At 36.1% G+C, this 144,179-nt stretch overlaps 2 protein-coding genes across 3 annotated transcripts; both read left to right on the top strand.

Annotated features, from left to right (window-relative positions):
- Positions 1-42,472: 42,472 nt before the first annotated feature.
- runx3 (RUNX family transcription factor 3) lies at positions 42,473-102,905 on the top strand. 2 transcript variants are annotated; one of them, XM_058796045.1, is made up of 8 exons: positions 42,473-43,390; positions 43,593-43,706; positions 69,892-70,136; positions 71,159-71,315; positions 72,817-72,921; positions 85,346-85,504; positions 91,897-91,968; positions 99,295-102,905. In XM_058796045.1, the coding sequence occupies exons 2-8, from the start codon at positions 43,649-43,651 to the stop codon at positions 99,816-99,818; spliced, it is 1,320 nt and encodes a 439-aa protein (XP_058652028.1). In that variant the 5' UTR covers positions 42,473-43,390; positions 43,593-43,648; the 3' UTR covers positions 99,819-102,905. The 2 variants fall into 2 exon arrangements, with proteins under 2 accessions (XP_058652028.1, XP_058652029.1); XM_058796046.1 differs by having other exon boundaries at positions 42,473-43,706.
- A 28,221-nt stretch (positions 102,906-131,126) lies between these two features.
- On the top strand, positions 131,127-143,479 carry chp1 (calcineurin-like EF-hand protein 1). Its single transcript, XM_058796551.1, has 7 exons — positions 131,127-131,464; positions 135,101-135,173; positions 137,381-137,461; positions 138,789-138,916; positions 139,472-139,533; positions 140,616-140,738; positions 141,507-143,479. Exons 1-7 carry the CDS (start codon positions 131,398-131,400, stop codon positions 141,558-141,560), a joined length of 588 nt encoding a protein of 195 aa, XP_058652534.1. The 5' UTR covers positions 131,127-131,397; the 3' UTR covers positions 141,561-143,479.
- Positions 143,480-144,179: the final 700 nt, after the last annotated feature.

Raw genomic sequence — 144,179 nt, 5'->3', positions numbered from 1 at the left:
TTATGATGCAGGAAGTGTTCATAATGGTGGTCGTAAGACTCTGTGCTAAGACACAAATGGGATTGACAGGTATTTTTATGTGTGACTGATGTCTACCGTGCATTTCCTGGAAATGTTAATAATGTGGTAACATTTGTATGTGATAAATGGATACGTACAAGATGAATGGTATAGAGTTTAACTATTAATGTGAGTGAATCTGCACAAGCACACACACCGCTATCTATATACACCATGCTTATAGATGCTTTTCTTATGGTGTGTGTGTGTTCTTGAAGAGTCTATGGAGTGTGTGGTCAGCGCTGGACTCAGTGGTTTGGGTTTGACCACGGTGGCTCTCAGCTGTGGGCCGTGTCTATTTTACCTGATAGAAATGGGCATTATCATTTGTTAAGTGCCCTCTTTGCCTCTGGCCAATAACTCTTAACGCAGCCTGTGGTCACTCTGAGCGATCGGGAGGGTAAAATATTCATCGCTCAGAAGTGGTGGTTTTCCTTTGGCCAGGTCTAAAAGCTTGGACTGGTTTTGTGTCTTTTAACCAGGCCTCTAAAACTCGGTCGCTGAGGGATTGTGCAGTCAGGAGTAATGATCACTGCTCTCAGATGGAATGATCACTGCAGTCAGCGGTAATAATCACTGCAATTAAGAATAATGATTACTGAAAACATTCAGTGCAGTCAGACGTGACTGTCATTGCAGTCAGATTAAAAAATCACTGAATCAAAAGTAACGGTCACTGCAGTCAGAAGCTACTGTCAATGCAGCCAGACGTAATAATCACAGCAGTCAAAAGTAACGGAGAACAAATGGTATATTCTACACAAAGTTTCTTCTAAAGAAAATTTTATCTTGTTTTAAAGATGTTTAGATAGTTTTACAGTATAACAAGGCAAAATACTGAGTTAAAAAAAAGTTGTGTCTGCAACTCTCTTCTAGTGTATGCATGGAGGCATCAATGCACAACATTATAAGCCTTGCGCAACATAGCATTCAAATCCACACCCCAAGTCTGCATTTTTTTATTCATTGCAGTGAGATGTTCTTATCTCTGTGTTCAGAAGTAACGGTCACTGCAATGATCAGTTCGAGGTATCGGTCCCAGCACACAGAAGTAATGAGGGTAGCAGTCAGACGTAATGGTCACTTCAGTCAGAAGTAATGATTGTTGTAGCCAGATGTTCTAATCACAACTGTCATTAGTACTGATCACTGCAGTCCAGTGTTATAATTACTGTAGTCAGAATTACCAGTCACTGCAGTCAGATGTTATAATCACGGCAGTCGGATGTTATAATCCCTGCAGTTAGAAGTAACGGTCACTGCAGTCAGGGCTGGACTGGGACAAAACATTGGCCCTGGCATTTTTTGGTCCTGGTGGCCCACCACCATATATATATATATATATATATATACAGGGCTGCTGCTGGTCAAATGGGTGCCCTAAGCAGGATTGTATTGTTGTGCCTCCTCCCTCAAATATTATGGAAGTAAAAAAAAAATAAAACTTTAATAAAATATAAAAGTAAATAAATAAATAAACTGTAGCTCTAGACAGTTACCTATTGCAGTAATACAGTTGTCTGATTAATTGTATGGTCTCAAGCATTCAGAAATCATGCAAAAGAAAATTAAGCAGTTTTACTATGAAAGCCATGGTTAACTTTTGTAAGGGTTGTGATGTCCACATGTTTTTTGTTGAAGAAATTATAAAGGCTATGGCATCTATAGCAAAAAGGTGGCCAAAAATGAAAGATTAAGTGGATGTTTGAATTAAATGTTTGGTCAATAGCCTATTAAACAAGGATATGATCGTCCTGTAAGTGTAACAGTAGCAATGACCAGGCCTTTGGCTCCCTTTGCAGGCATTTGTAATATCATGTAATGTTGAAAAAAACAATAGACGCCATCACAAAATTTGTAATGGTTTTGCAGGTTATAATGGGACTTATATTGGTTTAATGGAAACTGTAATGGACCCTGTGGGTCTCTATTGGTAATTGGTCACCTTCTAAATCCTAATGGAATATGTCCCAAAACACACTACAGAAAACCATTATTTAATGGTTAAAACTTGATGGTTTGTAATGTTTGTAATGGTATTTGTGATTCATTTGTGAATTTACGTTTTATTAAAAAGTGTTTGCTTATTCTGCACTAATTGCGCGCGCACACAGGATAGATGCCTGCCTCTGTTGCGAGTCTGAATCAAGCACTTTACCGATTCAACTGCTCTCCTCTCCTCCTCCTCCTGGCTCTTTACGCCGCAGAGCAAGCCTGTTCTTGATAAAGCTGCTGTGAAAACGTGGGAAGAGCCTACGAGGAAGTAGGGGGGTGAAGCGTTCTTTATAGGCGGAGCAAAACACTTCATGGCTCTGTCTATAGCGCATTGCGATTGGGTGGTTTACGCTGTCAATACAGGAGACAAACCAATGGGCCACTGGCTGCTCGTAGTCCCTGCGTGATGGTCCTTGGTAAAAAAATTATAAAATTGTGTCGGCCCCTTCAGTGTGTCGGCCCACCGGGAAAATGCCCAGTATGCCCGATTACCAGTCCAGCCCTGACTGCAGTCAGATGTTATAATCCCTGCAGTCAGAAATAACAGTCAATGCAGTCAGATGTTATAATCATGGCAGTCAAATGTTTAAATCACAGCAGTCAGATGTTATAATCACTGCGGTCAAATGTTATAATGCCTGCAGTCTGAAGTAACGTTCACTGCAGTCACATGTAATAATCACGGCAATCAAATGTTATAATCCCTGCAGTCAGAAGTAACGGTCACTTCAGTCAGATGTAATAATCACTTCAGTCAGATGTTATAATAACTTCAGTCAGATGTAATAATCACTTCAGTCAGATGTTATAATAACTGCAGTCAGATGTTATAATCACTGCAGTCAGAAGTAACGTTCACTGCAGTCAGATGTAATAATCACTTCAGTCAGATGTTATAATAACTTCAGTCAGATGTAATAATCACTTCAGTCAGATGTTATAATCAGAGGTGGGTAGTAACGAGTTACATTTACTTCGTTACATTTACTTGAGTACATTTTTTGAGTAACTAATACTTTTAGAGTATATTTAAAGATGGGTACTTTTACTCTTACTCAAGTACATTTTTAGTGACACTTATACTTCATTACTGTGGGCGACGCTCCTCTCGTTACTTGACTTAATGCAATACAAGTTAAAAATGCTTCAATTTATTCCAAACGCGCTGTCTACTTTTCTCTGGGCAATGAGTGATGCCCATTTGCGAATGATTCATTCTTTTGAGTCAATTCGCACGTGCTGATAGGTCTGAAGCGGTTCTCACTCAGTTCTCACAGAAAGTTTACAACATCAAGAACGTCGAAGACGTGGCTTTGGATCTACAGTCAATTGAAAGCAAATGTGCAAAGGCTATTGTTTGCTAGCTATGAAGATCTTAGATGAACACCGCGTGTGCTGTCTACGGTTCCACAGGTATAGATAGGCTACATTCGATTACAGTAGGCCTACACGATACCACTATGACATTACCAGTTTGTTGTACATGTACCTTATACATTAAATACAGTGTATCATTTATAAATTAAATAACCTGTCACAGAGTATGAAATGAACACCTGCCAAACCTGCGTTAGCTCTGCGCAGCGGCGCGCAACCTGTTCCAGGGATGATATAATAACTGCAGTCATATGTAATAATCACTGTAGTCAGATGTTATAATCACTGCAGTCAGTAGTAATGCTTCTTGATTTGACTTATGCCAATGCTTGTTCTGATTATTCCCTGGTCTATTTCTGTATTGTCAAGTTGAGTCAGTGGTACATTGCCAAACTCACTGGTGTTTATTAATAATCAGAGAGCTTGTGGTATTTGCAGACATCTGAATATTTTATTTGTTTCATATGTACAAAGATATAGGCTACACCAGTCAAATGTTTGAAAGCACTTTTACTGATTGTGTGTGTCTTTTGATTTTAAAACATTTTGATTTAAAAGCTTATGCTTAAGTGTTTGAAATGAAGTTTGAAGGCAAATATTCAATTGTAGTTTACTATTATTCTAAAATGTGGGGAATGATAATCAGTGTATAGGTGTGTCAGCATTTGGTGTCAATCTGCATTGTTCAGACTGCTACATTCTTAAATGACAAGCAAGTCAGGAGCAAATACAGAATCCTGCTGAAGTGAGATATTCCTGCAAGGCACGTACCACATGAGTTTCTTTTACCTGTCATTCTTTTTATATGTCATGCTGCTGCACTCTGATTCATATCTAGATCTGCTTGCAGAGTGCAGCACGCTTCAGAAGGTCCCCCGACCCCTTTGCGAGCGTGCTGCTCTCTCTGGGTTTTTCCAGCATAGAGTGCTGCTAAACCACAGGTCACATGAGAGCAGGCTGACCTTTAGAGAGGCCCGCTCAGTGTGTCACTCGACTTGCTGCTGATGGGAACGCAATGATGAGTGAAAATGGAAATCAATCTGTGTGGTTTGTAGAACGTCAGAAGAATTGGGGCCGTTACTGATAAGTGCAGGTCGGAGTTTGACAAAAGGAAGAATATCAAAAGTGCAAATATGTGTGTTTGTCCCTAAAATGCCTCATTATGTATCATCATGTTTCAAACTTGTATGCTTCTTTCTTCTGTAGAACACAAAAGTGGGAGATTTTTAAAAAGTTGTCATGCTGCTATATGCAGCTCTAAAATTTACATTTACATTTTTTTTTTAAAATGTCTTTGAAGAAGTCTCTTACGCTCTTATGTAGTAAAAACACTAATAGTGTGAAATATTATAACTTAAAAGAACAACTTTCTATTTGAAAATATTTTAAAATGTAATTTATTCCTGTAATACAAAGCTGCATTTTCAATTTTCAGCATCATTACTGCAGTCTTCAGTGTCACTGTCACGGTGCACACAGCAGGGAGGAACGAGGAGACGAGGATAACTCAAATAACAGTCTTTAATGAATCCAAACAAGGCAGGGCAAGACAAGGCAAGGCTGACACAGACAGGAACACCGGGGAGTAACGAGTAGACCAGACCAACACTAACTGAACAGACAGGACTATAAATACACAGGATAATCAAATAATTACACACACCTGAACTGAATAAACTAATAATCACACAGAACAAGGACAGGAACATGACCAAATAAGGACACAAGAGGCGGGAACACATGACACACACGACAGAGGCCTGACATAACTCCCCCCTCCCAGAAGGCGCGACCCGTGCCGTAACAGTACCACCGAGGGGTGGGGGGGCACTCTGGAGGCCCCTCAGGACAGACATGGACAGGAAGACAGGAAGGGGACCTCCAGAGCGGAACAGACTAGAGGTCTGCATTCCCGCAGCTGTTCCGGTTAAACGAACTGTATCCTGACAAGACGAATAAAAATAAGGAATACAATTTTTGTACATTTTTATTTTCTCTGTGACACTTTTTTTCCCTACTGTTGGCAGCAAAATGTTAAACGAATTTTGTGTCTTAAGACACAAAATTTGTTTTACATTAATAAAAGACTCTTGACAAGACGAATAAAATAACAAATACAATTTTGTGCAGACTACACTCTTATTTGTTAGCCTATCTGTCTTTCTTTCAGTAGAGGAAATTTAAATGTGTGATTCTGGAAACGAGATCTAAATTTAACGGGAACGGTCGGGTCGGGAAGAAAATTATTCAATGCGGACAGCGGGTGAACAAAGAGTTAATATCACGGGAGCGGGTGGGTGCGGGATATAACCTCGCGGGAGTGGGACTAAAAAAACAGTCCCGCGCAGACCTCTAGAACAGACTGAAAGGGCCAAGGCAGAGCTGGGAGCTCTGGAGGCCCTGGCAGGTGGTCTTTGTGGCCGTGGCCTCCTCCCTCGGCCCGGCCACTACAGCCGGAACTCTACTACCAAATAAGGACACAAGAGGCGGGAACACATGACACACATGACAGAGGCCTGACAGTCACAAGATCCTTCAGAAATCATTCTAATATGCTGATCTGGTTCTCATGAAACATTTATTGTAATTATCAATATTAACAACAGTGCTACAGCTATGCAATCACAGGAATACATTACATGTTAAAATATATTAAATAATATTTCACAAAATTGCTGTTTGTAAGGTTGCACTGCAAAATTTAAAACAAATCAGCAATTGATATATAATTGATTTATAATTATTTTCAAAGCTTTCAATGTACTGTCATTATAAAAGAACTTCATTATTGTTTATTTAAATCTAACAAAAATAATTTGTTTATAATTTCTGCACAGGAGTGTCAGGATCATGGACCTGTCTGTGTGTTTTTGCTCCCTGTGACCCAGTTTCTCCCTCATGTTGATTGTTAATTTGATTCCAGGTTTGTCCCCTTAGTGCCCTCGTTATCCTGAGTTTATAAGCCCCAGTCCATTCAGTTAGTGTTTGTCACCCAATTCTTAGGAAATATATCAGTATTGGCATCAGCTATCGGCCAAAATGAGTTAAAAAATATTGGCATGTCGGCAAAATCCAATATCCTGCATCCCTTTTGCCTTCGTGAGACTTTCAAAAACATTATAAAATATTTCTGACCCCAAACTTTTAACTCGTATAATTTTATCTTGTTTTAAAGATGTTTAGGTATTTTTACTGGATAACTAGGCAAAATACTGATTAAAAAAAAAATTGTGTATGCACCTGGCTTCCATTGTATGCACGGTGCATCCCTGCCTTTTCAGAATAATGACTTGAATCCTATTCTTTCTTTCTCTTGTTTATTCATTCTGTTTTCCTCTGGTCCACCCATTCTATCTCTCTCCGTCTCTTCCTCTCATCTGTCTGTTTGCCATGGCTCTCAATGGGATGTAGGCAGTGGTTTCTGTCCTTTCACTTCAGGCCTCAAATCATATCTGTATGGCTCGCAGGCGTCACACTGCCGGATCTGCCCGTGCGCAGCCAGACCCTGGTGGCATATTCGGTCAGCCATGCTGGCTCTGCCTGCGCCAGTTGTGGCAGGTGTGGCCTCAGCAGCGTGGTGGAGAGGGAAACTGCAGGCTGCACACCACACTGCCATTATCACATACTGCACCTCACCACATGCAACACGCCAGACGGAGATCTATAGAAAATGGTGTTTAAACATCTCAGGGTGATATTTTTCACTCTAAACTCACCACTGATTTCTATAGTGCAGGCGTTGTTTTTCGCCTCTCAGGATGCAGATGTGTTAAATGATTAATGTCTGTCACTGTGGTTTTTATAGTTAAATGAGAGTTTAAAACATCCATGCTGGAAAAAAACAAACCAAAAAAAAAAAACAACTTAAACCAGCCTAAAGTGGTTTGATGGTCTAAGCTAGTTTAGCTGGTCTCCTGCAGCCCTTTAAAAACAGCAAAACAGACCAGCCTGACCAGACTGGGCAACCTGGGTGACCACTGAACAACCTTCTGTGGGTATATATGGTCTTAAAAATCTTAAAGATCTTTAAGGATTTTTAAATGGAAGATTTTATAGTGACCATGAAATGAAAATGGACATATTTTTTTTTTATGGAATACTGCAGTGTTTCTTATAAATTATTTATCCATGCATAGCATTATTATTATTATTTATTTTTTATTTATTTATTTTTTTAATCAAGTACCACCCTATATTTTTCCTTGTTCAAGTAGCTGTTTGACTTTGATGAGCGTCAAAGATTACAATTTCCTGTAACATTTTACAATGAGGTTCCATTACTTAATACAAAGCAACCTAGGTGTATATGACTTTCTTCTTTCAGACGAATCCAATCTGAGTTATATTAAAAATTGTCCTGACCCCTCCAAGCCTTACAATGGCGTAAGCGGGTGTTTTTTTGTCAACAGTTCAGAAGACCAGTGGTGGCTCGTGGGTTTTAAAATAGAGGCGGCAAACTAATTGTATTGGTCTGGGGATGCCTGCCAATTATTATTATTATTATTATTATTATTATTTGCTTAACCACTTTAAAATGGCTTTTTGGTTGCTTTTAGTCTGAAAATGTAAAGAAAACGCCACACATACAGCAAGATAATATAATTTCACTTACCTGGGCTATTACTTGAAGCAAACATCCATCCCTTCTTAAAAGTCTGTGTTAAAAGAGAGCTGCCTGTTGTGCTATTTAATTAAGCTGACTGCTGTAGCCTATATCCAGTTTAGGCGTGTTCTCCCTTTATTTTTAATTTGTATACATACTGTTTGAATGACAGCTTGGTAAATCTGTTGGCAATCAAATATTCAATATCGCTACTCATCGTAAGTAATTGGTACATTATCAGCGCAACGGGAGACGTTCAAACTAATATCACATACGTCTCTATAGCCCCTTTCACACTGCACGTTGGTCCCGGAAAATTTGCCGGAAAATTGCCGGAGTGCCTTCTGTGTGAACGCAAACATGTCCCGGGATCGATCCCGGGTTGGGGACCTAGTAACATTGCCGGGTTCAGTCCTGGAACAAGCACTGCGTGAACAAAAGCCGGATCAATGCCGTAAAGGGTGTGTTGTAATGATGACACACGTTACCGTGTGACTGTTTTACCGGGTGTTTTGCAGGCAGATCAACATTCGCGATTAAAAAAATATGTGCAAACTGTAATGAAGCAGAGATCAGGGAGCTCCCCACAATCCGTGCTGAAGCGGAGATCGTTCGGCAGATTTAGTGAAACGGTATGCGTCACATTACCCGTCACATAATGTCACGTTTGATTTTGGTTCATTCACACTGCCAGTGATTTTCCGGAATCTGTGTGTGCGTTCACATACATCCCGGAAAATCACTGGCAGTGTGAATGAACCAAAATCAAACAATCCCGAGACAAATCATGGAACAGATTATCCGTGTATTTTCCGGAATCTCTGTGTGAAAGGGGCCTATGATGATTGGTTGATATACCAGAAGGGAGGCTAGTACATTTGAAAAATGGATATTTATCTTACAAAAACGCATGGATTCACTACAGGAGGCCTTTATTCACTCCCCGGAGCAGTGTTAGGCATGTTTTATTATGGATGCGTGCACTTTATTTCACGTCTTCTGAACTGCTGACAAAAACACCCGCTTACGCCATTGTAAGGCTTGGAGGGGCCAATGACAATTATTAATATAACTCAAATTGGATTCAGCTGAAAGAAGAAAGTCATATACACCTAGGATGCTTTGAGGGTGAGTAAAACACAGGCTAATTTTCATTTTTGGGTGAACTAACCCTTTAATATATTAACTAACATAAATAAACAATGAACATACAATGACAATGCTGTGTTGTTCATTGTTAGTTCATGTTAATTCACATTAACTAGCACAACTAGCACATTAACTAGCACAACTAGTTTGCATTAGTAAATGGTGAAATTAACATTAACAAAGATAAATAAATGCTGTAGAAGTATTGTTCATTTTTAGTTCATATTAACAAGTTAACTAATGTTAACAAATGAACCTTATTGTAATATGTTACCCAACTTCCACTTCATACTGACTTCATTAGTTTCACATTAGTCTGTTTCTAAGCTAATAATGTGAAAAACTAATAAAAAGAAAAACAGTTCTTCATTGTATGGAAAATTTTTATGGATGCTTAAAAAATGTTTAATACAGTTTTTTTACAATCATTTTTGCACTAATAACAGAACCTTCATGTAATTTTTCAAAACTCTAGACACATAATTCACAACCGATGATCAAAATGCATATTTTTCAAAACACAACACGTTTTCCAAATGCTTGGATACAATACACATGAGCCAAAGATCTTTTGTTCATTGAACTAAAATCACCAGTTCAAAATGACACAACTTCAACATCAAAGTATTACTATTTCAAAATGTAACCCACACATTACATCTGAATTGAGTGTCTATTCATTTCATTACAATGATCTAACTATCAATTGACACAACTGCTCAAAATGCTAAGTAACTATTGCATTACTCTTAATGCATAGTTTTTATGGAAAATGATGAACAATCGTACACATTTAAATTATGAAAGTGAAGCAATCGAGGACTGAGTATGTTCAGGTATGATCAGTTTCAAGATGCCTGTTGTTGGGAGAAAAAGAAAAATCCACAAAAGTCTATCATTGTTATCAGTATTTGTTTTTTCTACAGTAAATGTCGTTTTAGAGGGTGATAGAGATGGAAGCTGATGAAAACCATTTGTATTTTTGGATGAGGCAGGCTTTACCCTGGCCATGACATGGAGGAGAGGTTGAGAGCCCAGCGGTTGAGAGTGGCCCAGAACTGTTACGGATTGTGGTTGTAGACAAAGAGCGCTCGACAAAGGAGTAAAGAAACAGAAATCTTTTAATAAGCTTCAACGCACAAATTCCATTAAACAAAATTAAGCTGAGACCAGGACTAAAGAAAACTGAGGACTTATAAAGAAAAAGGAACAAAGGAGCAAACAAGATAATAAATACAGATCAGGTGAGGATAATAAACGATGATTAACAAATGACAAAGACCGGAACAAAACCAAATAAGGGTAAACACGTAACAAGAACGATGTTCGCTGGCAGCCCGACCACCCCCCACTGAATGTGATTTTGAGGGGACCCAGAGCAAAATCAGTGCAAAGGGCCCAGAATTCCTAGCGACGGCACTGACAGCAATCATAGTTTCAGGGCCTTCCACAGTTTATCACCTTGTATTTACCCCCATACTCCCCTTTCCTTACTGTAACCCGACTGAAGAATTTTTCTCCACATGGAGGAGAGTTTACAGTAGGCTCCTTACAAACAAGTCTCTCTTCTCCAGACCATAGATGATGCGTGCAATGACTGATGTCAGGCCTGTATTTGCCATGCCAGAAGATTTTTTCCCCCAAGATGTTTAACTAATGTAAACATCCATTATGATGTGGATGAGAACCTGTGGCCAAATCCACAAGACAGGGTTGATAAAAACATAGAAGAGCAGTGAGAAACACTCCAGTTGACATTTTACTGTAGGCCTAATGTAGTTTTTTCTTATCTTGTTTTCTTATCAATTTTTTTCTTATTTAAAGTTTTTTGAAAAACCTGTTGTGTTGATTATTTCATCAATAATTTTCAAATTTTGATTAATGATTCCAGTGTCTGTACTTTTCTCTCTAGTCTATTACAATGATGCATGAATGTATAGAACCATAACTATATTTAATGATTGTACTAACAACTAAACACTGAAACTATGGGTATCTTGTGTGTGGGTGATCTAAAGTAATGTTCCTATGATATTTCATAATAAATTAGTTTTTTGAACCAATGCTTCTGTAAATGCAAGGCTTCGCTAAAGATATGAACATAAGCAAAGTTTTGAACATTGGATAGTCTGTGTTACAAATAATGACTGTTTTGAGTTTTGTGTCTAGAGTTTTGAAAAATGACACGAAGGTTCTGTTATTAGTGCAAAAATGATGGTAAAAAACTGTAAAATGCAAAAATATTTTATAAATAATATAAAAGACGTAAATATATATATATATATGAATATATTTTATATATATATATATATATATATATATATGAGCAGTTTTATTTAAGGTCACAGCTTCAAGTACTGATATCTTACTATACAGCCATATTTAATGCATATAATGTATGTCTTGAAACATAAACCATAGAGTGATCGCTTGCTGATTTCAGAGTAGGATATTTTTACTACCAAACCGGAGACATGACAGAAGACATGAGACGGACGGAAAAGGACAGACGGATGGTGTGAGAGAGAAAAAGAGAGTGAGCGAGATATCAAAAGGGAAAGAGACATAATGTGAAAGTAGAGACACTTCTTTTGGCTTCGCTGGAAGGACAGAAGACAGGCATCATCTGTGTATGAAATTCCATCTCAGGTTTAATATGCATTGAGTCTATGAAACTCAGTCCGAGGCAGACTACCTCCAGCCAGGCCGCAGTGGTCAGTCCGTGGGCAGGATAACCCTCTCTCTCCCTCTGTTTTAAAATTTGATAAAGATCAATTGTCATTAGTTTCTCATAACTCGGGAAACTGAGCTCAGACTCTGGAAACCTCAGCTTGAGCTCACTATCAGCAGGTCAAAGCCATTAAAACCTCGATAGTGGTTCATATTTATAAACCGAAACCTCTGTGTTAGCGGGACGTTAATTCTGATGTTAGTTATTTGATATAATATATTTTCATGCAGTCGGAATCTCACTCCAATAAACCATTTTTTAGTCGCTTTTAGTTCATGTTTTCTATATATATATATATATATATATATATATATATATATATATATATATATATATAATAATTTAGCATTTATTTTGGTAACACTTTAGAATAGGGAACACTTATTAACTATTAACTACGACTTTTCCCTCAATAAATTGCTGCTTATTAATAGTTAGTGCGGTAGTTGTTAAGTTTAGGTATTGGGTTGGATTAGGGATGTAGAATAAGGTCATGTAGAATAAGGCATTAATATGTGCTTAATTACTACTAATAAATGGCTAATATTCTATTAATATGCATGCTAATTAGCAAGTTAAGAGACCTTAAAATAAAGTGTTACCTTTATTTTTTATTTTCAGCTTTATTTTCAATTCTACTTTACTTTTTTATTATTTTATTCTAGTTAAGTTCTATCTTATATTTATATTTTATAGTATTAATATTTTAATATATGTTAGCAACAGCAACATTGGTCTGTTAGCTTTGAGGTCATTTATTTGTGAGTTTATGTCTAAAAAAAATAATTTTAGCTATAATTTTTAAAATCCCATAAACCAGAAGAAAAATATTGATGGCTCATCTTATTCTTGTTATTTCCCCCAATAAATGTACATTTTATGAATGAATTTACTTAATTCTGCCGTTTTTCACCCTTTAACAGGCAATCTGCAGACACAGAATTGTGGGATATCAAAAGAATGAAGGAAGTCTTTAAAAACAACCAGATGACCACATCTTTGCAGATGGGATGTTACACAAACACCGAATTCGGATGTGTCTTAATGCCTACTGTAGGTTTGGACAAACACATTCTCATAACAACAACATAGTTTGAACAAAAGCGAAAAATTACACAACTTTATGCCATTTATTTTCCTATTACAGCAGTGGTTCCCAACCATTTTGACTCTAAGACCACACATTGTCCACAACAATATTCAAAGGCCCCATTACTTCTCTAGTTGTTCGTGATTTGACTGAATAAGGATTTTTAAAAAGATTTTTTACTTACAATTTCAACCCGACAAAATATTTCATAATTTAAAAAAGTATGTTCATAAAATGCCCTTGAAGTTGAACTCAACCGTTCAAAATTAGGGTACCTCATATGCACAGGTTTTTCTTGAAAGTGAACCCTGGTTCTTTAAAGAAAAATAAAACGGTTGAATATCTAGATGTTTAGTCACTTTAGCTTGTTTTAATGTTGTTTTGTTTACTTTTAAATTATTTAAGCGGTCTCTACATTTTTAAACTAATAATAATATCATCAATAATAATGGCTAAAAATCTATTGATTATTGATTATATCCAAATATTATATTAAAATTAAAAAATCACTTATATTGTTTTTAACATTTCAATTCAAAAATAAAACAAAAAATGCTAAACAAAATATGAAACATAAAAATATAAATAAGAAACGAAGACATGCTTCAATGGCATGTTTTTTCCTCCTATTTTTTCCCCTTCCTCTTCTGATATGGCATGGCAGGCCAAATCAAAGGTCATCAAAAGCAAAATTTGGTCCGAAGGCCCTGGTTTATGCATTTTTGATTTAAAGTCATCTTGAAGCCCCCTGTTTAAGAACCACAGTATTAAGGTCAGTTTAGCTGAGGAGTTGGACTTTATGATTAGGTCTATGTTTAAATTGTTTATTTTGTGTTCATTTTGTACGAATTATTGTAGCTTCTCGAGGTTGGGTTGCTTTGGATGCAGCTTTTGTTTCCTAACGGGACGATTAAAATCCTGTGGATCTTGACTCCTGAAAGTCAGCTTCTCAGATCAGGCTTTACCATATTAGTGAGCGATTGGCATCAGACAATCTGTGAAGCAGTGGTGGGATGATCTGTGGCTGAATCTAATGTCCACCACAGCGGTGAGGAGAGGTGCTCTTGCTGTGTCTCTTGTTGGTTAACGGAGGAAGGGTGCGGCCCGAACCACCTCTACACTTACTTCTCATCGTGTTTAGTGGTTGTTTTTATGTCGTATCGTAAGTCTTTTATGGTTAGCAAATGCAATCCCTGTTACTCTTATCTCTGAGTATTCGAAAACCTGCCTCACCTTGGTTTGTGGCACTTACCCTCAGTAACAGCAGGCTTTCCACATCTCTGTAAACACACCGAAACCTCATCACAAAGATGAACTAAAGGGCCTCTCTTTCTTCCTCATATGGCGAACGATATCGCAGAGAGGAGAGTGGCTTCTGACAACCCGAGGGCAGCCACTACACGGTCTTGAATCTGTCATAGGATCACCACAGGCCTCATCTGCTGGAGCGTGTGGCAAACAGCTGTAGATTCATAAAGCTGGGATCGGGTTATTGTGGGTGATATCACTGATACCATCTTGCCACTTGTGAAATTACAGTACCTGTTTCTCAATACTGTCTGTCTGAAAACAGCACACCTAGACATGACCTCAGCTCTTGTGTTAAAACTCTTGTTTCTTCACCTAGGATGTAGCACTCGATTGGCATTCAGTTCGTGCTGCATCAAAAACCGTTGAGCTAGGTTTGACATTGTTGACTTTGAACTGGCTCTGACAGAGAGCGATATTTGTAGCGCATATTGACTTGTCTTCTTTTTTTATTGAGCAAGGATGCATTAAATTGATAAAGTTACAGTAAAGACAATTAACATTTAAAAATAAATAAATAAATGAAAATGCTTTCAACATTGATAATAAGAAATGTTTCTTGAGCAGCGAATCACAGAAATAAATTACATTTTAAAATATATTCAGTTATTTTAAATAGTAATAATGTTTATTTGTTTTCATTGTATCTTTAATCAAATAAATGCAGCCTTGATGAGTATAATGGACTTTTTTACTATAAAGGTGAATGTATATCCTAAAAAGGTGCTCTAAAAACACCTGAAAAAGAAAATCTTTTGAACACTAATCTCAGCATTATCGGTTCCTTGAGAATGGTACAAGGAAGTGGATATGGAAATTCTCAGGATTTTCCAGCACAAGTCAGCAGATCAGTGTTTGGCCACAATAGAAACTCATAGTCATAGTGGCCTTCCATGTCTTTTTTTTTTTTTTATTCATTTTGCAATTTAGATTAGTCCTGTCTTAGTTTCGCATAGACTAGTATAACTAATACTCCATGATTAGCCCTGCACGACCTGTCCTGTCTATGGTGAGGTGTGGTATCACAGGGCAGGAAGGTGACAGGTCTGTGGTGGGAGCTCTGGTTTCTTCAGATTACATTCACTTAGTACTACTGCGATAATAATAGTATCATGTGGCAATAAGTTGTTTTAACCATTTTTGGTTTATGTTCTGATTTATGATCTGTTCTGACCAATTTAGAAGAGCAAATCTCTTGATAATTAATATTCTGTTATTATTTATTCCAGGGTTCCCACACTTTTTGGCCTCAATAGCCTTTCCATTTGTGTGTGTTCAACAGACCTTAATCAGTTTAGATGCCATATTGAAATTAATGTGCAAGGATAGACTTACAATCTTTATAATGGCACACACTGGTCTTACATCATGTAATTTCCACAAGTCACAACTTCAAAACCTTTTCAGAAAGATGTTTTATCAGCTGAACAATCGATATTTTTAAACAATAGTACAAACCGTTGAACACATTGCACATGCTATCCTGACTACCCATGAACTTGACTTTGCTGATGCCACATTTCACATTTTGAGCAACAGGAATTGCAAATCTTTTTGATGCGAAGTGATTCGCTAAAGAATCATTCAGAACAATTTGGGAACCAATTCAACCAATGGCTAGCAAAATCTATATGATTAACTTAGGCGATTAACTATTTTACAGCTGAGCATAACTTGAAAAATGTATTCACTATAGAATTTTCATGACTTTTCAGACTGTATTTACATATTTTATTATTAATTCTGTAGAAATGTCCACAACTTCGAGGCCTTAAAAACATTATTTCTGAAATATTTCTTGGTCAGCGATTATGACAAACCTGCTCTTCACCATCATTGTTGCTTCAAATCCTGCTGTTTTCCAAAAGAAAAGCATGGGATAACATGAGGGTGAGTAAATCACTTCATTTGGGTTTATTTTGGATGAGCCATTTCCAGCCTTTCTGGACTATTCTTCTTATTTCAGTATTAAATGTAATTAATTATTTTTTTTTTTTTACTATATCAACATGCAAAACATCATATATAGGCTCTAAGTTTTAAAATATTATCTAATTGTCTGTCAAGCCAATTTAAGTTAAAATAAACTTTCATTGCAGAATGCAATATCAGAATTTAAATGATCTTGTTCCTGTACAGTGAATCATATGTTTTGCTGGAGAGGGCAGTAAATGACAGGATGAATTCTGCTTGGTGACATCTGCAAGGATCAACAGGACCGTCTCGTCCTTTCCCACGCTGAACATCTGACTGCCGACCCCTTCTGTGAGAGAAGTCTGAAAACCACGGCAATGGCCATCAAAAAACCAACAACTTCCTCTGTCGCCTGCTCACTTCCTGTTTCTGCGACTGAGGGCCCAACGGTGCAGTGATGATTAGCTGGGCCTTTGCGTGACAATCAAGCAGCCAGACACTCTTAGTTTCCCCCATTCAGACCGGAAGCAGCACTATTGCAACGGTAAACTGTTTCTCACTTCTGCTGCGACAGTCACACACGCTGTCTGAGCGTCTCATAAAATGTGTATTGTTTTGCTTCTTATTTTTGCAGAATCATCTGTGAAATCTGTCTGCACCCTTTCAAAAACAGGAAGTGTGACTGAGATCTGATAAAGACCCTCTCAATTTCATCTAGATCACATGGGCATCAGTCATCAGGTGTCTCACTGGGTATTACTGCCTTCTGATTTCTCATCGTTCCATTATTCACTCACAGCGAAGATAAATGCAATTTGTTGTGTCTAGCAAAGTATTGGCTACTGAGAGCACAAAACCACTTTTTTTTTTGTAAACTATATATAAATAACTTACATTTGCATATGCATGGTTACATTTGAATATGCATTTACATTTGCAAACTGCATGACTTTAACTCGGGGCTAGATGGGGTTTATGGTTTACTTTTAGTAATCTGTTTTTTGAAGTAAAACTAGTTAAACCAATGTACTGAAAAATAAGTGGTGAAACAATTTTCACTCAGATATTGCTAGTAAATTTCACAAAAAATTATAAAGAGACGGCAAGAAACTATGGAAGACCGTTTCTGCAAATTGCTGCTTTTTATCCCACAATTTAGACTTTTTTTCCTTACAATTCTAGGTTTATATTTCACAATTTATATTTCTTGCAGTTTTGAGAAAAAATGTGAGATAAGCACAGAATTTTATGATGTGCGATAATGTTAACTGAAATATAAATTTGCATTCGGCAATATGATTGGTCAGATCACCTGTCAATCAAGCTCCCTGCAATGGGTCAATTGAGAGTTTATATTTAAAAAGTCTGATTTGTGAGATAAAATGTTGCAAATGACGTTTTATTCTGTGGTAAAAGCAGGGTTCCATGAGTAACATATTGAATAAAAAGAACTAGAAAAAAAAAAGAACTAGAAAAACTGAAATAAAATTTATAATAACGATAAATATTCAGGTTTGTGACACCACTCGTATTGACTTGGTACACAAGTACAGATACTATTGACATTTCTACTGTTATGTGTGTGGATTTTTCTTTTTTTTCTTTTTTATAAAAATAATATTTTTATAGCATATTGCAAAGCCATACTCAAAGAGATTAAAGTCATGACTCACTGCCTCTTTTGACTGTTTCTAAGGAACAAATGTGAGTGAATTGGTTCGAACACTACTGAATTTAGGTCTGAAGTTTCCATGAGTCACTGGACTTGTCATAACATCTGTCCACTGAACCTACAATTGCATTTATCACATTAGCATCAGATAGTGCTGAGATCATTTTCCATGACCAGTAGACTCCAGTTTATCAATGGAAATTTTTACTGTGCAAACAAAAACCAACAGGAATAGAGAAAACTGGCTGAGGATGATTTAGATGGTGTAACTGCCCAAATACCTGGTGAAACTGGTTGACCGTCATTTCTAGTGAGACTGGTTAGTCAAGAAAGTCTTAAGAGTTAAAGGAATATTTTGCCTAAAAATGAACAGATTTGGAGAAATTTAGCATTACATAACTACACCAATGGATACTCTGCCTTGAATGGGTGCCTTCAAAATGAGACCAAACAGCTGATAAAAACATCACAATAATCCACAAGTAATGCCTTAATGATGGATTTGTTTATTACAAACACACAGCTTTTCACTTCTCTAAAAATTAATTGATGGACTGGAGTGGTGTGGTGTGGATTACTTGTGGATTATTGTGATGTTTTTATCAGCTGTTTGGACTCTCATTCTGACGGCACCCATTCACTTCAGAGGATCCGTTGGTGAGTGAGTGATGTAATACCATATAGTTTATAAAGTACCTTGTCTCGGTTAGTTGGCTCTCATACAGTGCTCAAGTAAGGTAGCAGTGAACATGTTAAAGTTAAAATGCATAATCACCTGCCATAGGTATGATACTACTTTGAGCCACTTTCAGTGAGCTTCAAATGTTGATGCTATAAAATCCATAATAATCAAATAAGTTAACCTGAAGAGTTTAACAGGAAAAATGCATTGAGAAGATCATCTTGTGTGAGTCAGAGTGTTACAGTGGTTTGTTTGGATGTCATCATGGCCTTTATATTCTCATGACGCCCACGTTTCACTGAAATACAGGTGAATTGTTTTTTAAACTTTAGGTTGTACCCTGTGTGTGTGTGTGTGAGAAATATGCATGCATGCATGCAAGGATGAAAGCTCTGAGAGGCCATGCATTATTTTTTCCTGTCCCCTTTTCTTACGATCGCGCCTAAAAAAATTTAAATTTACAATTATGCACTTGGCAGACTCTTTTATCAAAAGTGACCTACATTGCATTGAAGGTATACATTTGATCAGTTCATGCATTCTCTGAAAATCAAACCCATGAGATTGTTGTTTGATGCATGCTTCATGCTCTACTGTTTGACCTACAGGAAATTTCTCGTGATCTTATCATATTTAAAGTTGTTTTCTCCACTTAATTTTCTCACGAGAAGAAAAAAAAGATGTCACACGCCATTTTTCTGGTCAACCACAAACTATTTAATCGACATCTGTCAAACATCATGCAGATGTCCCTCGAGTGAGCTGCGAATGAAACTGACCACATGTTCAAAGTCTCTACAGTGACGGAGATGATAAAGTTTTAATCTACAACAATAAAGTTCTCAAGTGTCAGACACTGTTTTGGAAGTTGATTCGGCCACTGACATAAAGATATTTCATCTTGAGTGAGTCTCTGAACAAAGTAAAAAATCAGTTTGCTTATGTATGTTGTACCAGTACATATATATCGAAATGTCTTTTATTACAAGACCAAGAAAGACAAGCAACTTTTGAGTCAAAATCACATTCAAATTAAACTGTTTGCTAGCTGCAGTGTAAAAAAGTTGTAAATGTATGTTTTACAAGAAAATACTTTATAGTCTTTCTACTTCAAAAACAGATGTTTAATTCAACGTGTTATATGTTTATCAGTAATTATTAGAGAAATTGTTTGCACTTTATTTTGATAGTCCGCTTTTAGACATTCTACTATACTTTAAAGGAACACTCCACTATTTTTGAAAATAGGCTCATTTTCCAACTCCCCAAGAGTTTTACCGTTTTCAAATCCATTCAGCCAATCTCCAGGTCTGGCGGTAGCACTTTTAGCTGCAGCTTAGCATAGATCATTGAATCTGATTAGACCATTAGCATCTCGCTCAAAAATGACCAAAGAGTTTCGATATTTTTCCTATTTTAAACTTGACTCTTCTGTAGTTACATTGTGTGCTAAGACTGACGGAAAATGAAAAGTTGCGATTTTCTAGGCCGATATGGCTAGGAACTATACTCTCATTCCGGCGTAATAATCAAGGAACTTTGCTGTCGTACCATGGGTGTAGCAGGCGCAATAAGTTGACATGTAAGGTCACTGCAAACTGAGTATGAAATTTTCGCATGCGTTTTTTAGTTTTTCCGTATTCGTCATCCTTTTCTATCAAAACGCATGCAACCGATGCGAAAATGTAGAAAATCGAACCTGATTCTTTATTTTTTAATGTGCGAAAATTCCGGACTCCGTGTGCAATGGCCTGTACTTACAAAGTTTCTTGTAGTTAGTAGAAGTGGACTATCAAAATAATGTGTTACTGAGAAATTTACTAGCAAAGTGAAAATTGTTTCGGACACCATTTTTTTGACTGATAATGTGGATGTATTTATCCAATTTAATTTAGTTTCACACTAGACTGTTGATTTAATGCATACTAAAATGTTAGTATGAGAAAATATTCAGAACTGACAGAAATATCAAGATTTGTGACCCCCTGACAGAAGCTGATGTCTGAGTCTTAGAAATCAGCTTTTATTAAATGTTTATGCATTCAATGTTGTTTTATTCTGTAATTTCCTTTTCATTTGTTTGACTTCTCTCCTGCCTGTTTCAACAGGCCATGTGGCTTCCTGTGTCCCATGAAGGCAAATACTGCTCATCTGCAAAAAAAGGTCCAGGATATTTCACAAAATGATGTCTTTGCAATCAAGGATGTCATGCACCTGCCTCAGGTAACATTTGGATCTAATAAACAATCATAATATGGTTGTTGTGCAGTTTTATTGTGGGTAACACGCAGAAAGACATCTTTGGCCTTTGCACTGCACATTGCATATTTTCAGCATCTTTAATTGTTTTAGTCACAATACAGTCATTGCATACAAACTGCTATGTCAAGGTACAAACAGGTACAAACAAACAAAAAGTGTCTCAGTCTGCTAGTGGAGAGAAAAAGTAGTGCAATCATGCACATAATTTTATGTTAATGTACTATGCAACATATAATTTAGTTGTTTGTAATTTTTAAAGTAACTTTCACCAACCATTACTGATTATTGCATTTTAAACCATTGTGTTTTCATGCATTTAAAGTCACTTTCTCTCACTTTAGTGTCACCAAGTGTTGCATTTTAACAAAAGGTTCTGCTAAATGAATGTCGCAGGCTACACGTTTGAGCGACGAACCATGAATCCGCATAAAAACCAGTCAGCTGCATCGTTCTCTTTTGGCAGAGTGTGTGTTCATGCACTTGATTTGGTCTGATTTCCTGAGCTTTATAATGCAGCGTCTTTGCCCACAAACCTCTGCTGTGGCCCCAATCACAGAGCCCACAGGAGTATTTGGGCCTTTTAACCTCCTACAGCAAACCTCTCGTGCTGATAAACAAACCTCTCTATTCTGCTACCCCATAAACACACATCTCCCTACTTACTACACTGTAAAGACGACACACCGCACCATGATCAAACGAAATGACGCTTCCCTATTAACCCCCACATACCAAGTGAGAAAATTCAAGCGTGCCAAGTAACGTTTTTCTCACCCGGTGTTTTTTTTTTTTTTTGCACTGACTAATAATGGGATGTTCACACTGACCGAGATCTTCCACAATATTTGTTTTACCCGAGTAGATTAATCATTATATGTTTGTTTTTTTGTCAACAACATGGAAAATTGCTCATGTTAAGCCAACAAAATATTTTGTGAAGTGTCACTGTGATATAGACCAGCTCATCTCGTATATGATGCTGCATTGTTTGTTGAAAACAAAACGGTGGGAATTAAAAAATATGTAGAGTGGGGCAAAAAAGTATTTAGTCAGCCACCAATTGTGCAAGTTCTCCCACTTAAAAAGATGAGAGATGCCTGTAATTTTCATCATAGGTATACCTCAACTATGAGAGACAAAATGAGAAGAAAAAATCCAGAAAATCACATTGTAGGATTTTTAAAGAATTAATTGGTAAATTCCTCTGTAAAATAAGTATTTGGTCACCTACAAACAAGCAAGATTTCTGGCTCTCACAGACCTGTAACTTCTTCTTTAAGAGGCTCCTCTGTCCTCCACTCGTTACCTGTATTAATGACATCTGTTTGAACTTGTTATCAGTATAAAAGACACCTGTCCACAACCTCAAACAGTCCAACTCCAAACTCCACCATGGCCAAGACCAAAGAGCTGTCAAAGGACGCCAGAAACAAAATTGTAGACCTGCACCAGGCTGGGAAGACTGAATCTGCAATAGGTAAGCAGCTTGGTGTGAAGAAATCAACTGTGGGAGCAATTATTAGAAAATGGAAGACATACAAGACCACTGATAATCTCCCTCGATCTGGGGCTCCATGCAAGATCTCACCCCGTGGGGTCAAAATGATCACAAGAACTGTGAGCAAAAATCCCAGAACCACACGGGGGGACCTAGTGAATGACCTGCAGAGAGCTGAGACCAAAGTAACAAAGGCCTCAAATCCTGCAGTGCCAGACGTGTTCCCCTGTTTAAGCCAGTACATGTCCGGGCCCGTCTGAAGTTTGCTAGAGAGCATTTGGATGATCCAGAAGAGGATTGGGAGAATGTCATATGGTCAGATGAAACCAAAATAGAACTTTTTGGTAAAAACTCAACTTGTCGTGTTTGGAGGAGAAAGAATGCTGAGTTGCATCCAAAGAACACCATACCTACTGTGAAGCATGGGGGTGGAAACATCATGCTTTGGGGCTGTTTTTCTGCAAAGGGACCAGGACGACTGATCCGTGTAAACGAAAGAATGAATGGGGCCATGTATCGTGAGATTTTGAGTGAAAACCTCATTCCATCAGCAAGGGCATTGAAGATGAAACGTGGCTGGGTCTTTCAGCATGACAATGATCCCAAACACATCCCAAGGAGTGGCTTCGTAAGAAGTATTTCAAGGTCCTGGAGTGGCCTAGCCAGTCTCCAGATCTCAACCCCATCGAAAATCTTTGGAGGGAGTTGAAAGTCCGTGTTGCCCAGCGACAGCCCCAAAACATTACTGCTCTAGAGGAGATCTGCATGGAGGAATGGGCCAAAATACCAGCAACAGTGTGTGAAGACTTACAGAAAATGTTTGACCTCTGTCATTGCCAACAAAGGGTAAATAACAAAGTATTGAGATGAAATTTTGTTATTGACCAAATACTTATTTTCCACCATAATTTGCAAATAAATTCTTTAAAAATCCTACAATGTGATTTTCTTGATTTTTTTTTCTCATTTTGTCTCTCATAGTTGAGGTATACCTATGATGAAAATTACAGGCCTCTCTCATCTTTTTAAGTGAGAGAACTTGCACAATTGGTGGCTGACTAAATACTTTTTTGCCCCACTGTACACAAATAATGGAAAATATTTTTCAGTTGGTGAAAAATGTGATAAATATGATAAAGTTATGTTTGCATCCTAGTTCCACACCACTAAATGTGTATCTCTTGATTAGTATAGCATGATAAACAGTATTATCATAACGTAAACAAGCAATGAGAGGCTTCATATATATGGAAAGTTGCATTACTGTGCAAGGACAGACACAGATAGAGAGAGAGAGAGAGAGAGAGAGAGAGAGATGTTTCCACACACCCACGCTCAGTCACATATCGCAGTGGCGGAAACCAGACCTGAGACTATTGTCACGAAAGCTTCATGTTTGACACAAATGATGCAGAATTCAGCTTGGTGTGTTCTGCATGTGTCCTCACAGTCAATTCCTTCGTTTGCGCGCAGTAGAGCTTTGACTACAACCGCAAACCCTGCAAACACCTGCCACCGTGAGATACACCAAGAACACTGACTATCTGCTCTTTGGATCAAACATTTGTTAGAGATGGTTCTGTGTGATTATTTCACTCATGTTCTAAACAAAACAAAAGAGAACGGCTGGAGCGATTATGACACTTAGGCTGGTGATTAACTGTTAAACAATAAAGTGTGATCAATGATTTTGTCCAGTATTCACTATGCCATGCTGGTTTCGTCTGGCCAGAGGAGAACTGCCCCCGACTGAATCTAGTTTCTCCCAAGGTTTTCTACTCAATCTCTGTCACCGATGGAGTTTTGGGTCCTTGCAGCTGCTTATTTGGGGACACTTGGTTGATTGCACAGACATTATTGGAAGAGAACTAAACTGGATGATGTCAACACTGAATCACCAATTAACTGACTTTAACTGGAAAAATGACTTGTTAATGTCCTCTTGCATTATTGACAAACTATTTTCCTGTTTGACTCTGTAAAGCTGCTTTGACACAATCGGTATTGTATAAAGCGCTACATAAATAAAGGTGACTTGACTTGAGTTTATATACTGTAACACCTGGTTCATTTCTTTTTTTTTTTTTTTGTGGAACTTCTGCCTCATTTTAAAGATGTAATTGTGAACAATAGTAATATTTGTAAATGTTTGTTTGCTAACATTTTGTTTAGCTTGTTTAGTTTTTCTTATTTTAGTCTTTCTATTCTTAGTTCATTAAACAAAGTTTAAACTGAATTTTGCAGTTGTATTACAGATGTAATGTTTGTCAACTGGAGCTTTAAAGGGATAGTGCACCCAAAAATGAAAATTTGCTGTTAATTTACTGACTGTCAGGCCATCCAAGATGTAGGTGATTTTTTTTTCTGCATTCCTGTATGCTTAGTCTGTATGAAAAATGTTATAAATGGAGATTGTTATTAAATAACGGCTATTATGTGTTGTAATGTGTGTGTTTTTAGTGATTGATAAACCCCAGTTAATCATTTTTAATAATTTTGTTAAACTATAAAAATGTTTATTTATTTCTTATGATAATTGCCAAATAATAAATCTTAGTTGAGGTAACATATAAAACACATGGAGTAAACGTCTGAAACGTTCTGAATGTTTGATCAATTAAAATATTTTAGTTGAATGGACTATAAAACTAGTTCAGTAAAGGTTGAGCCAACTAATAAATAACAATTCAGATAACATTTTGAAGTCAGAAATTGACTGAACGTAAAATTTCTGTGTAACTAGTTACTAAATAATTAGTTGAAACTGCTTGAATTGTTTTATATATATATATATATATATATATATATATATATATATATATAATAGTTATATTTTCATTAATATGAATAATTTATATAAATGCAATTTCATATTAAAGTAATACTTTATTCATTTTTCTAATTCAGATACAGTATAATATATTAATAATAATAATGTCTCTCTCTCTCTCTCTCTCTCTCTCTCTCTCTATATATATATATATATACATACACACACACAGGGCCTAAAATTAACACTCGCCAAGTGCCAAATGCGAGTGAAAATCAGCGTTGGCGTGTATGTAACAGTGCCAGTCACCAGTAGGCGGGTAAAACTTTTACGAAATATAACAATGCAATGTAGTGGGAACAACAGCCAGTTTTTAAAGAGATTCGATGTACCTGACGTAAGCGAACAAAATAATATTTCCGAAGACAAGATCATCATGATTAGCTATTATGTCATAAGCGACAAGAGTGAATAATAGGACACAAATGGGCTGATAAGGTCAGAGCAGTGTGATGGCCAGCTTGTTCATGGACACGGTTCTAATAACTTTTACCTGAGAAGATTTTGCTGCTTCATTTCAGAAGATCAACTTTTCCCTTCTTTATTCTTCATAACCTGAGAATGTGGTGACATATACCTGGGTTTACACTGCAGAAATGGTGCAGTGAAGTTTGAAAGGTTGTCCGTTCGGCCGAAACACATACTGTACGCTGAGCCGCTTCAGACAGTGCACCGGTACACACACAATTATGTCAAAATACGTGGTTTTGGCGAGTTACCTTGTAAACGTAGTCTTAAATGAGTTATAAAATCTTAAATGACCGTAAAGAGTTTGGAGAAAATAGGGTATGTGTCAGATCCGTGTCATGTGCATCAGGTTTTAAAGTCTGCATGAAATCAAAATTGTCTTTATTTACTTTACTAGTGCACATTGCTAGTCTCGATGTTAACAATTAATCCGTGCAAGTTAATCCGCTGAAAAAAAATTTTTGTCTTGGTAATCTTTAATCAAAATCTGAACATTTACTTCCGCTCTGGAATGGCATTCCTTCTCTAATGACGTCAGTTTGACGGCTTGGGCAGAATATACTTAAACACGCCCCTCCGACCGTTAGGTTGCTATGAGTGAGAGACAGAGAGGAGGAGCGCAAAAATAAAACCCTGCCCTCTATTCAGTATTCTGTTTCTGCTGGAAATACGTCATTACACTGAAATAAAGTCGGCAGCAATTTCCAGTTCACGTAGACTTTAAAGAAACAACGCTGCTTTTAAAGTAAAACCTGCTGAAGTCTGTCAGTGATGGAAATTAAAGAACAAAAGCAAAAGAGAAATCCCTCGACTGCTTTAGTCGCTGATTAACTTTTGTAGCTTGAATAAAGATTAATCTGTATGGTTTATGCATACACAATTTATAGTTTATGTGAAGATTGTTTTAAAATCACCTAATATTTCAGAGCCTATGAAATGTTAAAAATAATGGATTTCAACTATACTGTCAATTTTGAATGGCTATAATTAATAGGGAAAATTGAGGAAAAATGCATTTAATAGAGACACCAGTAGCAGTATTGGTATCAATACTTCATTAATAATAGGCTACTTAGTAAATAGATGCCATTAAAAGCATATTTTAAAATATACTATCTTTGCTGTTTCTACATTAATTTGGAGGTTCAATGTGAAATTATGACAATATAAATATGCGATTAATCATGATTCATTACAGAAAAATGTGTGATTAATTATTTTTTTAATCGACTGACAGACAGCACTAATGTTAACCTTTTATAGATTTTAGATTTCAATTTAATGTCTAATTTTATAGGTCCCCCCAGAAAGAGATCTGATAATCTGACCCATGTTAAACCGTTAACATGGGTGCGGGGGGAAAATATGCACCACATACGCACTGAAAACAGAGTTTGTAAAAAAAAAAAAAGATAAATCAATAAATCTGTTTGTTGTTTTTTAGTAAAATAAAGGACAAATTAAAACCATTGTAAATATGTTTAGTCATTGTAGTAGTAATAAATGCCTGTTTTTGCAAAAAGAGTTTCATGGCCGGTAAAAAAATTTTGAATTTAGTTTGAAGTTATTTATATATATATATATATATATTTATATAAATGTAATTTCATATTTAAGTAATAATTTCATATTAATTAATTGTTCTAATGTATATAATTCATTTTTTTGCACTAAAATTTTATATCTTTAAATTTTACATTCCTCTAGTACATTTCTTCTCTCTCCAAATAATGTATTATATATTAATGCATTATATATTAAAATAAATATTATACAATAATAATAAGAAGAATAATTTTTTATTATTGTTGTGGCCTTTATTAGCATATTTAAATAATTGTTTAGTATATTCATTTTATTTATGCTTCATTCTGATGCGTTTGGAGAGAATATCTAACATTACAGAGTCAAAGCTCACCATTTTGCAAAAAAAAAAAGTAAATAAATAAATACAATTATATACGAGGGTATTCTAATCGAAGGTTAAGGAATTATAGCTCTTTAATATGTACTTCCCCCCTTTTTCAAGGGACTATAAGCAATTGGACAATTGACTCAAAAGCCATTTCATGGACAGATGTGCGCTTCCTTTGTTATTTCTACCTAAATTGACCATTCGCAAAGAGCTTGATTGACAGGCGATCTGACCAATCAGAACGTGGATATTATGTGCCGCCGCTGCTATCCGCCATCTTGCCCGACATCCACGGCCGGCCAAATTATTACCCCCTCGTTGAAATCGCTACCTGATTGCCTAATCCTAACCCCTCCCCCACACCTAACCCTAAACCTACACTGTAAAAAGTGATAAGTGGACTTAACTTAAAAAAATTGAGGAAACCTGTTGCCTTAGAATTATTAAGTAAATAATAATTTTTAAAAATAAGTTAAGTGAATTGTCAAGTTTTTTAACAAATCATTTTAAGGCAACAGGTTTCTTCAATTTTTTTAAGTTAAGTCAACTTATCACTTTTTACAGTGTACCAACACTAGGCAATCAGGTAGCGATTTCAACGAGAGGGGGTAATAATTTGGCAGTAAAATGGGCACAACACTGGTGCTATATGCATGGCTTGCAGCGTTAGGATATTGAGTGTGAAAATACTGAGTGTTAAATAATAAAATGATATGTTAAAACGTGTGCTCTTATCATTCTGCGGACAAAATCCCGTGAACTTCGCCCTGATCGGGAGCTGTTTATGCACATGTGCGCTCATCTGTTTTCAGTGCATCTAACCTCGCGTCGCTTCATGTCATCTTTCCACTCATTAAACTATGACAGGTCCTTTACTGCATAAAGAGCATCACTGCGACACTCTAAAGTGATGAAACTATGGCGTCATGTGCTTTCTAAAACCATTTTCATAGGTTTCACATGATATTTTTGGCTCTGAAAATATGTAAATGCACATGCCCAGTAGCCGCAGCTGTATCCCTTCTAGCCTTATCCACAAATCAGACAGAGGAGTAGATTAACTTTGGTGGACTTTCACTTGAAAAGTTCAGCGGTTAACAGAAAATACGTTCTGATGTTTATTTATGTTCATTTCGTGCGTTACATAAATATGAAAAGACGATCGGTTCATGTGTTTGAACCGTTTGAACTGAGGCAATTTCATTGATCTGTCACGACACATTGAAGAGCCACAGAGCGGTATTTATTGTTTGAATTTATTTAAAAATGACTGTTTAAAAGCTGAGAGTCCTGAGACCTTGTTTCATATCAGAAGTAACCTGCTCTTTCTTCTCTGTCAGTGTGGTGTCAGTTTCCTCTTTGCTCTGCGATGTATTTTTCACTGCGTGAGAACATGTATGTAGTGTGAGAGCGACACTGTTTGTCGGCCATGGCAACTAAGGGTGGGCAGGTTTTGCGGACAGTCAATTAAGCAGGTAAAAGGTCTGGAGTTGATTCTAAGTGTGCCATTTGCATTTGGAAGCTGTTGCTGTGAACCCACATCATGTGGTCAGAGGAGCTCTCCATGCAAGTGAAACAGACAATTGTTAGGCTTCAAAAACAAAACAAATCCATCAGAGAGATAGCAGGAACAGTGGCCAAATCAACAGTTTGGTACATTCTGAGAAAAAAAGAACAAACTGTTGATCTCAGCAACATAAAAAGGCCTGGACGTCCATGGAGGACCACAGTTGTGGAGAGTTGTGGACCTCTCCATGGTAAAGCAGCCATATCACCCTGTAGCCAAAGACTGGTTGCCTACGAAGCTAAGCAGGGCTAGGCTTGGTCAATACCTGGATGGAAGACCTCCTGGGAAAACTAGGTTTCTGCTGGAAGAGGTGTTAGTGAGGCCAGCAGGGGGTGCTCACCCTGTGGTTAGTGTGGGTCCTAACGCCCCAGTATTGTGACGGGGACTCTATACTGTAAAAAGCACCGTCTTTCGGATGAGACGTTAAACTGAGGTCCTGACTCTCTGTGGTCATTAAAAATCCCAGGATGTCCTTGGAAAAAGAGTAGGGGTGTAAGCCCGGCATCTTGGCCAAATTTGCCCATTGGCCTCTGACCATCATGGCCTCCTAATCTTCCCCATACACTGATTGGCTTCATCACTCTGTTTCCTCTCCACCAATAAGCTGGTGTGTGGTGGGCGTTCTGGCGCACTATGGCTGCCGTCGCATCATCCAGGTGGATGCTGCACACTGGTGGTGGATGAGGAGATTCCCCCCCTTTCATGTAAAGAGCTTTGAGTACCCAGAAAAGCGCTATATAAACGTAACAGATTATTATTTATTATAAAGAAAAACCATTTCACAACATCCAGCCAAGAGAAGATCACTCTCCAGGAGGTAAACGTGTCACTGTCAAAGTCTACCATGAAGAGAAGACTTCACAAGAGCAAATACAGAGGGTTTACCACAAAATGCAAACAAGGCCAGATTAGACTTTGCCAAAAAACATCTAAAAAGCTAGACCACTTCTGTAAAAGCATTCTTGGGATGACTGAAATTAAGATCAACCTGTACCAGAATGACAGGAAGAAAAAACATATGGAGAAGACTTTGAACAGCTCATGATTCAAAGCATACAACATCATCTGTGAAACATGGTGGAGCAGTGTGATGGCATGAGCATTGCTTCCAGTGGCACTGGGTTACTGGTGTTTATTGATGACATGTCAGAAGACAGAAGCAGTCTGAATTAGCAGAAGATTAATTCTGAAGAATATAAGGGATATACTGTCTACCCAAATTCAGTCAAAATGTCGCTGTACTAGATCAGGTTCTTGTATTCGGTTAAATGTGCTTTCTCTGCTTATGCTCCTTGGGCCTGGAATGAATTGCAAAATGTAATTAATCTTGATACACTTCCAACATTGAGTACTTTTAAATGTCTTTTGTATAATGTTTTAAAGGATATCTGTAATTGTTTTTCATGATCAGATTTTATTTATGAATTGTGATTGTGTAATTTGTGGTACTGTCTCTGTGACTCTTTTGTATGAAACTTTATGTGCTGCCGTCTTGACCAGGTCTCACTGGAAGAAGAGATAGCAATATCTCAATGTGATTTCCTGGTTAAATAAAGGAAATAACCCACAGCAAACGGTCTTGGCCCAAATGTGGCCTCAAGCTGGCACTGCTGGGCTCCTGTCAGCAATGGCATGTACCCATTCAGCCAGAGCTGGGCCATGTGTGGCAATGATGGCACAGCGTGGATCACGGCAAACAATATGAGGGCTGATTGTTGGTGGGTGGAGTGTGGCCCACATCAGTCCAGTGATCATGTGGCTCAATTCAGGCAGTGACCTGACAGCATATTATGTAGACCCATGAAAAACAAGATAAATAAAATATGATAAAATGATCACAGAAAGTTAAATGTGGTATTGTTTAAATTTAATCTTTGAAATGGCAAGTCAAAACAGAATAAAACATTATCATTTCAAAATTAAGCAAATCAGTAAATCAGTCAACTGCATTAAACTGCACTTAATTATCTTAATTTGATTATATTTTATATTATTATTCTCAGTACAAATAATCTTAGAATCCTTATATGGAGAGAGAGAGAGAGAGAGAGAGAGAGAGATCATTTAACCATTATCATGTAATATTTATTTGGTTTACCATGGGGCACATCATTTTATTAATATGCTGTCATGCACAAGCATTAAATAAAATGATCATAAAAGTATTTCATTTTTATTCAAATCCTCGGCATCCATGTGATGCTTTGTGTGAGGGACAGATCCAAATTCAAACCATTCATCAGCGATGAATGGAGCTATAGTAACAATTAAAAAATTTGCCTTTAGGAAGTTTTACAACAAGTTTTACGGCAGCGATATCAAACGGTCATTGGCTCTCGCCGGTTTTGTCATAGATTGCGGCATGCTGTGTTTCCAGGGATGCGTGTTTTGAATAAAAAATGCGCGCCCTCACAGAGTGATCGATAGTGTTTTCAGTGTTTAACAACTTTAATTAACCGTTTAACCATTTTCAGCATTTAACAACCAAGTACCGCACTGCAAAATCATTGAACTGCATGTCTCCTTGAACTGAAAGCATGTCTAACAAATAACTTTCTACATCTAAATAATGATAAAACACAAGTTGTTTTGTTCGGATCAAATTTAAATGTTTGTTAAAAACTCATCTTTTCTCCCGTGCTTTTAATTGAGAGGTGATTGGGTTGTTTTAAGGTTATATGTTTTTTTCTGTTGTATTTAAGCCTATGCAATACTAATGCAGCGATTAGGTTTGTCCACTTTTTAAATGCTGTAATTAGGTTTAAGTTTTATGTACAGCACTTTGGTCAACTAAAGTTGTTTTAAATGTGCTTTATCAATAAATTGAACATTGCTTGCAAAGTATTCTCAACAAAATATTAAAAATTAACATTTTATTTATGATTACATTTATTTGTCCAATTACATTTGAGCCCCTGAAAATGGGGGTACTGTGTATAAACATGGTTGTAATTCCTAAGCATTTTATGTTATATTTTTGTTAAACCCCAAAAATTAAAAGCTTAAAGCCTGCACTTCAATTTCATATTGATTGTTTCATTTTATTTCTATTCTGGTGGCATAAAGAGCCAAAATTATGAAAATTGTGTCAGTGTCCAAATATATATGGACCTGGCTGTATATATATATATATATATATATATATATATATATAGATTCACTCACAACTGCACATTGTCATAGAGTACAAACAACACACTGTCTGTTGTGGGCCTCTTTATTTAAAAAATAAATAAATAAATAAATAAATAAAATATATATAAATATATAAATATATATATACTGTATATACAGGTGCATCTCAATAAATTTGAATGTCGTGGAAAAGTTCATTTATTTCAGTAATTCAACTCAAATTGCGAAACTTGTGTATTAAATAAATTCAATGCACACAGACTGAAGTAGTTTAAGTCTTTGGTTCTTTTAATTGTGATGATTTTGGCTCACATTTAACAAAAACCCACCAATTCACGATCTCAACAAATTAGAATATGGTGACATGCCAATCAGCTAATCAACTCAAAACACCTGCAAAGGTTTCCTGAGTCTTCAAAATGGTCTCTCAGTTTGGTTCACTAGGCTACACAATCATGGGGAAGACTGCTGATCTGACAGTTGTCCAGAATACAATCATTGACACCCTTCACAAGGAGGGTAAGCCACAAACATTCATTGCCAAAGAAGCTGGCTGTTCACAGAGTGCTGTATCCAAGCATGTTAACAGAAAGTTGAGTGGAAGGAAAAGTGTGGAAGAAAAGATGCACAACCAACCGAGAGAACTGCAGCCTTATGAGGATTGTCAAGCAAAATCGATTCAAGAATTTGGGTGAACTTCACAAGGAATGGACTGAGGCTGGGGTCAAGGCATCAAGAGCCACCACACACAGGCGTGTCAAGGAATTTGGCTACAGTTGTCGTATTCCTCTTGTTAAGCCACTCCTGAACCACAGACAACGTCAGGCGTCTTACCTGGGCTAAGAGAAGAAGAACTGGACTGTTGCCCAGTGGTCCAAAGTCCTCTTTTCAGATGAGAGCAAGTTTTGCATTTCATTTGGAAACCAAGGTCCTAGAGTCTGGAGGAAGGGTGGAGAAGCTCATAGCCCAAGTTGCTTGAAGTCCAGTGTTAAGTTTCCACAGTCTGTGATGATTTGGGGTGCAATGTCATCTGCTGGTGTTGGTCCATTGTGTTTTTTGAAAACCAAAGTCACTGCACCCGTTTACCAAGAAATTTTGGAGCACTTCATGCTTCCTTCTGCTGACCAGCTTTTTAAAGATGCTGCCCACACTGCCAAAAGCACCAAAAGTTGCTTAAATGACCATGGTGTTGGTGTGCTTGACTGGCCAGCGAACTCACCAGACCTGAACCACACCAGACCTTGTCAAGAGGAAAATGAGAAACAAGAGACCAAAAAATGTAGATGAGCTGAAGGCCACTGTCAAAGAAACCTGGGCTTCCATACCACCTCAGCAGTGCCACAAACTGATCACCTCCATGCCACGCCGCATTGAGGCAGTAATTAAAGCAAAAGGAGCCCTTACCAAGTATTGAGTACATATACAGTAAATGAACATACTTTCCAGAAGGCCAACAATTCACTAAAACTGTTTTTTTTTTTTATTGGTCTTATGAAGTATTCTAATTTGTTGAGATAGTGAATTGGTGGGTTTTTGTTAAATGTGAGCCAAAATCCTCACAATTAAAAGAACCAAAGACTTAAACTACTTCAGTCTGTGTGCATTGAATTTATTTAATACACGAGTTTCACAATTTGAGTTAAATTGCTGAAATAAATTAACTTTTCCATGACATTCTAATTTATTGAGATGCACCTGTGTATATATACTATTACTGCATGCACACATCTATTTTAATAGTAAGAAAGGAAAGCGTGGGAAACTGCTGTGTGGTCTCGAGAAGAACAACAGACAGAAGAGAGAAACAGAGAGAAACAGAAAACATTTATCAATAGTGCCACGTAATGACAATATCTCCAGAATATAAAACGTTTGCAGCCAGCACACTGACACACAGAGAAACACGTCAGATGATGATCACGAAAAATATATTCTCAGGCACATGAGAACACATATATGCACATGCAGTCATACGAACAGACACGTTTAGGAACAGGCATACACACACATTTATAAAGATGCTTTTTAAAGATGCTTTTTCATATAATGGTGAGTTTTGGATGTCAAGCGAGGACAAACTGGCAACAGATTGAAATAAATCTCTTTTTGTCTCACATGAAATGCACTCTCTGATTCACAGGATTTCTCTGAACCAAATGAGCGATGGGCCCAACTGAAAGCAGGTCATACCAACCACACAACTAACCATGGAACACACACACACTTACACACTCACACACAAGAGCCAGTTTAACATGGAACACAAACACTCAAACTTCACACACACACACAGCCTTTTTACCATGGAACACTCATTTCTCAACCTGTGGTCACATCCCTACCCAGAATGCACTCTGGCTGCGGTGACTCATGGCATTCTGATAATCACCCAAAAACTGAAGTTCCACCGAACTCGAACGTGGGGGTGTAAGGAAAGAGACACGTGGATTTACAAATGTACAGATAGATAGATGTATGGATGTACGGATGGATGATGAACACAATTTTCATTTTTTTCTTAAATTCACATTTTTAAGAAGAAACATCTATTACCATTACCATATGCATATACATATTACCATACCTTATGCACACTGATACCAGTATGGATGTATGTATGTATTTAAATTTTATATTGTTTATATATTATTGGATTTAAATAATTGAATTACGAACAATTATGAAAGTTCTTCCAATAACGTTAATGGAATGTTCATTCAGCGTTATGTGGTCTTTAATAATGTTCTCAAAACATTAGCACTATAACTATATTATTTATAGATGAAACTTTTATCTAAAGCGTTTTAGTTAGACGTTCATCTGACATTTTTATTTCTTGCTCCAGAACATTCAGAGAACATTCAAAAGTAACATTCCCATAATGTTTGTCAAATTATAAAATGGAATGTTCTTTTAACATTCATATAACATATAACCCCCCCCCCCCCATTTTTTTTTTTTTTTAAGAAATTAAAATTTTGAATGTTCAGAGAACCATATTTTCTATTTTCATAAACTAATGGAAACATTAGCAAAACATATTTTTGAGCCCTATAGAATTTTGTTGTAATTTTGTTACAATTCTGTGACAGTAAGAAATGTATGATAGACTTCTTTTTTTTTAAATCATTTTCATTTAAATCATTAATGGTAATCATGAGACTGCTTTTATCTGTTTATATCACTTGTGTACATCTAAATACTGCTGAACTGTTATCTGTTGGATACCATTTATCATCTAATTTCTCTATGTGAAGGTATGATTTTATCAGGACTGCAGACAGCATCATATTCCATCCATCTGACTGAGATAAAAAAAAAAAAACGCATGCATGCAACATTAACTCTTAAAGATAACGATTCATTCATTGCATAACCAAAAAATGTGTGCACAGCGACACTTTGCACAATAATTTGTGTAGCATGCTATCTTTCTTCACAATACTTGCTAACCTGTTGAGTATTTAATGCATTGACATTCAAACATTTAAGCGTGCAAATATACGTTTTGCGGTCGTTATATATTTGCTGTATTATATGCACGCACACACAGTGTACTGCATGTAAATGTGTCTGTCTGCATTTAGTGCGAACAACATCTCTACATCCTGTCCCGAGCTCTGAGCTCTCCTTTTTGTCTGGCACATGCAAACCTCTGTCTGCACCACAGGAAATCAACAGGTCTAATATACACACACACATACAGACACAAACACTAACCCATACATAGACACACACGACCGTGCATAAACACGCACATGCATTTAGAGCCGTGTGTCTCTGGCGCTGTAGCACGCAACATGCACAAAACACACAAGCAAAACTGTACATTAACGTGAGCAGAAATACAAATGCACCGTACACACCGACATAAGATACAATAGATGCATTTGATGCATGCAAAATTGATAAGTCAGAATATCTGCACAGGTACTTTAGAAACCTCATGCAGGTCTGGCATGAGAAGCGATGTGTTTGTTTCATCAAAGCCAAACGCAACCGAAACTGAGAAAATTTCATGCTGTGGGAGAGAGAAAACAAGAAATACGAACGCGGGATCGATTGGCACGGCTTGATTTGACACACATCTGCATGTTTGAAGTGCTCTGAATGGTAAGGAGCCGAGGTTGGTGGTTGGGTTTTGGTCGACCATGCTCTGGCCCAGATCTGGTGTGATCTGGTCTGGTCTGGTTTGAGGAATGTGAGATGGTGAATCTTGAGGTGGAGACCGTGGCTTTCAGGGCTCCCACGCAGTGGAGTCTGCCAGTGGAACTCTGTAACCCCACATTAATGTAGTTTTATCCCGTCAGCAGCGGTGATGGGTCACAGAGCAACCCCAGTGTGGAGGTCATTTCTGTGAAGATGACTAAGGCGAAGCAGTATTATTAGCTTAGGAAGCTTATTATTAACCCAGTTTACACTGATTACACTTAAAAAAAAAAAATCATATTTTTAGTAAGTATGTTTGTTTTGTTTTCCAGTAAAAATATCTAAACTCTATAAAATTAAATTTTAAAAAATCACAGTTTTCTTTTCATGTGATGCATTTTCTATTTAAACAGGAAGTTTGGGGCGGGACATAGAGGGGTTTGTGCCATACTTTAAATAGCCAATAGATTTTAATTTACATTGTAAACCCTGAACCATGCTAGAAGTAGGTGATTTTCATTCTAGAGTGCATTTGATTGGACACATTTTGTTTGTAAATTCCCCTGAGAGCAAGACGAGTCATCATTTTAGAATATTTTTTCGGTCTGTTTTCCCAGATAAGAAAGACTGTACACGTTTTATGTGTATCTGCTAAATCCGAACTTTTGGTCAACTTTTTTGAGTACACTAGCATGTAGATGACCTCAAAGATAACAAACATGGATTAAAAGCCACACAACTCCAAATGTGACCTTAGTAGCACATATTAGAAATAAGTATCAAAGTCTTGTATATGGTTGTATATTGTATGTATATATGTATAGTGGAGTTGTGAAGATGTCATCAGCTTCATTATTGGGTTGGTTGATATTTTTAAGTTGATGAGTTTTAGACTTTTTTTTTTTGCCAAAACTGACAAAATGTTGCCTATCTTAGCTTAAAGAGATAGTTCACCCAAAAATAATATCGTCGTCATTTACTCATCAATACTGATTTATTATCTTATACATATTGTTCTGCGTATTAGAAAAAGTCATAGAAGTTTGAAATGACATAAGGTGAGCAAATAATGTCAGAGTTTTACTTTTTGAGTGAACTAAGTATGTTTAAGGATGCATGGACGCAGTGACATAATTATGCTGCCTTCTATGATACTTTCTTTGGTCAGCATTGCACATATTGTTTCACAATACAGAATGCAATCATTTTATTTTGGGGTGAGCTATCCCTTTAAACAAATTACTTAAATAATTCCACTAGTGTTTCAAGCGTTGTAGTATTGAAGTTCTCAACATAGCGGCATGATCTAAACAAGTTCATAGGTCTCTGAGTATTTGCACTTACACCATAACTGTAGTGAGTACTGACGACGCTTTCTCATGAGAAAAATAATTTTGTAAAAGCCACATAAACCCGACAGACATGATCTTTAAGGAACTTAACGAAGGGGTAGTGGGTGTTAGGAGACTGTGTGAAATATTGGAGTGAGGGTGCAGATTGTGCATTTCAGTAACTGAGAACTTCTATGCAGAGAATTTGGTTGTACCAGATTAGAAGGTATCATTGACGCAAGAATGTGGGCCATCATAGATGATACTCTGTATTACTAAATGCTCATTAATATGCATATAACATTTAGCCAGTGCTTTTTTCTTTAATATTTAGATTCAGAAGAAAATGCATTCGGCTGGTATGTTTTTCTGCCAGTAAAGGCTCTGTGGTTGAGAGAGAGTGTGAGAAAGCGGAAGGCGGGAGGTTTGGGTACAGCTCTGTGGAAAGGGGCGGAGCTTAGCAGGCTGGCAAGGCGATAAACAGTGCAAACTATTTTTTTATCTCTCACTTTCTCTCTTTTAAGATTGAAACTTGATAATTGCTTGTATTGTACAACGGAAAGATGTTCTGACCTAATATACTATGGCCTGGTTTCACAGACAGGGCTTAGACTAAACCAGGATTAGGCTATAGTTCAATTAGGACATTTAAGCAATTTTCCTTCACATGCCTTAGAAAAAACATAACTGGTGTGCATCTTGAGACAAAACAAAGGCACTGATATTTTAAAGATCAGTCAGTGCAAGTTTCTTTCAGTTGAAACAGTTCAGAATTACATTTTAGTCTGGGACTAGACTTGACTAGACTAAACCAAACCGGGGGTACGTCTTTCTAACTAATTGGACAGTTTTTATGTATCAGACAAAAATAGGATGTTGAGAGTGAATGTTTAGAGATTCCCATTATTTTCAAAAAACCTGACCTATTCAATTGGTATCAACAGTGGCAAGAAAAAAACAAGAACGATGAATCGAAACTCTACCATCAGCAACGGTACCTGTGAGAAAAAACGGATCCAACACTTTTTTGAGCTTTGTTATTTTAGATGTGTGAGAAGCCAGGGATTGACACAAATGTTATCTTTCATTAACACATACAGGCAGCCACTTCCCCTTGGAGAGGATCTCAAACAGCACAAGACAAAAACAGGCAAATGAGATTAATTTAGACAGAGTGCTATAATATTATATAATAATAAGTTCCTTATATATATAAGCTCGATACCATAGAGCCCCCCCACATAACAAATCCCAATTTAACCCCTGGCGGTAGGTAAGGTTACTTTGTGGTCTCTATACACTGTATAATTTTAATATAAGAATAATTCACTGAATATGAACATTTCAGTTTCCACACAGAGAGAAGAGGTGCCAGTAAGAGAGAAAGTGATCAAATGTGGGGCAGGCTGAGTGTGTGTGCAGGAACACGTTGAACGTTGCTGTGAAAGGTTGGTTTTTTGTGGTGCATTTTCTGCTGAAGTGGCCTCACGAATATCTTTTTCCCTGCTGATGAATTAACTACACATTCACATCTTTTTTCTAGATGTCAACACATCTTAACAAAGTCATCATGTCAGCAGACAACTAATTGTTGATCTTGCATTTCCTGTCGGTTAATATCATGCATGTGTGCTACTAGTTGTACAGCATAGCAGACTCAAGCATGTTATAAATCTTTATATATAACCCGTGTAAAATATTTCGAAGTGAAACACAACATATATGCTTAAAATAAAATAATTTTAGCACCACTAGTGTCAACACAATTGCTCAGTTAATTATTGTTTCCAAGGTTCAGGTTTACATTGGTTGGACTAAGAGACAATCCTGTCCCAAAGTCACACGATTGATTAATGGAATAGTTCACCTAAAAATGAGCATTTGCTGAAGATTTACTCACCCTCAGGCCATTCACGATGTAGATGAATTTGGTTCTTCATCGTAACAGATTTGGAGAAATTTAGCATTTCATCACCTGCTCACCAATGGATCCTCTGCAGTGAATGGGTGCCATCAGAATGAGAGTCCAAACAGCTGATAAAAACATAACAATAATCCACAAGTAATCCATACCACTCCAGTCCATCAATTAATGTCTCGTGAAGTGAAAAGCTGTGTGTTTGAAAGAAACAAATTCATCATTAATGCGTTACGGCTTAAAAAGTTCCTTCTAGTCAAAATACCCCATAATAATGCTTGCTTCAGTAAAAAAAGTTAATCTGCTGTGGTCTTCTCGCATCGTAATCTACCAACAAATTGGTTTAGAATTGTTTTGGACTGTTTACGCTTGTAACCTGCATATTTCTCTCTAGATTCAGAAAAACAATGTTTTTTTCACTGGAGAAACTAATATTATAGAGGACTCATTTCAGTAAAGGTTTGAAGGAAGCAAAGAATTGAGGTTAAAAACATCTTGAATTTATTACAAACAGCTTCACAAGATATTAATTGATGAAGTTGAATTTTTGTGGTGTTTTTATCAGCTATATGGACTCTCATTCTGACGGCACCCATTCACTGCAGAGGATCCATTGGTAAGGAAGTGATGTAATGCTACATTTCTCCAAATCTGATCTGATGAAGAAAAAAACTCATCTGCATCTTGGATCACCTGAGGGTGACTGAATTTTCAGGAAATTTTCATTTTTGCGTGAGCTATTCCTAAGTCAATGTTGTTTTAATAGGGTCAGTGTTGATAAGCAGTATGATTCTGGGATTCATGAAATCGAAATGGCTGACTGTAGTTTCTCATATTCTTTTCTCATCCTTCCATCCAAAAGCCTCGATCCCCCTTAAGCGGCATAGCCAGATTTAGACTCTGGGCGTTCGCTTTTGGTCCGAAAATGTGTTTGAAGTGAAGATGGCCACCTCATCACTGTATTTTTCCTTCTGTCCTTTGCTGTGTTCCCCCTTTATGAGTTGCACATGGGGCAGCCTGCAATTTATACACCACAAAATAAGCCCCTGCACATCTGCGCTCGCAACCGCACGCTCTAGCCACCACCCCGCTCTGCCCCACCCGTGGGGTGGAGGGACATTGGCAGCATTCGGCCCACCGCAGGTCTCTCAGCAAAACACTGCAGTTATATTAAACTTAAATACAGGGGCTTGATAAACAAGAGAGAGAGAAAGAAAAAAAAAACATCTCTGTCCGATCGCTGCAGTGCTGCTTCCACCATTTTTGCTTGTGGTTAGTGAACGACGCTGCTAAGAAACCCTTTTCCCAAAACACAGAGCAGATGGTGTTTGTGTCTGTGGAAAGAAGCTGGACGGCCCCATCCTCAATGTCCAATACACTCTTCGGGAAGACACGCACTTGTGGTGTACTTGCTAAATTTATACATGTGCATAAAAATCAGAATATGGCTGTTAAACTTGACATTAAAATTATTTGTCTTATACTGTGTTTCATCTATGCACACAATTCCATAAAAAATTTAAAAAATGTTGCAAAAGCTAATGCTGTATGTAATGCAGTCTTAATACAATTTTACCAATAGTCAGTGACTTAATGTGTAACATACAGCAACAGTAGCAAATAACAATAGATTGAATGCATCAAGATGCTCTCTAGGGTGAATTTGACCTGCAGCCTACACTTCCTCAAACAAAAGAAAGCCTTCCATACTGTTCTGGTATCGAATGCCCACATGGATTCAATCAATTCTCAATGAATAAAATTCAAGTTCCTCTCTACAGTGTTTTCTCTTTATCCAGTTTCACTCATGTGACAATGACGTTGAAGAGGTAGATCCCACACAGGTGCACATACAAACACACTGACCGAGCTGGGTGATTCTCTCGGGAAACTTTGTGAGGTTGGAATAAGGTTGATAAAAGCCCTGAAGTCATTCTGTGGCCTCACCATAGGCCACACTCCCTGGAAGTGTGTTATTTGCCTCACGCACACACACATCCACTGTGTCATTTTCCCTTTGCTGCTGACTGACCAGCGCACAAGTGCTCATTTTCAAGGCTCTGTGGCTGCAAAGTGGCATGTTACAACATAAACTCAATCACACATCTATCTATCTATCTATCTATCTATCTATCTATCTATCTATCTATCTATCTATCTATCTATCTATCTATCTATCTATCTATCTATCTATCTATCTATCTATCTATCTATCTATATGTCTGTCTGTCCGTCTGTCCGACCATACATCCATTGGTCAATCCATTGGTCTATCTATCTATCTATCTATCTATCTATCTATCTATCTATCTATCTGTCTGTCTGTCTGTCTGTCTGTCTGTCTGTCTGTCTGTCTGTCTGTCTGTCTGTCTGTGTCTGTCTGTCTGTCTGTCTGTCCGTCCGTCCGTCCGTCCGTCCGTCCGTCCGTCCTTCTTTCTTTCTTTCTTTCTTTCTTTCTTTCTTTCTTTCTTTCTTTCTTTCTGTCTGTCTTTCTGTTGTTCTATCTCATCAACTGTTCTCTCTGTCCATCTGTCTAACTTTCTGTCTATCTGTTGTTCTATCTCATCAGTTGTTCTATCTATCTATCTATCTATCTATCTATCTATCTATCTATCTATCTATCTATCTATCTATCTATCTATCTATCTATCTATCTATCTATCTATCTATCTATCTATCTATCTATCCATCCATCCATCCACCCATCCCAGAACACCTGCCTAACAATATACAGCAAGCATGTAGTAAAGCCTTAGTAACCAGCCAAAACAGCCTGACAACCACCTACTGTAGAAAAGCCTTAGCAACAAGCTAACAATGCCATGGAAACCATCCAGAACACCTTAGTATTTCTTAGTTGTCTTATATATCAGTTGGAATGGTGCATCAAAACTGCATCAAACATCAGATTTAATCTGGGGACAAATTTCACACACACACACACACACACACATGCATACCAACATGCACAGTTAGATGGTGTAGATAAAAAGATACACATGTTTGCTTTTAACAAGGCCACTGAAATCAGGCCATATATGAAAGGTGTGTCAAATACCGCAAATATTTTGGAAATAAAAAGTAGGCCGCCCACAGCCATGTCAACATCATAAAGCACAGAGTATTGGGTACAAATGAGGGTAAAAATCGAGCGGGGGGCCTAATTAAATGACTGGCATGGCTGTTTTTAATGAGGCTAACATTGAGATACTATCAAGTGGTGAGTGAGGGTGGAATGGTGGTTTAACATACTCAAAACCACCAAAACACACTCGCACACACACACCAGCACTCTCTTTTCTCCAATAATCATCTTACATCCCACATTTCTGCAGTGTCTTTCACTTGAGAGTTTGTGTCACATTTCAGCTTCGTGGTCCCTCTTCTAGAAGGTCCCATCATCATCCGAGAAACCATTAAAAAAACACCCATCAGCCAATCAGATGGGTGTGAAACACACTGGGAAAGAAACGAGAACTTCACTGCATGCAAGTGAGAGAGAGAGTCATGTGACTTGAGGTCCACCAATCAGATCATGGGATTGCCGTGCAGCAGCCCTACCGCGGGAGCTGTGACCTCGGATACCTCAGACATGCGACTGACAGGCCGTTACCACGGAAATCACAAATGTGAGAGCGTCAGACACCTGAACTTTCAACTACCTGACTAAAACCACGTTGAGAGTACAAACACCAATACTAGAGAGACAGACAGACAAAAGTGTCCATCGTCAAAGGTGAGTCCATCGCTCAGAGTGGCTTGGTCTTTCTCTCTCTTTCTCTCTCACTCTCGCTCGCTCTCACCACACGGCACATATGCTGTTCTGTTAGTCGGCTTGTGGCGAAAGATTCCTGTGGCACTCTCAAGCCCCAAATTCTTGGTTGCAGGCAGTCTATGTAGTTTCTCTATTTCTCTTTCTCCGACTGTCATTCTCTCAGGCTGAAGTCGGTGAGGCGGCGGAGAGGCCAGTTCTTTTCCCTCCCGAGCGGGACACATGGCTTCAAACAGCATCTTCGACACATTCTCCAGCTACTCGCCCAGTTTACTGCGAGGTAAGTCACCCATCGTGGCGTTCCCTTCCCTCCTCCTCCACCGCTGTGGTGACCAGAAAGCTGTCAGGCGTAGTCGTAACGTTCATAAGAGTGTATCTGCTGTAGTTTGCTGTGAGTCTGTGGCAGTTTAGCAGTTCTGAAAGTGTGACAGTGCATGCTTGGGTTTGACGTGTTGCATGTGGACTACAAACTCACTTGAGAACTATTATCTAACACTTTTTAAAGTGCAATCTGTCCGTTTAAAGCATAGACCAGTTAACACTTGTTTTGCTTTGAAAACAGACTGCTTAAAATGTCTGTTGATGTAAAAGAGCATCATGTAATTCTATGTATATATGTTTGAGCCTTTACGGCCTTCCATAGATGCGGTGAAACCTAGATCAGGGTATTCAATGCACAAATCTGTGCATATGAGTTACCTGCGCATTTGTCTCCCGTAAGATGTTTGTTTTATAATGCCGCAGTCTGTTTGGAGCAGTTCTGATGGGTTTGGATCATAATGGCCTGCTCACCGCAAGCATTAGCACCATAAACGCTCTCTCAGCGCAGGGCGCAAGGGAGGAACCAGCTAGACCAACCTTTACTGGAACTCACAAACCAGTCAACTTCTGGAGCCAGGGCACTCTCGGCCTTTCTGTGGTCGCCGTGTATATGTGTGGGTACGAGCCCAAGTCAACATTAGTGATTTACTGGCATCTGCATCTCCTGAGCTCCTCAGAAGAAGCCATTTGTCACTATGGTAACGTCAACATGTGATGAGGTGCTTCCAGCCCTTGGATCAAATCCGGTTTTGTTTTAAAAACAATGTGGAATAATTCTCTTCATGAAGTGCTCATTTAGGGCGAGATGAAGATTTAAATCAATGTGAGGTCAAAGCTGATATTTAATGCATGTATCTGGTCTAATTGTACGTGATGCATCACTGCAATAACTAGAAATAAAAAAATGTTTGACTTCATAACGAAATGCTGACGTCACAAATTCCTCCACCTGTCATTCACATATGCAATTCTGTTTTCACAATCAAATCAACTTCTAATGGATAAACTGAAGACCTGTCATACATTTTTCAACATTTTTCTTAGAAATATGTAATATTAAAGGTGGGGTAAGTGATTTCTGGTAGCCAGTGCTGACATTTGAAATCACCAAAACAAACACGCCCCTACCCCAAAAGGGTCTCGCCCCTATTTTGATAGCTCCGCCCCACACATACGTACGGCAACGATTAGTTCTGCACTCTCAGAAATAAAGGTACAAAAGCTGTCACTGGGGCGGTACCTTTTCAAAAGGTACATGTTTGTACCTAAAGAGTCCATTTTGGTACCTTAAAGGTACATATTTGAACCTAATAGGTACAAAAGTGTACCTTTTGAAAAGGTACCACTCCAGTGACAGCTTTTGTACCTTTATTTCTGAGTGTGTGAAACAAAGCAGAACTCATTATAATCAGCGATGCTGTCTACATTGGGCGCGCCGCGACAAATCCCCGACAGTAAACTGCTGCCGCATTCTATTAATGACATATTGACACAAATTTCAAATGATTTTCAACGGTCGCTTTGTTGCGTCTGGTGTAGACACGGTGTGAGCCTTCTTTTGTTCCTCAGACGTTTTCCTCTTTTGTTTTTTATGCGCCATTTCTATTTTTCTGTCGTGAGCACTCTGATGAGCACTCTGTCCTCGCATCATGAGTAGACAAGTCCCTTACTGCTGATTGGCTACAAGTTTGTTTTGGTACTGGCCCGACTCAGTTTTCTAAAGCATAAAAGAAAAAATGCATACCCCACCTTTAAGGAAGAGAAATTGGTTGAAAACTGCATTTGTTAAATATGATTTTATTTTTCATAATTTTGTATGAAATGAAATATATATATATATATATATATTCACATGTTTGTGAGTGGCTTATTGCTTTTATGAAAGGGCTGCAATTGCAATATAGTATAAGATGCCAATGTGCAGTTAAATGTGAAGTTTATTAATATTTATGTTTATGCATTTGGCAGGCGCTTTTATCCAAAGCAAGTTACATTGCATTCAAGATACTGTATGTATTTCATCAGTAAGCATATTACCTGAGAATGCTGTATATTAATCTTAATTATTCTTCTAGCAAGTATTATTTATTTGTGTAGGCTGTTTACAACATAGCAACTTGGTGCATTAATGCAACTGCTTTCAAAAGCAGCTCATCCAATCGAAAATATCTGTTTCAGAAAACAAGTTGTGTAAGATCAAAGTAAAGAAGAGCAAATCACCCCTCGCCAAGATTGCAAGTGATGCTTTCGGTCTTGTTAAGTGACGCCACCCTGCCCGGCAGAGACAAAATATATACAGCCTGCCTGTGTTGTTTTTCTACTTCTTTGCAGTCCATTTCACATAGATGACTTCAGATCCATTCATATCCCACTCATCCGCTCACATGAAAGTCTAGAATTTGAGTAATTGCTGCTGAATTGATCCTCACATAGTACGGTTGAGTCTGTGTTTACATGCATCAGCAGAACTCTGAGCTGGTTAACATTACCATAGAGTCTGGGATGGATCTGTGTGAGTTAAATAAAGTAGCTCAGAATTGGACTGAGTGAGCACTGATGTCATTGGCTTTATGTAGTAAGCGGTAGCTAAATGCTAGCGGGGGTTTAGGTTTGCTATGTTACTGTAAACTCCCAGCATGCCGTTCCACTCTCATTCCACATGTTCAGTACTGGAGGGACCATCAGTCAGTGAAAGATCTTGATTGATTACTAATCAGAATAATCTGGGGAAAGTCTGTGGTGGTTACGTCCGTGTGGGATGAGCTGAGGGTTTTAGTTTGTCTTAACAAAGTGCTCACATCCAAAAATAAGGAAGAAAAAGAAACAGGGACAGAAAACAGAAGTGTCAAAATGTGTGTTTGCTTTAGTAACAGTGTTGCCATAATAAGAGTCTGGGGCAAGAGATTTTGCAGGATATTTTTTACCAGTTTAGAGTCAAAATGAAATACCTTTCGTAACTCATTTTAATTTTTTTAATTAATTTATTTCCAAATAAAACTGAAAAAATGAAGGGTGGGACTGGAGTGTTTTTAACCTGAGCTGATTCATAAAAGCAAGTGCTACATATCAGAATAGACTCAAGTGATTGGAGAGAAGAGGTTGAGAAGTAATAGAAATTTGTGATAGTAGATGGAAAATAATGTCGTTTCATAGTTTAATTGCATTTTGAGGACAGAATATGATGGTTTTTTTAAATTAGCAAAATTTTTTAATTGGCAAATATGTGCACTGATGAATCAATCACTATTATGATAACATGTATTAAGAATGTAAATAGGCTCAATTTTGATTTTGTCAGTTATAGTCTTTCTTTGTTCCTTTCTTTCTTTCTTGAATCAATGAACTATGAATTCAGTTTCTACTGTTTAGAGTCAGAACTTCTCAGATACCAAAACGCGGCTCTAATTACTATTGGAAATCATTTGTGAATATGCAATATCCTTTTTCAATTTGTTCGGCCATGAAACCAAAAGTGAATCATTTAAAAGCAGAAAGCCATTAAGTTCTCTAATCTGAGATATTCAGATATCCTTTATGTTGTGTACAAAAAAAACTAAAACATTTTGGACCCATTCACACTTTTGTGTGTGAAATCATGCTCCATTTTAGAGCATTTGCTCAAAATGTTTTCATAAGGATTAACAGTATATCTAATAATGATAATGTCTAACAAATATAGCGATCTGAATGAATTTAAACTATGATATATGTATATTTATATAGAATATTTACTCTATTATACTTGTCAAGAAGAATAGATATATAAATTCTAAGGTCTAAATAAAAACATTTATTCAAAAATATATTAAATTCAAAAAAGTTATTCCAAATTCCAAACTCAAATTTAAAGGCAACTTAATTGGATGAAGACAGTCATGACATATCCAGCAAACAACAAAATAAATAAATAATTAATTAAATAAATACAATTATAATTTTAATAATCAGTATTTTTGTCTTGTGTTGTTATCCACTAATAATATTCAACCATCATTAAAACATCATTTAAAGGATATATTTACTTGAAAGGCAAAATTTCATAAAATATTTAGACAGTTATCCAGATAATTAACCTTATTTTTCTTACTCCATTGGAAAGTTTGTTCTTGATTTAAGTATAAATATAATACAATTTACAGAGGTTCATGAATAAAACGAGAACATTTGCCTGTAGGGAAAGAATAAAAAACTTCATTTAAATACATTCATTTATCTCATTAAGTACATGTTATTAAATAAAATTATTTAATATTTGACTGGAAAACACAAATAATTATAAAAAAAATCTCCGTGCAATGATGTACGATACAGAAAGAGTCTCGTAAAACGGTTCACATATAAGAGAAAGTGAGTGAGTGTGAGAAAAAAATTGAAGAAACAAGGCGAGAGGGTGGGTGTGTGTGTGCGCGCGTGTGTATGTGTGTGTGTGTTGCGTGTTAATCTGATGCAGACTCTGTTTGCTTCTGCTGCTCACCAGCAACCACAATGAGGTCACACCTGTTGCACTGAAACAGCAGTCTAAAATACACACACACACACACACACACACGCACACACGCTCAATATATAAATATATATAAACGTCTATACAAGCCATCTACTTGCATAAATGGAAACATTCACGAACACGCAGCCACATTCACGCACATAAGAGTATGGGTCTGCTCGCATTGCTGGCCTAAATCTTAAACATTTCAATGTAAAAATGATTCACAGATCAAATAAATAATGTTCTTTTACTTATTATTTACTTATTATTGACATTTGCATATTTGTTCTAGCAACTTGTCATTTTCAGGAACACCAGTAATGCATCTCAATGCAGTTTATTTCTATATAGTTTCTATATATATGTTTTTTTTTCTTTGTTTCTATTGTTCAAACCAACAAGCACAACTGGACTCATGCAGTATTTGAGTTCAAATGGCCTGACAAATGAAAAATCTTTGGCTCAGTCCTATTCAATCTCTTACAAGCATGCACTAGGGCATCAATAATTAATATGGCTGGATATGTTTAACCAGTTGTTTACACTGTTGTTGTTTATTTTGTTGTCACATTTAGCAGCTTGTTGTCTTGTGATGTCAGGATGAGCTTGTTGCTCTTAGTTTAAAAAAAAGAAAAACTGTTTTTGATCAATTGAGTTTTAACCTTGTTGCATTTCATGTACCAAGTGTTGTGGTCTATGTGGTGTCTAAAGGGACTTCATGACTGATTTTTTTCTCACGAGTCTTCATATGAGTGTTCATATGATTTTGTCAATCGTTAACTCTACACAATATGCTTAAGTTCAAACACTCTTGAAGAATTTTTAACAAAGACAACCCTGAATACTTTTTAGAATTGTTATCTAAAGCAATTTAAAGATTTTTAAATTGTATACCTTTTTATTCATTTTGAACTCGTTACTCATCATGAAAACAGACAAATGCGCCTGTTATGGCTTTAAAGTGGAAATGAAGCAGTCAGTCAAGTTTACATTATTTAGGAAAATAACTTCCATTTTAATAAAAAAATATATAACAAACATGATTAATGTTACCATTTTAAAGAAAAAAGGTTGTTTTGTTATAGCTTTTGGAGCTAGGGCGCCGCAGTCTTGCAGAACCACAGCGTTTGATGTCACGGGGTTGGTTCGCTCCGATGGCCAGTGTAGTAATATAAGCATTTCTTTACATTTTGAACACACGCTTGTTTTGAAATGGAGCAAGATGACCTTGAAAGCACTGTTGAGTCCATAATAAGTGCAATTGCCTATGCATTTGAGCCGATACGGCGATGGGGCCGAGCAGTATTAGGGGTTGGAGAAGTCGTGAACCTGCTGGTTTGTGTGCATTTGCTGATGAAGGCGCAAAAGAAAGCTCAATTTGGTACTCACGTGCTGTCCGAGCTGAGCTGTGGCTTTTTGTGTGTGTGCGGTGCCACCGGCGCGAACAGAAATGATCTATCACAACGCGTGAGTACCGCATTTAAATCTCTATCAGAAAAGGTCTATCACAGCGTATCACAGCGTGTAAGAACCGCATTGAAATCTATTTCGTGCTGTCTCATGCTTGAATGGCTTAAAACACTTTAATGTTTAAACTAACAAGGCTTAAAACACGTGAGAATGATAAACTTTGAGGAAGCAGCACTGGCCCGAACGTTCAGATAGGTGATTAGTTAAACACTACGTCCTGTTAACAGCAGGAAAGCTAATTGTATTCGCAGGTGAACATAAAATATGATACATACAACTGGTGAACCAGGCAATGTAATGCGTATGTCTGAATGGTCTGAATAACAATAAAATGCGACATGAATGATACTGTATGAAGCGTTGTTTGTTTACATCAAGTTGCACCTCGCAATTATGAAAACAATGTTTGGGATACCACTTAGCATATAGACAGTTTGATGTTGAATATTCATCCAAATGATGGTGATAACCAAATTATTTGTGTGTTAAAATAATATTTGTGTGTTCAAAATGTAAAGAAATGCTTATATTACTACACTGGCCATCGGAGCGAACCAACCCCGTGACGTCACACGCAGTGGTACTGCAAGACGGCGGCACCCTTGTTCCAAAAGCTATAACAAAACAACCTTTTTTCTTTAAAATGGTTACATTAATCATGTTTGTTATATATTTTTTAATCAAAGTGGAAATCACTTTACTAAATAATGTAAACTTAACTGACTGCTTCACTTACACTTTAAAACATCAACCAACATCCACATGCATATTTATCACACACACACACACACACACACATATATATATATATATATATATATATATATATATATACATACAATTTAAAGTCATACCAATTTAACATTTTGGTCGACACTTTTAGTTAAAATAATTAAAGGGATAGTGCACCCAAAGATAAAAAATCTGTCATCATTTACTCACTCTCATGTCATTCCCAACCTGCATGACTTTCTTTTTTATCTGTGGAAAAGAAAGTACAAAGAATGCCATGTGTGGACCTCAAAGGTCTTCAAAATATATCAAAAGTCATTTAGGTTTGGAACAACATGCGGATGAGAAAATGATTAGAAAATTTCCATTTTTATTTGGGTTAACCTAAAGAAACTGAATTCAACTCAGAAAAACCCATGCAAGCGGTTGCCTTCAGGTTTCCACGAACGCCTCATTTTGTACAGCATGCAAACATGCGTACACAAGTATACATCTGCATGCATGCACATATGTAGACATGCATAGTGGAACCACTGTGGAATCCTGCCTGAGTCTTCCGGTTGGATTCTACCGACATGACCTCACATAACACCAAGAGCAAATCTAAACTCCATCAGCTTGAGCTACAGAAAACATCTATAATATTCTGCTCCAAAGCATTCGTGGTAAAACTTAAGGACACTGAGTGCTTCACCCACAGATTTACCAATGCAGCATGCAGGTCGTGCAAAACTTCAGATGACTGCACAGAGTTTATTAATTTCATAAACACATGGTTCGTGCTCCTATAAATTGATACTTCACTGCGCTGGAGCACATTCAAAGGCTTTCGGCTCCTGCCCATTACCCTCGGCCCCCGAAAATATCAGCATCCAAGGCAAGAACTGAAATCTGTAACCAGATATTGAGGGTCTGGATATTGGACAGGGAAGAGCGTAATGAAAACTGCATGAGGGTCTCAGCGGAGGGTCTGGCTTCTGTGTCTAATTTAGCTCAGAACAATTCCTATTTATAAAGCACAGGCTCTGTTGTGGGACTGGAGTTGATTAGGGAAATGTCCCGAGTATAAGGGGAGTGTTTTGCAGGGATTTCTTGTCACTGGTCCTGAAGCTAGCGATCAGAGATCTAATGGCTGTGATGAGTGAGAGAACTTCTCGTGTAGTCGCTCTCTTTCTTGAGAGACCGTTGTTTAGGTTGCAAACAGAGTTTTTAACCCTGTAAAGCCTGACATATGAAATAAGAGTCCAAAAATCTATTTGTTTTTGTTTATTGGATAATTATATATTATATTCATAACAATATAAAATGTATTCTTGTTTACTAAAGATTTCAGAGCAAAAAGACATGTGAACCACAACCTGAAGGTGGGCATTTTTAGAATTATACTAAAAGCCAAAGTTTTGATCATGCTAATAATGGAGGCTTTAGAAGTTTGTGTATCAAATATGATATAGTGGTCTTTATAGGGTCAAAGTTTAATTCTAGTGTTTGAGAGTCTAAATATATACAAAATGTTTATTTTTAGGTGAACTATCCTGTGCTTTTCGGTTACTGTCGAGGTAAATGCCATTAAACCTAACATGCTGATATACAGGTACCAAGCTATAGTCCTGTGTCAATTTCCTTTTTTGTTTTTATCATATTTAGTCAACCTATCCTGTTATTTGTTTAGTCAAGTTTTAGTTGCTAAAAGTCTGGAAATTTTAGTGTAGTATTAGCCAATGAAAATGTAAAAAACCTAAAAGTCCGTGTAAAGTCAATATTAAATGTGTGTTCTGAGTTTGTCACACCACAGAAAAATGTGTTATTAACCACCCAGCCAAATTTGAATGCTAAAAAAACCCGCCAAGTTGGCCTAAATAAAATAAGGTATCAAAATCTTGAAAAAATCTGCTCCCAAACGCTGGGGGCGTGTCTGCTGGTGGCGCTGAAACCACACCCACTCGCGGGAAAGCTGCCGTCTCTCTCAACTGTCTTCCTTTAGCAGCTTATTTAATAAGGAGACCGAGCTGTTTTGTAAATGATCGCAACTAGGTATTATGCATTTACGTGACGAAGGCATAGCTAGCTAGCAAACTGTAGGCTGGAGTATTGACAGTAACTCGCGATTGAGCCACAAACCACTGGTGCTAATGCGCTCTAGTTATTAGGTATAAGCAGAAATAAGAAGAATATAAACTGATACACATGGATTATTTTACCTCATCTATTTTACTGATTTATTAAATTATCATATCAATGTAAATTTACATGTAAACTCTATGAAAAACTGGTAAAAAAAAAGCTTTTCTCAAAAGCTGAAACAGTGAAATTCCTTATATTTGTTTTTATTCATTCCAATTTATATTCATGTTTTTCTATTAAAACAACAACAAAACAGACTTGTGGCACAAAAGTTGCATAAGTGCACTTATTCAGCAACCACATTCATGTTTGGATTTATTGCAGTTCCTCACTGAGAATGTCTGGCAGATTTAGTCTCATCAAACAGCCGTCTGAAGGAACACAGACTGACTCTATTACACATTAATTTGAGCAGAATATCTCAGTGTATCGTTGAACTCCAACTTAAACATTTGTCAATGTTTTCAGCTCATCTGCGCTTTTTCCACAGTGTAGAGAGAACATGTGCGAATGGTTGCCAGGTTGCAAAGATAAAGTAAAACACTGAGCAGAAAGTGTGTCCTTTTAAGAGTAAATGTCTGATAGAGGGATTTGAACCCTTGACATCTGGCAACCCCTAGCATGACAATACGTGGAGGTCTATACTTTTTCTCCCTTTTTGTTTTAAAGAAAATATATAGAGATTTTGGATATAGAGTTGTTCTGTTTTATTCTCACCTTTTTTGTCGACGATATTGCATGTTGATAGAGTCATAGTTATAGTGTTTAATGAAGTCGGTGTCGTCTCATCTTTGCCTCGCCTCTTAGTCAAGGAAAAAAGGTCATCAACATATACATTTCATTAACGAAATTAACACTGATTGCATAAGTTGTTTTATTAATTAAACTCTGACATATTTCGGAATATAACGTGTAGCTAGAAGATTTTCCATTCAAAATACTAGTACGTTTTCGAGGCTTAAAATGCTGCCTACACTAGGTTTTGGAACAGAGCCAGTGTTCTTCTTTTGTAAACCAGAATACTAGGCCTTGAAAAGGTCAATGTGTGCGCATCAAAAGTGTTTTTCATGTACGTGTACAGCGGCAGCCGTGTACTGGGTTCACCCAGAGTTAGTGTGTGCTTTCAGAGCTTGGGCGTGTGATTGTGTGTGACAGCAGCGAGTGAAGCCGAGTCCTGGGTGTATGCAAAACACATTACCACAACACACAGCGAGTCTGAGGAACAAGAGGTGTTCGGTGGTCCTTCCATAATGATCTGTCATGATATGAGGAGGTAGAGGGATGTCAATGTCATTTATAATGTCTAGACGAGCTATTTTTGAGAGACCCTCGCTGCAGTGGAACAGACGCCATGAAGGCAGGATGAACACTTCCAGAATATCCACAGCACTGGAAAGCTCAGTGGAAATGCTCATAAAATAGTTTCTGTTTGATTCTCTGAGCATGTTAAAATAAATGCATCTAACATCTCTATAGCTCACATGTTCCAGTGAGTAATGGACCATTAGGAGAGATTGCAGTCCCACAGTACAGTTTGTTTCATGCTTATGAAACTTTTCTCTCCACCACTGGTGACCTTTTTTATTTCAGTACTGTTCATTGTCTCTCCTTATGATTAATTGGATATGTTTGTGATTTTCATTCATTTGTAAGTTTCAGGCAGAAGTGTATGAAAACTAAATAAATGTAATATGCAGTAAATTTACTTGCAGAAACACCTACAATATCATTCAAAAGTTTGGTTTCAGTAAAATTTAAGAAAAAAAAAATATTATGCTCACCAAGGCTGCATTTTTTTTTTTTGATTAAAAATACATTAAAACAGTAATTTTGTGAAATATTATAAACAATTTAAAAGAACCGTTTTCTATTTGAATACATTTTATCTGCTTAAGAAACATTCCTACTGAATTTGAATGTTTTTTTTTTCAGGATTCTTTGATGAATAGGAGTCCTTTATTTAAAACTGAAATCTTTTGTAGCACTATAAATCTCTTTACTGTCACTTTTGATCAATCTAAAAGTATTAATTTCTTTAAACAAAAAATCTTACTGACCCAACACTTTTAAAACGGTAATATATGACATGCACTTGTGCTGAATTATAAGTGTTCCATCCCAGAATAGCAGATGACCTGTAGCAGATCTACATGTAAAAATACACAGTGATAAGAACTGTGGCGAGTGAACTTGTTTAGGAGTGGTGTGACATACTGTACTGTTATTTTATGTTATGTTGAAGCCAAAATATTGTGAAGTGAGAAGAAACTGAAAGGTTTACACCCTACTTTCAGTGAGACCATCAACAATTGACAGTTATTATGACAACTGGTGGAGGTGGACAAAATACACAACTTCATTGAGTTGTGTATTGTGCATTGAGTGAAAGTATAGATGCACTTGCTTTTAAAAGTACTTAAGTACCAAAAGTAAATTTGCTTTATTAGGTCAACATACTGTTTTATTATTATATAACAAAAGCTTTTGTTTTGTTAGGAGACGCACAACAGTTCCTTTGTGGCAATTTTGCAAAATCAGACAATATTTTGTCTAATATATACCGCAATATTAACTTCTTATTATTGAATTGTTGTAAATAAATATCACATTTGGAATTGGTCAGTGTTCACAAAAATGCTGGGAAATCACTTCACGTAAACCTACAATAGCGATTACTGATAGACTGTCTGAGAAAAAAAGTCAGGTTTTAGAGAAGAAGAAAAAAATCAGCCACTGACTTTCAAAGCTGTTACATAGTAACGACTTTCTACTTCAAGGACATCGATAGAAATGTAGTGGAGTGAGAAGTACGATATTTGTCTTTCACATGTAGTGAAGTTAAAGTCAGAGTAAGTGAAAGTAAGTTTAAAGTAAGTTTCCAGAAATAATAATACTCAAGTAAAGTACAAAAAGTGTACTTAAGTCCAGTACTTAAGTAAATCTACTTGGTTACTGTCCACCTCTGAGCATCTGCTCATTCAGTCCAAAGTCTGGACACATTTGCCCAATCTGTATTGTTTTCCACTTTTGTGAATAATAGTAGTTATCAGCACTATGAAATAATGAAATTGGAAATATGGGAATAATTTAGTGATCAAAATCAACTCTTCTTTGTCTTTAGATTCCAGCTGTGCTTTCTTTGGATCTTCTCCCAAACAAAAGATGCATCCTGGGATTATTTTAAAATGGTATTGAAGGAGTAGAAGTAGAAATAATTTTGTCTATAAATCAGATTTCATACATTTAAGCAGTACTAGTAACCAGTGGTGTGTTTTTGTGCAAGACTGTTTAATAGAAGATGGTATGAGAGTTCGGGAAAGTTTTTTAAATGTTATTTATTATAATCTTTTGCAATTCCATTTGGTGCCACTAGTGGTGCAAGCCACATTTTGGCTTTAAATATATGCAAGAAAATATAATAATTCAAGATAGAAGACCAATAAACCAATTGGAAGATTCAAAACTTTCAAAATAGATTCAGGTTGTAAGAAAGAAAACCAATTAGGAGACTTGAGAGATTTTGAAACTTATAAGACTGCAAAATTGTCTTCAAAATCAGAGTCTGAATGGAGCCCAGAATAGTCGAGGAATATTAATACAGTCCTGCTTTAATGTGTTTACAGATTGGACAATTATAATAATTTTGACTGTAATAAGAACATGCAATATAAAATTTGAAGCAGACAGAGTTGTTCAGAGCCACAGACCACTGGTATTTTATCAGACGGACAGAGGAGGACCTGGCTTTTAGAACATCATTCTGAACTTAAGTAGATTAATTTGGGTCTCACTGTAGTGTTTAGTCACGACTAGCTTTGTTGTTGTTACTTTGAAAACTAACAGAAGTAATCATGTATTTTCACTGCACAGCTCGACACCTGCTCTTGAACACTGATAAGCTTGTTTTGCATTAGTATCACTTTCAGACCTCACCCAGCACCTGAATGAAAGCGCAGAGAAGCTAACAAACATTCGGCTTTTCAAGCAAACACATACAGATCCTCCCAAACACACCCTATAACTGTTATTGCTATGGCCCCACCAAGATGCAAAACCACTAAGAACATTAGTGCCGCATTTTTAGCTCCAGTTCACACTGTGTTTTCACAGAGTAACTTGAACATTTCCACATTAGGACTTTAACCCTCAGAGACCCGCTGTCACAACACTGCAAGGCATCTTAAAAGCAATTCAGCACTAATTATGGGTTAAAATATACAACAGTTTATCATTTTATGAAATATAGCATTGCTATGAGAAATATTTGCAGTTGAAATCTCCGGGTTTAAGAGTCTGAGGGTTTAAGCAACTTATTTCTAAGTTTGGTCAAGAATAAATGGGATACATGGAAAATTAGAATTTGCAATGATTGCTTTGCCTCTTTAAAACTGTGCCCTGAAGCGTCTGCTCACAATCGTTTTATTTGTCGTTCAAACCTCAGACCGATGCGTCAACAGTGCCTCAATTATCCGTCTGAAAGCATGCGAGACTGATACGCGACGGAGACTCTTCTACCATGAGAACTCTCACACACAGACAAAAATCCTTAATCGTCTTCAAAACCTCTCCCTTCCTCTCTCCCTTATTTGCCAGAGTGCAATAAAACAAGTTAATTATGGCGTTGAAAATATGAGGATAATGATAGGATATAAGATGATGGTCGCCCTGAGGTTATGAGTTTTTGATTCTCTCTGTTGCCTTTTTGTTTTTTTCGCTCGCTAAATCCAAGGCGCCCTTCCCAGAAAAAGCTGAAGTTGTTTACAAGCGGTTTATTGACTTGCGTTGGGTGATGGGAGATTTTCAGGTTGGTCTTTGTGAAAAGAAACAACTCAGAGTTCTTTAAGTGAATAACTATTTCAGATGCATATTTCAATGCATCTGTGGTTTCTCCAGTTAAAATCAATGCGATATAGAAGATTAGGTTTTAAAAAAGGAATAGTCACATCTGAATAGCCAAATCTGTTTTCTTCCTCTATTAATCGCATAAGGAGATGTTAGGCAGAATGTCCAAGCTGCTCTTTTTCTTGCAGTGAAAGTGGATATTAAACAAGAGAATGTAGGTGTATAAATCATTCTACAAATAAATTTCAAGTAAATTCCATTCAGAAATCGCTAGTAAATTTGGCGAGCAATTACAAGGAAATGGCAAGTAACACATCGAATTAAACAAGAAATTTTGAAATAGAAAAACTGAAATAGTATTTTCATGTAAAATGTACATATATGCAAAATGTACACCAGTAATGTTTTTTTTTTTTTTTCATCATTTTTACATTGTATGACAATTGAGAAAAAGGTTGAAAATTGATATGGCTTGGTGACTTGGTGAAAGGAAATTGGTGGAGCAAATTATTACATAAAAAGACAAATATATATATATATATATATATATATATATATATATATATGTATATATATATATATTTTTTTTTTTTTTTTTTTTGGAATAGCATGCATGGATGTATAATCCACACAAAAAAACAAAAAACAGGAATATACATTATTGACATACAAAAAAAAAAACAGTTGAAACAAAAGTTGAGAACATTTTATAAGAAAATACTATTTCCGTTTTCTACTTCAAAATTGACTTGCTGTTTCTTTGTAATTGTGAGATTTACTAGCAATTTCTGAGTGAAAATTGTTCCTACACCATTTTTTTCCCACTGTAGGCTTCGTTTTGATTTCATGTTGACTGTGAATTTATAATGTAAATAGACACATGCACAAACATCCAATTTTATGAAGCTACTGTGCACAAAGTGTGTATTTTAGATGGGTAGTCTTTAAACTACAGTAATCTAGTTTCTTTGAACAGTTCATAAACTATAGGGAACTCGGGAAGTGGCCTTTTCATTCATCTGATGAGATAGTAATTTTAGTTTCACTAGTGAATCAGTTTTAGTTTTAATTTGAGAATACCTGGCATCTAATCTTCAACTGCACGTGTGTGCTCGAACAGAGCTAAAACAACGAGTGTGTTTGTGTGTTCATGGAGTTGCAGCAGTTCCTTTTCTGAGGAAAAGCCCCAAACGAACAGACAGGGATTCCCCCTCTCACAGACACACACACACACACACACACACACTCACGCTTTCTCTCTTCCCATTCCTCTGCTCTTCTGTGTCTGGACTCTGGTCAGGCTGTCTGGATCACTCTCACGACATTCCCATGCAGACACACATACATACTGTACAAGTTGCAAAATCTCTCACACTTTCTTTCATTTTTGCAGACAGATGACAGATGGTCATGCTGCTGACTCGTTATGTCACAGTGATGACTTGGCGATTTCCCTCCATCTAGAAAACTTCATGAAAAATATTCACACTGTCACTTCCTGTTGGACATTCCATGCTTCATTTAACTGATGTCTCTCTGAAAGCGTGAAACCCAAATTTAGGAAGTAACTTTAAAGTCAAAATTTTACAGGAACAATCTGCCTTATGCAGGGTTTAACTGCTTTATTCCACATGAACTGAGAAAATTGATCTGAAATAAATATTTATTGGCTGTGAAATGGCTATTAAAATGTTTAATTATTTTAAATTTAGCATTTTATATATAGGGGGAAAATCTATTATTAAATCAGTATTATTATAAAATTATAATTATTATTAAATATTTATTATAATATATGATTTTTATACATTTTATATTATTATAAATACCATATTATATTTATTGTATAAATATAATTTAATGTTATTATTTTTACTAGCTGTTTTTGGTGGCTTAATGCAAGGAATGTTTATTTACAACAGATGTTTTCATTTGTACACATTTAGTATGTATCTTTAATTTGAATGACTTTTTATTTTTACCTCATTTATTATGTTGCATTTCCTGATGAGGTCACAGACCAGCTGGCAAGTAATTTTTAATTCAGTATATGATTTATGAGTTGGTACTTTAATTGATTAGTAATGTTGTAATATTTTAAAGGTTCATTATTTTTGCATTTATTTCTTGGGAAAAACATGTTTGCCAGCAAAAATGAGCTCAGCGGTGTGAAAACACTCATATCTCTCATTTACGGGCCACTGATAGGAAGTCAAACTTGGCGAGCCTGTTATGAGTGATTAAACATGCAGCAAGTCTGTTAACGAGCTCGTTTTAAAGCTTTGTCTTTAATCAATGCAATGGCAGAGACTTTACATGCTCTTGGATTGATTCGCTCAAATAACAACGACACCTTCCAGCACTGTGACTGACTTATCAAACGCACCAGAAGAGAGCTTTAATCAAAAACTATAGGCAGAAATTTTGTTCAAGGCCTGATATGCAATTCAGAGATTTTCAAAGTTTGCAGCATATTATGTAATCGTATACATTTTTATGTTTTTTTAATGCGCTTAGTAGACTCTTGTATCCAAAGTGACTTACGTTGCTTTTGAAGGAATGCATTTCCTCAGTTCATGCAATCCCTGGGAATCGAATCCATGACCTTGGTGTATTATGCACCACAGTGTTATGCATCTGCGCTTTGTGTGTTTCAGTCAGAAAATCTGCATCAAGATAATCATGCGTGTTGACTGCATACACTCATGTGCACATGCTCTGACAAGCGTGCTGTTTTGACAAATTCCTCTGTTCTGTGTCGACCTACTTTTTTAATTCCCTCATTCCTTTCATATACAGCATATCTCCTCCTCAGACACTCGCGAGATGGAGCGCTTCGTCTGAACAGAAAAAAAGATAAACATGTGGCTTTTGTTGCAGGCGGGAATGAATGACAGCATTCCGCATGAGACCACATAAAGGCCCCTATATCTCACACCATTTCTCCTCTTTCTCTTCTACCACTTTATCACGCTTTCATTTTTCTTTTTTACACAGCTTTTGTTTTTCTCTTGGTTTTAAATGTCTTTTCGAATCTAACAACATCTACCTATTGTTTGTTCTATAATTCATTCAATCAAACATCATCATACATCACTCTGTCTAACATTCTATCGTTCTATCTATCATTCTGATGTTCTATCTTTTACTGTATTTATCGTTCTTTCTATCTATCTTTCTTTCTTTCTTTCTTTCTTTCTTTCTTTCTTTCTTTCTATCGTTCTATATCTATCTATCGAAATATCTATCGTTCTATCATTCTTTCTATTGTTCTATCTATCTATCTATCTATCTATCTATCTATCTATCTATCTATCTATCTATCTATCTATCTATCTATCTATCTATCTATCTATCTATCTATCTATCTATCTATCTATTTTTGTTGTTGTATCATTCTATCATTCTATCTTTCTTACTATCATCAGTCTATCTATCTATCTATCTATCTATCTGTCTGTCTGTCTGTCTGTCTATCTATCTGTCTATCTATGTATCTATCTATCTATTTATCTATCTATCGATCTACCTATTTTTTGTTGTTGTATCATTCGATCATTCTATCTTTCTTTCTATCATCAGTCTGTCTGTCTGTCTGTCTGTCTATCTCTCTATCTATCTATCTATCTATCTATCTATCTATCTATCTATCTATCTATCTATCTATCTATCTATCTATCTATCTATCTATCTATCTATCTATCTATCTATCTATCTATCTATCATTCTGCCTGTCTATCATTCTATTGTTCTATCTATTCTATCATTTTGTCTATCTAGCTATCTATTGATCATCTATCTACATATCGTTCTATCTATTGTTGTAATGTTCTGTCTTTCATTCGATCTAATGATCTATCTATCTAGTCTTTCTTTCTTCCTTTTCCCTCCTTTTCCTCTATCTCTCCCTGTCTGTGTGTTCCGGCTGAGAAATGGCCCACCGCACGCAAACACAAAGGAGCATTGTATTCTGGGTAAAATGTGGTAAGCAGACGCTGGTGGACGGCCCTAGCGGTTGCTGGCAGGCAGACACACTTCCTAACACTGCAGGCACATGAGCTCTTGTTTTGGGAAAGCCCTGAGTTATGGCGGCTGTGGCGAGGGGCATTTATGAAATCGGGACGTGGCTTATTTTGGGAGCCAGTGGGGTGGAGTGTAAATTTAGCCCCCACCACAAGGTCACCCCTGGATCTCTTTCTCTCTGTCTCCCTCATTAAGACATCTGTACATCCATCTATTGTCAGGGCAGAACCACCGTGTGCCCACTGAAACTCATCTCTCACTTACTCCATCAAATTGGTTCCAACAAGTCTGAAAATACATCTCTATGCTGAGTTCGGGGGTCTTTTCCAGGGGCTTTGAAGTTTTCCTAGAGGGTCAGACTTCCCAGCGGTGGTGGTGGATTACTGCGGTTCGGCTGTAAAAATAGAGCCGCATAATAGAACTGTGCGCCAGCAGAATTATGTCCACGAGATTGTATTATTTAGAAATATGGGAGATTTTTTCCGCTACATTTTTTTCTGTCTCCTAAGATGATTTTATAGATCTTTTTAGTTTTAAAGGTGGTGTATGTAATATCTTAAATATTCTATTTTTTTAATCCAAGCTTAATGTGGAGAGACTATAATTACTTCACAAAAAATAAGCCATTTGTAAACACTTTGGCACTATGTTCAAAACAATGACGTTTGATTGGTGACTGAAGTAAATATTCATTAAGAAACCTGTTTGAAAACAGTTATTATTTTGCATTTCCATTTAGTGGCCATAGGTGGAAATTACACACTTCACCTTTAAAGGATAGATAGATTATAATGTCTTAGTTAAGTCTTGGTTATAGTTCAAGTCCAAGGCTTATCCCATTTGTCTTTAAAAAAAGTATCATTGATTCCAGGATATTTTGTAAATGTTTTATCATAAAACTAAATTTGAAAAAGTTACATTTTTAAGTATTGCAAATGCTTCTAATTGAAGAATCCCACATTACTGGTTAATACCAGAGTTTAAAAAAACCCTCAAAACACACAGATGACTCTGTGTGAATGACATCACAAACGTACGACAGTCATGGTGATTCTCATGTGTTGTGAACTCATAAATGAATGCTGCTGGTCAACCACAGTCAGAGGCAAAAAGTGCTTGGTCAACAGCATGATTTTAATGAAACGCTGTACATTGTCTGACCACATATGAAAGAACTTCTTGAAAGAGCAGACTGGAAGAGTCTGAGAAAGCGACTTCTTGGCTTGGGAATGGCAAATGTTTTAAATACGAGTTAAAAGAGGCACATTTTGGTGGGAAAAATCAGCCTGCTGTTTGTTATGGCAGTGAAATGTGTTGTAGTTGTTTTTTGCAGTAATAACAAGACTGTTTAGCAACTAGACTGGTGCATTCTTAAAGGGATATTTTCTTCTTTTTTTATTCATTTTATTTTTACCCCTAACACTCAATAATGTTAGTAAATGTACACATTTTCCACCCTCTCTTTTGCACTTGTAATTAAAAGGGTTGTTTTGAAGCTGTGTAAACCATGCAAACTTCCTCTGCACATCTAAAATGTGATAAAGCACTCTGGGGTTTTCTTTTTATTTTCCTGTTTTTTTATAGAATGGAACTGCTAAAACATGCAATTACTCTAGATTAGAGATGCAATATCACAGTATCGGACACGCAGTGAGAGTGATGCAGTGAGTCACTCTGTGTGAATGTGAGTGTGAGTTTTCTCGCAGGTGTTTGTGAATTTACAGATCATGTGCAAACATAAGAGATTCGACTTGATTAACTAACATGCTAACTCAAAATCGAATGTTTATGATGTTTATGAGGATTTAGATGTGTAATGTAGAAAGTAGAAAGAGCCAGGGAGACCTTGTAGCATATGCAATGTGTGCAAATCCGACCTTACTTTGCGCTGATGTTTCCTGTGTCTCCCACCAGTGATGTTTCAGAAGCTTCAGCTGATGCACATGCCTCCTCTAGGGGCCAGGAGGACGACTGTACCACCATGAAGTTAGTCCAAATCCGACTGAAAGAGGAAATGACATTGAAATTGCACATATCTCCATAAAACAGCATTTGATTTATTTCTCAAGGGAGGCATTTTACTCAGACAGTTCTTGCTGCAGAGTCTCAATACTCCTAACAGCGTAATAAATCTTTGTACTTTTCTACCGCAAACATTAACTCCGATCTCTCTCTGTAAAACACTTCCTGCATGCTCCATGAAAAACAGACTGTTTTGATGACACGATTCATTATGCATTTTCAGAGTTGTCACATAAAACTTCTCCACTGCATCGGAACATTTTTAGTTCATAAATACTTATTGTAAAACAGATATACTGAAATAATTTGCATCCAATTTTCACTTAGAAGTTTATAGTAAATTTCACAACTCATTACAAAGAAACAGCAAGCATCACAATTAACCCGTGACATGTTGAAGTATAAAAGCCTGAAATGGTATTTTCTTGTAAAATTTTCCCCAATCTATATATATATTTTTTTACAGAGTAGTTCTGGTTTTTGGTGCTGCTAAAAGTATCAAGCCATGCAAAAATGCACTAAATCGTATTTGTACCTTCACTTAAATAATGCATGAGAAATTGAGAAGATTGGTGTAATAGACAGACGTTGTCATCTGAACCCATCGGATATTTCATTGAGTAATGTGTTTTTTGGAGACTTTTAAAGTTTATTCATCCTAGACAGTTCTTGTGAGCAAATATGGCTTTAATTTTGTGCTCTGTGAGAGAGGGAGCACTTCTGGACAGAAATACAAAATAATTGTTTGTTTTACATTCTCTGAAAAGATCCATATACGTTGCGAATGGCGTCATCTGTAATATTTCAGTACAATAACAATTCAGATTCATCCATCAGCAAAATATGCTTTGATCTGACACGCTTTACTTAAAATATAAAACAAATTACAGCTTAGAGTGAATCATTCACCGCAAGCTTCACTGTATTTGACAAAAGGCGGTAAACTGAGCGTCATTACAGTCAACAGTGCCGAGAGCGTGTTTATATGTTCTATTAATATTGTGCATTGTGCATTGATGTTATTTTTCCTCACATGAAGTGGAGTATTAGCTGCATGCGATGAAAACGAAAGGTGACATCACAAAGACTTCAGAAAGATGCATTGCGCTTTAGATAGGACACTGTGATGATGTCATTAGGGACACCTGATATGAGGTGGGGCTGAAATTCAAGCATGTAAACGGGAGATTTAGAGTTGACTGCAGGTCATCCATGCTGCTTTCTCAGGCAGACAAACCCGCAGCTGAAACACAAGGAGACACTGTACGGAAGGAATGCTCTCTGCGGCTTCCAGACTTGCTCCCTCTGTAATTTGTAAACGTAAAGAAATGTGCTGCCGCCCACAGAGGGGGGAAGATAGCAAATCCACAGACTTATGTCAGCATTTTATTCCCCGATTTGATTTTTATCTGCGGGTATGGAGGCCTGTGTGTGTGTGTTTGGGGGGTGATGACTAATGAAGTAATGTATTACCAGTTCAGAGCGTTTGGGCACAAATCTGTGGTTTCTTCAGATTCAGTACTCTTCAGATTGTCGTGTTGCTTTTGTATGAAATCTAAGTGGGTTTGTTTATGTGTGTGTGCGCATGCTCTCAACATTAACCTTAGAGACGTATGAAGTTACTTTTTAAATTTAGTTTGGCATGTGGACTGTTTAACATCTTTGTCACTACTTAGTGGGTGCAATGAAGTGAAAAGCCTAAAATGTGGAGTTAGGTCCCAGAGTATATGATCATTTATATATATTTCTTGATTGAACAACATAATTTGCATCAAAATAATTTGCTAAATATGTTGTGATTTAAGTTTTTATGATGAAACTTGCGGCAAAAAGCCTCTAGTTATTGATTTTGAGTAGATATGAGGTGAAACTCATTCGCAAAACAAATGCATGATATTTTTGGAATAACTTTTAAATAACCACTTCAGCAAATGGTTAACCAGTTTTGTCTGTTTATTCAACCACTTTTGGCATTTCATAACCTCTCAAGTATTTCATGCAAATAGTGTTTTTCTTTTAGTACAGTAAGTGCAGTGTTAGTGTACGTGTATATTACAAAATTAATCTCCATTGTGATTGGAGCCGTCGGTGTGAGCCACATCCTTTGCAATAAATATTTTCCCTCCCAATTATGGAAACCAATTTGTTGCTGTTCAGGCGTACTGTATCGATCCTGTGCCAACCAAAGACTTTTTGGTGAGGCTTTTGGCCACAGTGTTTTTTTTTTTCTCCCTCCCAAGTGCAGCCTTCTGCAAGGACAATTAACTTAATATATGTTTAAAATGTTCTATTTAGAAGAATTTAATTGTTAATTACATCATACTTATCTAAAATAGAGTATATAGGGTTTTACTTGAATCGTAAGATTTATTTTTTACTATTTAATTTTTAATAGTTTTTAATAGCATTTGTAGTTTTTTGTAATACATTGCACTTTTTGCAATTTCATGGCAAGTCATTAAGAGAGAACATTCACAACTGAACAACTTATGGTATGCAAGCTTTTTTTCTTTCTGTTAAATGCATAAGGGGATTCCCTTTTGTTGCAGTGTTCAGATAAAACATTTCCTTTTTGCCTCAAAATGCATGATATTTTCAGGGATTCTCATTAGCTAGCTACATGAATCTGCCACATGTTTTAGTACTAGACAGATCAAGTTACCTCAAAATCAACATTTAGGAGTCTCATGCATGACTTCATGTTGCTTGTGCAAGGCATAGTGACAAACAGGTTTAGCAAAGAGCTGTTGTGGTTTGTGTTGCTATTTAGCGTTGTGGGAGAAAATAAAATCGAATCAAAAGGGTCTTTTTCTCCTGGAGGCATTTAAAGAATGATGGCATGTTGGTGCTCTCTGAACTGTCTCTGGAATATCTTTCATTGTTTGAACTTCAGGCTGTTTTGGAGGGCTCGTGCCTCTTTGTATCCGCTCACATCATTTCTCAGTGCTTGATTACTGGATGTGTATTTGACGCGGGCTGTAAGCTGCGCCTCTCTCAGATCACATATCAGAGGGACGCGAGTCATTAAGGAGTGCACGTCGCCGCGCGACTGTAACCGTAGAAACTGCGCGCGGAGTCTGAATATGACAAGCTGAGCGCGTGCGGTCACGTATTAATAATGAACAGATGCTGAAATATCACCGATATATGCATGCACAACGACCCCTGACCAGCTTGTGTTTGGGGAGGTTTCTTGGCACGTTCATGTTCAGGATAACAATTTATGCTATAGTGTTTATTCTTCTTATTATTATTATTTATTTATCACAGAGGTAGGCTATATTGTTTTTTTGTTTGTTTGTTTTTTTGTTTTTTTAGATGACTGACGTTTAAAAAGCTGTTCTAATGGCGCCAGAGGATAATTTGCTCTGGGCGAGACGAACTTTGACAGATTGCGCCTCAAAATACCTTTATATGTATGATCTGACATTTAGCAGACTGTTAAAATTTGTCTACACATATCAGGCCTATACCTATATAGCACACATGCAACATAAAACACATTTTATATGTTATCAATAAGAACAAACGCGCTACAAAATGAAGCAGTCCTTTTAAATGCATTCTTAATGTTTATTATAAATGAGCTAATATTATTTCCTGATAGTAACAGGCACACTGTAATGTACAGCGTTATTCAGTTATTGCATACGTGTGAATAATGAAACTATCCCGCTTTATTTTAAGCGTTTAGGCTGTGTGCAACACATGTCAACATGTGCGTCTATTTCGACAAGAGTTACTCAATGCAACGGGCGGATGGAAGGCGTGAAAAGAGGAAGACACCTTCGCAATAGGTCTTTCGAGCAGATGTTGATGAAACATGCTAATGATCTTGAGATGTAGGATAATGTGCATATTTTCGCTCTCTTGGACCATTGGTGTGGGTGAGACTTTGACTTCCCTTCTAGGCTATGTTCACAATATTTCCTCACATGGAGATGAAAATAAACATCAGTGGTGTAACAGCAAAAATGCTGCGACAACAGGAAAAAAAATAATAAGTCGGATTCTTGGCCTTTTGAGGTTTTCGTGGAATAATAATAGCTATTATTATTATTAATAATAATAATAATTAAAGTATTATTATCATTATTATTATTATTATGTGTACATGGATGTTGTTTTTATTGTTTATTAATTCTAATTATTAAACACTTGTGTGTCTGTTTTGTTTTTGTTTGTTTTAATGTGTTGTTGCCTTTATGTAACCAAACGCTGGTTTCAAACTGAGCTCATCTTTAGCATGTGAGCCCGCAGAATTCTGGCACGAATCCTGCCAACACGAGTTAAACCTCCAGCCCACTGCACATATATAACACTGAAACATACACTCCCTCTTTCCGTCACAGAATGAGCCAATTAAAGAACGAATACAGGCAGAATACAATGTATTTAATGGCTGTTACGAAGTAATCGACTGTTAAAAATGTAAATTACTACATTTCTGTTGGCTTTAAAGAAATATGAGACATGGCAAATTGTAATAAATTATTTTATAAAGAAAACATTTAATATAATAATAATAATAATAATAATTACTCGATTTGTCTTGCGAATGGAATGTTCTTTCTGACTACATTTAGATTAAATGCTTTGGTCGAGCAGAGTGAAACTATTAAATTTAACTCAGAATTCAAAACTGCACGTTTTTATATAATGTATAAATGTATGTAAATATTGTAAATAAATAGTTATTTTAGCAGTTGGGGCATTTGTAGAGAGAGAAGGCTTTTCTCCGTTTACACACCTTAAACAATTTGTTTAGGATTTGTTAATCAGTCAGTTAATTAATTTGTTTCTTTGTGTTCTTAGCGTCAGTTTTAGTGCGCGTAAGAACATTTATGTAGATCATCAATAACCATCAAAAGAAGCAAACAAACAAAACTGTTGAAATGCACATAAATAGATGAATTCGTTCAGATGACCAGCTGTAACTGCGAAAATCGCTTTATTTCTGCCTCTGTATTTTCTTCTTCTTTTCTTTCAGTCTGTCTCCCTCTCTCTGTCTTTTTCCTTCCCATTCAGTGTTAGTTTAATGCGCTTTAATTCGCTTTCCGAGGCGCCACTAAAGGTTTTTAAACGACAAATGCGCCTACTAGTGGTGACAGTGTGAGCTCAGGGTGTGTCAACCACACAAGAACTCATTAGATTCTAATTAAATACCATGTATGAGACTTATAAAATCCATTATCATAATTATTGTTGTTCTGTTATGATGGAGCAAAACCATTAGTTATTAGAAAATTAATTTAGCACAATATGCATGGGAGATAGACTTTAATTTACCACTTTAATTTTTTCCTGTGCAAAAATACTTGTTTAAATATTATTACCGTTTCAACGTTGCTTAATTATTGTTATTGCTACAGTTTTTAACCTAGTTTGTTTTTGAGGGATAATTGTTGCTTTAACAATTAATGTTAACTAACTGGATTGCTCAATACATTATTATTTTAATTTTTTTACAAAAGATAAACTGGCACACAGACATGAATAACTTCGACAAAAGATATTTAATTTTTTGTCTGTGGTTTTTAAAGGTTACACCTGGCAAACTCTAAACCTTAATCCATTATGTGCCATAACATGTGAGGAGAGGATTGAAATATTTATTGATTGTTCATTAAGTATATGGCTGATAATAGAGGAGCTTTCAGTTTTGCTTCGGCGCGTTTGATAGACGCATCAAACCCAGCCCTGTTCGCGGATTGGTCGATTAAACCCGGCCCTGATCGCTGATTGGCGGAGCGCTCAGCGCTCTCCAGGCTATAATGAGATGAGTAAATAACTCTTGTCTTCAGAGCGCAGAGCGCAGCTTTTGCAGGCACGTACGTCTGACTACCACAAACGTTTTTTTTTTCTTGTTTAAACTCACTTTCAGGCTTAAACATTCGACTGGAAGCAGAGCATTTGACAACTAAACCGGACTTTATTGCAGAAGTTCATCTGAAACTGTGGGATTAATTTGTGTGGACTTTATTTTCAGAGACTCTGGACTGAGATAGAACGGAAAGTGTCGCTCTGACTGAAAGTAAAACTGACATCCAGGAGCAGCACACACCTGCTGTAGCTACACACTCTGGAATACATGCGGTTTAATAAGCAGCTTTAGAATAATAGTTTCATATGCTTTGAGAAGCATACTTGTATTAGTTTTTGTGCTTTGACTCCAAATTCCTTTCATCGTGCAGAACTAGAGAGTTCGAGCGCGCGCGCGTGTGTGTGTGCTTGCGGTTTCTTGGTTTTTGCTGAAGTCAGTGGGAAACTCAAGCGCACTTTAACACTTCTGCGTCCTGCACTGAAACGCAAAGTAAACGGTCACGGAGGAGTTTTCCGAGGCCACTATCACGGACTTTCTGTAGGCTACTTACCCCATTTGGGTGCCTGAGCTCTTCACGGGAGTCTCATTTGTAATCTGTTGTGATGCATATTCCCGTAGACCCGAGCACGAGCAGACGGTTCACGCCGCCCTCCGCCTCGTTCCCGTGCGCTAAAGTGACCGACAGCCCGAACATGAGCGCACCGGGTCCGCTTCGGGCCGGCCGGTCGGTGGAGAGCCGCTCCGTGGTGGACGTGCTGGCGGATCACGCCGGAGAGCTGGTGCGCACCGACAGCCCCAACTTTCTCTGCTCGGTGCTGCCGTCACACTGGAGGTGCAACAAAACCCTGCCTGTGGCTTTTAAGGTAAATAAAACATTAATTTCTTCAATATAACTCATTTCATAGCATTGTCCGTTGAATCACGTTGAATCAAGTCGGTCAGAACGCGGCAAGTAAACAGAAGTCGCGCTCTTCTGAAGAGATAACCATAGCAACGGTAGGCTGCTCGAGCCTTTTTCGTTAGAATACAAAACAAAATGGTAATTGCCATCATTATTAATCGCTTCTCGCATATTTATATATCATAGCTTCATAACAAAATACGGTAGAGTGAAATAGTTGACGTTTGGTTCGTCTAAAGTCAAATCGGTGGCGGGAGCCATGCTCACCAGTTCGTGTTTTGGAAATTACTGACAAAAATTCCTTTAAAAAAGCCCACTCACCTGAAAGTCACTGAATATTTCAAACACTTGCATGTTTTTTTTTTTTTGTTTGTTTGTTTGTTTTTTTCTCTGATATCATCGTAACATACTTCTGCTACACTGGTAATATAGAAGATAAAAACAAAATATTGATCACGTCAGTGAAAATTCGACAAGACATTGTACGGTCCTTGAATTGTATTATTATTATTATATTAGGCCTATATAATAATATTATTATAATTATTATAGGCCTATTATTTGATTGGAAAAGAGGAGTTATAATGATCACCGCGACAACTGGCCTATATTCCGGTTATAATGTTTTGTTTGCGAAAAAAATACCGTTTGGCTACATGCAATTATTATTCATATCTAAATTGTGTTTATTTTGTATTTAAAATATAGGCGACACAAATCACAACCGTGAACTTGCAGCAAATTGCTAAAATTGAAAAATATATATATTTAGGCTATTATAATTTATATTATTCTATTTATGTGTACACATAAGTAGAGTAGTATTAACAGTAATCGTCAATATATTGTAATTATGTACGAGCAAACTTATATTGTAATAATTATTGCGGGGGTTGTTGCAACCCGGGTTTGCTGGGTTTGGGGTTTGTTGGGTTTGTGTGTGTTGGTGATTGGGTTTGTTGGGTTGATCTGTGTGTTTATCAGGTGGTGGCTCTGGGTGACGTTCCTGACGGGACTCTGGTCACTGTGATGGCGGGAAATGATGAGAATTATTCCGCGGAGCTGAGAAACGCGTCTGCCGTCATGAAGAACCAGGTGGCGCGGTTCAACGACCTGCGCTTCGTGGGCAGGAGCGGCAGAGGTGCCACATCTAGCAATCTGTTTTTCTGTCTGTCTGTCTGTGGTCAGATGCATGTATGTGTTGGAAATGCACCAACATATTTATAGCCTACTATATTATGATAAAAAAAGAAATTATATTTTTTCTTCATGCAAGCACAATTTGAAATTTCTAAATTGTCATGCATTTAAACTCAAACACATAAGCTGCAGTATTGCACAGTGGAGACTGGAAAAAAAGGGCTCATATAACAGCATGCTTCAATTACTTGTCCCAGAGAAATAATTTCCCCACATCAGAATTTTTCTTAAAAGATTTGAGGTTTAAAAAACCATCTTGTTTACACACCTAAAAACACCCTACCTCTTACATAGCTCGCATTCTTTCACAAGCTTTTCCTTCTCGTCTTTTTCCTTTTGGCCTCGCTCCTCGCACTCACATTTTTCCTGTAAATGTTACACTTTAAATAGTTGCAGACGGATGAGTGGAAAGCGCTGCAGTGTGCGAATTAAAAGTACCTTTCATTTCTGCAGTCAATTACCCCACCCTCATAGCCCTCATACAAGCCACGGCTTTCTCCCCCTCAAAGCGCAGCTTCATTGCATTTAGAGATCACACACACACACACACACACACACACACGCACGCACACACATGCACACAGACACAGCGGAGTCCCGGGAACAATCTGGAACACATTGTCTGACTAATCCACATCATAAACGCATTTGAAAGCGCATCAAAGCAGTAGTGCTGTCTCTTTTCAGAGGAAACTCATTCATTTCTCCCAGCTGTATGTGACCCACCTCGCTGGGATTGTGCATCGAATCTTTACTTCATGCAGCCTGAAGGAGTTTCTGTTTTACCTGAGGGCTTTTCTGGTATATAATCAACTTTATGTAATGTAGTAATATTTCACAACTGAAAAAAAACTGAAAAGAAAAACGGTACAAAGCTGTCAGTTGAGCTGTGGCCTAAGGGACAAAAGCTAAAAGGTACATTTTTGCACCTTATTTATCCCTAAATGGTATATATTATTACCTTAAAGGTACATATTGGTGCTTTAAAATGTACTTCAAAAGTACACACATTTTAATACCTAAGGTGTACATATTAGTACCTTTCACAGTATTGTACTTTTTTTCGGAGAGTTTACATGATAGTCCCGTACGCCGCTTTACAGACTGAATTTAGAAAATATCAAGTATGCAAATGTTGCTAAAATACTGGCTGCAAATGCTTCTGTTTTGCAAAGGTTTTCAATACAAATGTGATTATCAGCAGAATCGTTTCAGAGACTAGTTGAATTGAAAACATTTCTTTTTAAAATGCCCTCATTTTCTTTTAGTGTCAACAGCACTCGAGCTACATGAACGAAACTTGATGATCACGTTATCCAGCATGATTTGAGAATGCTTATGTTTATTTCTAGGATTAAATTATTATTTTTTCTGTGAATCATGCAATCATTTTTCAAACCAGCTAAGTGACATTTTATCCCGTGTCTTCTGGTCGTCCTCAGGAAAGAGCTTCACTTTGACCATCACTGTGTTCACTGGACCACCCCAGGTTGCCACATACCACCGCGCAATTAAAGTCACCGTGGACGGACCTCGAGAACCAAGACGTGAGTACCCATAATTCCCCTGAATGACTATCAAAAAGAGTATTGACCAAGGTTTCCAACAGCACCGACAATGAAAACATTATTTTGCACAGGTATCCACCTCTTTGCATGATAATGCTCTGCATGAGCTCAATGGTTTGTTTTATATAAAGTACTTTATCAGGAGCTGCGTGTTTCTTTGTGCATGAAACCAGCGTAGAAAACAACATAAAGAGGCACTGTCTGTTTTATTGATTTATCATTCATCATCATATCAACGCTGGTAGAAAAGCATTTGAGGCAAAGTATTTGAGGAGGTGATACGAGATGAGATATTCTCTCCTTTTTTTGTCTGCTTTATACCGTGTTATTTACTGCAGTAAAAACCTGGCTGAGCAGTCTTTAGAACTTGTGCCAAGTAAAACAGATTAGTTAATCTGTTGGTTCCTGGCGTTTTTCTTACTGTATTAGAGCTGGGAGGTTGATCATTGCACGCTACTGTTGCTAAATCGGTGAATGTGCGTAATGGTTTTGATATTATGCTATGTTGGGACGGAGTATTCGGACAGTACGATGAGTATTTGAACTATTTTCAGAGCACCGACTGCTTTAATAGTCCTATGAGTCATTCACAGATGATACCAGGGGGGTAGAGCCACTGTGTGTGTGTGTGTGTGTGTGTTCCCAAATAGTACAGTGTATTTTTGTGAGTAAGTGTTGGTTTCGATGTCTCCTTGTATTCTTGTGTTTGAGTGTATACATACCTGCACAGCAGCATGTGTTAATATTAAACAGCGAACAGTCCTTCGTGGTCTAGATGGCTGCCAACCTCAGATGTCAGTTGTGGTGTGTTATTAAGCCGTTTCGGGCGCAGAGAGTGAGGGTGCGTCTCTGAGCCACAAACACAGAGGGCTCAATGAAAGTGGCCACTCTTTCTGACCAGCGGGGTCAGCAGTGCCTGACCGCATTAGAGCCGCTGAATTAACACAGCACTGAACGCCTGCTAGGGGTGCAGATCCATAACACTAATGCAGCCCGCGACCACAACAAGAGGAGACTAGAGAGAGAGAGAGAGAGAGATGAGAGTAAGTCAGTGCCTCTGTTTACAGAGCTGTTGTTGTATTTGTTCAAACACTAGCCCCAAAAAATACTTTGGAAACTGTAATGAATTTATGATTGTCATTGCACTAGATATCAAACCAAGCATGGGTACACTTTTCAAGCGGAATGTCAGTTTTGTTTGATTTGAAATGATAAGTAAATAGATCTAGCGTACCTGAAAAGACAGTTTAGGTGATGTTGAGTGAACCTCATAAAGTCTGTCAAGAATATGTCCAGCTCATATTTCCAATTCAAAAAAAGTAACAAGAAATTATATTTAGCTTAAAGAAAATGCCTACTTTCAGGAAAAATATTTATTTATGTATTTTTTTTTAATATTATTTTTTGACAGTTTAGCACACCCCACTCCCAGTTCTCATGATTTGATGCAATATATATTGGTTTTATTATATGTAAATTAAGTTAGAATTAATATAATATAGTAAATTTTATTTATGAATACATCATTTGTTGTATTGCCTAATTTATGCTAAATCTTAAAGAGTTGTATCATTATTTATTTTGAGAGAAGATGTGTTTGCATTAAATAATAAATCCTAATGATTTTTGATTTTAATGATAAAACCCTAAAAATGGGCTTTATATTATTTTTACATTTTTTTTTCTTTCTTTCTTTTGAATGTTTGAAATGTGACCTGGACATGTTTTTGTTCTATAAAAAAAAATCTAGCATTATATGAGCAAATGCCATTTGTTTTGATATTTTATAAATTGCAGTGACATGTAGTAATGCAAAGTATATGCAAAAATCCTTTTTGGTTACGTCTGTAATTCTAGATTTCCTCATGCATGTCATATTTATCATTTTGGCTGACTGACGCTTGGCCTGTAATGAGTCTTTAGAGCCGTTTCCTGTAGAGCGAATCACACAGCCGTACCTGTAGCCTATGCTTACTCAACTAGCACTAATGAGCAGGTGCTTCAGACGCAATGCAGTTTGAAATGATGTGTGAGAGAGCGTGGTTTCAACGTGGTTATGGTGGTGCGGTTGCATTAGACTTTGAGTATGTCAAATTACTTCAGACCCGCAACGAATATGAGATACAGGATATGAGATGTTTTTAATAAACAATACGATACAAATATTAAATGATAATGTGACGTGTAGAAAAAAAGTGTATACTGATCATCCCATCATGCTGAATACTAATGTGTGTGATAGATTGAAGTCTTTGAATTCACTGCGTTGTTTATTTGCAGTTTGTGTGTGAATATGCACTGGAGTGTTTCTGTGTGTGTGTGTATTCTGCTTTTGTCAGACATGTTGTGTTGATGGCATCTTTCATAAGAAAAACCACACCCTCTTCTCCCCCAGGCACGGGCTGACTGAGGCAGTATGTGTACTTTGATAGTCCTGCCAATAGAATAATACCTCATTAATGTTTACCTACGGAGTTGATAAACCTGATGGACGGGACCCCACACACACTCACATGTTGGGTTTTTATGTCTTATGGAGACTTTCCATTTTTGAAATATACAAACTGTATATTCTATCCCCTAACCCTCACAGAAAACTTTGCATTTCTACATTTTAAAAAAAATCATCATTTAGTATGATTTGTTAGCCATTTTCTTCATTGAGACCAAAAAATGTCCTCAACATTTGGTCCTCACAACATAGGGTTTACCTGGACCATATATGCATAAACAATACAACAGACCTAGAACGTTTTCGGAATATATAGTCACATTTAAAAGATTATTGGAGTGCGTTTTACAGGAAAATATCATTTCAGCCTCTCTACTTCACAATTTCACGTGTAATTTAACATGTCACTTACAGTTTCTTTGTAATTATTTACTAGAACTTTACTAGGAATTTCTGAGCGAACATTGTTTCAGAGTAAATCCAACATCAATTGTGTGTATGAATGTCATTACCTAACAATCTGTCAAAACAAGCGTCATTCATTTTTAAAGATGCATGCACACTTATCAAGCAAAACATCACCAGCAGGTTTAGAAGTCATTGCAAAAAAGGCTCCAAAAAGAGAAGATACTGTTGTTCTGAGAAAAGCTTAGATGCCAGTTGAATTGAAATTTCATTGAGAAGAGAAGAGTCGAGATTATGGGCAGGGGTTTCGGGTTCGACTGTATTTGCATTTTGGCACACAGCTCGTAGAGGGCATGTAAATCTGTTAACAATATCATTTGCTGTGTTATTTTTCCACAGATATCACTCTGTGTTTCTGTAAATAAAGGAGTGTACATGCATACATTAGTATGTGTGTGTGCGTGTAAAACACCTGCCAGGTGTGTCATCCATTAAATAATGCGTGCCGCACCCATAGATATGAATACATAGTTCTGCATATTGCAGATGATATCAAAAAGACTCATTTAAGATTTTGCTTTCCTTTGGGAGGATAAAAATCTTGCATGTGTGTGTGAGTGTTCTGCACATTTTTAATGGTGGAATCATCACACTAATGCTATTAACAGTCATTCTGTTATGTGTGCATCATAAGAACGCTTCTTCAAAGTAGCGCTAACGGCGAGTGGCAGCTTTCGTCACCGCTGACGCTAAATATGAATGGAGCCAATATCGGACGGCAAATGAATGGAATGCGTTTGAAAAATGAACAGACGATTCATTACAGAGCAAACGCATGCAGTGCAGATTTAGCCATTGGATGTGCGCAGTGCTGCTTTAGCATGCATGCAATGAATCCTTGCTGATACTAGAGATCCACAGCTACAAAAAAAGTGTCTTTGAGGATGGAACGGATGGTTCTGTCCTCTCATTATCTTCACCTCCCGGTCATATTTTCTTTTCTTTGAGGGATAAACTCAACAAAGGCTGACAAGAGAGGCATGGACTATCTACACCCCTGCACAAGTCACACACATCTTACAGGCTCAACTTGTGTTTGTGAACTTCCTTGTTTATTCTTTCACCCAAGCAGACACCATTAGCAGCTTTAAAGAGTAATTTAATAAAGTAGCATAATAAAGCACCTCACAGTCCATGATAAACGTCTGAGAGGCATTGAGTAGGAGAGGGAGACAGAAAAGGGAGGGAGGAGTGTTACGGGAATATTATAGTGAATCATCTGTTTATTTTTCTGCCATTTTTAACAGTGAGGAAAATTCTGCAAATAGCCTAATTGAAGAAGCGAGATGTGCCCAGACTTCCAGTAACACACACACACATGCCGAGCTTGTTGGGAAAAGGAGATTTTCTCTTTGTCAGAGCGTAGTGTTTCAGCATTTTAAATGGGTCATATCATGAGGAATCAATTTATCCTTGATCTTTTGAGATGAAAGACTTCATTGTGTCATGAAAAATGTAACTTTTCAAGCTCTAACATATCTTTTTCTTGATTCCGCACTTCCACAGCTTTCTGACGTCAGACAGACACGTTTGACCATGACCACCGTATGTTAATGAAGTCTGTTTGATTTTCAGAAACTTCGAGTGATGACAAGATAATAAAGAGGAAGTAGAATAGATACTATTATTTTTAAATATGGGAAGATCTAAAGATAAGATTAAATGCAGAAAAATCTGTCAAACTCTGCAGATCATTCTGAAGAATCCCAATATTAGAAATGAGCATCTGAATATATTTTCAATGAAATCGCTTATCTGAAAAGTTTAAGCAACACATTTCAGTACAGATTATCTTAAAATATTTCTTATTTCACATGTGCAGAGGACATTTACATAGATGTTTTAAAGACACAAAGACACAGCAGGTGCATAATAGTCAAGACTAAACTAAATTGTATGTATATGTAAAATTATAATATTATTTTTTAAATTATTATAACATTATATATTAAATAGATTAAAAATAATAAAAATTTATTTAATTTAATATATTTTAATGCATTTTATTTTTTATTCTTAATATTATAGAAATCATTATATACAATATATATTCAAAATAATATATATATATATATATATATATATATAATATTTCAATGTATTTTAAATTTCTATTATAATATAAAATGTTGTATAAAATATATGTGTGTATATATATATATATATATATATATTTACATTTACATTTAGTCATTTAGCATATGCTTTTATCCAAAGCGACTTACAAATGAGGACAATAGAAGCAATCAAAACCAACAAAAGAGCAGCAACATGCAAGTGCTATGACAAGTCTCGGTTAGCCTAACGCAGTACACGTAGCAAGGTTTTTTTTTTTGTTTTTGTTTTTTAAAGGTGTCAGGTGTTTCTTTTAAGGTTATGGTTTTAGGGTTAGCTAATTCCAGAAACAGAATTAGAATATGAAACTATAATTAATATAATAAACTTTATATATATATATATATATATATATATATATATAGTCTACACTATGTCCTCATTTAGATGGCAAAGTAAACATTTGCGTGTGTGAACTATAAGACTGAAACCTATTCTACATGACAGATATATCTCAGTTCTCACACTCCTGCAAACTGCAGTTGCGTCAAATCCTGTCACACGCACACATACGCGTAGGCGCTTGCATTTTGAAGTCAAGGGTCTCTTCCTGCCCTTTAACACCTCTAGCAGTTCTCATCAGAACACCTCTGCCCCTTTCTCTGTCATCTCCTCCCTAATTTCCACTCCATTTTCCAGAATAATCTCAAATAAAGCCTTCAGACAGTCAGTCTCTGCTGAGAGCTGCATGTTTAAAGAGCTGGGTGAAATTCCTTCAGTTGCGTTTGAATTTCATTAGTTTGGCACGGGAATGCGCTCCTAAATCACGCTCTTAACACAAAGTGCGCTCTTTCTTTTGTCCTATAAACTCCAGGCGTTCGATTTCAGCACATTCCAGCTGCATACAGCCAGCAGGACACCTCCATCAGATGCATGCTTGTTCGGAGACACAATGTGCGTACAAGTCGAGCTCGTGTCGCATCATCTGGGTCAGAAGGGTTTCTTGGTTTGAATTATAACTAGGTCAACCAAAACCAACCAAACACCAAACCACACATATGCAGGTGCAAGCACATATACATACAATAGCACTACCACTCAAAGGTTTGGGCGCACCTACTCTTTTTACACATCTTAGAAAAAGAGTAAAATCAGAAAAATGAGGAAATAACACAGTATGAGAATTATGTAGTAAATTATATGTGATTAAATGTGAAACAAATGAAAACTCTTATTTTTGAGCTATTTCTTTAGTCACATTCATCAAACAGCTTCAGATATGTAGATACGGATATTGATATAAATAGATATAGAAATATAGACAGATAGATAGATAGATAGATTGATAGATAGATAGATAGATAGATAGATATATTTTACACATATATAAACACATATGTAATTTCTCACTGAAGTCACAAAAAACCACAAACGCACATGTGTGCTGTTACGCCCTTTCTGTTTATCATGCTCTTTTTTGCATTAGACATGAACAGGAAAAGCAGAGGGCGTAACAACACTGACATAAAAAACACAAAGAGGTGGGTGACCGCCTCTGGCTGGTGTTTTGTCTGATGGATATGGGCACTATTGAAGGGTCTTTCTTTATCTCACCTGTTCCAACTTGCCCTGGAGAATGAATCAAGGGTTAGAGATAATAATATAAGAGACTCTTTATTCCCTTGCGACCGGGACCTTTGGATTTGTTTATATGATTTTCACATGGCTCAACCACTAAATATAGTTGAATGTTTTAATTTAAAATATTAATATTAATATGGTTTAGTGTGAATATTACCAAATTTAATTCAAACAACTGAATATAGCTTTCTCAACTAGGTAAACACAAGTAATTCATTATTTATTTATTTTTTTTACCTTTTTTGGCCTATCTTTGTGTTCATGTTCAGTTGAAGGGGGGTTATTAAAGTTACTAAAGATAACCAACCAAAACCATTGAGCGGTTTTCTTCTGGTTTATTTATTTTTTTTAAATATTAATATCAACAACATAATATAATATGCACTTGCACTGCAAGATCTAATGCACAGATCAGATATTTTTGACACATATCCAGATTATCTGTCCTGTCTGTTTACATTCTCTTACGACATAACCGACTGTGTTTACATTAATGCCTTGCCAAGACAGGCATTTTGACCACATTTCCACACATGCACGTATCCGAAAGCAGCCTATCAGTATGACGGGAACCTACCAAATTCTGGATTCTGGATTACTAGTACTGTAGAAAGACTTATCTTTAGATATTGGTCTGCTACCAATGGTCTGAGTGCTTTTGATATCCTTAATATTTGAGGTGCAAAAAAGTCAGAAAATCTCAGAAACAGTGTGCAGTTTGAGGTTGAATAGAGGCTCTGTTCAGGATTTCAGTTTACCGCCCAACACACTTTACTGGCACAAACCCACTTCCTGTCATGGGCTGATGGGATTGGTCAAGCATTGGCCTGACATCACGACAACTTTCAGATTGAGAGAGACCGAGTTTAGGATGTTTCGAAAAGGAAGACAGGTGCTGCGATCTTAGCAGATGTAGAAACATCTCCAGCGTTCGTTACTACGGAAGCACACTTTCATCTGAGGCCTCGGTTTCCACACCTGATGTACGCAAAAACTCACTCTCATCAACTGTCAGCTACAACGGTGGAGAGAAAGACAGGTGGAGCTCTGCATTATTCACCATACTGAGATGCTTTAAGTCATATAAAAGTGCTTTATAATGCGTTTTCAGAGTTGGAATCCCTAATGAACAAATTCAGACTGCTATCATCCTCAGATGGGCCACCCAAAATCTGTATGTTTACAAGATTTGATATACTTCAAACCAATGTTTAAAAAAAAATAACTCACTGAATTACCTACATTTATTAGAATTTTTTTTATTATTATTATTGTGGTATTGTCTGTAAATGGCAAGTAAAAACAAAATGTGCTTTGGCTGGGAATTTTATGCCAAAAGTCAAGTTTGCCTGCAGTTTCTTCAGAATTGAGGTGAAAACATGAACCAAAGCATGAAAAATTGTTAGTTCTAAAACATGAAAGCAACTGTGTGTAAACATACTTCATTTTTTGCTTCTTGCATGTTTATTCAATATTTTTGCTAATTACATTTTTTATGTTTTTAGCACTGAAAAAAAAATGGTGTAGAATTCATTTTCACTCAGGAATTATTAGTAAATCTCAGTTAATTACAAAGAAACAGCAAGTAACACATTGAATTAAACATGACATTTTGAAAAAGAAAGACTCAAATAGTATTGTCTTGTAAAACATACTTTGAAAAAAAAAAAATATATATATATATATATATATATATATGTGTGTGTGTGTGTGTGTGTATGTATGTATATATATATACACACACACAAACACACACACATATGTATATATATATATGCTGATTTTCCTTCAAAAAAGCCTGCTTATTTTTCACATCACTAACCCTTCTGCACTCGGTCGAGCTAAAGTATGCTTTACTCTCAGTCTGTACAGATCGATTTCACAATGTTATCAAGTGCCTATCAGCCCCATTTATAGACACCCGTACAAATATTTACAGTGTGCCCGCCGTGACACGTCTGGCCCTCCACAGCGAATGTCGAGTTTCAGCCCTGCCCAAATGCACACACACTCCCACAGCGCAAAAAGAGCCTGTGTTCTGTCAGTCCAAAAGGGAACATATGTTTCTTTCTTTTCATCGTTAGAGAGAGAGAATGAAGAGAGGCAGGAAAGGAAGGAAGCTGGGCGTATCAGTTGATCAGTGTAAGTATGAGAGCTGAAAGTGTGCTGAGAGGGCCTCTGTGTACACACTCCACTCGCAGAAAGTACGGACTCGAATGAACGATGACGATAGCTGCACTGTTTAGATCACAGTATTTATTGAGCAGGATAGTTTTACACTATTTGAGAGTGCCAGTGAAACTGTAAGTAATGCTAAAACAGAGCAGGACGTGTTCCAAATGGGTCAAGTTGAGGAAGACGTTAATATTAAAGGGTGCACAACGAGTTTTATTGTTTGTAGTCGTTCGTTTTACTGGCAAAAAATAGTAATTGTCTGTTTGCATGTCAGTCTGCGCATTTAGTCATTATGTTTAACTAGTCATTTATGTTTCTTATAATTTATCATTAGCTGCATTTTTATGATTTCCTAATTTGGAATATGATGAAACTTATTTTTGAACTTGTATGGGGAATTTGGCTTTTGAAAATATAACATTTCACTCCGTTCAAACTAAATGACTTGAATTAAGATTTGTTCATTTTGCTGCACAAGGCTGAGTGAAAGTTGGTCAAATTATCTTGAATTAATCTGAAAATCTCAAATTAACCTGATCTTTCCATCATTAATGTAGATTCTATCATTTTTTTTTCTACAAGTTTCATTGTTAGGACAGTAGGTGGCGACAAGTTACTATCCATTTCAATTCATGAGTGAGTCATTGAATCATTCCTTGAGATGATTCATCTAGAAATGGATCAAGTAACTTTCTTTATGAGTGTTCATTGAATCAGTTTCTCAAACAATTCATATCAAAACATCGATTAAATCTGGTACCAATTCAAGTGACTATCTTTATGAATCATTGACTCTGACAGATAAATGATCTGTTTTCATGATATGAATGATCTGATTATATACACACCCACTGCTTTTGCCAAATTACCATTTCTGTAGTAATTATTAATCTAATTTCACCTATCACATGAAAAATAACACATACCCTAACCCAATGCTAAAAAAATAAATGTGTTTTTCATAGCATTTATGGCTGTATTATAAGATATTATAAGAGTGGTGTTCATGCATATTGTGTATATCATAAGGTATCTGTTGCAGTTGCGCTGAGTTCATCCCAGACCATTTCCCCATGACATGTGTGTATGTGTGTGTGTGTGTGTGTGTGTGTGTGTGTATGAGAGGGATCCACTTATTATTAATTTGTGTGTCTGTGTGTTCTGTGGTTATGATATCATTCTCACAAAAAGTCAACATTCCTGTCTAAGTGCCCCTTACCTATGAAATATTCATTCATCCATAATAATTCAGACAGGGTGAATGTAGGCAGGGCAGATGTAGGGTTTGACCCCACAGGCAACCAGGAGAGAAACTGCCCACGCTAGCGCTTGAACAGAAAGAGTTTAAGCATAAAACTTTTCAAACCGCATTAAAAAAAAAATACAGTATACCCTACTATATAGTGACTTACAGTACGATTACAGCTTTAACATGAAACACAGTAAAAGTTAGTGCCTGAGGCTGAAAATGTAATATTTAAGACTACGCATTACATTTGACATCTTTCATACCTCAGAAGCTGCAATAGAGAGATTTGAAACACTTTTTGAGATTTCTGCAGTCCTTTTTACAAGAAAAACATCTAACATTTGGAGAATAAAAATCTATATTTGCTTTTCACTCTGAAAAAATAAAAAGGATTTAGTTTTCACTCAATAGTAAATTTCACTAGAAATGGCCTATAAAATTAAATGTTATGTTATTTTGAAATAGAAAAATCATTTTTACAGTTAATTTAATCTCATTTCAGTCTAGGAGAAACAACAAAAAAGTTATTTTTTCTTTTCCTCTTGGATTTTTGTTTTGTGTATCCCACAATTCATAAACAAACCAAAAAGTACAGAAAAAAAGATTTTATTTACCATTTAAATCAAATCAGAGAGGGAGAAAGCAGCAACAAATGGAGGAAGCGATAAACTGACAGAAATATTACCCTGGGGGTACAAAAATGTGGAGTGATGTATTGCCCTTGGGTGAAAGAGAGGGCAAGAACACACAAAATCCATATCACAGCGTCTGTTATCCCTCAATATCTGAATAAAATATTCAAATACAGCCATTACTCTACATTAAAAACCACAAAATGTTCACATGTTCCTCACACGCCACTGATAGTCACATTAAACTCATCCATTAGAGCTGACCAGACTACACGTATGATGATGATGATGATGATGGCGGGCGGGGTGTGGGGGTGGGGTGTCTGTAATGGTTATGGCAACTTACTGTCTGTAATAAACCCCCACACACACGCACACACACACACACACATACACTCACAGCAAGGTTTTTCTTGGTGATTTCCTCTGTGGATGAGTCACGACTGAGTACACAGTTCTGTCTGAAAGCCATAAGCTCTTTTTACTCAATATTTGTGTATTTTTATGCTTATTAGAACAGGATGTTGTTAGCTTTGTGAAACACTGATGTCAAACTTTATTAGAATCATTTGTGAGTGTATTTGCTCCTGTGTGACATGTTGTCTTTGCAAAGTGTTTCAACACAGGTTCCATAAGTTAGGAGGCTGTCTTAGAAAGCTGCTGCCTGTGTATTTTAGTGAGTTTATTTTTAATTGTTATATGGAAATGATTTATTTATTTATTTCACTTTTTTCCCTTTTTTATAAAGAGAAGGGGTGTGTTCTTTAAAATTAATATTATGGAAATTAATCTATTTTGTTTTTGAATGCTACATATGAAATTGTTTGCACTCTATTTACTGCATTTGTAGCATAATGTCAGTTACTACAGAAAATAATTTTTAAAAAAATCATTGTGCCCCACTGTTCAAAAGGTTGGGATCAGTATGATTGTTTAATTAATACTTTTATTCAGCAAGGACGGATTAAATTGATCAAAAGTGACAGTAAAGACATTTATAATATTACCTAAAATTTTGATTTCAAATAAATACGGTTCTCTATTCATCAAAAAAACAGTATCACAGTTTCCACAAAAAATATTAAGCAGCGCAACTGTTTTCAACATTGATAATAACAATAAATGTTTGAGCAGCAAATCAGCATATTAGAGTGATTTCTGAAGGATCATGTGATACTGAAGACTGAAGTAATGATGCTTAAAATTGTAATAATATTTCACAATTTTGCTGTTTTTACTGTATCTTTAATCAAATAAGAATCTTACCAACTCCAAATTTTTGAGTGGTAGTGTACGTGTTGTTATGAATTTCCTTAACGCCTTTGCCTGATATACAATCTTTCAGCTTCAGTAATGCCTGTGAACCTTCCACACAATATGTGCATGATAACAGAAAGGGGATGTTACATGGAGAAACTCACTCACAGGAATCACCTCAGTAATAAATAACCAGAAAGTTCATGACATGCATAAACAAAATGGCTGGACAATGTTATGTTACATTGTTACATGTTATGTTACCCCCCCCCCGAATTAGTCATTAAAGTTTCACATTTCAGCTTTCAACTGACACAGGCTTGATTTACTCCAAAATGGTAAACGTTCATGACAAAAACTGAGGGACGAGTGAAAAATGAGATGTTCTGGACTGGTTCATTCTGATTTATTATGCTTAACTTTACTGGGATATTGCAATCCTAATAACCCACTGCATTTCTCTCCATCTCTCTACAGGTCACCGCATGAAGCCGGACGACCCTCATAAGCAGTTCTCCGATCGCCTGAGTGACATCGAGCGTTACCAGAGGGCCGGTCTGAGGATGAACCCTGGCAACGGGACCACCCGCTCCCACCAGACCCATTACAACCCCTCCAGCACCACACAGATACCAGGTGCGTGTTTTGTCCCTGGATGCCCTACAGATCCAGTGTGTGTGTTTGCTTGATTCAGACGTTCAGGCTCGTCACAACAACTCGCACCTCGACGTCTGGAATCTAGCAACCCCTCTCGATCTCGGCTCCCACGTCATTGTGTGTGATAGTGGGTGAGGATACGTTTTCAGATGCAAGTAAAGACGTTTGAGCATGATGTCTGCTAGCAAACCAGCAAAACTCTCACACTCTCAAAGGCACGTATGCACTTCGCTCGCAGTATTTTCAAACAGACATACACACCCAGGCAGATTTCACACCCCACCCGTTCTCCTTCACCGTAATGCTGAAATGTGCTTTTTTTATTCATTTCTGTTTGCTCACTGTTTCGGCAGAGTAGACTGAATCACTCACATTTCAAAAGAACTCAGACCGGTGTGTGTTTACAGTCATCTGACTCACATTTTAATCAAACGTTCATCTAAGATCAAGAGCCTCAAATGAGTTTTATATAGTTCCTTCGATCATTCGGGTCATAAACCTACAAATTTATTCCGTACTTCTCTCAGTTTCTAAGTTGGATGCTGTTTGTGAGCTGGATACACAGTGAAATCTTGTATATCAAACGTCTGATATGTTTTCATTGGCTTTGATTCTGTCATTTCGTTAAACAATTTCGCCGTTTTTGTTTGTTTTTGTTTGCTCACTGCATCTGTAGTGTAGGCAGAATCGCTCATATTTCGTAAAAACTCAAACAGAGTTGGCGTGTGTTTACGATTATCTAAGCAGTCGTGACTCACATCTCTCTGCGATCAATCAAAAAGTGAGAAAGACCAAATGCTCCCGAGGGTTAAATCACGTCCCGCTGCACTTCTTTCATCTTTTTTTCCTTCTTTTGACCATTTGCAAATCCACAGTCGAACCTAAAGCTCTGAATTGATTCCTTACTACTGTAAGTTCGTAAGTTCTGATAGCAAGTTAAAAGTAGATGCTGTGTACAACATTCATTTTGTCTGTCACTTAGTTTCTATTTCTGTTAGGTCATGTTAGGTAGCTCCGCCCACATTCAAATCTCTTTGCTTCTATTCTTATGATTGGTTTTAAATGACACATTCAATAAACAACTTCATGAGGTGCCTTTCAATCAATATCAAGCTCACCTTTATATTTATATATATATATATATATATATATATAAACAAAACAAAAAAATATGTTTTTTAATGTTTTTGAAAGAAGTCTCTGCTCACCAAGGCTGCATTTATTTGATCAAAAATAAAGTAAAAACAGTAAAATTGCAAAACATTATTCCAAGTTGTAATATACTTTAAAATGTAATTTATTTCTGTGATGACAAAGCTGATTTTTCAGCAGCCATTACAGTCTTCAGTGTCACATGATCCTTCAGAAATCATTCTAATATGCTGGTTTAGTGCTCAATGATTATGATTTGGTGCTGTTAATATTTTTGTGTAGAAAGTGATCTTTTTTTTTTCAAAGTTCAAAAGAGTAGCATTTATTTAATAAAATCTTTTTACATTTTTTTAACATGCCTTTATTTATACTTTTGATCAATTTAATGCATCCTTTCAGAATAAAAGTAAACATTTTTATACATATAAACAACAGATAAATAATTGTGTTGTTTTGCAAGGCCTTAAAAAAATATAACTTGTGTCTGGTTAGGACATGATGTAATGGTCAACCGGAACCCATAAAAATGTGGTTACTTTCGTAACGTTCATTATTGATGAGCAGTTTATCCACAATGAGCCGGTGAATTAGAGACACTGAATGTTTCGCTGGTGTTTTTGTTTGGGGTTTTTGGTAAATTCCTCCATCAGATTGACCTGATTTCTGAAGGGTGGACGCTTACACAAGCATTCCTGCAAAACCAAAGCCGTGACTCATGCAGAGCTCAGCGCGAGAAGAATGGGAGATTTACTCTCACCGCGTCAGGAGTGCGCTTGAGCTGGTAAATCACATCTAGTATCCGTATCTGCAGGTGGATTAGCAGAGGAATTATGTCTTCATGGTGCTGTCAGAGACCAGGACTGCCGACACACACACATCTGAAGCAGACATAACACATTAACAGAGCTTTAGACTGCGTGTCTGTCACTGCTGTAGGCCTGTGTGAGTGTGTGATACATCAAAACCTCACTGTTATGTCTGATATTAGCATAGTTATCTCTCACCTCAGGGCACTGTCTCTCTGGCTGGCTGTCTCTTGCATCGGCCCAACTTCACCTTTATGCCTAAATCTTAACACACACACACATTCAGTCAGACAGTTCTGTGTGGTATGAGGTTTGCAGACAGACATGTGTAAGATAGACATGTTTAATCAGATTTATCACACTCATCACAGGGTAATTAGATGGTCTCTCATTCCACCTGAATGATGCAAACCCTCTCTGTGTGTGTGGTGTTGATTGCATCATCCTGGAGTCTTGAGGTTTGCAGATTGTTGATGACTGTAAACAGATATTAAGTTACAAAATTCACAGCACAAACACAGACATGGTTCATACTTAAACAGATTTGTCAAAGCACACAGTACGTACACACACCTATTGTCATGCCGGTGGAGCAGGGAGGTGAATTAAAGTTGGCTTTAGTTGACTTGCAGCGACACGCTTCAGACAGGAATAAAACGAATGAGGAATAAACGAAACGAAAAAGCAGAGGGAGTTTAATGAAGAAAATAAAAGCACAAGCGCATAGAGATGTGGGCAGAGCTGTGTGGTGTTTATTCATGCGCTCATGCATATCCCACATACTGCGGAACAGACATGCACATAAAATATGTCTGTGCAAAAGATTAATTATTTTGCATAAAGATAAGGAAGTCTTGACTTTATGGATCATTAAAATTGTTTGCATTGTTGCAGTTTTGCAGGCATTCTCTGCCTAAAACTACATGTAGTCATTGACTAAAACAAAAATGTTTTATGTATAATTATTTAAATAAATATGTTTTATTTAATATATTTCTAAATTGCTCTTATTGTAAAATATATTCATTAATTTCTAGATTAATTCATATTATTTAAATAATAATGTTATTATATTAATATAAAAATATTATGTTTTATATTAATTATATTAATTAAAAGTTTTATTAAATATTAAAAAAAAATAGTTCCCATAATAAAATATGTAAAATAAATTAATTATTTTAATTTCTAGATTAATTTATATTAATTAATTAATCTATAAAATAATTAGTTTTATGTATACTTAAATATGTTCAAATAATCATGTAATAATATTAATATAAAAATATTATGTTTTATTTTAATTATATTAAATAAATTTAAATTTAAAATAGTTCTCATTATAAAATATGTAAAATATATTAATTAATTATTAATTTACATTAATTCATCCGTAAATCAATTGATGGATTTATGTATAATTATTTGAATGTTTAAATAATCATTTTATATAAATGTATTATAATATACTGTACATATACAATTAAATAATTTTAAAATGGATTAATATAAAATTATATATTTATATAAAAATCATATTTTATATTAATTAAAATGTATTATTTTATTACAAATATATTAATGTTTAATTTTTAGTATTCAATTTTTGTTTTTACTTTTTTATATTATTTACATCTTTATGTATAAATATAACACATTTGTGAATTGTAAAGTATATGACATTACAATAATGAGAACGGAGGTAAATGTGCTTTATTGTCATGAAAGTAGTGTCACAAAAATGGTCTTTTTCAGACAGTGAACAGGTTTAAATCTGAGACTACATGTGTGTGAGGACTTCAGAGAGTGTTTGAGTGTTTTAAGGAGGTGTGGCGAAAGATCTGACAGGAAAACCAGACTTCATGGTGGCTGTGTTTGTTTTTGCTGGTTCTGAGGAAAGCCTGCATTTCCACTCAACGTTACACAGCTTCTCTCTCTCTCTCTCTCTCTCTCTCTCTTACTCTTTATTCTCTTCTGTCCACAATCATACTATTTAAATAAGCAGTATCTTTTTGATTATATTTTATTCATTTTTTATTTTTTATTTTTTATTGCTATATATTTATATTTCATTATATATATATATATATATATATATATATATATATATATATATACTTAAAATAATATATATAGAAACATATTTTAGAGGAGATTTTATCTGAACAGTTAAATGAAGTCAATTGGCATGACATAATTAACTAATAACATCAGAAAGAATTATAATTTAGGTAACTGAATGCTAAACACCATTATGAACAACACCATCTATGTAAACAGGGTATTCCAGTCAACCAGAAAATAGTTTTTGATCAGTGAATCAATCCTTTGACAGAAATGAACTGATTCGCTAGAACAAACTGATTTAATTGTTCAGTCACGCTATGCTACTGTTTGTTGGAAACATAGAGTTGCTGTCATATTACTAATATATGTGTTTAAGTTAGTCACATTGCTACTTTTAGTTAGCTTCACCCCAACATTAGTCCACTCAGAGATGCACAAATCTCACATATTGTCCTGCTCACAGACTGTTTCTGTGACATGCTGCTTTAATAGTGCTAGAAATCTTTCTGTTATTGACGTTGTGTATCAGCCAATCAAAATATTTGAGTGAGATGTTTATTTTCAGCAGAAGCACCAGCTGTGGCCTGAATAAGAGCATTTATACTGAAGAATTTATCATTGTGCGGCGAAAACCAGAGAGAGAGACTGAGAACAGCGTGTTATTAGTAGTGTTTGCTAAGACAAGCATCACTGTTACTACTGCTCATGCTTACGGTTATAGGGATTTATTCAAACCCCTTACCCCAAGTATTAAACTTTGGCATTACAGACGTGAATGATATTTCAAATAAAAAAACAAAAAAACATAGACTTGCTTTTGTCTTGGACTAGTAATAAACCACCCTAGAAAAAACACACTACACTTTGCATGAACAAGCACCGCTCACATTTTTCTCAGAAAATGTAAAAATCTACTCGCATACGTCTCATATCTCATACGTGTATGTGTGTTTGTCGCAACGATTAGCTTGTAACAACTATCTCATCTCAGTCTGAGAGCAAACAGGATTTATTTGCATGTCAAATTGGCAGTTCAGTGTACACACACACACACACACACACACACACACACAAACATACTCTATAATTTCCAAAGTATCTTATTTTTAGACTCGTGCAGTGACTGTTGTGTGTGTGTGTGTGTGTGTGTGTGTGAGAGAGAGAGAGCGTGAGAGACAGCTGCATTTTAATGCTGACAGAGTGTTTTAAAGTGTTCGGATCATACACACATACAGGCGTCACATGCTCAAGATAAGATATGTGATAATCACACACCTTTAACAGACACCCAAAATATCATTCCTCATGACACACTGATACTTTTCTTGGCTCATCAGCAAAACAGAAAAATTAGTTATCTACTCACACACACACTTTTGACAGATGGAGTTCTAACGCGCGTGTGTGTGTGTGTGTGTGTGTGTGTGTGTAATGTGACACCAGCATAAGATTTCATGTTTGTTTTTCTCGGCACCTTTGATGAAAACACTAGCAGCTCTCTCACATTGAACGTGTGTGGACAAATTCATTGTGTCGCAATCCTACAAACACACACACAGGGCTGGGTGGCATATCTAATAATCACTGTATATGCATGATGATTTTGCTGCCAAAATAAAATTAAAATTAAGCAACAGCATCTTTGGTTTACACTTCATTAACAAAAATGGTGTTGTTCAGACTACTTCCATAAATCAGTTTAATCATCTGAATCAACTGTTCGTTTCATTCAGTGAACTGATTCAACAGTTTGTTTATCATTCAAAAAGGTGTACAATGTTTACAATTAAAAAAGTGTTGTATTGCTGCATATAACAGCTTCTCTGAGATATATAATACTGAGACATTTATTTTAACTTTATTGCACAGTGTTTTATTATTTATTGCATTAATGCATATTTTAGTTTGGTACATTTCTGTTTATCTCTTGCTGCATATGAAAAAAAAAAGTTTATTTTATTAATAATATTTGTGTTAATTTACAGCAACTTTAAAGAGCTAATACATAAATATTAATATATAAATATCTTAAATATTATCAAAAGGATATAAAATATGAAGTTTTCTTTTAACTATATCGTACAGCATTTTATAATTTATTACATTAATTTATATTTTGTTTTGATAAATTTCAATTTATTATTATGGATTATTACATTGTAGAATATAAATGTAAAATATCTTTATTATGTTATTATGTTGTTTAATAATTTACAGCAATTTTTAAGAGTAAATACATAAATATCAGTATAGAGATACTGAATAATATCTGAACAAGTGCCTATAAATGAATAAATGTAATTCAGTATGTATATATATATTTATTTTATTTTTATTTTGTTGTAGCATTATGGCCAGATCAGATTGACCCTCCTGCACTGAAGACTTGCAAAGTGGAAGACGACTTACGCTGGTCAAGTAAGAGACCTTACAAAGTCACCTTTGACTTTGATTTTATTTATTTATTTTGGGTTAATCTATTCCTTAGCCATACATCTGTTTCAGAAAAAAAAACTTTTATTGTTCGGTGCTCTTTTGTGTTATTGGTAGTTGAATGAGAGTATGAATCACTGTTGCATCTAAATCATCAAAAACCACATGCACACACACCGTTGTCCTCAAATGACTTTTTTAATATGCAGATGTGTGTGTGGGTGTGTTGCCATCATAATGGGTGAATCATAAAATTAATGATCCAATCAGAATCCAGCGTTTTTGTGGAGGGGCTGAAACAAACAGAATATAAAAAATGATCTACTTTCGCTTACACACGCACACACATGCATGGAAACAGAAACATCAATAAACATTCTAAGTGTGTGAAATACACACACACACACACACTTGCTTTGGAACACACACATATAAACACACTCACTCGAAAACATTCACACAAACTCTGGCTGCCATGGACACACAGCCACATACCTGGTTCTGGCACGGTTTTCCTTCCCCACGGCGACACAGAATTCCTGCCCTTCCTGTTCCCGCAAACCCCAAACATCCAAACCAGCTGAGTCATTTTTACCTCCAACACACACAAACACACACACACAAGATTCCTTTTGTCACACCAGCCCCTGTGACATTTAAGTTATAGCTTTCTTTAATTGCACTTTGATTGATTGATTTATTATTCCTTATAGACTTGCTGCGTGTCAGGTGACATGTTTCAAAACACCAGATGGCAGTTTCAACATAATTCATGCTCTGTGATGTGAGGAAATATTTGACGTTTATTAAAAGCCACACTGCAGCTAAAAATATTGTCACTCCTCTACTGGGTGTTTCATTTCATTCAGTACGCTCTGTAGTTATTTATGATATATATATATTTAAGTCTGCATGTTTTCCATCAAAAATAGCAGTATAAAATGGGCTGATCTGGCATGCATGTTTCTTTTTCACAGCCATGTCACAGTCAGCCATCACAAGATAATTAAGGGTATTCACTCCCACATTTAACTGCGGTTGTCCTTCCCGAAACTTTGCAGTGTTTAAAACTCACACAAAGACAAAGTTCAGTTCTAGAATTCACTATGCACTTCAATATGCATTCAAACTTCTAAATTAATTTCAAACGTACTTCAGGTCAGTCAGTATCAGATTTGATCAATTCATGTTATTGCAAAGGAAATCATTTTAGAATCAGAAGTTTGACTACACATTTCATGCACAATATGACTACACATTTAAAGGCGTAGTCCACCCAAACATTTAAAGATTCTGTCATCACTCTAATGTCATTCCAAACCTGTATGACTTACTGTCTTCTGTGGAACACAAAAGAAGATACAAAAATTAATCGGAAGTCTATGGGACCAAAACCGTTCGGTTACCAACACTCTTCAACGTGCATGTCTCTTTATCACTGTCAACCGTCACAAGGTAATTAAGGGTATTTACTCCAACATTTAACTGTGGTTGTCACTCTTGAAACGCTGCAGTGTATACGTGGCCAAAGAGAGTTTGAAAAGCTTACAGAAACATGATTGGAAGGCAGAATTCTGTTTTAGAATTCTCAGGTTTGTTCTAGAACTGCCAAATATGGATTTGAACATTTTGGAGAATACTTCAGGTCAGTCAATAGTAAATTAGATTAGTTTACACTATTGCAAAGTTTTCCAAAAAATTATTTCAGAATCATGAGTTTTAATGAAGTTTTTAATGAAGAGATCATTCACTCACCCTCATGTCTTTCTTCTGTGGAACACAAAAGAAGATTTTTTGAATAACCACAGTATGAACAGTCAATGAGACCCAAAACTGTTTGGTTTTTCTCTTCTTTTTTGTTCCACATAAGAAAGAAATGCATACTGGTTTAGAATAACGTGAGGGTTGTAAATTATGACAGACTTTTAATTTTTGGGTCAACTATCCCTTTAAGTATCAATTTTGTCTCAGTTGTTTCTCTTAAAAAATAGCTCAGATCATTTGGGCTTCGAAGAACTTGATGTGAAATGTTTGCATATATGTGCAGAACTCATCTGAGAAACATCTGAGCAGTCTGAGAGTTTCATTTTGCTCTCCATCGCTCTCCATAAGAAACAACTGAGATATTAAGTAGATCTCATTTGTGAAGTGGGTTCAGATAGCATGTGTTCTGTGCTGCAGACTTGCGTGAGTTTAATGTTGACTCACCGCTCTGAACTGCAATGATCAGAAACGCCTACAGGAATAATGAGATCCAACAGTTCTTCTGTTTCATAATAATTGCTTCCGAAAGAACTGAATATTGATTCCTTTCAACCTCCTAGAACAGCAAAAGCAGCTTAATAATTGTGATTTTTGGATCAATAATAATGCAGTCGTTTCAGCAAATGGATTTTAGAGTCAATAAGGTCAAAATTCCTCACTGGAGAAAAAAAAGGCATTCCTGATTTATTCACAAATGCGTCTCATTGTGATCCAGGTTCTGAATCAACGACCTGATTTGTAAATCTCCAGTACAGTATCAGATGTTTGTGAATGGTAACCTGAGCCGTCCTGATGTATGAGATGGCGGCGCAGCGCATGTCGGAGATGAGCTAGTTTGCATGCGACGTGCCGTGTTGTCTTATGGACTACAGCTCTAACATAAACACACGAGATCTACATGTTTGCCTGCGTCTCAGGTTCTCTGCCTGTTGGAGCGATATGCCATTACCTTCAGTTATCATTCATCAACATCCAGTGCAAACATTTAGCCATTTCAGCCCTGCTCCAGTTTTTATGCCTGCTTGTACAACCATCGGTTTATCATTTGGAAGAATAGGCTATAAATATATGAGATCGCAACCATAAATTGTTCAAACAACTACATTTATAGTTTTTTTTTTAACCCAGTAGCATTCTTTTTTGTGGAATATCTTAGTGCTGGGCAACGATTAATTGCGATTAATCACATCCAAAATAAAAAAAAATTGTTTATATAATATATGTGTGTGTACTGTGTAAATTTATTATGTATATATAAAAACACACATAAAGTATATATTTTGAAAATTTTACTTATAATTTATATTATATATAAATATATTAAATATATAAACATAACATATTTTTCTTAAATATGCATGCATGTGTGTGTATTTATATATACATAATAAATGTACATAGTACACACATATATATTATGTACACAAAAACTTTTATTTTGGATGCAATTAATCGTGATTAATCGGTGCCCAGCACTAATATATATATAGTATAGTACATTTTTTTATATAGTCAAGTAAGTACAGTGCAAATTGGTTTAAAGCAGTTTTATTAAAAATCAGTCTTGAAGCGCTGTTTGTATATGAACATATAATAGATATACATTTTTAAATTATTTAAAAGCAGGGTATTTCATAAAATGTATGTTGCTGGGTTAAAAAAAACAAAACAATAGATATACTATTTAAACTGTAGATGTTCGGACAAATTATGGTTTTCAAACATTAGTGGAACATGTTCATACTTATTGTGCAACACCAGATGGTTAAAAATAATAGTTTGAGGCCTCTGTGTATGGCATAGTTGAGTTACATGCAGTGATTGTTTGGTTGGTTCCTGTGGGTTTGTGTCATCAGTTGAGCATAAAACCACATAGTAGAAACTCCAAGCATGAACTATAAGCAAGTCTGGGATCCACATCATTGTATGATTGTTGGATATGTGGTATTTTCGATACCCTACATTCTAAAGCAAATATACATGATTTGATTAGATTATATAGAGTATCAAGTATATATTTCAGTCTTTATGTCTCCATGTCTTTCTTTCTCCTGGCCACATGATTTGCCTGGTCCAGGTGTAATCCATCTGTTTTTGCATTGCCATTTTATAGGTGAGGGCCGAGATTTGCATCCTCACCAGAACCCTGATCCCACACACAAACACGCACAATACTTGCCGATTAGCTACTGCTTGCTCTTCTGTTAACAAACAAAATCAGTTTCTACAGCAGTCAAATGAGGCAAACCTCTGTAGTGAGCCGGGTTACACGCTTGACTGTGGGCTAGTGGAACACGGCAAACTGAACTGATCGCTGTGATGGGTGAAAACACAATTGGGGAAGGATAACAGCGTTTGACAGGGGCCATTTGCAGGAGAATATTAAGTTTTTTTCCATTTATTTTCATTTGGAAACACTAATGCTGAACTTTAAAGTAGCGTTTTTTCCCACCTCAGGGCCATAACGGCCATAGATAGCACAGAAGGATGTTTTTTTCCCTCAGTAGTCATCATGGCTTGGTTGTGCCAAGACCAAATGTCCCTTACATTTTTGTTTTATTTTTATTTTTTGCATTAAAATTAATAATATTGTTTCTGCAGAACTTACTATTAATTAATTAATAATATGCACTAATATGTATTTTTTTTAAATGTTCTGTTCCTTATATCAATTTTATTAATATCAATAATAGCATTAAAATATTAGCAATAAAATTTATATAAATATTGTTTCTGCCGATTTTTTCCCAGGCATTATTTATTATTAATAATTCATTTATAATATTTATTAAGATTTAATATTTTTCCTTACAAATATCTGTTATTTTCCCCATAACGATTTAATTTATTCATAATTTTTATTCATATTTAATATTTTTCCTTAGAAATGTCTGTTGTTTTCCCCATAACAATTTGTATTAATATTCCTATTTATATTTAGCATGACACTGCAAATGTGAGATATAATACAAATACTTGGTGGATAAAAATATGTTGTCAGGAAACATCAAACCATTGCTTTTATTTTATATTAATATTAAATATTAATATTGATTCTGCAGTCATTTTTATTTTTATGAATATTTATTAATTAACAATGGTAATTAATATTAATGCTTTTCTGTAGAAATGTGCCATTTCCCCAATAATAGAGTTTTAAAATATTAGCGTGTTTAATAATATTAACATAGCTATTAATTGTAATATTGATGTTAATATAAAACATAAGAAGGCCAATGTACATGTAAACATAATGAACAAAGTACTGAGTGTATATATATATATATATATATATATATTGACCTCTATTTAAATCCTTTGTTTAAAAAAAGGGAATTCACTCCCTTAAATATGTTGTCAGAAACATCAAACCGTTATTTTTTAAAAGGGGAAAATGTCACATAATTATGGGTTATACCACATGGTTTCCTGCTCTCTTTTTTCTTAGTTTTTAAAGAGTTTTTCCACTGACACTAATGTAGATCATGTGTGAAGTGGTTATGCTGAGAAACAGCAAACTAGTAACTCTCTAGAGGAACGGTCTTCGAAAATAGGTCTCAATAATGTGTTTTTTATGATGTAAACAACATCAAGTTATCATCAGCCAGGTTTAAAATTAAACTCTCTTTTTTAATAATAACAATAACAATATGTTTCTATCCACCAAGGGCTCTGAAAAGGTTGAAGACCCCTGTTCTGGAAACGTTCTTGTCATTAATATCCTGTCAGGCACTAGAGGGAGACACTGAGTCTAAGTCTGAGGGTAAACAACATATACAGTTTGGGTGTTATATCTGGTTTGCAGCTGTTTCTCAACTCATTTGTCAGATTTCCGCTTTTAGTAATTAATCTCATATGGTGTGTGTGTGTAAATGTGTGTGTGAGCATGAGTAAAACTGCAGAGACTGGCAAGAATTTGTGGCCATTTCCGTTAAATCAGTGGCAGCTGAAATCTTGAATTCTCCTTAGTGCAAATCAGATTCTGGCCCCCCAAACGGGAGAAAGAGAAAGTCAACACCCCTCTGAGAGAAAGAGCGAGAGAGCATGGTCTGAGGAAATTGAAATGGAACTGTATGTTTTTCTCTCTTTCTCTGTTTCTGTTTGCAAATGGACCCAGTGCCCCAGACAAACGGGGGGAGAGCGTTTTAAACGAGTCAGTGGCACGCACAGACGGCATTCTCCTCCCTCAGGCGCTGGCATGCCAAAGCCTGCTCCAGTATCCCAGCAGTCCCTGCTCGTATGTGGGCAATAAGCAGAAAAATCAAACCAGAAAACAGCACTAACTGGCGGAAACAGGCAGCAGTTTGTGCTTGCGTGCAGGTGCACGGACGTTTCTCTTACACCTGTTCGTAAAGACGTGAACACTAAATGAAACTCCAGACGTCAGAGCATACCAGTCTTCATCATCATCTTCCTCCCCAGCCTCATAACATTAGGCTTCCACTGACTGTTTTCACTTTTACCATTTATCAGACGATCGTGTGGAGTTCACAAATGACACTAGGTGGAGCAAGATCAGTGTGTCAATAGGGTTCTGAGGCATCTAATGCATTTGATTTTAATTTATATTAATAATATATATTAACATTATATTACGTATTATGTTAATATAATGTTAATGTAATGTTAGCATAAATAGTAATGGCATATATATATATATATATATATATATATATATATATATATATATTAGTGGCATATATATAAATTCATTTTGATGAATTAATGTTTTATTAAATAATTTTTTTAATAAACTATTTTATTTTTAACTTTAATTCAATCTTGCTCTAAATTTTAAAAATATATATTTTAATTTAAACAATTTAAATTAAATAAAAAATTTAAACACTATTTAGTAATCATGGGAAAAGCATGACAATTCTTTGGCCAAAATATGTGGAATTTTGTGTTCATATCATTACTATTTTTGTTGTATATATATGTGTATGTATATATATTGTTTAAATTCTTAATACTATAAGTTTTGTTCTCATTATTGTGAAAAAATAATAGATTATGTCAATTGCAAATCATTTAAATAGGCATAAGTTTTTTGGGCAAAATATATTTTATGTTTAGATTTTAGGGTGAATTGTGATCTGTTAAAATGTAAAACTATGTCTACAATTCAAAGACAGACGATCACAAACATTTCAATTTTTTTTTTTTGGTTTTAATTAATAATTTATTACATTTATTACATTTTTATGCAATTTTTTTGGGGGGGGGGGCTGAAATGTGATTTGTAAAAACTTAAAACTGTCAAAGAAAGACAGACAGGAAATCACAAACATTTCGTATTTTTTTATTATGATTTTAATTATTTAATTAATTAATTATTATAATAAAAATATGTATTATTTATTTAATTTTGTAAATAATCTATATTTTATTTCTTAGCTTTAATTCAGATGGTCTGAATTTTTAAAAATGATTAAAAATGTCAGCTTTATTTAGTAATCAAGGAAAAAGCATGGAATCTTGCATTCTGTGATCTGTTTGTTGTTTAAATATTAAAGTGACACTGTCTTTATCTTTCTCGTCCAGGTACGGATCTGTTCCCTCAGAGGACGTCCTTCCCATCTCTGTCTCCATTAACGGCTCCTCGGTTCTCAGATTCACACATGCATTATCCGGGTCCCTTCACCTACTCTGCTAACCCGTCCAGCACTGGAATCGGCGGTCTCAGCGTGGCCGGGATGCCCACCTCCAGCCGCTACCACACCTACCTGCCTCCTCCATACCCCGGCAACCAGAACCAGAACTCCCACTTCCAGACCAACTCCTCGCCGTACCACCTGTACTACGGCACCGGATCCGGCTCCTACCAGTTCTCTATGGTTCCGACTGGCGGCACCGGATCGGGAGGCGACAGGTCGCCCACCCGCATGCTGACGTCCTGTACCGCGGCGGGCGGAGCCGGAGGCACCGCGGGCGGAAACAACAGCCTGCTCAATGCCAGCCTCGGCAACCAGAGCGACGGCGTGGATGCTGACGGCAGCCACAGCAACTCGCCCACAGCGATGAGTGCGTCCACACGCATAGACGAGTCCGTCTGGAGGCCTTACTGAGAAAACGTGTGTAGAAAGACTGAGAGAAGAAGTCGAAATTTAAAGAAGAGGTGAAAAGTCTTGCATGTTTGATTGTTTTGTTTCTTCGTCCTTCTATGACATGTCAATTGCTTCTAAGAGAACCAAAGTGAACCGATGACCAGACATGAGTCTGAGCGCTCCATACAGGACAGAAATGGACCTCCGCTGATCAAAACTAAAGGAGGACAGAAGTCTCACAGGAAAATGAGGTGTATATAGAAAGATTATAATTAAGAAAAGGCATCCCATAGTAATATATCAGCAACTTTTCTTACTAAAAAAGCTGAAAAACCAAAGAAAAGACATATTCTGATGAGCCTGTATCTGAAAAAAGCCAATTTATCCAGCCTTACAAACCAATCTGCCAGAACGCTGTAATTCCCAGAGTGCTTTGCAACCGCGAAACCGTGTCATGCAGACAGTATGAGAGAGCTTCACAGAGCTGCAGGACTGTGGGACTTTTAATGTATAAATATGATGATAAACAAAAATGCTAGCCACGAGTTTCAGGTACTTTCCAAACTTGCTGAAATAGACTTGATTTCATACAAGTGTGGAGATTTGTGAGATGTTGTGTCAATGGGTTTTTCATTGAAATGGATTTTAGGGTGAATATCACAAAACCTGTCAGGAACATATTCAGGTCATATTTAATGAGAAATGAGAAATAATATTTTGCATTAAAAAAATGATGCTCGTTTTTATTTTTTTAGAACCATTTATTTTTGCATTTGCATTGTGACATTGTTTTAATCAAAATGAAGCACATTTGACCCTTACATTCTCATTATTGTAATGCAAAAAATTGTTCTCATTACTGTAATGTAAAAAAAATAATGATATATTATTTCATTTGCAAATCACTTAAATTTACATAAATATAGGCATCGTTTTCATTATGCAAAAATATTTTTTGCTTTGATTTTAGGGTGAAATGTGATCTGGATGTGCTTTCGTGAGATTCACCCTTTAGCTGCGGGTTCTCGATTTGTAGAAACATAAAACAGTGTCTATAATCCAAAGACAGACAGGTGTTTGATTTTTTTTTTTTTTTTTATTTTCTTGCTTCATGCCAAAATCAGAACAATTTATTCGTCTTTGAACTTGTGGAGACTTGTCTTTTTTGGAATAGTTTTTAGTGTTTTTTTTTATTTTTTCTCAGTGTTGATCGCTTTTTATGAATTTTTTTCAGGCTATTGATTTGAGCTCAGTTTTATGGTTTGTGTATTTTTTTTTTTTTTTTTTTTTTTTATTTATTTGAGCCAAAGAGGATGCGTTCCTATGGTTCTGGGTCACAAACATTTCGTGTTTTTTTTTTTTTTTTTTTTTCGATCTTTTGATTTCTTTGTTTTAATATAAAATTGGAAGTTGTGCTACTGTAATATATTCTTTCTAAATTATACAAAAGTTTTAATGTAATGCCTATGGTTTCCAATGCAGCTTTAATGCACTAAAACATTTATTTAAGAGGGTATATGTCCTTGTTAAACCACATAATGGAGACATTCTTACCAGATTGAATTCCACGTGATATTTAGTCATGTGCCTGAAAGGCCTCAACCATCACAAGCCAAAGAGTTCAACAATCACCTGTTGTCATTCCACGTCTCTAAAGTGTGAAAAATATGTTGCTCTAAGCACCTACATTATGTGTCTATTTTTCCTACCTTGTTCTTGCAATGACTGAAATCGGAGACAATAATTGGGCACGTTTGAAAGGAGATCGCCCGTGATTATTTGAATAACAAAACCATGCACAAGCTCATACAAGGAGGGTAAAGTGGCCATGACACACACACACATATACATCCGCGTAACAGGTGTAAATGAATATTTCAGCGCATAACCCAGAGGTTTTTCCCATGCTCACACCTGCTGCCATCACCTGAGGGCCGAGAGCCCCAAAAGAGCAAAGGAAACAGGTAGAAAGATGGATGAAGAGAGACGTATCACCTTTCGCAATCATTGGTCATCCTTCAGGCCTTGTTATCCAAGCAGAAGTGCCCGTGTTCAGCTTGATTCACGGCCGCTTTGATGCCTTTATGTGGGCGGTTATTTTCCTTCCCATTGTGCCTCTGCTTGATTATAGCTGCAAGCTGCAGGCTACAGGAAAATGGATTCAAAATGTGAGCTGGTCTAGTTACAAGCGGGAGTCGATTCTCTCCTGCAAGGACTTCTGGGTAATAGAAACCCTGGGTAAACTATTTGCTTCTGTGTTGTAAGATTCTCTCTCAGTGCCTCGGTCTGGATCTATTAATGTCTGTGGATATCAAATCATGTCAGTGTAACAGCTGTATTTTCTCCAAAGAGTTTGTTGTGATTGTTGATTATGATTGAGATGGATCAAGACTCCAAATCAAACTCAATTAAGATTTGCTGGCCCAGAACAAGACCAAAAACCTATCTATTTATTTCCACTGTATCAATACTGATTGTGTGTTGCATTGAACATTCTATTGATATCAAGGTTCTGTTCCAAAACCTAACTTTTGAAAATAAAGGTTCTGTATTGACATTGAAGGTTCCATGAAGAATCTTTAACATCAATGGAAACATTCCAAAGAGGACAAGTTCTTTAGATTATTAAAATGTTCTTCACAAGCAGGAAAAAAACTGGATCTGTTAAGAACTGTTCACTAAAAATTTCTTCAAGGAACCAAAAATGCAAAAACACCCTTATCGAACCTTTATTTTTAAGAGTGTAGTGAGCTCCCTACGAAGGCAGCACAGAATCTGTGCCAAAAATTTAGCGGTGTAAATATGCCTGCGGGTTTCTCCCTATGTGAAATGTTTCAAATCAGTCATTTATTTTGAAGGCAGAAGCCTATGTAGGCAGCAGTAGGTTTTGGAACACAACCCAAATGTTGCCATGAGTCAGTGGTGTTTGTAAAGTGCACAGATTCGAATCATGCCGAAAGAGCTAAAAAGCACAACACACTCCTGTTGAAATTGTCTTTTTCACTCATTGTACGTTTGTAATTTTGGTTCCGAAATATGCTCTTTTGTTCCTTCATTGTGTGCTAATGATGTAGTTTTTTATGCATTTTAATTAAAAAAAGATCAGGATTTGCTTGTGATTTTGAATTTCATTTACTTAATGTTTTTTTAATTCAGCCATTGATTTCACAATGCCATAAAAAAGTTATATAAATTAAATTTCCTCAATATTTCCACATTTCAGTGGTGTCATTTGTTTGAGATCATGTAAGTTTGAAGGTTTAACATATTTTTATAGTCCTACAGACAGAAATTAAACTGCTTCTAATTTTTAAAATGATGTAGCATAGTCTATCAACTTGTCTACACAAAATATTTGCAATAAAAATAACAAATAAAAAAAATTCAAAAGTCATTATCATTCAAAGATTTGAGGTTGGCAAGTTTTTTAATGTTTTTGAAATAAGTCTCTTTTGCTCACCAAGGATGCACTTAAGCAAAAGTACAGTAAAAACTCTAATACTGTGAATTATTACTATTTTATATTGCTGTCTTACTAATATTAGTAACTTGTTAATATATTAGTACTATATTAATATTAATAAATATTATATACTTTCTATTTTAATATATTATCAAATTTAATTTATTCCTGTGATGCAAAGCTGAATTCTCAGCATCATTACTCCAGTCTTCAGTCACATGATCCTTCAGAAATCATTCTAAGATGCTGATTATTAGGGGCCAAGCCCAGAATGGGCTGTAGCCCCTATTGAAATTGTATGATTTTATTTTCGTCCAATGGGAGTCTATGGCAGTCCTATGAAGGGAACATAGGAAAATTATGAAAATTGGCACAGTTGTAGAGATGGCCATGAATAGTGATCTGACCAAATTTGGGGTCTCTAGAACCAACTCTATAGCGCCACCACCAGTTCAAAAATTAAAAATTGAAATGGTAATAACTCCTGAACCCCTAATTCTAGAAAAATGAAACTTAGTACACCTGATTACCCTCTTCATGCTGATCACAGTCAATAGCTTACATTAAGACTCCACCCATTACAGTAGCGGCCATTTTAAAAAGTACAGTATTCTTTGTTTTCGCTGCTCCTCCTTCAAAATCTGTCCAATTCTTCCCAAAATTGGATCAGATGATATTTGGACTGAGACGCACAGAAATGACTGAACAGATTTTTTTATTCATCTTTGTTTAAAAGTTATGATGATGTGAACTTAACAAAGTCGACCCAAAATTGGTTCAGAGACTGTATCTCGGCCAAATTTTGATCAATCAAAACTAAACTTGATTTGCTTCATCAACACCATGATCTGAGAGTCCATGCCAAAGTTGGGAACAGCGCCACCTATGGGTCGTGACATACCAAAAATTCACATTTTCGCTTATAACGTTTGAACAGTCAGTCAGAAAAATATAACATTCATGTCTATGGATTCCTTGGGTCATGCCGAATCGAATGATATCAATTTTGCCAGGATTGGCTGAACCACGTGTCCGACATTTTGAAATTTGTCATAAATTGCTTTATCTTTTGAACCATTTGACATATCTGCACAAAAATCGGTAGGGATCATGAACACGATGTCATTGAGGTACACCAGGAAAATGAAGACAGCGCCACCTAGTGCTCCAGAGCTATAACAATTCTTGCAAAAGCACTTTTGAAGCTTTTTAACTTTTGAAAATGTTGTCCAAAATGTGTCATTTTATGTCGTTTTGTTCCCTGGATTATGCCAATTCTGACGATGTCTCATTTGTCATTTTCCATTAATGTACCTGTCAGCCATATTGAATTAAATGAAAAACAGTTTTATTGTTACTCCTCCTTCAAAATTTGTCCATTTCTTCCCAAACTTGGCTCAGATGATCTTCAGACTGAGCTGCACAGAAATGACTGAACAGAATGTTTTGACCGTCTAGTGAAAAATAAAAGTTATTTTGCTGTGAAGTTAACAAGGTCGACCCAAAATTGTTTCAGAGGCTGTATCTCGGCCAAACGTTGATCAATCGAAATGAAACTTGGTACGCTTCATCAACACCATGATCTGAGGGTCCATGCCAAATTTGGGAACAGCGCCACCTATGGGTCATGAGATACCAAAAATGCACATATTTGCTCATAACGTTCTGGAAAAATGAAACTTAGTACACCTGATTACTCTCTTCATGCTGATCACATTCAATAACTTACATTAAGACTCCACCCATTACAGTAGCGGCCATTTTGAAAAGTACAGTTTTCTGTCTTTTCACTACTACTCTTTCAAAATTTACCCAATTCTTCTGAAAATTTGCTCAGATGATCTTTGGACTGAGCTGAGCAGAAATGACTGAACAGAATTTTTTAACAACTAGTGAAAGAAAAGTTATGATATTGTAAACGTAACAAGGTTGACCCAAAATTGTTTCAGAGGCTGTATCTCGGCCAAACTCTGATCAATCGAAACGAAACTTGGTATGCTTCATCAACACCATGATCTGAGGGTCCATGCCAAAGTTGGGAACAGTGCCACCTATGGGTCTTGAGATACCAAAAATGATAATTCTTGCTTATAACTTTTGAACAGTCAATCAGAAAATTATAAACTCTGTGTCTATGGATTCCTTGGGTCATGGCGAATCTGAAGATATCAATTTTGCGCCACCTAGAGTTCCAGAGATATAATGATTATTGCAAAAACTCTTATAACTTTTGAAAACATTGTTCAAATGATATTGTTTTAATATCATTTCATTCCCTTGGTTATGCCAATTCTGATGCTGTCTCATTTGTCATTTTCCATGAATGTGCCTGTCAGCCATATTGAAGTAAATGAAAAACATTTTTATTGCTACTCTTCCTACAAATTTTGTTCAGTTTTGTCCAAAATCTGATCATACGATCTTTGAACTGAGCCACACAGAAATGACTGAACAGATTTTTGATATTCACTACCGTTCCCGAGAAATACCTCTCGAAAGTTGACTGTGCCCATCTTTGTCGTCTTTTGCTCATAAGCTTAGCATGCTAATAAGTTACAGGCTAACCAGTTACCATACTATTTAATGTGACTCTTCAGCTATTAGTAACCGTGTCTTTTTGGTGCAAACCATGGTTTTAAAAAAACATGGTTCTGATACCATGGTTTTACTACAGTTATATAAACCATAGTTCATTTTGCAATTATGGTTTTCTACAAAAACTATAGATAAATCATGGTTACTGCAGTAAAACCATGATTAATTTCGTAGTTACTATGGTTTTACTATGGTTTTACTACTAAAACCATAGTTAAACCATGGTTTATTATGTAGTTGCTATGATTTACTACAAAAACCATAGTTAAATCATGGTTTATTATGTAGTTACTGTGGTTTCACTACAAAAACCATAGTTAAATCATGGTTTATTATGTAGTTACTGTGGTTTTACTACAAAACCATAGTTTAACTATGGTTACTGTGCTAAAACCAAGGTTTATTTTGTAGTTACTATGGTTTTACTACAAAAACCATAGTTAAACCATGGTTACTACAAAAAAAAAAAACATGGTTAATTTTCATAAGGGGTGTTTAACCATGTGTTAAGTGTTTAACCGTGGTAACTATGTGCAATGTTTAAAAGTATCCAAATAAAAGTCAGGGCTTGGTCCTGGTAATCACTGCATGCAGCTATATTTTCTTATTATTATCAATGTTGAAAACAGCTGTTTAATGTTTTTGTGGAAACTCTGATACATTTTTTTTCAGGATTCTTTGATGATCAGACATTTCAGCAATTAGTTGAAATAGAAATCTTTTGTAACATTTTAAATGTCCTTAGTATTGTCACTTTTAATCAATTTAATGTATCCTCGCTGATTAAAAGAACAAATTTCTTTAAAAAAAAATGTACAGGCCCCAAACATTTGAACAGTAGTATGTAAGTGGCCTAGAAAAACATTTAATTTACAGAAAAATCATAGCATGTCATGCTAAATCTGCTACATGACTAAATGTAATGTAGTAGAATAAATAAATAAAATTGTCTCAAATTAAGCTGTCAAACTTTAGCTTATAACCCTCAAATGTGAAGGTTTGTTTTTTCAAACGGTCAAGCCAACATTCAAAGTTTGTCTTGACAAACCTTCCTTCTCTAAGTGAACGTCAGTATGTTTATGCGTGGAGGTGCTTTCTGTCACTTTAGAGGAGATTCACACTAACAGCTTCTCACTTCACACAATCATAGCTGAGCTCAGTTTTCACACCTTCCACCAGACAAACAGCAGCTGCTCGACAGTTTCACATAAAATGAAAGATGTGTGAAGATTCACATGGTTCATCAGATTTAACTGTAACGTCTGAAACCCCTCAGGACACAAACACAGAGCTCTGCTGCTCGGACCGTGTTCAAATGTAATGCAAACGTAAACATGGCCGCTCTTCCAAACCTGTCATGCAGTCAGCAGGCATTACTGTCAGAACAGGTAATTATTGGAAAAGACTAAACTGGATGCGGTCACTTGCATTACCCACTGCGGGATGTAAATAAAAACAGTAAATTCACCTAATGAGTCGTGTTATATGACGGGGTTTACGGGCGTGTGCTGCATTTCAACATAAGAACGCTATTGTCTTGTTTTTGGCATTGTAGGGAAACATGCTGTTATTGCACAAATTTGACTTGTTTTTTTGTAGTCTATCATCTATCTGTCTATCTATCTATCTATCTATCTATCTATCTATCCATCTATCTAACACTGTAAAAAGTGATAAGTTGACTTAACTTAAAAAAAATTGAGGAAACCCATTGCCTTAAAATGATTAAGTAAATAATAATATTTTTAAAAAGTTAAGCGAACTTGATAATTCACTTAACTTTTTTTTTAAATTATCATTTACTTAATTATTTTAAGGCAACGGGTTTCCTAAATTTTTTTAAGTTAAGTCAACTCACTTTTTACAGTGTGAGGAAACCTGTTGCCTTAAAATGATTAAGTAAATAATAATTTTAAAAACTACGTTAAGTGAATTGTCAAGTTCACTTAACTTTTTTATTATTATTATTAATATTTACTTAATCATTTTAAGGCAACGGGTTGCCTCAATTTTTTTAAGTTAAGTCAACTTATCACTTTTCTGGAAACCCGTTGCCTTAAAATTATTAAGTAAATAATCATTTAAAAAAATAAGTTAAGTGAATTGTCAAGTTCACTTAACTTTTTTTTAATTATTATTTACTTAATCATTTTAAGGCAACGGGTTTCCTAAATTTTTGTAAGTTAAGTCAACTCACTTTTTACAGTGTGAGGAAACCTGTTGCCTTAAAATTATTAATTAAATAATAATTTAAAAAAATAAGTTAAGTGAATTGTCAAGTTCACTTAACTTTTTTTTTATTATTATTATTTACTTAATAATTTAAGGCAACGGGATTCCTCAATTTGTTTAAGTTAAGTCAACGTATCACTTTTTACAGTCTATATATTTATCTATCTATCTATCTGTTAGGGGTGTGCGATATTAACAAAAAAATATCTCAACCTTTTAAGGGGCGGTAATAATGATAATATTTTGCTCTGAGTGTGTCTTTGTGTTGGTACCTTGGCTGGTTTAGGCCTGTCATGGATAAAAAAAAATATGACACTAAAACCACCAGAAGGTGACGGAAAGATTAATGAGTGATTCATTGAATCATTCATGCAAACTGTTCGTATGAAATGGTTCATTAATTTATAAGCGAAGCAGGCAGCTGTCTGTATGAATGGATCATTGAATCATTGACTCAAATGATTTGTTCAAAAACAGATTCATTCAGGAACAAAACACTGCAGTGTTGCTCTGAGGTGCACAAAATATTCTGCTTCGGCTTCGTTTGGAACTCTTTTCTTTTGCGAAACAGAAAAAAAAACAGACAATATTATGTCTAAAATGTCATTCATATTAATGTCTTGTTTGTTGTTGTATAAAATCAATATAACATTTGCAATCACGTTCACACACTGATATTCAGGAAAACGGCACTCTTGCTTGTGTTGCATGGTATATCTTACATTATGGTAGATGATAATTATACACACCTGTACTATCTATCAATCTATCTATCACCTGCAGATGTTTCTTGTTTGTCATAGTCTTTTGACAGGTCTTGTCTGTAATGAATGAAACATCATTAAGTTGTTGATGTTTCCAGTTGTTGGTGTTTTTGGAGTCTTATATTTTGGTTTCAAATAAATACTACAAATATAATCACAACTTCTATTTTCCTGTTGAACCCAGTGTTACAGTTACTCTCCCATATAGAGCGCAGATAAACGTCAAGCTTTTAATTAACTAAAGCTCAAGGGAAATACTGATACACAGGCCGTGATGCGGGAAAGTTTTACTCTTTCTGCCACAAACTTTGTAAACATATGGTTATCGGAAAATCTAAAAGTCTTTTACCTCAGAGTATCTTTTCCTTATTTTTCTATATAAACTCCCAAAGGGCTTTTTAAAAAGTGAAATGAGGCCTAGTCAGAGGTCAGAGCTACACACCAGAGAAAGCCACAGGATTTCTCTGAGAAACATCTGAAGTATAAGGAAATTTAACACTATCGTGAAATTTTAATAAAATATTAAGAAGTTATTACAGTAAAGACATCTACTGTTACAAAAGATTTGGTGCATTTCTCAAATCATCCTTAATATTTGCAAATAAGTATGTGCCTTTCTCAGAACTATTTGTAGAAACAGCACCACACAATGGATTTCCTGCAAAAGCCTGTAAATTACTCAAAATCTTTAATTCATCTCTCAAAAGTAAGTATTTATGTCAATGAACATATCAGTGCCATCAGAATGAAAAGTCCTTGTGTCATTGTTTACAGACAAGATCGTCAAAATGCTTAGTCATGTTGTCAATATAACAGTGCACTCTCTTAGTATTACCTGAGGTAACACTTTATTGCGATAGTCCACTTTAGACATTCTACTAACAGTAAGTAACTTTGCAACTACATGTCAACTAGCAGTCATTAGAGTATTAGTAGACTGTCTGCTTAATATTTTCTAACACTTTATTTTGATGGGTCCACAACATACAACATACTGAGTATTAGAAACTTTGCAAGTATATGTCAACTTATTCTACTAACCCTAAACCTACCCTATTGAGAGTTAGTAGACATGTAGTTGCAAATTAATGAGAATTAGTTGACATGTAGTTGACATGTAGTTACAAAGTTACTTATAGTTAGTAGAATGTCTAAAGTGGACTATCAAAATAAAGTGTAACCTTACCTGATGTAAACTATGGAAACAGTTTGGATGACAGTTACTGTACTGAAATGCAGGAGGCTGCACTTCTTATGTATGCCATATATCCATTTAAAAATTAAAAATTTACACATTACTGTGTGTGGGATATTGATTGAAAGAGACTGGATAGGATTCACAGTTACACTTTTACTAATGGTCTGACAACAACAACAACAACAAAATACACATTACAATGTCATTATGATATAGGAAAGAAAAATAAATATGAGCACAAAGGCGAAAATACAAAATTAGAAAGGCAAACACAGGCAGACCTTTGCTTCTGCATGCAGCACTGTACGAGGAATTTCAGAGAACTGGTTTATCATTGGTTGATCTACATTCTCTTCATTAGTGAAAGTCAAGATTCATGGCAAATTTACAAAAAGTCTAATAGAAATGTGTATAAAATATGCTTGACAGTTTATGACAACTATATCAAACATTTTGCATTTAATGACTTATATGATGAACTAATGACTAGATGTTTTGACGGGTAAGACTATTGCACAGAGAACCCTATAATAAATTTTGAGCAACATGACATTAGCAACTGATAATAAACCACAGACAAATGTACATAATCAGTTGCATGAATGTACCAAAGCAATCGCAACTTGTTCAAAAGAATGAGAATCTGCTTTTATGATGTGCACAAGTGACTAGATGATGTGAAGGTTGAACAAGTAGTTTTGAGAATTTCATTTCTGATCTGAGAAATGCACCAAAGCGACTGAGAAAAACTGTCATCAAAGAATCCTTAAAAATATAAAACTCTATCACCATTTCCACAAGAATATTAACTTTTTTTCAACATTGATCGTGACAAGAAATGTTTCAAATTGGCAAATTAAAATGATTTCTGAACAACTGAAGACAGTTTTAAAACATATTCAATATGTTGAATATGAAAACCATTATCTTAAATTTTAATAAAATGTCACAATATCACTGTTTTTACAGTGTTTTAGATCAAATCAATTCAGCTTTAGTGAGCATTAGAGACTTCCCTCAAAAACAATAAAAGATCTTATCAACTTCAACAGGGTTGAATTTAAGTATTTTGAACAACGACTTCATCTTTATTAACTGTGGCTGTGGGAAGTCAGCTTCACTTGGTTTAAAACACATAAAAGAAAAAGTCATGCAAAGACAAGAGCTGATATATTTTGGAAAAATAAGGGACTGTCAAAAGCGGCTTTGGTTTCTCATGGAAACCACTTCCTGAGTCATGGGGGAGCCCTTTGGTACCTGCATCCATACGAAACCCATTACAACTGTACTGACCTCTCTCTTCCCAGCCTCCGTGAGAAGAGGGAACAAGCGGGCTGGAACCGGTTTGCTTCGGGAGCCCGTGAGCGCGGGACTATTTTTTAACTGGACCGGAGAAAAACAGACTGGGATGGGAAAGAGAAACTGTGTCCAAAATCACGATTCCCACACAGAGACCGTGAAACAGAGACCACAGGGACCAAAAACCGATGATTATTCTCACATTCCCACTCAGGAGAGGACAGAGACCAAAGATGACTTCTTCTGGATTTAAGTAATGGGGAAAAGACAGAAGAGAATAAGTAACAATAATCTCATCAAAAACTCAACAGCACAGACATCAACCAAACAGAGACTTTGCTTTAGTCTCCTGCTTGTCAGGTTTTTCTCCTGGCAATCATATATATTTTATATAATATTATACATAATGTCTATACACAGATTTAGCCAGATACCAGATAAGTCTTTGATCAAAAGTCACAAGAATTCAATCAATCTTCAATCATTCAAACATCGATTCTTCCAAGACTAAACTAATTTTGTAGCTCTAAATTAATACTGTTTGTCAACTATTGACATATTTGTGTTTATTTTATTTTTTTATAAAGAATGATTTATTTATCATAAAATGTATTTATTATAAATAAATAACATGTTTATTTTGTTTTACATTAAAAATATGAAGATAAAATAATATACCTCACTAGTATAGTGAAAAACCAACCTGGAAATGAATCGTTAAATATACTGTATCTGATTTTTCATTCCTTTGCTTGTGTAACAATCATACAAATATTAACGTCTACCTTCAAGGCTAAAAGCAAAAAAAGAGGCCCCGTTCCCATAATGCATCATGAGAACTGATGCAGCAGGCTGGTTTCTCACATAAAAATGACATGCGATCAAACTCCAACAAGAATAGATATTGTTTCCTGCAGAATCCGGGAAATCAGGAGGAGGTGCACACTGGGCTTGAGATCGTATCTAATAAGGGATCTTGGCTCATTAACTGATTTTGGGAGAAACATAGATGGGGGTTAAACCCTCTCACACCCCCTCATTCCCCCATCAGATTATCTCCCTGTAGACACAGTCCACGGGAACAGCCCTCCTCATGAAGATCTGGGAAATGCTTGTTATGACATTTCATTTGTTTCCTTCTAAAAGCAGCAAGTTTAGACACATAGATCTAACGATAAAGCAGTTAGACAGAAATATAGACAGAAATATAGCTAGAAACTATGAAATAAAAAAAAAGAAAGAATAATAGCTAGAACAATAGTATGCTAGCATAATAAAATGACTCTAGATAGATAGATAGATAGATAGATGACATGTTTTTAATCTATTTTTGACTTCATGTACATTAAATGAATTTGTATTTAGAAAGTAAACAGAGTTCATTGCGATTTCACTTTAATCTGTGTGGAATAAAGCAGCATCTTTAATCATGTTCCTCAAGCTGTCTTTGAAATGGTGTAGAGTTACAGTGAGCACAGCAGACTGTGTGTGAATGTGTGTGTGTGTGTGTGTGTGTGTGTGTTTGTGTGTTTGTCAGAGAGAGAGCAATTATGGTAATTATAACATTAAAATAGGTCAGCAATGACATACAGTCTGGTGATGATCAACTCTCTGGTCCGCTGGGGGTCTGATCTTCACTCTTCACTTCTCGGTTCTGGGACTCGTGACTCAGGGACCAGAAGCTAATTCGGAGCACATTTGTTTTGACACTCGTGGAAAAATACACTGAAATTATATTTGAAGTAGTTAATAATTAAGCAATTCGGTGGTAGTCAATCGTAAAATTGTCACGAAAAAACACGATTGTGAGTGTGGTATTGCTTTTATAGGAAGCCTACAATAGTTCAAAAAATAAACAGGGAATTAATAATGAGTAGGCTACCTTACATTTTAGACAATATTCCCAGTTGTTTTGTCTATTTTACTTCCTCCAACAAAAATATCGAAACAATGGCAAAGTATAATCTACACTGTAAAAACTTTTACTATGATCTACTCAGTTTTTTATAGCAGGGTTTTGTTTCTGAATGGATTCACGCTTTTGAATGAATTGAATGAATTTTGTTGTTGTTTTATGGGGTTTTGGTTGAAATGTCTGAAATAAGCTCAGTGGTTAACACGAGACATTTTCATATTTTATTCCATTAGCTATACACATCAGTATTTTCTGCAATAATACAAAATCTATTGGAAAATACCATTTGGTTTTTGTCAGGGGGACCAGGGTCATGCTAAAATCTTGGGTGGCCTACAAAAATGCATCATCACTGCAACACTATTCATTTGGGAAAATAAAAATTGATGCAATTGGAATATTTGAGCTATAAAATTAATGTGCATAGCATAACTTATCATTTGTTTTTGTTTTGTTTTTTGCAAGAATTTGATAAGAAATGTGTTTATATTGCAATCTCTAACTTGGATTGTAGACTGAGTGTAGTTTGAGACATTGCTTTAATGTCTTCTGAAGTTAATGGGGTCTTTGTTCCCACTGATCCCCATTAATTCCTATTGTCTATAGGAAAAATGAGTGCAACATTTAAAAGACGTCATTTGTCATTTTATTTCCTACAGGATTAGACTGCAGTGTGTGTCCATGTATGTTTAACATTCTCAGAAATCGAACACCTTCACATCTGCTCCCCGAGGCTGAAACAGAGCCATCTCTTCTCAATAGCTCCATCCGTCTGGAGGAATTCACATTTAGGCATAATTACCGAGATAAAACACAAGGAATGAGAGGAGAAACAAAGCTCACACTCTTTTTAGGCCTGGAAAGAAAGAGTCATGTTGATGAGGGGTTTTCCTCAGAGATGACAGAGCGGAGGTGGATCACAGGGAACGATTCAAACGTGTTAATGCTCCAGATTACCTCACCAAACCCACCGCGTGAGTGTGTGTTGTGTGTTTGTCAGAGAGAGAGCAATTATGGTAATTATAACATTAAAATAGGTCAGCAATGACATACAGTCTGGTGATGATCAACTCTCTGGTCCGCTGGGGTCTGATCTTCACTCTTCACTTCTCGGTTCTGGGACTCGTGACTCAGGGACCAGAAGCTAATTCGAGCACATTTGTTTTGACACTCGTGGAAAAATACACTGAAATTATATTTGAAGTAGTTAATAATTAAGCAATTCGGTGGTAGTCAATCGTAAAATTGTCACGAAAAAACACGATTGTGAGTGTGGTATTGCTTTTATAGGAAGCCTACAATAGTTCAAAAAATAAACAGGGAATTAATAATGAGTAGGCTACCTTACATTTTAGACAATATTCCCAGTTGTTTTGTCTATTTTACTTCCTCCAACAAAAATATCGAAACAATGGCAAAGTATAATCTACACTGTAAAAACTTTTACTATGATCTACTCAGTTTTTTATAGCAGGGTTTTGTTTCTGAATGGATTCACGCTTTTGAATGAATTGAATGAATTTTGTTGTTGTTTTATGGGGTTTTGGTTGAAATGTCTGAAATAAGCTCAGTGGTTAACACGAGACATTTTCATATTTTATTCCATTAGCTATACACATCAGTATTTTCTGCAATAATACAAAATCTATTGGAAAATACCATTTGGTTTTTGTCAGGGGGACCAGGGTCATGCTAAAATCTTGGGTGGCCTACAAAAATGCATCATCACTGCAACACTATTCATTTGGGAAAATAAAAATTGATGCAATTGGAATATTTGAGCTATAAAATTAATGTGCATAGCATAACTTATCATTTGTTTTTGTTTTGTTTTTTGCAAGAATTTGATAAGAAATGTGTTTATATTGCAATCTCTAACTTGGATTGTAGACTGAGTGTAGTTTGAGACATTGCTTTAATGTCTTCTGAAGTTAATGGGGTCTTTGTTCCCACTGATCCCCATTAATTCCTATTGTCTATAGGAAAAATGAGTGCAACATTTAAAAGACGTCATTTGTCATTTTATTTCCTACAGGATTAGACTGCAGTGTGTGTCCATGTATGTTTAACATTCTCAGAAATCGAACACCTTCACATCTGCTCCCCCGAGGCTGAAACAGAGCCATCTCTTCTCAATAGCTCCATCCGTCTGGAGGAATTCACATTTAGGCATAATTACCGAGATAAAACACAAGGAATGAGAGGAGAAACAAAGCTCACACTCTTTTTTTAGGCCTGGAAAGAAAGAGTCATGTTGATGAGGGGGTTTTCCTCAGAGATGACAGAGCGGAGGTGGATCACAGGGAACGATTCAAACGTGTTAATGCTCCAGATTACCTCACCAAACCCACCGCGTGAGTGTGTGTTGTGTGTCTGAGTCTGTGTCTATTCTTTGATCGTCTCTGCTGCAGATCCTCCACAGAACTTTGCTTTCATCTGAGACTCTCCTTCAGGAAAGTCTTCCTGGCATCCCGTCTCATTTGCAGTGCGCGTGTGCGTGTTGTAATGGCCCATAACGTAGTCTGTTGTTTCATATCAGGCCTCATTAGCCAAACTGCTTTTGAGCTGCACTGAAAACTAAGTGAAATTTTGGACTTGAATGAAACGCTCTAAAAACAGGCATTGGTCACGAATAAAAAGCCAGTGTTTTCGAATAAAAGCTAAGTCTCTTTGTACTGCTTACATATGTTTTATGTGTTTTCTGCATTATAAAACAGATCCTTCTCATGAAGATACCAGCTCACTAGAATCTAGTCAATTGCCAATAGATAAGCACAATAGATGACTTTTGGTGTCAAATTTGAAGGCAGCATTTATCATTTATCATATAATTTATGGTAAATGTGATCCCATAATGCATTGTGGCTCAAAATGCATTCAAGATGGCTAACAAAATGAGACAAAGGTTGATTATCAATATCCTTATAAATAATTTAATCTGAAAAGTATCATAGCGAAGCATTCTAATACCAGACTCACATGTGAGTCATATTCGAACGAATCTCCTCTATGTTTTGTGCTCCAGACAGAGAAAATGGATAACATTCACAGACGCTTTCATTTTCAAAAGAGAAGATTTGACAGAAGAAGCAAACAATGGATAAAACAAAGCGTGAGTTGTTAAATGGCATGTTACTGTTGTTCACCACAGATGGATCTTTTACTGAACTGAAAGCATGTGTGTGTATCAGTGGGTAGCTTGATTTTTTGAGGGTTTTGGGGTCCACTTCTATTTTTTTTTTTTTGGACCAAAAACAGTCCTAATTTTGCTTTTTATGACTTTTTTTCTGATATTAAGAAAGAAAGAAAGCATGTGAGTAAAGTGTGTGTGTTATTGATGGTTAAAGCAGTCAGTGCTGTTATGCTACTTAATGCCACTGGCTTGAGCTAATGGAGCTATTAGACTAAAGCCCTTAAACCCCACAGAGAGACACAGACAGAGATGCTGAAGATCAAGGGTCTAGTGTGCTTTACCTACAGCTGATGTTTCTTGAATTCAGTTGGATATGTGTTCAGAGCACTAAACTATGATAATATGGAAAAAATATCACATTTTACAACCCGAATTTCGGAAATGTTGGGACGTTTTTTTAAATTTGAATAAAATGAAAACTAAAAGACTTTCAAATCACATGAGCCAATATTTTATTAACAATAGAACATAGAGAACATAACGAATGTTTAAACTGAGAAATTTTACACTTTTATCCACTAAATGAGCTCATTTCAGATTTGATGCCTGCTACAGGTCTCAAAAAAGTTGTTACGGTGGTAACAAAGGGCTGAAAATGCAAGAGATTTTGAAAAGATTCAGCTGGGAGAACATCTAGCAACTAATTAAGTTAATTGACATCAGGTCTGTAACATGATTAGCTATAAAAGGGATGTCTTAGAGAGGCAGAGTCTCTCAGAAGTAAAGATGGGCAGAGGCTCTCCAATCTGTGAAAGAGTGCGTAAACGTTCCTCAACGTCAAATTGCAAAGGCTTTGCAAATCTCATCATCTACAGTGCATAACATCATCAAAAGATTCAGAGAAACTGGAGAAATCTCTGTGCGTAAGGGACAAGGCCGAAGACCTTTGTTGGATGCCCGTGGTCTTCGGGCCCTCAGACGACACTGCGTCACTCATCGGCATGATTCTGTCACTGACATTACTAAATGGGCCCAGGAATACTTCCAGAAACCGCTGTCGGTAAACACAAACCGCCGTGCCATCTGCAGATGCCAACTAAAGCTCTATCATGCAGAAAGGAAGACATATGTGAACATGTTCCAGAAGCACCGTCATGTCCTGTGGGCCAAGGCTCATTTAAAATGAGTTTCAAAGTGGAAAAGTGTTCTATGGTCAGACGAGTCCAAATTTGAGGACATCCGCCATGTCCTCTGGGCTAAAGAGGAGGGAGACCTTCCAGTGTGTTATCAGCGTTCAGTTCAAAAGCCAGCATCTCTGATGGTATGGGGGTGCAGAAGTGCATACGGTATGGGCAGCTTGCATGTTTCGGAAGGCACTATGAATGCTGAAAGGTATATAAAGGTTTCAGAGCAACATATGCTCCCCTCCAGACAACGTGTATTTCAGCAGGACAATGCAAAACCACATACTGCAGCTATTACAACACCATGGCTTCGTAGTTGAAGAGTCGGGTGCTGAATTGGCCTGCCTGCAGTCCATATCTTTCAGAGAACATTTGGTGCATCATTAAATGAAAAATACATCAATGACGACCACAAACTCTTCAGCAGCTGGAAACCTATATCAGGCAAGAATGGGACCAAATTCCACCAAAACTCCAAAAACTTGTAACCTTGATGCCCAGACGTCTTCAAACTGTTTTGAAAAGAAGAGGTGATGCTACATCATGGTAAACCATCATGCCCCCGTCCCAACTAGTTTGAGACCTGTAGCAGGCATCAAATTTGAAATGAGCTCATTTTGTGCATAAAATTTCTCAGTTTAAACATTTCTTATGTCATCTATGTTCAACTGTGAATAAAATATTGGCTCATGTGATTTGAAATTCCTTTAGTTTTCATTTTATTAAAACAAAAAAAAACGTCCCAACATTTCCGGAATTCGGGTTGTATCATAAAATCTTTAAAAATAAAAGACTAACAAATTAACTAACTAAATAATAATAAAAAAGAAAGAATATTTTGCATTACAATTTTTTGGCATTATTTTTGCATTAATAGATCCCAAAATTATACTTGCTTCATTAAATCACAGTTTTACATCAGGTTTATAGCCTACATTATTTTTCTTAAATACATTAGAATATTTTGTAATACTTGTCATAAGGCCACACACAGTTTAAAGTGTTAATGCAATTGATCGCTGTGACATTGGCGACCCCTAGTGACCAGCGTTACTAATTTCAGAGAATAAACATTGCTTTGTGTTTTAATTTTGAGTGAATTACTGTAGTGTTTTTACTGTTGAATTAAGAATTAATCTTATTTGAAAGATTTATTACCGACCATTTCTTATCTGAAAACGGCTTCTCTTATTGCACAGCAATGTATTATTCAGCATTTGGATATGTCTTTGTTTAAATTAGCACTGTTTGAGTATTTTCACAAGCAAATGCAATGAAAACAGAAAAAGATGGTGAGACGCCCTGTAAATTAATAGATGAGTAACATTATTCAAAACTATGATTTTGTTCACTCTTAATTGCTTGCGATATTCCTCTATTGTAGGTCGCTATGGATAAAAGCATCTGATGAATAATTAAATGCAAATTTATTAAGGCCTAACATTGTAACATTGAAAATGATTCCTCATATTTCACCCAACACAATTTGAAGTCCAATGGACTATGACTTAAAATGAATTATGTAGGCTAATTCACACTCCACAAAGTTTCAAACGAAACAATTGCAGTGCAATGTGTGATCGGCTACTTCAGGATTTGTACATGAAAAATTTATGCTGTTATTTTCTAGAAAGTGGATTTTTTACTGCTAAGCTGGAAAAGAGCAAAAAAGCATAATAAAAGTTACAAATGTCACTCATGCTTGAGTTTAATCACAAATTAAGCCTTTAGGTTTGTTTAGTCTAATTAGACATTGTTGATGTGATTGAACAAATTAGATTTGAAAGCTTTAACAGAGGGGAAAACTGAACATTTGAATGCAATATAGCGCACGAGTTCTATGGACTACTTTTGGTGTTTTTATGGACTTTTTAAACCTTAGGGCCTACTGCATGAATCCAACCATCCACTGTCCGCATGAAAATGTGTCTCTTGTATTTCACTGAATTAAACACTAATGCGTGGTTGAACATGGCATGAAACAGAGAAGAATTCATCTTTAAATTCTGAACTGAATGTCAATGCGTCTTTTGAATAGATCAAGTTAAATTGGAAATGACAGCATCGTTCCCGACTCCATCTTCCTCTCTCTCTTCTTTATTGCTGCACCTGCACTCTTTAGACAAGAGTGCTTTCAGAACTCTACAAGTGCGTTTCCATCCATATTGACTGACTGTTTGTGAGGAGAAAGTATCATTTTGCAAAGGACTTCACATATAACTCCTGTTCTGTAAAAGTGCCATAAACTGGGATAGAGCGAAGATATCCGACCCCCAGCGCTTTCCTGCTTCACGTCAGTCCGCGGGAACTGAAGATCTCGCACAGATAAAGTTGCTGGAAGTCATTAGAGCATATGGGTTTACAGGGCTGGAGAAACGCTCTTGCCTTCAAGACGTCCAAGAGCAACAACCGTGCAGCAGGCGTTTCCCTGTCCCGCGTGAGTAAATGCAGGCCTCGGCCCAGGGTTTAAAACGGTAAGCTTTGTATTACAAGTCATGCAACCACTCAACTCTGGATATTTCTTGGCAGGAGAAGACATTTGCTCTTTTATTGAGCCTGAAGTGCCCTACATGCCCTAAAATCAGTTTATTTTCAGGAATGGAAAGCCACCTGTTTCAATAAAAGTGCTGTGAGCTCTTTACCTGGAATCATCTAAACTAGCTTGAAGCCCTGTGCTGTTTGTATTTCCGGTAACACTTTATAAGGTCTTATTTGTTAATATTAGTTAATGCATTGGTTAACATAAACTAAGAGCAATATATTGCCATGCAGCAAAAAAAAAAAAATTACAATTACATTTTTAAAATATATTTTAAAATATGCCAAAATGGCTAAAATATATATTTGCTAAAATATGTTTCAAAAGTAAATGTTTTTTTTTTTTTTTTGCACATTTTTGAAAAAGCATTTAAAAAATATTGGCTATAATATATATGACAACAGCTTCTAAATTTCTTCAGTCTGCAGCATCCTGGGGGTCTTTCTCTCTCTCAAATGAGCTGAGAGCCTCTATGTAGGCAAGTAACCAGCGTCAATATTTACCTAGCTGCATGAAAGCATGTAATGAGTGTTTGGACTACCACTCCATACACATATGCAGCTGAAAACCCCTAAACTCATGATCTCTGCCATTTATTCTCAAATATTTAGTAGCAATAATAATAATAACTATTTTGTGCTGAATGTTTTGTTACATGTGTGTCCTCAAATTGTATAATAATAATAATAATAATAATAATAATAGATCTGCCACCACTACTATTTTAAAAGTGTAGCCTATTTATTTATTTATTTAACTATTTTCTTTCTCTGGTTTTAATTCAGAGGTTTGGTGTGATCCAGCTTAATATTTCTGGTTCTGGTTTATGCCACTTAGACAGTTATAGGCTATATCTGATATTTATCCACATAACTTTTGTGGATTGTTATTTTAATCGTTGCTGAGGTTGTTAAATAATGAGCATACTTGTAGCCTATCTAAACGAATAGATATTTTGCCATATTTTTATTGCTGAATACGGTAATCAATGTTCTAACACTTCCCACTTCATGCAGTAGATGGCAGCATTGCCGCGCAAACGCACAGCGCTGTTTTTCCTCTAGTGGGCGCTCGAATCCTCTGCTCAACCACATTCATATCACCTTCAAACTTTTTTTTCCGTCTATATTTGCTATAATATGTTAAAAGTTATTTAAAATGAAACCCGCCACAGCAATGCATCTATAAAATGGCTTCATTACCGAATAATAATTCAACTGATTGTGATTGGCTCATTCTGACCAGCGCTGTGTAAAGTAACATGTACCACGTGACCGCAGAGGTTAATTTATGAGAGACTTTTTCTCAGAATCACAAAGCATTGCAGTTCTTTTTTTTTTTCTTCTAGTACAACAATTTAGGAAAGTTAAACAGAGCGAGTGTACACTAAGTTAGTTCCTACTATGCAGTAGATGCATTCTCATGTCCCCATATGTGCCATTATGTTGGACAAAATATTAATTTTAAATGTACATCGTTATGATTTATATTTTTAGTTGAATTTCAACATCAGAATAAAGTGAACATAAGGGTGAATGTATTTCACTGCTTTGGTTTGAGGTGGATGTTGTGTGCCATGCTAACAACTCATTATGAAATAGTGTTTCTTCATTTCCCTTTTGAATGGATTTCAATATGAAGGTATTTTTGGTGCAAAACAACTAAGCGGAATTTGTAGTTGTAGAGAATAGCCACACATGTGCATCAGTAAATTTGAAGCCACAGACAAAAGTTGCAAACTTGTACATTTTTTTCTCTCTCCCACAAACACAACGCAACAGTTACACCTTCTCGGATCCTTCATTGCAGATACACAAATCCTATTCTACGAATCACAAATCAAGAAACTCGTACGCTCACATCACATGTATTGCTGCAGTGAATATGGTGCAAAACACATTCACACAGCTGCATCAAAAATGTAAAGTCGCGGACGAATTTTATACATCTGCAAATCAGTATGTGAATTCTTGCAATGAGATTTGCACACTTGTAGAATGTTTTCTTACATATATATATTTTTTCTTGGATGCTTTTTCTAGCACAAACACAAGTGCATAATGCTGCATTTAAACGCTGTTTTTCACGTGCTGTAAATGACAAGTTTCGCACACTCTCCCTTTTGCACCACATATCTGTGTGACAAATGGAGCAAAAGTGAGTTGTGCATCTGTAGAGGCAACGGCGGCCACTCTTCAGAGATCAGAGAAGTTTGGCCAATCAGAAGAGCTAGTTTGGGCGCCTATGAGCAGGGAGGGAAAAAAACTGTATAGTATATTTGTTTATAGTTTAAATATTAAATGAGTTTAGCTCCAACCCTGATAAAACTCACCTACCTGTAGCCTTCTAGTAGTCCTAATTAATTTAGCTGGTAAAGGTGTGTTTTATTAGGGTTAAAGCTAAACACTGCAGCTAAACACTGTGGCCCTCCAGTACCAAGTTTGCCCATCCCTGCTTCAACTCACAAAGGCTTCATAAAACATAAACCCGTTAATTAAAAAGATTATTATGAGAGTGTCATATACAAGATCAAAAAAATAAAATAAATCAATTAAATTAATTTTATTTATATATATATATATATATATATATATATATATATATATATGTTGTATATATATATATATATACAGGTGCATCTCAATAAATTAGAATGTTGTGGAAAAGTTCATTTATTTCAGTAATTCAACTCAAATTGTGAAACTCGTGTATTAAATAAATTCAATGCACACAGACTTAAGTAGTTTAAGTCTTTGGTTCTTTTAATTGTGATGATTTTGGCTCAAATTTAACAAAAACCCACCAATTCACTATCTCAACAAATTAGAATATGGTGACATGCCAATCAGCTAATCAACTCAAAACACCTGCAAAGGTTTCCTGAGTCTTCAAAATGGTCTCTCAGTTTGGTTCACTAGGCTACACAATCATGGGGAAGACTGCTGATCTGACAGTTGTCCAGAAGACAATCATTGACACCCTTCACAAGGAGGGTAAGCCACAAACATTCATTGCCAAAGAAGCTGGCTGTTCACAGAGTGCTGTATCCAAGCATGTTAACAGAAAGTTGAGTGGAAGGAAAAAGTGTGGAAGAAAAAGATGCACAACCAACCGAGAGAACTGCAGCCTTATGAGGATTGTCAAGCAAAATCGATTCAAGAATTTGTGTGAACTTCACAAGGAATGGACTGAGGCTGGGGTCAAGGCATCAAGAGCCACCACACACAGACGTGTCGAGCAATTTGGCTACAGTTGTCGTATTCCTCTTGTTAAGCCACTCCTGAACCACAGACAACGTCAGAGGCGTCTTACCTGGGATAAGGAGAAGAAGAACTGGACTGTTGCCCAGTGGTCCAAAGTCCTCTTTTCAGATGAGAGCAAGTTTTGTATTTCATTTGGAAACCAAGGTCCTAGAGTCTGGAGGAAGGGTGGAGAAGCTCATAGCCCAAGTTGCTTGAAGTCCAGTGTTAAGTTTCCACAGTCTGTGATGATTTGGGGTGCAATGTCATCTGCTGGTGTTGCTCCATTGTGTTTTTTGAAAACCAAAGTCACTGCACCCGTTTACCAAGAAATTTTGGAGCACTTCATGCTTCCTTCTGCTGACCAGCTTTTTAAAGATGATGATTTCATTTTCCAGCAGGATTTGGCACCTGCCCACACTGCCAAAAGCACCAAAAGTTGGTTAAATGACCATGGTGTTGGTGTGCTTGACTGGCCAGCAAACTCACCAGACCTGAACCCCAGAGAGAATCTATGGGGTATTGTCAAGAGGAAAATGAGAAACAAGAGACCAAGAAATGCAGATGAGCTGAAGGCCACTGTCAAAGAAACCTGGGCTTCCATACCACCTCAGCAGTGCCACAAACTGATCACCTCCATGCCACGCCGCATTGAGGCAGTAATTAAAGCAAAAGGAGCCCTTACCAAGTACTGAGTACATATACAGTAAATGAACATACTTTCCAGAAGGCCAACAATTCACTAAAAATGTTTTTTTTTATTGGTCTTATGAAGTATTCTAATTTGTTGAGATAGTGAATTGGTGGGTTTTTGTTAAATGTGAGCCAAAATCATCACAATTAAAAGAACCAAAGACTTAAACTACTTCAGTCGGTGTGCATTGAATTTATTTAATACACGAGTTTCACAATTTGAGTTGAATTACTGAAATAAATGAACTTTTCCACGACATTATAATTTATTGAGATGCACCTGTATATATATATATATATATATATATATATATATATATATACTTTTTTTTTTTTTCCCCCAAGTATTGTAAGTATTACTCAGAATTTAGAGGTTGCACGTCTCAAACCCTTTGGCCTACAAAATGTAATCCTGGTCCCTTTTGAAAGCAGACACTTGAAAGTATATACTATAATAGTACATAAATAATACTAAAATTATTCTTATAATTATTTTTTGTCCAGTCTGAAAATTGTCAGCCACTAATCGCATTATGCTTACGTTGCACAGAAAAGAGCATTTTGCTCATTTTTGTCTCACTGAAGAAAAAGGAGATATATGAACCAAAATTTTGAGTGACATAACATTATCATTTTTGGACACACAATCCCCTTATAAACTGAAACATGCGAGAGAGAGGGCTGGTGTGTGAGACTATAAAACCTGCAGACATTGGGATTAGATGTATTTGGGTTAATGAAATTGATTCTCAATGCTCCCACCCTTCACCTCTGATGACAAAAGACAATCATCACCAGCCGAGTTCAGACACAGAAACACGAGCGAATTGTGCATCTGGTTGGTTTGTTATGACATCTGCAAAACTCATCCATGACACGTGCACCAAACAAATCTACTCCAAAACAATCACACATCACTGTAATACCAGTAAAACAACCCCTGCGACTCTCATAAGCACCTAATTATGATATTGATCTATTCATGATGACTGGAGTGTCTTTACGTCAAGATAAACAACCATTTAATTAATGTGCTGGTAAAATAATTTCATTTAAACAAACAATTGTCATTATTACATAAGTACACATTAGAAGAGGAAAAATGCTTGAAATCACAATTATTTGCCAAGATGAATACACTACAAAACTATGTTTTTATACTTTCTGGGATTGGTTCTTGCCCAGTCCCAATCATTTCTCTATACATCAACACAGTAAACCTTTTGAAGTACATAATTCTTACTGATAACGGTCCAGTAAAACCCATTTAAGCTCTCTATATGTTAAGAAAACAAGAACTTACAGGGGCCTGCGGTTCCTCAAAGGTCACGATGTTCAGTGGTATTTTGCTACGCCCAAATTCCTGAGAGTCCACTTTTATCAGTCTGTTTGGGAGACACGATCTTCACCTCCACGCCGTTGGACAGCACCGTGCCAAACGCGGGGAACGTTTCCACCGACCCTGAGCCGTTCACCACCCGGTTCTCGGAGGGTTCGTAAGGGTCCTCAAAGTCCAGATCTTTCTGAGCCCTGTAGGCCCGTAGGATCTCGCTTTCGGTGTAGTCCGGTTTCACTCACTGTTACAGTATAACAGTGAGTGAATTCAAAAATAGAAAGAAAATGTACCTTGATTGGTATTTGCTGCTGTCTCCTCTGGAAGATGCTCGCAAGTGTTTTTTTATTATTATTTTATTCACCCCTTCTCGTTCGGGTGCCAACGGATAGGCACCTAAACTACACTGTAAAGAGATTGCTGTAAGTTTTACAGTAGCTGGATGTATTATTACTGTATTCTCATTTAAAGTATTATTATTGTACTGTCAATATTAGTACTGTTCAGTTTATTTTCATGTTTTGCATGTATAAAACAATCTAATTGCAGTACAACACTGTATACCATATTATTTTACAACCCCAACCCCATAAAGATCACAATAACTCATTAGCATTTGTCTTTATAATAATTATTTTTAATTGTTGAACATGTTCTTTTTAAAAATACAAATTACAAATCTTCATCTCTAGCATGTGCTAGCTGAAAAAGGGCATCACCACAGTCCCCTGAGGACTTTGTATCTGCAGCATGACAAAAGAGACTTCACAGAAATAAAATACAGTAAAAATTTGTTTGTGTTGTTGTGTTAAATTTCAGTAATTTTGGCAAAGTTGACAAGCTCTCTGATGAGAAACACCATGAGGGGTTTCAGGCTGATGCACCCTCTTTCCAGAACTCCATCTGATCTCTGACTCTGAATGGTATGCCACCAGGGTTGATTCTCGGAATGAACCTGCAAGCACAAGAAAAAAAAAATATTTCAAACAAGTGTTAACAGAATTTGCCCTGACTGCCAGACTTTGTGCTGTATGCAATTTGAGATTAATAAAAACACTATACTCTCTGAACGCACCTACAAGGAAGGTGCATAATTAGTTGATAATCCATCACAAATCATTAAACTTATAATACTTAATAAGTATTAAATATATGGTCACGACTTATAATACTAATATTAGTCTGTTTATTTCTTATTCCGAGGTCACCGTAGCCACCAGATCCAGTCCGTATCCAGATCAGATGGTCACTGCTGTCTCCCGGATCTAATATGCTCACAACTTAATGGGGAAGTCGTGGCCTAATGGTTAGAGAGTTCTCCTCTGGCCAGACGAACCAGCAGGTTGTTCCATGCTGCAGCAGAGTCAGATTGTGCAGATTACTCTGGTTCCTGTGGTCTTGTCCCGATGGCCGTCTAGGAGACAGGGTCTTCACTGGGGATCAGTCTTTGGGACTCATCTAGGTGTCCTGGTCTCCGCTGACGTTCAGGGCTGTAGAGGTCGTCTCTAGGTGCTGATCCACCATCTGATCTGGATACAGTCTGGATCTGGTGGCTACGGAGACCTCTGAATAAGAAAGAAACAGACTAATATTAGCATAGATTCCATTCTTCTTATGATGTAACAAGTATATCAGGTGTTTTGGGAAGTGTTCCCGGTTCCGGTTGACCTAATTAATGCAGCCTAACAAGTTTAACGGATTTGAATTATAGGAATGTGTTAGTGTGTTATGCGTAAACCAGGTTAAAGAGATGGGTTTTTAATCTAGATTTAAACTGACAGTGTGTCTGCCCCCCGAACAGTGTTTGGTAGATTGTTACAGAGTTTGCAGTTGATTTTGATATTCTAGGTATTATTAAATGGCCAGAGTTTTGAGAACGTAGCGGATGTGAAGGACTATAGTGTGATAAGAGCTCGCTCAAGTACTGAGGAGCTAAGCCATTCAGGGCTTTATAAGTAATTAACAAGATTTTGAAATGTATACAGTGTTCAATAGGGAACCAGTGCAGTGTTGACAGAACCGGGCTAAAATGGTCATACTTCCTGGTTCTAGTAAGAACTCTAGCTGCTGTATTTTGGACCAGCTGGAGTTTGTTATTAAGCATGCAGAATATAGCATTACAATAAAGCATTACCTTGAGGTCATAAACGCATGAATTAACGTTTCTGCATTTCACATTGTGAGCTTAGTGTTATATTGCTGAAATAATGGGGTTGATTCCCAGGGAATGGATAACGATTTTAAAAAAACCAAAAAACTTTAACTAGTTTACTTCGGCTAACTTACCAGTTGATGTTATCCCTGTTACGATGGCAATCACAAAAAAGCTGTATTCTAACTGGAATGCAGATGACATGAGCCAGACCACAAACTAGAAAATAATAATAATAAAAAAAAAAAAAACAGTAATTGAAAATACTACTCAATGTTCAACTGTTTCACTGTTTTTAGTATTATTGTAGTTTATGGTCAGAAAAAAAAAAAAAAAAACTACCATACAATAACAGAACTTACAGGTTATAATAAAATAAACAACATTCATAATATTTGTTAGCCAAACTTCCTATGTATTGCTAGTCCGTTCCTATACAACCCGTTCTGTGGGTTAGTGGAGAACAGCGGCCAGTGGCTAATTCGGCTAATATAGTAGTTGATGGCAGCTTACTCACCTGTTGTTACCACCTGTCCACCTCTACAATGCAATCACAAGACTCCAATACACCTCCGTTGCAGGTGGCATTACCAATAGACTAAAACCTGAAAATAAAATACAAAAGATGTACATAACGGCGGTGTGGCTTAATTCATTTTTCTTTACTATTTTCACGCTAGCTCGCTGTTATGTAGCGTCTGACATAACCTGCGATAAAAAGGCAGTGTAGAATTATTCTTCCCTGAATAATTTACTTCGGATAACTGACCTTATAACTTAACTTACCAGCTGATGTAATCACTGTAACGATGGCTCCAAAATACACCCTTGTGTATTTTGTGGAGAAAATGCATGTGAGCGTACGAGTTTCTTGACTTGTGATTCGTAGAATAGGATTTGTGTATCTGTGAAATTGTGTATTTGTGAAAGTTTGCAACTTTTGTCTGTGGCTTCAAATTTACTGATACACTGTTCTCTACAACTACAAATTCCGCTGTCACGGACGCTCATTTGTTTTGCACCAAAAATACCTTCATAGTTTCAAGCCAAACATCTTTACAGTCTCTAGTTTTTATTTCCTGTGTTCTCAGTAGCACTTCCATCCTTCCAACTACCAACAACACCTTAGTCACTGATTTAGCATGGTTGATACCAAGAAAGTATTGAGCAAACAGGTGAACCAAAGTGAAATAAATAACCATTGTAGGGGTAGACTGAGTACATTTGAGACATGTGTACAGTTGAAACACCTTAAATAACTTGCATATACAAGAACCCTCTCTTTAATGGTGTCTACTGGTATGTGATGGTTTCTATTGGTGGGATGTTAAATCCTATTGGAAAAATCCCCAAAACACACTACAAAAAGGAATTTTGTAATGGTTTTACTGGAAAAAGCTAATGGTTTATAATAGTATTTTAATGGAAACCATTGGAATTTCTGTGATGGTTTCTATTGGGCTTCTATTGTTTTTTTTGTTTTTTAGCAGGGTTAACATATATCATTGCAAACATTACTCTGTGCTCTAAAAATAGACATATTTCATGATATTGTGCCATGCGAGGTCTTTTCATAATCTAGAGAAACGTGTGAGCATGTCAGTGGGGTACGGTTGAGACACAGTGTATCAACTGTACCCGGATTGGTCTCCTATTGCTTCACATGCTGTTTAGTTGTAGTGTTATGATAATAGGATAAAAGTCATATTTACACATATGCTATGCAAATTCTGTTAAAAATTGATATTTGCGATGTTTCAACTGTCAATTTTGTAATTTATTACATTTGCAATAAATGGTTATCCAGCTTTAGAGCATTAAGAATGGGTGTCTCAACCGTACCATGCTACTGTTTAATCTGTACACCATATGGGTACAGTTGAGACAAAAATGCACCTCATGTTTATGAGCTAATTGTGCAAAATATAAACTACTTATGGCTATTATCAATTCATGATATTTTAGTACACAAGCAAAAGAAATATCATGTGAAAAATCATTTCATTTCAGCATCTAATTTTTGTGTAGTGATGAAAAAAGCAGAAAGTGTCTTTACTGTACTCAGTCTATCTCTGTCACGTTTAAGCGGATGATGAAGAAGATTTTGTAAAGGACTTTTCTTTCTGTTTTAGATGTTCGAAGTTCCAATCTGAATCAAAAGATTCATAAACCCCCTCCGAAGATCCGATCTAAATCAAATGATTTGCAATCCACCCTCTGTCCCGGGTGAAGCAGATGAACACAAAACAGCTCAATAACATAAAGTTAAAGAGGGTAAACTTTATCATTCAACTGAAATGTGCTCGTATGTTTTAAACACTTCGGCTACCTTATATGTTCTCACTCCGCACATGTATTAAATATGGTATCAGTGATCTATTTTAGATGAGGTCGAAAATACAACAGCAGTGGTTACATACACATACTGTTGATATAATTATTTGATCAAAATTATTGCTATAGGGACAATTTAGTAGTCGCTGGATATGGGGACATGTCCCTAATGCTCTTCTAAATTCTCTCTCTATAGACATGGATTATAACAAACTGTGGCTTTTCTTAATAATTGTAAAAATGACTATTCACTAAGAGCTTCATACAACTCTGTTTAGTGATAGCTCAAGCTGATTTTATACTTTATGATAGTGGAATGTAATTTAAATCAGTATTTGTAACAGTAAAGCATAAAAATATTAGTGGTGGTAATGATAAACATTCAAATTCAACACTATCATGAAACACAACTGCACCCTTCTTTCTAAGAAATAAACTCTATCTTTTTGTTTCCATTGTTCTTTTGTTTTCTAGCTTCTCACAAGCTATAATTAATTAAGTTTAAGTGTCTGAGCCAGGGTTAAGCTAAAATTAAAACATGTTTTTCTTGATTGAAATACATCTAATGAAATATAAATATTAGATGAAAAAAAAAAAAACTAAACTTATTTCAGTTAATTGCCAGGGCAAGATATATAATTTCTGTGAAGTTTAAGTTGAAGCACTAAAATTGCTAAAATAAAACTGAAAACCTAAATAGTAATCATTATTTTTTTAATTTTTTTTTTTTTGTTTGTTTGTTTTACAAAAGCACATAAATTTACTAAAACTTTAACAAAAATTGAAATAAAAACAAAGTATAAAAAATAGCTCATTCAAAATATGAATAAAAACTAAAATGGTAGTATTATAGTATTTTAAAATACTATAATATTAGACTAATAATAATAATAATAATAATTTAACAACAAAAGCAAATTTATTTTCAGCTAGATAGTTTAAAAATCAGGAACTAAAGTTTATTTCTTTAAGATATAAATTGCAGAGAAATAGGTTTAGATTATTTATATATTTATATGGTTTTGTCTTTTGAATGGCTTTCTGTATAACCCTTCAGTTCTATTGTGCTGGTCTCATTTTGTGAATGTTGCATTTTTCTGATATGGCATCCACATTTCATTGTCACTCTACCCGCTTTATTCAATTTCTAGGAATTTTGTGTTCCACCCTCAGCAGAAAACACACGCCTGGCCCCTTAAATCCCGCCCACTTGACAGACAACCGCACCGACCAATCATAGCGCGTTATTCTATGGGCGTGTCCACGCGAATCGGCATTTGCAGACGTCATGTAGATCCACTCCGACCAACCTTTAGCTTAGCCTTTCAAACTCTTCCTTTTTTCAGCTAGATTTGATTTGGGTCGCTCCCGAACCGGTTGTAATTAAGAAGCTGGAGGTTAATAACGCGGGATAGACGGTGGTGAAGGCTGACTGCTCATCCGACAGCTTTATAGAGCTCTGTGTTTAGAGATCAGGAGTGAATTTCACGTGTTAGCTCGAGCTGATCTCCAGTAGAAACAGCAGTCATGGGCTCCAGAGCTTCATCTTTACTCAGAGAAGAGGACATTGAAGAAATCAAGAGAGAAACTGGATGTGAGTAGCGGTTTTGGGTGGATTAATAGTGTGTCTGGGTCATATAGACATCGCTAGAGGGTTTGGATATGCGTTAATGTAATACAGAGCTTTTTGGGAAGTAACGTTACGTTATTTCATGTCCTGTGATGAGACATATGACTAAACAGCATTTGCTCATTCTTGTGTAGGTATTATTGTGCTTGCAGTTTGTACGGCATGGTATTACAGTACTTGAGATAAGGGAAAATAGCTCGTGGAAAGTCTTAAAATCTTGGTGGAACTGGTGAGCAGTTACAGGATCTAAGATACACCCCTTATATATATATATATATATATATATATATATAATAATAAAAACACTTTTTTTTAATTAATTAGAAGCTCAGAACATGTTATGCCTCAACTACCTATATAACTAGCCTGATTCAACTCATCCGCCGGTTGGAGGTTTCTTGACCTGGTTTGAGAGTCACTGATCTAAAGAGACTGGATGGCCCCTGCTCTTATTTGGGGCCGATGTGTGTGTGTGTGTGTGTGTGTGTGTGTTGTGATATCAGTGGGGTGTGTGTGTGTATTGAGGGGCAACAGATGAATATCTCTCGTCTTCAGAAGCTGCTGGTGTGTTTGTGTGTCAGAGTTGGTTTATTCTCACAGAAAAAGTGTTTTAGAGGGAAGATCATATAAACAAGCATTATTACATTCATGTTTAATAACGCTTAAAATTGTTATTAGAAATATTGCAGTGCTATATATACTGTGTGTGTGTGTGTGTGTGTGTGTATATATATATATATATATATATATGCACACACGTACACACACACATGTACACACACACATATGTTCGTTTTTGTGAAAAGTGGGGACATCCCATAGGCGTAATGGTTTTTATACTGTACTTACTGTATGTGCTATTGCCCTACACCAACCCTACACCTAACCTTACCCCTCACAGGAAACTTTGTGCTATTTCAGATTTGTGTGATTTATAAGTTGAAAAGTGGGGACATGGGGTAATGTCCTGAAAAGTCACCTTCTCCTTGTAATACCTGTCATACCCTTGTTATTATACAAATTTATGTCCTGATTTGTCACAAAAACGCACGCACACACACACATATATATATATATATATATGTATATGTGTGTATATATGTATGTGTATATTAGTATAGTAAATAATGAGGGCATGTTTTTCATGCTGTTTCTCACCAGATGAACACAACACATTTGTTTGCTTGTTGTTGTACAATAGATTAAAAAACGTTTGACCGATGAAAATTATTTTGGTTAAAAAATAAGACATGGTTTCCATGATAATTTTCACTCAGTGGACAGAAAATGTTTCTCGGAAGAGTGTCTGAGAGGGCAGAACATACACAGTATTGTATAAAACGAAGGATAGATAGATAACGGGCCAATAAAGCACCATTTCTGGTAAAGCACCCAGTGTGTTGGGCTGGGTGATATATTAAAAGATATCTGACTTGATGATTTGTTTGTCATTACTCAAGCATTTTTAAAGAAGTCCTTTGTGACATTTTTAATGTATTAAAATTGTTGTTCATTGCTATGTGTTGTAATATTGGTGTTATAAAAACAGAAAATGCATAAACGTGTTTCTTTTGTTCGTGTACTGAAATCCAGAGAACAGGAAAGCAAGCTTTATTTTAATCTAAATTTTACAATAATTAGCATCTGTCAAACATTGTTTATTTGTTTTAATCAAAAAAAGTTAAAGAAGGCTATAGATTAAATAATATAGTTCCGTGAAGAACCTTTAACATCCACTGAAACCTTCCACTGCAAAAAAAGGTTCTTCAGACTATTCAAATGTTCTTTACACTAATGAATAATTGCTCTTTTAAGAACTGTTCACTGAAAGATTCTTTGGGGAACTAAAAATTCTTCTTCCAATCTGGAGCATCACTCAAAAATGCACTGATGAAAATAATTAGATTTGAATGACACCGTTTGCACCTGTGCAGCTGCAGTTAGAGGTTTACAAACTGTTGTGAGGTCCAAGCAGCATTTTCTGATCTCTGTCGTCTCAGTGCTTCTGGCTTCTGTACAGATGAACCACAGGGAGAGAAACGTCCACCCCCACAACATCTACAAATAGACTGGGGATATGCTTTATACGTTATTGGAGCTGTTTGGGTTATATGTTAGTCTTTATTTTGCAGACCACACAAACCAAGCTCAAAAGGTCTGCAGGCGGCCTTTTTAGATGTTTTGAATAGCTGTTAATATTCATACTTTCTAATTCCAAGATTTGTGTGCATGTTTCATGACCTTTTTTATGTCTTTGTAAACCCAGATTTTACTACATTCCTTTAAAGCCACATAAAGTGCTCTCCTTCTTGTAATTGTCTGTTTTTTTCCGCTCTCGTCCTCTGGTGTGAAATCCTGTTGGGCAGAAGCCAGGATTTCACACTGTTTCTCTTTATATAACTCCTGACTGAATGTCACATTGTGACATCCTTCATCATGTGGGATGGTTCTGTATTCATTCTCCTCATTTACTTTAAATCTATGTTGATCAAAGTCTGAATTGTTGTGGAAGATGTTCCACAGATGTGGTCAGTAATTGACTTTACTGCGGTAAAATGGGAAACCACTTTCCATGAATACATACTGTGCCAAAGCAGCTTTTCTCTGGTGAACGGATGTTTCAGTTTACATTAGTTTCTTTACCCTTTTTGTATTTATTTTGTAATTAAAATAAATTGTAAAAAAAAGAAAAAAACAAGTGTTTAAAGAAAGTCCAGAATATGTTTATAATATATTAGCCTAAATAAATAAATGCTTATTTTAAAAAATAAAAAATAAAATCAAAGTACAAATTTATTTTTTTAAAATATATGCAGAGTACACATTTATTTTTAGAAAGAAAAAAAAAAAGTTTATTCACGTCCAGGATATTTGGTACATTTTGTACTTTTATTTAGTAAAAAAAATAAAGTACAAATGTATTTTCTTTTTTTTTTATTTAAAATAATATGCAAAATACAAATTTATTTATAAAAAACATATTAATTTAGGACATTAGGCATATTTTGTGCTTTAATTTGATTAGTTATTTAGTTCTTTATTTTATTATTTACTTGCTTGCTTAAATCCAAAGTACACATGTATTTATATAACTAAAAGATATATTCAAAGTACACATTTATTTAGTTTTATAAAATATATAGCCTATGCAAGGTACAAATTTATTTAATAAAAAAATCTTTATGTACTTAACAGTGTAGACCAGAGGTCTTCAACCCTGTTCCTGGGGACCCACTATCCTGAAGCGTTTAGCTTCAACCCTAATCAAACACACCTGAAGCGGCCAATCAAGCTCCTCAACTTACAGGCAGGTGTGCTGAAGCCGGTTGGAAATAAACTTTCCAGGAGAGTGTGTCCCCAGGAGCAGGGTTGAATACCTCTGGTGTAGACCGGTTTTGTAAATCCTGTCTACACTGATCTCAAGGTGATGATAATTCTTCTGTGATATAAGACGTTCACTATCTCTTGTCTAGTTTGAGAAATCTCTAGTGTGTTAGGTCATTCAGATAAACTTTAACCAGTACTGTCCATCTGATGATCACATCTGTGACTTGAATGTTCACTGTTTTAACCGGACCTTGTTGTGTTTGTGTTTTCCAGTCTCCCACAGTCAGATCACTCGCCTCTACAGCCGCTTTCACAGTCTCGATAAAGGAGAAAATGGAGCGCTCAGGTACATGCACATAGTTAGTTGAGTAATAATGAACTTTGACAGCGTGTTGTCGCAACACCTTTGGCCCATGAGGAAGCAGGTATTACACAAGCGGCTCGGTTACGTCTGCATGCTCGCTTTTAATGAACATCCTTTGATCGTCTCAGTTTGAATGCATTCCGGTGTTCTAGTAAACATTCACACCAGCCTCAGGCTCTGTAAGTTAATATGTTAAGGAATGGCTAGATCAGTGTTTGAGTTTTGACTATGTGGAAAAACTTCTTTCTATTACGCAGCTAAAAATACGACTTTTATTGTAAATATTCCTTGTAAAAAAGGGAGCTCAAGGACAGTTATGAAGCGTGTATTTCCCTGTGCCAAAGTTGTTTGCGTCACGTCCTCGGTGTCCTCATAAGTGACCTCTGTACACTGATTATCATCGATGAAAAGTTGAACAAGATGAGAAGGCAGTAGCACAGTGGTGATGGTTATAAACTGGTAATAAATCCAGCATTAATGGTGCATTTATAGCATTTATCACAGACATCGTCCACAAATATTGCAGTAAGTCTTATTATTGTGCATTTAATACTTTAAATGGATTTGGTACCATTTCTAATTAAAGTTTAACGTCTCGTCATAGTCAGATTGAATAAACCATTGTGTATTTTGTAGGATTAAAACAAAATAAAGCCAAAAGTACTTTTTTATTTTGTTCGTTCTTTGTGAAAAGAACTGTATGCGCTACAAAATTGGTGGGAAAAAAAAAGGGGTGAAACTAGCAACCTTTTTCCCCCAAAACTGTGACCAAAGAAATTTTTGTTTTGTGACCAAAACTGTTTAAAAGAAATTAATAATTTTATTCAGCAAGGGTCTATTAAATTTTTTTTTTTTAAATAAAAAAAAAGGGACCGTAAACACATTTATAATTTTGCAAAAGTTTTCTATTTTAAATAAATGCTGTTATTTTTTTTTATACTTTCTACTCATCAAAGAACCTTGAAAAAAATCTGGACACTTGCTTTTAACATGAATAATATGAAAAGAAGTGTTTGTTGAGCAGAAAATCAACGTATTAGAATGATTTCTGAAGGATCATGTGACACTGAAGACTGAAGTAACGATGCTGAAAATTTAGCTTTGCATCACCGGAATAAATTATATTTTAAAATGTATTCAAATAGATAACGGCTTTTTAAAATTGTAATAATATTTCACATTAATACAATTTTTACTGTATTTTTGCTCAAATGCAGCTTTGGTGAGCATAAGAGACATTTTTCAAAAACTCCAAACTTTTGAATGGAAGTGTATAATATCCCAGCTTGAAAACTGACACTTTTGTAAAGCGTTTCTGTGACGTGTCTTATGAAACTAACTCCTTCTGTTTACCAAATATGCTGAAGTCACAGGTTGTGTTCTTGTTATAATTGTTTGTTTTAAATGGCAACATCTTCTGTGGTTCGAAACCAGGTGAGATGATGGATAGTTCAACAAACTTCATCAGCGATATGGTTAATATAAAAAAAAAAAAATATCCAACAGTGTTGATGACATTCTGTACTTGTTATCACCCTAAACACCCATCAGGCTGAGATTAGAGACGCAGGCTCTTGTTTGAACAACAAATAGTCTCAGAAATCAGGGTGAGGTGTGTGTCCTCTGAATGTGGAGGTCACTGCATGACTTTCCTTATGCACGAGAAGGTTACTCCCAGAAATAATCCATTATGAAACTGCTTTTTCATTATTGTAATGGGATTACAGTTCTAATTCAGCACAGTAATTATTACACGGTATTCATTATTACTCATATCAGCCATATAAAGGGTGGTAGATGTCAAAGTATCCTTTTAACAAGTCCTGTTTTCACAGAATTAGGGATGGGCTTTCCTGCTTTATTACATGATACATGATCCAATGTCAACCCAAGAGCACAGAGAGACGTGCGCAAGCTGAAAAACTCTTACTGGCTCAAAGTAAAAAGCCTGAAAACAAACAAACCATGTCAGGTGTTTCTGCAGATTTACTTTTCACTAGGGACAGCTGCTTTTCATTCGAAAAGGGCAGTTTTATAAGAATAATCATTGTATTATCAAGTAAGGATGGTCTCTCACGTTACTTTATGCACCCGGCTCGTTTCCGTAGGCGCATCTGTGTGCAAAACCTGAAACTTGTCCAAAATGCATAATAACACCTCCCTCCCTCTCTCTCTTTTTCACCCCTCAGCCGAGAAGACTTCCAGAGGATTCCCGAGTTGGCCATAAATCCTCTTGGCGATCGGATAATTAATGCCTTCTTCCCAGAGGGGTGAGGAACCTGTCATAAGACATTTGAAACATCAGATAGATCTTTTATTGCACCAGTATATCGGATTTAATGCTTTTTTTCCCTCTTTGTAGAAAGAACTTAGTGCACAACAAAGTGCACAGATTAAAGAAAACAATTAAATATAAGTTAATGGAAAAGACAAAATGCATAATAATAAAATGAAAAATGTGTCTGTATTTCACACCAAAAGCAAAATAAATAAAGATAAGAAAATAATTAATAAATTCAATTCTTTATTAATTAAATTAATGTTATTTTAACTATTTTTTTTTTTTTTTGCATTGTGACATTTTCATGACAAATAAGTTTTAATTATGTATATATATTTACACACTACTGTTCAAAAGTTTGAGGGATATTTTTTTGTATGTTTTAAGAAAGAAGAACCAAGACTGCATTTATTTAATATAAATATAGTAAAAACTGTAATATTGTGAAATATTACAACTTTGTGTGATGACACAGCTGAATTTTCAGCATCGTTAGTCCAGTGTTCAGTGTCACATGATACTTCTGAATTTGCTGATTACGGAAAAAAATCTTATTAATATCAATATTGCTGTGCTGCTTATTTATTTATTTAGAAAATGTGATAGGTTTTTTTCTGGATTTCTGATGAATAGAAAGTTCAAAAGAACAGCATTTATTTGAAATATAATTTTTTGTAACATTAAAAGTGTCTTTACAGTCACTTTTTATCAATTTAATGATTCCTAGCTGAATAAAAGTATTAATTTCTTTCTATAACAAAATGTACTGACCTCAAACTTATGAACACTATTGTTCAAAAACAAAGTTATGAAAATAATGTCACAATGCATTATGGTTTTAAAACACAGGTTTCATTTTCCCTATGTAAAATTATTTAAGTTTTTTGTTTGTTTGTTTTGGTTTTTCTTAATTTTGCTTTTGTCTCAGTTTCTCAGAGAATGTAGTTTCCATATCAGTGTTTGTGTGAATTTTTGACTGTAATAATGTTACTGTATGATATAACGTTCAGGAACTTCTGCAAACTCTATCATTACTGTCTCAGTACACACAGCGGTGGTGTCACATGGATTGTTGGTTTCTTCTTGGTTTAAATGTTCCCATGTGCTCAAATTCCTTAAAGTATGAAGAAACCACCTTGAGGCCATGTCAGTGAAAAACATTGTGAAGTCTAAAGTAGGACAGCGGTTTCCATGTTTAGACTTGTCTGGGGCAGCGTCTGGCCCTGCGGAGATTAAAACCATATTAGTCGACCACTAGTGTGAATCTGATTAAACACAACATCAGTTTTAAAGTGTGTGTCTCTCGTGTATTTCAGTGAGGATCAGGTGAACTTTAGGGGCTTCATGAGGACTCTGGCTCACTTTCGTCCTGTGGAGGATAACGAGAAAAACAAAAACCTGACTTCTGGCGAGCCGCTCAACAGCAGGGCCAACAAACTCCTCTGTGAGTCCAGCTCAAACACCCCTCATATTAATGTCAGGTTTTTGTTTGTGTCCACAAAAATATCGACTGTTGTCAACATGAATAATAAGAAGAAATGTTTCTTCAGCAGCGAATCAGCATATCAGAATGATTTCTAAAGGATCATGTGACACTGAAGCCTGGAGTAATGATGCTGAAAATTCAGCTTTGTGTAACAGGAATAAATTAAAATGTAAAACATAATGGAAAATCATTTTTAACAGGAATCTCCATGAACATTTTTAAATACCATCTTAAACGATTATGAAAGTCATTTAATGCCATTAAAAAAACTTAATGGCCAAATAAAAGATGCATCAAAAGCTTTCAAGAATGGAGCAGTCCGTCATATCATTTTACTTGAGTGTCATCTAAGCATTTGAAAGCAGGCAAAATGTCATTTCCCAAAGGCAAACAAAGGGCTTAACCTAGCCCTGATCTTTACTTGATCATTAAAAAGAGAGTGACACATCTAGCACAAAGTGTTACAACCTAAAGCTTTTATTAATATTTTGTTTTTCTCTTATTTCTTTGCAGTCGCTTTTCGGTTATACGACCTTGACAGAGACGACAAGATCTCAAGAGATGAACTGCTACAGGTAAGAGAATCATGCTTGATGTACAACAGAAAACCGCTACTCCCGTCTCTGACCCGGGACACAAAAGAATGTTCTGTACCATCTGAACAATGAGGCGCTGACTCACCTGCCCTTGCCATCTGAAACCAGCCATTCATATTCACAGAAGACGCTCTGCTAGGCTGGGAAACCCCGTTACAGCTGCATTTCAGAAGAGTGGGTTTAAGGGACTTCGGGGATATTATTTTTACTTTCCTATCAGACATTGGAAATAGAATTAAATGCAAATGCAAAATGTATAAAACTGGTTTATACTGTTGTGTAATCAATGAACGCGAATGTTAATATAGCTGCAAAGTACTTCTGAGTTATTATTGCAATGTGTAATCTTTCCACAAGCCCGTGGGACAGCCTATCCTTCTATTGATAGGGAATATTTATTTATTTTAACAAAGCCCTTTATTTTTACCCCTCAAATTTAACGATATAGTTTTATTCATTTATAGTAAAATGTATTTTTAGTTGCTTAGTTTTTGCTGACTTTATTCCACTCTGAGACATTAAAATTTCACATGCCATTTTTTTTTCCTTCACATATAAAATAATAAACAGCACTTTGCTCCACTTAAACTTTTTTTTTTTTGATAGATTCACAAATCAAACCATGCTGAAATAAACGGTTAAGATGAGTATAAAATGATAATTGATAAAGAGATATTGTTAAAAATAAACTTCAGCCACTCATTTTTTTGGGTTAAAATTCTAAGGAAGGATTTGCAATGTGACTGATGAAATATAATTAATTGTATCTAGCATACTTACTGTATATTACTTTACTATTACTGGGTGGGTCAACACTGAATAGGCATGGAAATGTCATGATTGCATTTTAATTATTCAGAATTCTGAACCTTTATTGCAGGTTTGTTTCAGTAGATGGTTTCTTTGAACCTCGGGAGATCAAAACAAATTTGATTTCACATGAAAGAAATCATTTGGAAAAGTGCATGCATAGGGAATTGCAGTCTGCTGTTGAGCCACTTGATGGCACCAGATAATAATGTAAAAAATCTAAATAAAACAGAGACTTGCGTGTTTTCCAGGTTTTGAGAATGATGGTGGGCGTGAATATTTCTGATGAACAACTTGGAAGCATTGCAGACCGAACCATCCAGGAAGCTGACACTAATGGAGACATGTGTATCTCTTTCAGCGAGTTCACCAAGGTAATGCCTGGAAAAGCCCAGGGAATAGTCCACCCAAAAATGAATGCTAGCTGAAAGTTTACTCCCTCTCAGGCCATCCAAGATGAATATGACTTTTTTTCATGGGAACCGAGCTGGGGAAATTTACCATTACATCACTACCTCACCAGTGGATGGGTGCCGTCAGAATGAGAGTCCAAACAGCTGATAAAAACTCCACAATAATTCACACCACTCCAGTCCGTCAGTTAACATCTGGTGAAGTGTTTGTGAGAAACAAATCTATTGCAAAGGCGCTTTAACTTAAAACCAAAAATAAGTCCGTAATTTATTAATAACACCTCCTCCAGTGAAAAAGTTAATTGCCTAATCCTTTCATATCAATATCCACCAGAATATTTGGTGCTTGATCTGAACATATATTTCATTCCTGATCCAGATGAGATTTTAGCGCAGTATTATGTATTGATGATTCATTTTCAACTAGAAGCAGCAGAAGTTAAAAACGTCTTGATGGATTTGATCATTACAAACATGCAGCGTTTCACTTCACAAGACGTTAATTGATGGACTGGAGTGGTGTGGATTATTGTGATGTTTTAATCAGCTGTTTAGACACTCATTCTGACGGCACCCATTCACTGCAGAGGATCCGTTGATGAGCAAGAGATGTAATGCTGAATTGTTCTCTTTTGCCTCAGGAAAGCAACAATGACATGAAAGTGATTAAATGATTCTTAAGTTTTGGGGTGATTTATTCATTTTCAAACACCCTTTTTTGTTCTTCAGGTATTGGAAAAAGTGGATGTCGAACAGAAGATGAGCATCCGCTTCCTTCACTGAAAACCAAACGTGTTCTGAACTCTAATTGGAGACCATCAGTGTCAATAGAATTAGAAATATTGACATTCTGATTCTTCTATCTGTGGGCTGATTCATCCTTTATAAACATGATCATGTTGTCATGGTTACGTTTGTTCCAATCATCTATCACTCTTGAGTTGCTGTTGCAGTGCCTTCACTATTTTCAAAAGTCACAGCAGCTTTTATCTTGTAAAATTATATTTATTCCAGCTGTGAAAGCAGCTGATTAAAATCTTTCAAATGGCGAAGCTGTCACTTATATTGGCACTGAGGGATGCTTGTTGTCATGCCTATTTCGTCACCATCTTAAAGGCCAAATCTTCAGAGAAACTTTCCTTCTCACCCATGAAAATAATATTTCGCTTCACAAAAATACCTCATTTTAAGGGTGGACAAGGGTGTTTTCATTTGCATCATTTATAATGATCTTAAGTCAACACATAAGAGGGAGTGAAATGGCTGAATGCCTCTTTGAGTGGCGTTTTCTCTTTAAATGCCTAATAAACAGAAGAGAAGCAGTTCAGTTGAGCATTTATAGTGAGTTATTCTACATTCCCATTTCATTTTTAAATTACACATGCATAGTCAAGTCTCAGATTAAATTTTTAAAGGTGAAGCGTTGTAATTTTCTGTGGCTGCGGTACAAAACGAAACGATCTGTTTAAGCATCCAAATTTGACATGACAACATTACTCAGTGCTAACCCTGAGTATTAAACCGTACGGGATGTGATGCACACCAAAGTTTGTGGAATGAAATTGTGCACTGTTCATCTCCTGTATCTTAAAATAGTTTGCCTGGCAGACGATAACATTTGAAAAAATCTGTTAGACCTTGCATTTGAAGGATAGACTCAAGATATATAGAGGGACCAGAATATAATAGCTTGTGCTGCATGCACTCCTTTAATTTCGACTGGTAAACAAGCATATAGAAGCCCATGAAGGTAATTGCATCCTTTTTATCTCGCAATTCAGACCTTTTTCTCAGAATTGTGAGGTACCAACTCATAATTACTAGATATAAAGTCAGAATTGTGAGATTCCAATTCTGAGGGGGAACAGCTGTTTTCTTACAATTGTTGCAATTCTGACTTTATTTCTCAAAATTGAGTTTATATTGCAATTCTGAGGGGGGGGGGTCAGAATTGTGAGAGAAAAAGTCGCAATTACCTTTTTATTCAGTGGCAGAAACAGGCTTCCGTATAGAAAGCTTAGCAATATGACAAAGTCACTTTGATCCCTTCAGCAACACTACAATATTTTGAACGGCCAAATACAACTCGCCTCCTTCAAAAAATGTAAAAATCTTTGCATTTCTGTTTAGTGGTGCAGAAATTACTCCCTTCGCCTTTTCAGTTCTCATTCGTTCGGTCCAGTCAATTTCGAAATTGATTTAGTGTTGGGTGTGATTTGTGCTGTATGACGTATGTTCTCAGAGTTGTCATGCATCATTATTTATAAGTAGGGTACTTGAAGCTAAACGTCACTCAATTATTTGTCTGTTGATTGAACACTTAAGTTGATCAGGGTGGCAGCAACAGTCTGTTGCATTTTAATGCTTTTTGTCTTCGCTTTATAGATATATGAACAAAATCAAAGTTATGTCCCCGTGTCCTTGACAGATGTAAACACTGATTGTTCAATTATCAACGTTACAATTACATCCATGTATCATTCACAGATACTTGAAATTCTTCAGTGCTTCTTGCAGATTCTTGCTTTTATGTACAGATTTCTTTAATACGTTTGACTTGGAGATGTAGTGTGAAAGGTTTTCACAGCCTTTTCGGAGAACAAAAAATAAACTCATTCAATGTGGTGTAATAATCATGAAATACACTTGAGATGTGATTTAGTCATGTATGGTTTTGATTCCAATAAAATCAAGTGCCATGATTCCCTAGTGTTTTGTGGTGCAACTTTCTCTGGTGTGATCCTGTCTGGTGCAACAGACGAAACTAAATCCAAATTGTGGATACAGTAGAATGCCCATAATGAAAACAAGCTTTCGTAATAATTTTTTTTTTTTTAAATGTCTAATTTTAAAGCACTTGCAACATACTTGGAAATGAAATGTTCAGTTGAGCTATGAAGTTGTCTTAGCTAATCTTTTGAGAAAAGATGGATGTAGTTCTGTTTGTGTAATTTCCTTGGACATAAAAGGTATCCATTGTGACAGTACTTATTTTTATACAGTTCTAAGTATTGTCAAGTATTAAATTATTATTTTTATTTTTTTTGTGATTTCTATGTATAAAATATACACTGTAAAAAAAAAAAAAATTGAGCCAACTTAAAATTTTAAGGCAACCAGCTTCAGCAGATTTTTGAGTTTTCTCAACTTATTTTTGTGGGAGATTCTCAAATTTTTGTTGTATAAACTTAAAGCGACAAGTTGCGAAAACTCAAAAATCTGCTGAAGCTGGTTGCCTTAAAATTTTAAGTTGGCTCAATTTTTTTTTTTTTAAATGTCTAATTTTAAAGCACTTGCAACATACTTGGAAATGAAATGTTCAGTTGAGCTATGAAGTTGTCTTAGCTAATCTTTTGAGAAAAGATGGATGTAGTTCTGTTTGTGTAATTTCCTTGGACATAA

Source organism: Onychostoma macrolepis, chromosome 13, assembly GCF_012432095.1.
Source record: "Onychostoma macrolepis isolate SWU-2019 chromosome 13, ASM1243209v1, whole genome shotgun sequence".
NCBI classification, from domain to species: domain Eukaryota; kingdom Metazoa; phylum Chordata; class Actinopteri; order Cypriniformes; family Cyprinidae; genus Onychostoma; species Onychostoma macrolepis.
Note: the sequence above shows the minus strand (reverse complement) of the source record. Positions and strands in the feature narration are given on the sequence as shown.

Bases quoted from the DNA above. Each gene is read 5' to 3' on its own strand.
- runx3 (XM_058796045.1), top strand. From the start codon at position 43,649: ATGGCTTCAAACAGCATCTTCGACACATTCTCCAGCTACTCGCCCAGT. The intron at 71,316-72,816 runs GTGCCACATCTA...GGTCGTCCTCAG, and splicing joins CGTGGGCAGGAGCGGCAGAG to GAAAGAGCTTCACTTTGACC. The intron at 72,922-85,345 runs GTGAGTACCCAT...ATCTCTCTACAG, and splicing joins CGGACCTCGAGAACCAAGAC to GTCACCGCATGAAGCCGGAC.
- chp1 (XM_058796551.1), top strand. From the start codon at position 131,398: ATGGGCTCCAGAGCTTCATCTTTACTCAGAGAAGAGGACATTGAAGAA. The intron at 131,465-135,100 runs GTGAGTAGCGGT...TGTGTTTTCCAG, and splicing joins AATCAAGAGAGAAACTGGAT to TCTCCCACAGTCAGATCACT. The intron at 140,739-141,506 runs GTAATGCCTGGA...TTTGTTCTTCAG, and splicing joins CTTTCAGCGAGTTCACCAAG to GTATTGGAAAAAGTGGATGT.